This window comes from Arvicanthis niloticus, chromosome 21, assembly GCF_011762505.2.
Source record: "Arvicanthis niloticus isolate mArvNil1 chromosome 21, mArvNil1.pat.X, whole genome shotgun sequence".
In the NCBI taxonomy this organism is placed as follows: Eukaryota; Metazoa; Chordata; class Mammalia; order Rodentia; family Muridae; genus Arvicanthis; species Arvicanthis niloticus.
In genome coordinates, this window is record NC_047678.1 from 34,885,364 (window position 1) to 35,029,131 (window position 143,768).

The 143,768-nt window shown below is 46.0% G+C and overlaps 3 protein-coding genes, 1 long non-coding RNA gene and 1 other non-coding gene across 17 annotated transcripts in view; 1 reads left to right on the forward strand and 4 right to left on the reverse strand.

The window, feature by feature from the left end:
• Nucleotides 1–2,321: 2,321 nt before the first annotated feature.
• On the reverse strand, nt 2,322–8,570 carry Ccr4 (C-C motif chemokine receptor 4). Its single transcript, XM_076917443.1, has 2 exons — nt 8,490–8,570; nt 2,322–5,590 (listed from the first exon to the last, which is right to left on the reverse strand). The coding sequence occupies exon 2, from the start codon at nt 5,526–5,528 to the stop codon at nt 4,446–4,448; it is 1,083 nt and encodes a 360-aa protein (XP_076773558.1). The 5' UTR covers nt 5,529–5,590; nt 8,490–8,570; the 3' UTR covers nt 2,322–4,445.
• A 16,075-nt stretch (nt 8,571–24,645) lies between these two features.
• Nucleotides 24,646–74,968, reverse strand: Trim71 (tripartite motif containing 71). Its single transcript, XM_034524990.2, has 4 exons — nt 74,094–74,968; nt 36,943–37,110; nt 27,570–27,704; nt 24,646–26,105 (listed from the first exon to the last, which is right to left on the reverse strand). The coding sequence occupies exons 1-4, from the start codon at nt 74,904–74,906 to the stop codon at nt 24,654–24,656; spliced, it is 2,568 nt and encodes an 855-aa protein (XP_034380881.1). The 5' UTR covers nt 74,907–74,968; the 3' UTR covers nt 24,646–24,653.
• LOC143435336 (uncharacterized) lies at nt 27,511–39,415 on the forward strand. The gene is made up of 3 exons (XR_013105546.1): nt 27,511–27,864; nt 33,839–33,916; nt 38,729–39,415. It is a non-coding gene; the product is annotated as an uncharacterized LOC143435336 (long non-coding RNA).
• A 25,330-nt stretch (nt 74,969–100,298) lies between the features above and the next one.
• The window catches only part of Cnot10 (CCR4-NOT transcription complex subunit 10), a 49,218-nt gene continuing 5,748 nt past the window's right edge, over nt 100,299–143,768 (reverse strand). For 3 of the 13 annotated variants that reach the window (XM_034484024.1, XM_076917787.1, XM_076917788.1), the window contains exons 2-19: nt 140,595–140,689; nt 139,660–139,821; nt 136,227–136,377; nt 132,855–132,997; nt 131,783–131,869; nt 131,269–131,352; nt 128,173–128,290; nt 125,600–125,749; nt 124,369–124,571; nt 122,188–122,309; nt 120,923–121,099; nt 118,281–118,361; nt 108,459–108,572; nt 106,765–106,895; nt 105,943–105,978; nt 105,624–105,751; nt 100,892–100,967; nt 100,299–100,732 (exon numbers count right to left, since the gene is read on the reverse strand). In XM_034484024.1, coding sequence (XP_034339915.1) covers nt 100,578–100,732; nt 100,892–100,967; nt 105,624–105,751; nt 105,943–105,978; nt 106,765–106,895; nt 108,459–108,572; nt 118,281–118,361; nt 120,923–121,099; nt 122,188–122,309; nt 124,369–124,571; nt 125,600–125,749; nt 128,173–128,290; nt 131,269–131,352; nt 131,783–131,869; nt 132,855–132,997; nt 136,227–136,377; nt 139,660–139,821; nt 140,595–140,689 — 2,213 coding nt within the window. In that variant the 3' untranslated portion in view covers nt 100,299–100,577. Of the gene's footprint in view, nt 100,733–100,891; nt 100,968–105,623; nt 105,752–105,942; nt 105,979–106,764; nt 106,896–108,458; nt 108,573–118,280; nt 118,362–120,922; nt 121,100–122,187; nt 122,310–124,368; nt 124,572–125,599; nt 125,750–128,172; nt 128,291–131,268; nt 131,353–131,782; nt 131,870–132,854; nt 132,998–136,226; nt 136,378–139,659; nt 139,822–140,594; nt 140,690–142,199; nt 142,334–142,798; nt 142,963–143,260; nt 143,556–143,768 lie in introns of those variants that run through there. The other 10 variants (XM_034484026.2, XM_076917782.1, XM_076917781.1 and 7 more) reach the window with 10 other exon arrangements.
• On the reverse strand, nt 109,270–109,373 carry LOC117693906 (U6 spliceosomal RNA). Its single transcript, XR_004604495.1, has one exon. It is a non-coding gene; the product is annotated as a U6 spliceosomal RNA (small nuclear RNA).

Below are 143,768 nucleotides of genomic sequence, written 5' to 3' on the forward strand. Positions count from 1 at the left end.
CCACACCACACCACACACACACACACACACACACAGATACACACAGACACCACACCACACACACACACACACAGATACACACAGACACCACACATACACATAGACACACAGATACACACAGACACCACACCACACACACACACTAAACACATAAATGTTATAAAAAAGCTTTGGTTTTGTTGTTTTAAACTGATCCTCTGGCCTCCAAGGGTGCCGAGCCTTATAAGCATGTGATAGTAAGCCCTTTTTATTTAGTAGCAGGGGAAGGGAGGCCACACCCAGATCTCCACTCTGGCTAGTCAAGCGTTCTCTCTGCCTACCAAGCTGCATCCCCCAGGACCCTGAACCTCTCAGTTCTTAGAATCATAAAAGTGACCATATCTCCTTCTTGAAAGTCTGAAATGAATTGCAACTTGTGAAAGTACTTGGTGGATTTCTGGTGTTCTGAAGGGGGAATTTGGAACTGTGATGAACTTTGAAGCAGTCACTCATTGTGGGTTAGGGAGACGACAAAAACCTAACAACCTGAGTTTTATTCCAAGACCCATGTGAAGGAGAGAAGTGATTCCTGCAAGTCAAGTCATCCCCCAAATGACATTTATACACTGTGGCACGCACGTGCTGCAACACCCACTCAACAAATAAGTGTAATTAAAAAAAAAAAAAAAAAACAAAAAAAAACGTACTGTGCTGTGATCACAGAAAGAGGTTCAACTTATCTGGTCCGTTTTATTGAGGGAAGGCTGAGAGAGCAGTCCCTGGCAGACAGCACCTGTCAGAAAGACGCATCCTGGCCAAGGGCAGAGAGCCCATAGGGGAAATACTTCACAGTTTAGGCAAGTCACCCGGGGTCTGAAGAGTGCAGGAGCAAGATGAAAGTGTGCCACGTATTCAGGGCATGAGGAAGAAAGGATGCCCTGAAGCAAAGACATGTGGCTTGATTCCATTTTAGTTAAGATTTCTGGAATCAGCCTGCGACTCCAAAAGCAGCATGCAGGGAGTTTCATGGCGCCTTCTCAGAAACACCTGTGTGGATATGAGGGCCACAGGCTTGGCCAGTGAGACAGGCTGACCAGGATGGTGTAACCAAAGCCTCACATGATCTTAGAGGACTCAACTTGGCTAGAACCCTTCAGAGTCGTCCCACAGCTGAGTGAGGAGACAAATGCTTGTCTCCACTCTTAGAGCAGTCACGAGTTACAAACTGTCCCCAGGAGAAGTTGATCCATGAAGAAAGAGTGGCTCAGAGCTATTGGCTGCCAATAGCCTAATAAATATTAGAGTGAATGCTTTTGTCCTAAGCAGGGACGGAGTGGACAGGCAGGTGTCCCATCTTTGAGGCCACTGTGGGATGTCAGCTTGCCAGTAACTCTGTCCAGCTGCCTCCTTTGTGAGTGAGTGGAGGTGATACCAGAGCCACCATGGGTATAAAGATGGGAGCCATGGGCCACAGCTCACCACTGCTCAGCCTTGTGTGTGCTAAGCACCGATAGCAGACCCTTTGGCATCCACCAAGCTCCGGTGTCACCATGCTAAAATGAGCAAAGCTTTACCAGGAAAAGGGAGACAGCCTCTGGCTGAGCAAATGCCACATCCTCTGCAGGAACCTCACGAGGTAAAGTTTTCTAAGAAAACTGCCTTCAAGTATGAGCCACTCCTAAACCAGGCTGCAATGGTGCATGTCTTTATTCCCAGCACTTAGGAGGCTGAAGCAGGAAGATCCCTGAGTTCAAGGCCAACTTGGTCTTCAGAGTGAGTTCCAGGACAGCCTGGGCTACACAGAGAAACTCTTTGTCTCAAAAAACCAAAAAGGTAAAAAAAAAAAAAAAAGAAAAAGAAAAAAAATCTGGACCAAGCTTATACCTTCCTTCTTCTGTTGTGTTCTTGATGGGTGTAGGATGTATATACACATTTATGGGCTACAGTGTGATAATCTAATGTATGAATACAACGTGTACTGAATCATATCTGTGGATACAGGATACAGAGGCTGATCATTTTCTGGGGGGGAGGAAGCAATGTTTTATATTATATAACATAGAGTTACGATCTGCTCTCACCTTTATAGTCCCTCATCTCCTGTGTACAACACAAGGTCTCCTCTTGTCCCAACTGGATCTGTGTGTGTGTGTGTGTGTGGTCACCAGGCTTGGCTGCAAGCACCTTTGCCCGATGAGCCATAATGCCAGCTCCCTGTGTGAATTCAGCTACCAGCTTGTTTGTTCTTCCCTTGGACTTGGACCATATGGCTAAACCTTGGGTGCGCCAGCAATTCCGCCTCTGCCCACACCAGAAGACCACACACAGACACAATAGGAAAAAGGCTTAGCATAGCTAAGCGTAACTTTATTTGTTTTCTATAAAGGCGATATCAAATTTTCCTCTTAAAGCCACTCTTCAGAAAGTAAACGTCTAGAAATACATTCTTTATAAAGGCAGCGGGGTACTCCACTGTACAGGCTTAACGGAAGCATCGAACTCAGTACCTCCCCAGGCCGGAGGGATCGACTCTCACAAGCTCTGTTGGAGCTTCTGAGCAGTCATGGAGATGCAGCTGGATTAGGGGCCTTACACCCACAATCCCAGCACGCTGAAGCAAGAGGACTGGAAAAAAGTCAAGGCCAGCTTAGCTACATACCGAGTCCCAAGGCAATCTGTGCCACAGAGTGAGATGTCTCAAAAACACAACAAGGGGCTGAGGAGATGCTCTTAACTGGCTGTTCTTCTAGAGGACCTGGGTTCAATTCCCAGCACCCACATGATAGCTTACAACCATCTGTAATTCCAGTTCCAGGGGATCTAATGCCCTCTTCTGGCCTCTGCAGACACCAGGCACACACATGGTGTACAGATATACATGCAGGCAAAACACCCATACACATGAAGTAATTAAAATAAAAAAAAATTAAATGGCTTGAATAAAAAAAAAAACTTAGCAAATTATCTTAATGATATAACATGTTAAAATAATTAAAATAACAAGAATAACTGTTTTAATTTTATCTGTCCTGGAACTCATATTGTAGAACAGGCTGGACTTGAACTCATAGAGACAATCCTACCCCGGCCTTTGGAGTGCCGAAATTAAATATGTGTATCATCATGCCCTGAATGTTCTAACTTTTGATACAACTGATATTTAGAAATTAGAGCCAATTTTTTACAAAGGATGTTTTTTACAACTTCATAATTCAATAGTTATTTTAACACCTTACCTATAATGACTTTTAACTGATTATTTGTGTCTCAATAGATGACATGACCCTTTAAAGTGATTAAAGGAATACTGCCATACTTTATTAATATACTTACTATTTTCTTTCTTTCCTCCTTTCTTTTCAAGACAAAGTCTCACTAAATAGCCTTGGCTGGCCGGAACTAGCTCTATAGACCAGGCTGGCCTCAAACTCACAGTCATCCACATGCCTCTACCTCCCGTGTGCAGGGATTAAAGGTGTGCACCACCACAGGCTCATCCAGCTTACATTGTTTTTGTTTGTTTGTTTGTTTGTTTGTTTGTTTTCAAGACAGGGTTTCTCTGTGGAGCCCTATCTGTCCTGGACCTAGATTTGTAGACCAGGCTGGCCTCGAACCAAGATATTCTTGCCTTTGCCTCCCAAATGCTGGGATTAAAGACACTTGCCACCATGCCCTGTAACAGTTCCCTTTAAAAAAAAAAAAAAGAAGAAGAAGAAGAAGAAAGAAAATGAAAAAAAAGATGAACTTAGGGTGCTCACAGGAACATTTCAGAGCTAACTTTTGGGGTACTGCTTAGCTTGGCGTGGGTTTGGGTTTGTTTTGGGTTTGTTTTGATTTGATTTGGGAACAGGCTTTCAGTGTATTGTCCAGGCAATCCTTGAATCTACGCTCTCTTGGCCTTATCCCCGAAGAAGCTGTGATTACAAAGGCATTTCACCCTTCTCTGACCCGATGAGCTTCTTCTACAATCTGAATAACCTGTCACAATTAAAACATATACCAGCAAGCAAAACTGCAGTCGAATTTCAACAGATGTGTTCTATGCGCCTTGTTTCAAGTGGAAAAGGGATCATCCCAGCATCCCAGCATCCTTATCTCTCTCTACCCTGGTAAACAGGCTACAGTGAAGCATCCTCTGTAATAAGAGAGTCAAGATGTAGGATCCTCATTTCTCCAGACATCTGGCTTCATAGAATATGACATGTCCAAGAATTCAAGGTAGTTCAACAAAACTAGAGATCCGATCAAGGGCTCATTTTCATGAAGGGGTGATTTCCTCTACCCATCAGGGCTCTGAACCTCTTGGGAGCATCCTTGGGAGGCACCTGCAGGGTAAGAAGCCATCTTGCCATGATCTTGGTTTTTACTTGTTTTCTTCCTCAGACACCTGTTCAGGGCACCCTGACTGAAACAAGGCGAGCAGGTGCTGGGTGTGTAGAGCTTGTTAAATGCCATGTTACCCCCGTTTACAAAGCATCACGGAAGTCATGATCCATGGTAGACTGCGTGTAAGAGGAGCTGGAGGCGTCAGCCGAGTAGATCTGAAGGAAGTCACAGTGTTGGCAAAGCACAAGAGGACCCCGGCACGTTCTGAAGAGTTGGGCGATGTACTTGCGGAATTTCTCCCCGAGGAAGAAGTAAATGACGGGGTTAAGGCAGCAGTGAATGAAGGCCAGGGTTTCTGTGGCCTGGATGGCATAGTCTAGGTACCTCTCCAAGGTGCAGTCTTGAAGGACTTCAAGCTCCACCAGAGTTTCCAGGAAAAGCACCACGTTATAGGGCGTCCAGAAGCCAAGGAAGAGGACCACCACGGCAAAGATCATCCGAACTGCTCTGTTCTTCTTCTCATTCTTACAGTGTTGCAGGGTCCTAATGATCATGGAATAGCAAAACAGCATGATCCCCAGGGGGATGACCAGCCCCAGGACATTGATCTCCAGGGAGCTGAGGACTTTCCATGTGGTCGAGTTGACCGAGTACTGGGTTTTGCAGTACGTATGGTTGTGTTCTGTATAGCAAGTGCTGAACAAGAGGCCTGGGAGGGAGGCGAACACAGCCACTGACCACGTGATCAGGCTGGTGATGACGCCGTAGGTCAGAGTCCTTGCTTTCAAGGAAAACACCGCGTGCACGATGGCCAGGTATCTGTCTATGCTCATCAGCATGATGAAGAAGATACCACTGTAAAAACCCACCAGGTACATCCACGAAACAATCTTGCACAGACCTAGTCCAAAAACCCACTGGTCTGCAGCATAGTAGCCCCAGAAAGGGAGGGACAGCACAAACAGTAAATCCGAGATGGCTAGGTTCAGCAAGTACACATCAGTCATGGACTTCAGCCTCTTGTATTTGAACAGTACCAGAACCACAACAGAATTTCCAAACAGACCCAACAAAAAGACCAAGGAGTAGAGAGGAGGCAGGAAGACCTCCCCGAATGCCTTGATGCCTTCCTTGGTGCAAGGCTTGGGCAGGCTTTCGTAGAAGTAGTAACTATTGTATGCAGTTTCATCCTGTGTGGTGTCTGTGACGTCTGTAGCATTCATCCTTGGAATCTGCAGGCTCCGGGTACCAGTGGAAGAAGCCAATGAAAAAATAACTGAGCTGCCTGTGAGGGTGAAAATAAATCAAGAATTCTAAATACAAGGTACATTTAGCTGCATGCAATGTCACCCCAAATTGTCATATACCCTGTCCAGGAGGGACCTAAAGTTCAAAAAGAAATCATGTCAGCGTTGGGAGTCAGACAGATGGGATGCTCACATTCTGGGTTTCTGCTTTTCTGTTGGGAAGCTCATTTCTCTTACGGTTAGATGAGGATAGTAACCCCCGACCCCCTGAGGAGGTACAGTTTATAATGGGTTTCCAATGGATGGTCTCTGTGGCCAGCGGGATGGCCTATCAGGTAAAGGCACTTGCCACCGAGCTTCACTGACCCTTAGGAACCACAGAATTGAAGGAGAATCCAGCACTCAGGAGACAGAGACAGGCAAGTTTGAGACCAGCCTTATGTACGTAGAGAGTTCCGGGTCAGCCAGGTCTACACAGATAGAACTTGTCTCAAAAAAAAAAAAAAAAAAAAAAAAAAAAAGGAGCAGACAGGGTTAGAGGGGTGGCTCAGTGGTTAAGAATTCTGGTTGCTCTTCCTCCAGAGGACCCAGATTTGGTTCCCAGCTCCTACACTGTGGCTCACAATCATCTGTAACTCCAGTTTCAGGGGATTTGATACCCCCTCACCATACACATAAAATTAAATAACTAAAACATTTAAAAACAAACAAACAAACAAAAAACTTGGGCAGATGACATAGTTCAGTGGGCTAGGATATGTGTCATTATGCCTGACAATCTGAGTTCTAAGTTCAATCTCTTGGACTCCTCACATGATAGAAGGTGCCAGGTGCCATAGCTGTCCACACTGGCACTATGGTATACACACACACACACACACACACACACACACACATACACACACACATACACACACACACACACACACACACACACACATACACACACACATACACATACATACATACATACACACACACATACACACACATAGACACACACACTGCCAAAGGTGGTGCTGCATGCCTTTGATCCCAGGAGGCAAAGCCAGGCAAATCTCTGAGTCCGTGGCCAGCCTGGTCTACAGTGTGAGCTCCAGAACAGCCAGAGCTACACAGAGAAACCCTGTCCCAAATAGACAGACACACAGGTGGATGAACAAGTTTTAAAAATGAATAAATTAATCGTGGATACACATGTGAAATCTCTTTTGCAGTTATTCACACACATACTCACCTGGGCCATGTGGCATGAGTGATTTTCTGACCCAAGGCCACCACCCTCATTTCTGTCTCTGTGGCAGGCACCCTGGTTAGTCCCTACTAACCATTTCTTCCTTTGTTCAGTCATTCACACCTAATCAGTCTCTCCTCATATCTGCATGCCCGGACACTACTGTTTCTATGTGTATGTATATGTGGTATCCACATGTGCACACATCTGTGTGCGTGTACCTTCAGCTGTGCCTGGATTTATGGAGGCCGGGTTTCTTTTGCTATCACTCTCTACCTTGGTTTCTTTTTTTTTTTTTTTTTTTTTTTTTTTAAAGAGACAGTCTCAATACCAAACCCAGGACTCTCTGATTTGAGTAGTCAGGCTACCCAAGAAACCTACTGTTGCCCATCTCCACCTCCCAGGCCTCTGAGGTTCCAGGCCTGCACAGCCACACCTGGCTTTTGCTCGCCTGCAGGAGATCTCAGGTTCCTGTGCTTAGCCGCTAACCCTCTGCCCGCTGAATGGTCTCCCCAACCCCTGGCATTTCTCAAAAGAGATTTTGTTTATTTGTCCCCCCCCTCCCCCAAAGGCACTAAGAAGACTTGTTACTTGAAGTTAGTTACTTGTTACTAAGAAGTCTCCTGAGAAGCTTGTCAATGACTAGCAACTATCTTGTGTTGTTATTAACAGTGAGATTTAAAGGAAAAAAAAATTCAGTAAAACAGAGGAATGAAGATAGGCTCAGAAGAACAAACCAGCGAACAAAAAGGCTAGCCCAGCCTGCTAGCTCGTGCCTATATGCTAGCCCTTGAGAGGCAGAGGCAGGAAGACCAGAAGTTCATGGCCAGCCTCAGCAACACCTTGAGTTTGAGGCCAGCCTACACCGTATCAGACTCTCAAAAACAAGTGAGGCCAAGAAGATGCTCAGCTCAGCAAATGGAGACATCTGTCATCAAGCCTGAGTCTAATTCCCTGGTCTCACACGGTAGAAGAAAAAAAAAAAAAACAGACTCCTGCAAATTATCCTCAAACCCCCACACAGACAGGCACCCTGGTATGCATATACACACATATATACATATACCTGCATTACATAAAGTAATGTAATAAAAAATGCATTTCAAAAGAAAATTAATAAGTAAGTAAGTAAGTAAGTAAGTTGCGTGCAATTCCATAACTCCTGGGTGTATGATATTTCTTGGCTGGAGAAGCTTGCTGGAACAAGCAGAAAAGTTTGCAGTCCTGGTCAGAGTTGAGGGTGTGAGCCGAGTCCTAGAGGATGCCCAGCTGATAAAGTCTTAGGCGGCTTGCAGACAGGTAGGAAATGTATGTGCCACAGGCCAGTGAGCACCAGCAGGATTAGGAAGCCTGAGTGTGGGGCTGGAGAGATGGCTCGGTGGCTAAGGTCACTGGATGCTCTTGAATAGGAAAGAGTTGGCTTCAATTTCTAGCACCTGTATGGTGGCTTACAACCACGTGTATGTAACTCAGTCCCAGGGGGTGCGAGACCCTCTTCTTACAACCCCCTCGGGCACAGGCACACACGTGGGCACTTACATATATGCAGGCAAAACATTCTTACACATTAAATAAGATGAAAAGAACAACCCCCTGAGTGTGGGGCTGAGCAGGTGGCTAGCCACCTGTCCGTGCTCCCCGCAGCTACACGTACCTGCAGCAGCTTAACCACAGGTCCTGCAAATATCCCTGTCTCCACCTACCTTGATCTTCTGAAAGTGGTCCTGAGGACAGTCTGTGAGGCAATGCCAGGATCCTAGAAGCAGCACAGGTGCTTTGAAGGGTATGTGACTTCCTGTGACACTGTGACATATCAACTCTTCCCTCACCCATGTGGGGCTTCTTGACAAAAGGAAGAAGAAAGAAAGAAAGAAAAAAAAAAAAAAAAAAAAAAAAAACCCTTAGTGACTCATTTCCCCAAAGCTAGGCTGGTGTAGCTTATTCTGTGGCAAGGAAGAAAAATAAAAAGAAGGTAAGAGCCAGGTGCACTGGTGCAGACTAATCCTGGCACTTGGGCAGTGGAGGCAGGAAGGTCGGGAGCCCAAGGTCATCCTTGGCTACATAGCATGTTTAAGGCTAACCTGAGCTACAATGTGAACCTTCCTTAAAAAAGAAGAGACAGGAGGGGGTGGAGGGAAGGATAGGGGAAGGAGAATAAAAAGAAAAACTTTAAAGCTTTTTAAATTCATAAAATGTATGTGTTGTGGGTTAGGGATGGAACCCAGAGGCAGAGATTTGCTTAGTGTGATCAAAGCCCTGGGTACAGTCCTCAGGACCACACTGAGAGTTGTTTTTGTTTTTTTAAAAAAAATTTTTTTAAATGTGTAAGTATAAGGCCCTGGATTTGGTCTTCAGCTCTGAGAGAGGACCAAAACACAGAAACAAAACAAAACAATCAACAATAAAACTAGCAAAAACAAAAAACCAAAAACAACAAACAAAACAAAAACAGGTGCTCAACAAGCAGAAGAGGACAAAGTTGATCTAACTGTGTGTGTCTGGCTTAGAAGGTGACTTTGTCAGCCTCTTTGATTCAAAAAGGGGATCAAATGGACCAGTAACTCCCAAACCAGAGGATCTACTGCCCTCTCCTGGCCATGGCACAAACTTGATGCAGGAATTTGCATGGAGGCACAGCCTCCATCCATATAAACAAATAAAAAAGGAAATGACTGAGCTGCCAGGTGGACCATGAGTTGGTCCTGAGACCAACCCAGGGCAGCTTTCAGGCTTGTGAGATGGGCAAGCTGTTACTACCCCAGAGATAACCAGCAGTCAGCCTGGCATAGTGCCATCACAATCCTGAAGAAACACGAGGCCTTCCTGCAAGGATTTCAAACTAAACATCAGGGTCTGGAGAGATAGCTGTGTGGCTAATAGCACTGGCTGCTCTTCCAGAGGATCTGCTGTCAGCTGTCTGTACCCAAGTGTTTGTAACGCCCGTTTTAGGGGATCCGGCACTCTCTTTGTCTGTGTGGCTACTGCACACATGTGGGACACTTGCATATATGCAGGCCAAAGCCTCATACACATACAAATGAGAATAAACATTTTTTTTTTCTGGGGTAGGAGGCATGAAATTTGAGACAAGGTCTTACTGTGTAGCCTCCGCTGACCCCAAATTCAGAGATCTGTCTTGCCTCTGCTTCCAAAGTGCTGGAATAAAAGGTGTCTGCCACTACACTTGCGTAAAAATAAATAAATCTTAAAAGAAAGAAAAAAAAAACAGGAACAATAAACTAAAAATCAAAACCAGGATTGAGCCAGGCAATGGTGATACATGCCTTTAATCCCAGCACTTAGGAGGCAGAGGCAGGCGGATTTCTGAGTTTGAGGCCAGCCTAATCTACAGAGTGAGTTCCAGGACAGCCAGGGCTATATAGAGAAACCCTGTCTCAAAAAACAAAACAAACAAACAAAAACAAAAAACCCAAACAAAGAAAAAAAAAAAAAAAACCAACCAGAATTGAGCAGGTAACCAGAACACATTGTGTAATATATGAAATTGACCAAAAAAAAAAAAAAAAGATTTAATAATATGTATAAAAGTGGTAGCAATTTTTCACAATGTCCAGATCATATGTGAAGAAACAGGAAGCCAGAAAGGAAAGGTGATGTATCACAAGACTGGCAGACACAGTTGGGCCTACAATCCTGCTCTTGACACTCTCATAGATACCTTAGACTTGATTTCTTTCTTTCTTTCTTTCTTTCTTTCTCTCTCTCTCTCTCTCTCTCTCTCTCTCTTTCTTTCTGTCTTGTTTTTTTTTTTTTTTTTTTTTGTTTGTTTGTTTGTTTTGTTTTTCGAGACAGGGTTTCTCTGTGTAGCCCTGCCTGTCCTGGAACTCACACTGTAGACCAGGCTGGCCTCGAACTCAGAAATCCGCCTGCCTCTGCCTCCCAAACGCTGGGATTAAAGGCGTGTGCCACCACTGCCCGGCTAGACTTGATTTCTAAGAAAGGAGCAGACTGAAAAAGCAAAACTAAAAACAAACAAACAAACAAACAAAAAACAAAAAAACAACAAAACAAAACCCCACCCTCATATACCACCATGCCAGGCCAGTGTCCAACATGGAACTGTAGCGACCCCTGGTGTACCAGACTAATTCCAACAGCAAAGACGCAAAGTAAATGCTTCCAGTGCCTAAGCAGCCAGAAACAGCTGGAAGTGAGAGAAATGTTCGGCGCACTGAGAGAGAGAGCACTAGGAAGCAAAGTTCTTGTGGGTGAGGTTAGTCAGGCGCTTTGTTGGTGTGCTAATTGGAATGACTGGGAACTCTAGGTCTAGCCCCTACTATCTAACCACTGGCCCGAGTTGAATGGGGTTTCTACAGAGTGGTTCTGGAACATAATCTCTGCCTAAAGGGAGAGATTTGAAATGTGAATTTTGCTGCTGACAGAAGAACTGACTGGATCAAACCAGGGACTCAAAACAGAGCCCAAACTGGACGTGGTGGCACGTGATTCTATGATACTTACAGGATAGTAGTGGCAGGGGGACCAGGTGCTCTGGGGTCATCCTCAACCATATCTACTAATTCAAGTGGGATCCTACCCCTCAAGAAACAAAAATACAAACGTTGTAAGTGAAAAGCTTAATGAGTCAAAAATACAGAGAGAGCTGGAGAGATGGCTCAGCTGTATCACTTCTCTTAAGGACCCAGGTTCAGTTCTCAGCACTCCCATGGTGTAGACCCCCTCCTAGGTCCAGGGGATCCGGTGTCCTATTTGAGAGCGCCTGCAGTGCAGTTGGTACAGACACGCATGCACGAAAAACACGTATCTGCACAAAATAGATCGATCTAATTTTTTTAAAAAGACATCGTCTCACTACGTCGGGAATTCAGTATGTAAATCATGCTAGAACTAACAGAGATCCTTCTGCCTCTGCCACCCAAACGCTGAAATTAAAAGCCATACGCCCTGCTTAATAAAAGATTAATATAATGAAAAGCATATAAAAACAGCAGGGCTGAGAAACAGGACAAAATCACGGAGATTGGCAACGTTGAGAGGAAGCTACAAACTCATAAATATGATTGCCTGCCTGCCTGCCTGCCCGGCTGGACAGATGTAGCAAAGGTTGGAGATCACAATGTCACCTCAGCTCCATTCTAATCTTTGGCCGGGGGGAAATACGGAAACAAGGTGACAATCATTTTTTGTTTCGAATTTTGTTTTTGTTTTCCTGAGGCGGTTTCTCTGTGCACCCTGGCTGTACTGGAACTTACTACCCAGACCAGGCTGTGCTTGAACTAACAGAATTGAGCATCTCGGGTGAGGGGCTCTTCTGCCAAGGTGGCTGCTGGGAAAGGTCGTAGCCGCAAGTGCTGCCGGGAAGCACAGGAACGATGGCTTCTCTTACTCTGGGTCCACCGTCATTTTCAGGGTGCTTCCGGGACAGGGGTATTCATGTAATTGTGACTGGGTAACGGGTCCCTCCTGCCTGGGACGATCCGGGCTTTACTTTACATCAACTTCATGTAGAACTCAGCTCCTTCACCTCTCGAGGTCTCCTGGTCCCATTTTTTATACCTGGGGCCAGCTGCCGAACATCCCTGTGCCTGAGACCGACAAGGACTCCATAACCTGCTTTCTTCGTTCATCTGGCCCGCCCGGCCTCACAAACTCCCCCTCTGGACACTCCTCCATCACTCTTCTCTGGCTCAGTTAGGCCCGATTGGCCTCCTAGCCCCAAATTGACTTCTGCCTAACTATAACCACCAGCAGATGGCAGCGTTTTCCAGTTTACCATCCTTTAGGAAAATGGGTTGCGTTATTTAAGAGTTAGAAATGGCGGGGTGTGTGGCATGCTTGTAATCCCAGCACTCTTGAGGCAGAGGCAGGCCAATCTCTCGGGGTTCAAAATCCAGCCCAGTAAAATCCTATCGCAAAAGAAAACCTTTTAAGTATTTATTTATTTATTTATTTATTTAGTGTGTATGTGTGATAGCACACCAGAGGTCAAAGGACAACTGGGGGTTCCTTTTCTTTCATCCCGTGGGTCCAGAAATGTAAGTTGTCTGCCTTGGTATCAGGCATCTTTCCCTGGAGAGCCATCTTGCCAGCCCTACTTTTCTTCACAGAAAGTATTTCAGGTGCTGGTTGGGGGCAGGGCACATGCGTACCAGGCTCAAATCCCTGCTTCTCCACCCACCAGAGGAAAAAAAGAAATAGCGGTCTGTGTTTATAACACCTATTTCCTTACCTCTCCTCGACTCCATGGGTCACTGGCTGCAGAGATGACTCTACAGTTAATGTTCTAGATGTTCTTCCAAAGGATCTGAGTTGGGTTCCCAGTATCCAGTGGCTCAAAAAACACCTAACTCCAGCTCTTGAGGGGATCCAATTCTCTCTTCTGGCCTCCATGGGACCCGCACCTAAGTATACAAGTCCACACACACACATACACACACACACACACACACACTTTTGTAAGAAGGTACTCTATAACCTCAGTACTCCGGGATCTTGAGTTGAACTCTAGCCAGAGCTACAAAGGGTATCTATCTCCCTATCTCAATAAAACACTGCCTTGTGGAAGTGAGGTGTCCACCAGCAACAGCTTTAGCAAGACTACTCTTTTTCTTCGGGCACCTGGCATTGTCACAATGGCTACCATCACTCACTATGCAATTGAAAAGCTGCCAGGAAAGCTTGCAGATTGGATGGATGGACTTTTATCAAAGCAAGCCAGGGCGGGGCTCAGTGACTTGAGCCACAGCTTGTGCTTTACTTAGAAGAAATGCAGGTAGGTTTTTGACCACATCAAGCCCGCAGAATGTCCTGAGAGCACATGATACACCTAAGGTGAGAAACACCCTCCCTTGGTTCTGCAGACCTGGATACAGGGATGAGGAGCACAGCTGGACTCAGGCCCTGTCTGATCTAGTCAAGTTACTGACCTATGAATTAGAGCCAGTCTTCCAACCAGACCTTCAGCTCCACCTGGTCCCTACCAAAGCTCAGCTCTCAGGCCCGTCTCTCCTTGAGCTCTTCCCACCTGTCTGCAGTCCTCCCTCCAGGCCTGTTTCATCCACCACACTGGGCCTGCACCTGACTGACCAGTTTTTCTCTTTAATTACTGCATACCTCAAAGCCACATGCTGAGCAAGGTTTAAGCTCCAAACCCCACCTCCCCACCCCCAGAACCTATGGGCTACAGGTGCTAATTGAAATGTCCCCTTACCTTCCCCACCCCCACACAATGAACTCATTTCACTCTTTCTAGAATCTTCTCTCTCAATCCAGAGTCTTTTCCACAAACCTCAGGGAAGGGCTTGGGAATCAGTTGGTAGGCTTACATCCTCTGTGTTCTGGGCTAATTTATGACGACAATTATCCTGAAAGTGAATGTGAAGACAAAAAACAAGGGGGAAGTTACATTAAAATCTTTTTTCTTCTCTCTCTCTCTCTCTCTCTCTCTCTCTCTCTCTCTCTCTCTTTCTCAAAGTATTGTGTAGGGCCACTAAGTTTGTAAAACAGCTTTCCATGTGCAAGCCTGGTGATCTAAGCTTGATCACCAGAACCCCTCTGGGAGACAGAGAATTGACTTCTAGAAGTTTTCTTCTGCCTGCCTCATGAGGCTCTGTGGCATGCATGTGCGCGTGTGCAAACACACACACCACAGAAACACAATAAAAGCTGCAATGATAAGTTATTATGTGTCTTCTTTCTTGAAAGTAATAGGATGGGCAAACTTCAAAGTGAGGGCTTCTACACAACCGCACTTCTCTCGGGCACTTCTGAAGGTTGGGGGAGGAAAACCTGATTTTTCTGTCTCAAAACAGGGTCTCAACTGTACAGCTTGGCTGTCCTGGAACTCATTCTGTAAACCAGGCTGGCATTTAACTCAAAGATCCTCCTGCCTCTGCCTCCCCAGTACTGGAACCCAATACTACACTTAGCCACCACCACCACCACCCCCGATTTTTTTCCTTCCCCCCCCCCCCCCCCCCCGAGACAGGGTTTCTCTGTATAGCCCTGGCTGTCCTGGAACTCATTCTGTAGACCAGGCTGGCCTTGAACTCAGAAATCCGCCTGCCTCTGCCTCCCAAGTGCTGGGATTAAAAGCGTGCGCCACCACCGCCTGGCTTTTTTCCATTTTTAATTTGAAGATTTTTGTTAGGGGATTTTATTGCGACACTTTCATACATATTACACCATACTTTTCTGGTATTTGCAGCTCCACGTGCCTCCCTGGTGCCTGATGGCTGTGCATTCTTCGGCAGTGTTGTGTAAGTTTCCAGATGAAAACTCTCCACCCTGCCTGCAGGAGAGCTCCTTAAGCAGGGAGGTGAGCAACAAAAGATGGGCCCTCAACCTGACCAGTTTCACTATGCTCCTCTCCCTGCCAGACTAAGCAGAGCCCAGCTCATTGAACGGAGGGGGCAACTTAGACAAGCTGAATTCCCAAGTCCCATGAGAAGAGAGTCTACTGCAGGATGACTCAGACCAGAGAGCAGCTGCCTGGAAGAGATAGGATCAACGGAGGCGCCTGGGAAGAAGTCTCCGACCTGCTTCGTTGCCCGCAGGCTGTGCAGTGTGCTCCAGGTTTCCCAGCTTCTGAGGGCTGTCACCCAGGCTGGGGTGGGCCTTCCTGATGCAGCTGTCTTCTAAACATTGCTGTTCCTGTAAGTGTCACCCCTCACCCACATTCCTGTAAGTCACTTCAATAAAACCCATTGCTTCACCAGGCAGGACTTCGGTGGGATCTGTCCTTTAGTCAGCCTTGGGCTCCTTATCTGGGGTGAGTAGACTGTTTCATCTCCCTCGGAAGAGTTCTGTCATATACCAGGAAGCAACTGGAGCCCCCATGTGCTGGTATCCGCCCTGCGATTGCACAAGAGTGGACCACTCAGGTGGGTCCCTTGCCCTTGTGCTCCCATGACTCTTGGTCCTTTAAGCTGTGGGCCCAAACTTAGTGGTCCAGTTCAGTTCTTACCAAGCTCACTTCCGAAAGCAATGGGTACATAATCAAATTCATCTATTCAACTTGTTTTATAAAAGGTCTCCTAAATGCAAAACTACAAACTATAGGGCTAACATCAGCTAACTTAGTCCTAAGTTTTTTTAAAAAAGGACTTTAAAAAAAATAATTTATTCATTTATTTTTATTTCATGTACATTGGTGTCTTGCCTTCATTTATGTCTGAGTGTAAGGGTGTCAAATCTTGGAGTTACTGACAGTTATGAGCTGCCATGTGGTTACTGGGAACTGAACTCAGGACCTCTGGAAGAACAGTCAGTGTTCTCGATCGCTGAGCCAACTCTCCAGCCCTAAAAAGGACTTTTTAAAGCCTCCTTGTTGGAAATAAAAATTGCTACCTCTCCAGTGAAACCCCAGGAAACTACTCCACCCAACAATAAAATTGTTGTTGGGCTATCTGTCCTAGCAGGTCCCATAAGGGCCAACAGAGCAGAAAATGTGTTCACATTATGGGACCTGACTAACAGGCAAGTGTGCAAATAAAATAAAGTGTAGATTAAAAAAAAAAAAAAAAAAGCATGGCAGCTCATAACATTGGCAAAGAAAAAGCCTGCATATATTTAACAAAATGGACTTTATATTTTTCACTCTACAGGCTGACTTCTGACAATGTCAGGTTCACATCTGTCAATACTTCAGGGACTACTAGTCACACCCCAAAGGGCTCTTTCTAGCCACAGTCTTCTGAAGTGTCTCTTTTTACACTGGGAGTAGGGACACATGTATAACTCTACAAACCTGGGAGGCTGAGGCAGGAGCAGAGTCCAAATTTGGTGGCTGAACTGAGTTCCAGGGAATCAGAGGCACCTCTTTTTGCTTCCTCAGACACCAGGCACTCTCATGGTACACAGATGTGTGCTGTGTGTGTGTGCTCAAGTGCCCAGGTGTGTACATGTGGCCACAAGCACCTTTACCCTTTCTAGATATCCAGTTGACACTCCTGAAGACAACGTAAGTTACTTTACATACATAGGTATTTTATACTGATAGTCCAAGTTCACTCAAAACACAAAGTAAGGGCTGGGTGAAATGGCTCAGTGCATACTGTCAAATCTGGATGATTAGAACCCTTGGGCGAGTACCATGAGAACTCCAGTAGGCTGTCCCAACCATCTTGAGGTTCACTCTGGTACCCTCACTCCCCAGCATGTACCCACAGCAAATAAGTGCCACTTCCCCCCTACCCCCCATTAACTGGAAAAGCCGATATTCAGAAGGTCCACCTTGGCAGAACTGTACTTACCTGGAATCACTAAGACGATCCACACACTTCTGATCTTTTAGCAAACACGTTACGAGAACCAGGCAGATTCCATGTGCAAAGCCTCCGGCTCCCATGCCTTCTCATCTTGTGTCTTTGCCTCCCAGCTTCTTTGTACAGGAAATGAAGTGCCCACCCAGCCCATTTAAGCTCCACCTAACGTCTAATGCTTCATCTGTGGTACCTCACCCTTTGAATATCCCACAGAGCGGCATTTCCTCCTGCCTGTACTTCCTGGTCATCAGGATACCGGTGCTAAGAAATTCATGCAGTAATTCCATGGAGGTGTGCAGTTCCCCTAGACATACATACTGCTATGCTCACCATATGAAACAGCTAAACCATGTTCATGTTTGGTTCTGTAATCACACCAGCAAGCAGCAAAGGCTCCAATGTCTCCCCCATATCCCTGTTCAATACTTGGTTTGTATTTATCATTAGTGCTCAGAATCAGGGGCCTGCCACTGAAGGGTCATTTCATTAGCTTAGCCCTTTAGACCTTAGCTCATTGGGCCAGAGACAGTGGGAATCACATGGAACTAAAGACAAGTCTTCATCTTTATCTTTAAAAAAAAAAAAAAAAAAAAAAAAGAGGCCAGGTGACGGTGGTCTGCTTGGGTGGCAGAAGTAAGTGGATCTCATGAGATCCAGGACAGCCAAGGGTTACAGAGAAACCGTCTCAAAATACAAACCAACCTGAACGTGGGCACACACATGCCATAGCACTCGTGTGCGTCAGGACAACTTCTACCACATGGGTCCCAGGCTTGGCAGCAGTCACCTTTTCCTGCTAAGCCATCTTGCCAGTCCATGAACTTCAGTCTTTCCTTCACAACTCACTTGCTTTGCCAATTTCCACACCAGGCCTTAAGGAGACTGTAGAGGGCCCTTTCCCCCAAACCCTCATGTCTGACAGGCTCCCACGGTGCCCAGCTACAGGTACCATAAATAAAAGGAGACGGGGAAGAGGAACAGAGGCTGAGTCCATTCATGAACCCACAAGGCTCTCTAGAACTCTCTCAAGCAGGTGTTCAATCCCAGAGTTCTCCACTCTGGCCACCTTAGGAGAGTAACAAATCACAACACTTTCAGGAGAAAAGTAGACAAGTCTAGTGGGTCACCTCCAGCCCGATGACCTCCACCCAAACCGGAGGCTACCTGCTTTGAGAAAAAGGTTAAGACTCAGCTCCACTCAAAGCAAATTCCAAGGCAAGCTGAGAACACACAGGGGTTAGCTTGAACAAAAATAAAAAACAAACTGTATTTGACCTCCATGTCCGCCTGCACACGTGTGCACCAGGTGCCCAGAGGCCACAGGAGGGCATCCGGTTCTCTGGAATTAGAACTGGGAACCCAACCTAGGTCCTTGGGCTCTAACCACAGAACCATCTTTCCAGCCCCTATACCACTTTCCAATTGTTTAAGGTTTTGAAGCAGAGCCTTACTACACAGCCCGTGCTGGCTTCAAACCCGTGATCCTCCTGGCTCGGCCTTCCTGGGATTAGAGGAATGTGCCTACCACATAGATCCGCAAAGTTCCTAGTCTCCATAGCACCTGCCTCCCTGGCCCCACAATCAAGAACCACCAAGATATGAATTACTTAGTTTCCTTGGGGCCACAGCACAGCCCTCAAATGGATCCTCTCCATCAGCCCAAGATGAGGTTAAAAGGCCAGAACCCACCAGAAAAAAAGGAGGCAGCAGCAATAGCAGCAGCTGGTGAGTCCCACAGCCACTTACCCTTTGGAGAGACAGCTGTTACTTTCTTTCCTTGGGAAACTCAAAGACAAGGATATAAAGCCTGTATATAAATACAGATACACACAGCCGTTTACGAGTGCGTGGGGGTTTGCCATTACATGGTGTGAATGTAGAGACCAGACTGTGAGAGTTGGTTCTCTTGCTCTACCAGGTCCTGGGAACTCAACTCTTCATCAAGCTTGGTGACAAGCACATTACAGCCACGCTGTCTGACCACCCCTAGCCTGTTTTGTCCTGTGACAGCCAGTCCTCTGAGTTCCCCCCACCCCCATCAAGAGTGGTACACCCATACCTAACCCAGATGGAAAGATCACACAGACACAAGTTTTCATGGGAAAACCCTCTGTTTATTTGATTAAACAAAAATAAAATAAGCTGCATAGGAACAATTTTAAAGTCCAAAGAGACACCGGCTTTGTTTTAAGGCTGCAGTAGCTGATACGGCATCTCCTTGCTACTCCTCCCAGCCTTCTCTGTGGACCCCAGAGATACATTCAGAAGCCTGTTAGCTCACAGGAGGTTTGGAAGGCTTTTCCACTGGCTCTTCACCTGCTCACTGCCTGTCATGCCTGTGGCTGGTGATAGGAACATTTAAGGTTTTAAAGGTAAAAGCCCAAAAAGAGGGGAGAGGGGCTTACAAAAAAATAATAATAATTAAAAAAAATACACTTTTGCCTTGAGGTTTGGGGGAAATCCCCCTAGCTGACAAGCTCCTAAATGCCACCACAATCCCCAAAGTGGCAGAGGCAGAGAGGGCTCTGCTGCCAGGGGAGGCAGTGTGTTCCTTCAATCAGCTTGTCGCGCTTAAGACACTTTTAACTTAGTCATTCTAACATCAGGCAACATGCCTCTGAATTCCACCCAGAAAGGCAATGCATTCACTTTTCTTACAACAAAAGAGACCCACGTGGATCGTGTACTCTATAGTTACATAAAAATTAAAGCTTCTTCTCTTTTTGGCTGACCAGGCGTGAGAGAACTAATGGACTGTATCAAACAAGATCCATTAAAACAAAACCGAACAAACCCTCCCACCCACAACTACATGTAACATGCTAAACATCGCTAAACCACCCACCCTCACCGGCACTGAGGTTAAAGGGAAAAGGGGAAAAGACATTTACCACCCTACAAACAAGAAAGCCCCACCCATACATGTGAACAGTCTCCCTCTAGAGGAAGACAGAGCTACAGACTGATAGAAAACACCAAGAACCAATGCAAAGCTGGTTACAGCGAAAGTAAACGAGGTGCTGCCAGGGGCGCCAATATTTAGCCAGTGTGCTCTGAGATAGCCTTAAGTAAGATACAACCTGAGCTCGTGAGTTAATACAATCATTAAAAGGGGTCTAAGACCATGCAGATACACAAAAACATTTAGAACCATTACTGGTTAAATGAGGGTGGGAAAACAGCCCTCCAGGCTGGATTGCTAACCCGTAACACCAGTTTTTTTTTTTTTTTTAAATAGATATTATTGAGGTATTTCTTCACGGTGACATTTATTTATAAACCCAAAACCCGATTAGTCCAGTGGCCTACAGGATGCTCTTATCCAGGTAGACCAGAAGGTGACCGGGGACAAACGGAGAAAGTTAACAGCATATTTCCTGATAATGTGCTTCTCAATTTATCAAGTATTTAACAAACAAGAACAAAGTGGGGAGATGGGGAACAAACAAGAAATGTCAAAGTGTTGCCTTTGGTAGGAAGAACAAATCAAAGCAAAAAGCAATACACAGGTCACCGGTCGCTGTAGAAATGGCTGCACCACGGTGACGGACATCCTGCTGGGCACAGACAGCTTCAAATACAATCATGAAGTCAGAGATTCTCATTCCCTTCAAATACCTGATGCTCCCTTCCCATTAGACCTGTAGGGCTCCGGCTACAAGGACATGCCTGCAGACACTCCTAACAGATAAAACAGCTTTCTCTTGAAGAGAAGAGACCTAAAGGCCTTTAATGAAGTAAGGTTCTCCATCAGGTCCGAGAAGTAGCTCTGTGGCAGGGAAAGCAAGACTGGCGGAGAACTACTTGGGAGAATGACTACACTGACCAGGCAGTTCTTGTTCAAGGTCAGATGTTTGTCTACTTGAAGAAATCAATCCTGCATTCCTGAACATTGTCTTCTAGAGGGGGTCTCCCACATCCACCTCCCCCTCCTGGATTAATACTAACCCTTTCAAGACCCATCAGGTGCCGATGTGAGGTAGATGACTTTTTGCCAAAAGTGAGGTAGAAAATCCGTAAGAGACGAATCAGTGTGGTTGGGACAGTGCCCTGTTCTGTGACCCTGGCTCACCAGAAGCCAGAGAAAGGCCCAGTCCTATTTAACTGTATACAGGGATGGCGTCATCTTCATACAGACTGTCAGAACCTCAGTAGAAGAGATGTTCTAAATGAATACATTTTGGCACCACTGTGTGTTTGTGTATATATATACATACACACACACACATAGACACACACAGACACACACACACATTTCTTAAACAATAGGGAAAACAAGCCTAGAACTTTGGCATTCCTTTTAATACCTACCATAACACAGCAACCCTAGAATCTTCCAAACCCAAAAGACAACACACAGACGGACAGTATTGTGCTGCTTCAAGCTTAAAAGACTTCCCAACTCAAATGATTAAGCTTTGGCTTAACTCATGAAACACACTGGGCCATCCATCACAAAGTGCCTTCATCCTGGCAACCTCTATGGCCCAACACTGTCCAATTCCGTTTAGGGTACCCTTGTGTGCTTCCCCAGATAAGTTAGACTTAACAAGGGTATTGATTGAGGAAGTTTAGTGCACTTGGGGAACAGCCTAGACCACTAGACTCAAGCCAAGATGAGTTACCTGCCAGCTGAAAGAATAGAGGACAGGTCTGAAGACAAAACAGGGTGGCTTCTCATAAACAAAAGTTACAGATTAGTGATTACTTTCAGATTATACTTCTGGAATGTTAGACAGGTGGCAACCAGGTGTTTAACACTCAAACTTAAGATATTAATTCACTTCCAATGGGAATTTCCTGGTCCCCACCCTCTCCAGCTCCTGCCACCTGTCCAGGCTAGCTCTACACAAGGAGCGCTGCCCGGCAGGCAGTCTCTCACTGAGAGACGGTTTTTCCATCCATCCAGCACCCAGAATGTCTCTTTCCTGTCATACCTATACAACATCACCTCGGAATGGGCAGCAGGCTCACACCAAACATGGCTTGCATCATGATATGGAACAGCCCACAGTATCTAAGAGACACTCTCCAAAGTGCTTAGCACCAATTCCCCCACAGGCTAGGAGTCAAATCTCAGGTGGCCACAAATAGCCACTTGTTTTAAAAACAAAAGTTCTCCAACTATGACCACATTCCTTAGAAGCCAGCCCTACACCGTTCTGGATATTGAAAGGTAAAGAGCCACGGACCTCCAAGGACACACCCACAGTGCTCTGGGCCCACACTGGTCTATCTATGTATGTACTCATTAAGACAACCATCTCAGCCACAAGATGGGCTCTTGGGCCGAGCTATCAAATCCTAAGTAAAATGTCAAGTATTTTATTTGTTAAGTCACCAGAAAAAGTTCTCCGTGAACAGCCAATAATATTCCTGCCACAGAAGAGCTGAGGAGGGACACCCAAGGAGCATGGAATACGACTTAAATTTAGCATTGGAAAGCAGTTTTCCCCCAGCCACAATTAAAATCAGGTTTCCGAAAAGGTTGTCAAGATTCATTTGTTCAATTAGAATCATTAAGAATGCTAAGCCAGTTACATTGAGTGTTTAAGGGCAGTTTGTTAGGAAGATGGGGGAGGAGGGGAGGAAGCAGCTGCCTCCTGGTTGTCCTGTTCTACAAAATTTTTAAAAATCAGTTTAACACTTAGGTGACACAATAAAGGCTAAAGGGATATAAACTGGGGAAGGACCCGCTTAAATTTTAAAAGGAGCTTGTAACCCTCTTCCGCATCCCCAGGAACCTATAAAGTGGGGGTCGGCAGCTGAAGCTGCCTTCAGGATTCCTTGCTTGTGTACCATTCTCCCTGCTGACCCCAGCACCGCTGCCTCATTTTAGATCACTCCAAAATCCTGAAATTAAATCATGTGAGTAGTTCACACGAACTGAACGACCCAAAGCAATCTGATTGACCCCTTATTCTTCCTTCCTCTGGGAAGTTTCTGCTATGCATTGTTGGCAGAAACTCAGCTTTTGGTCGGTCTGTTTCAGACAGTTTTCTGCCCGTTTCAAATCTGGTCTGATTTCAGTAGTGAGGAGAGTACAGAGAACCACAGTAAGTCCTCATGAGACAGATGAACATAGAGAAGACCCACTCTGTGGCTTACAGTAAGTAAATCAGCCCTCAATGGGATGGGAGCCACACACTCCCAAGTTTCTATTCTTTGGTACAGGTTTTAAAAAAAGACATATACTGTGTCCAACACTTTCTGTTGGGGGTGGTTTGGTTTGTAAATCCTTTACATTCAAAGGCCTTTGGGGGAGGAATAGGGGTTTGGGTTAACCTTGAGGTCTGACTCCACTCAGATACAGGGAAGGCGCCTGAGAAAGAGACCTGAGCCAAGGGGTGAGGGAATGGGTGGTCCTACCTGTCATTCAGACATTCTTCTATATTCCCTGAACTTCCAAAGCAGGAAAAAAAAATTGTGCTTCTCAAATAAAAGCTATCCCTTTGCCTACCACACCCTCTTGCATTGAGATGGGGGGACCCCCGCCATCCTGAACAGTCCCTGATGTGGGGGGGTGCCTCACTTCTTCAGCCCCCCTACTTCTGTGGCACCCTGGTCCACATCTGAAAAGCCCCTCTCTCTGAGAACAAGGTTAACTTATTTCCTTATACCTAAGTCTTTATAACAAACAACAAAAACACAGATACTTAACCTTTGAGAACACTTTCAACCAACAGTCCTGAGCTAAATCTATATTCTTAGCAAACTGGGAAGAAGTTTGCTTGGGATGTCATGTGTCAAGTCCAACTTTTCTCCTCAAGCAAAGATGGCTTAGAAATACAAACATGCGCGCACGCACACACATACACACCCTTCCTCACCAGATACAAAGATGAGACACCCGAAAATATGAATGGTCTGCTTTTCTAGGCTAGCAAGCCACAGTCATATCTCCTAGGGATGAGGATGTTAGACACACCGAGGTAAACAGAGAAAAGTTCTGTTGCATCAATAAAAAAAGAAAGGTTTTTTTTCCCCTAAAAAAGAGCAAGCCACGCAACCTAACCCCACATAAACACAGTATTCTCAAGAACACAAATACACTACAATTATGACTTTTAAATCCTATCTTTCCAATGTCTTATACTTCTCTTTCTTACTTAGTAGTTTTTTTGGGTTTCCTTGGCTCAATCTACAAAATGCACCCCACCATACGCTTTCAGTGCCCTCAAGGCTGCAGGACTGCTGGCCTGTGCCTACTATGCCTTTGGGAGGGAAGGGGATGTAAGCTCCACAGAGGAGCAAAGAGGGCGGCTAGACAAGGAAATGCAAAGGTTTGAGGTAGATAGAAATTATCACTTCACAGGCTCAATCCCTGCACAAAAGAGAATTACATTCATCTGTAAAAAAAAAAAAAAAAGAAAAGAAAAGAAAAGAAAGAAAAAAAGAAAATAAAAAAAAGCTGAGGTAGGACTTAGGCAATGTTGTACTTTTGTTCTTTTTAAAAAAAAAAATAATAAAAATAAGGGGGAGGGGGAAAAGAAAAAAAAGAAAAAGAAATATCCCTGAGATGATTTCTTCTTTGAAATTCAAAAATGAGAGACACACACATGCACACCCTAAACACAGGAAAAAAAAAAAAAAAAAAAAAAAAAACAGAAGAAGACACAATTAGAAGATGAGAATTCGATTGTTGCCAAAGTCCACCACGACGATCAAGCCATCCGGGGTGACCGCGATACCTGAGGGGCGGTCCATCTGCCCAAAGCCACTGCCTTGAGCACCGAACTTGCACAGGAAGCTGCCGTTGGCTTCAAACATCTGCACACGGTGGTTTCTGGAGTCAGCTACAATGATTCGCCCTTCCTGGTCCACGGCCACACCCTGTGGTCGCAGGAACTGCCCATTGCCAGTGCCCTCTGAGCCCAGGAAGCGGGCAGATTGGCAATCGGGGTGAATAACCAGAAGGCGGTGGTTGTTGAAATCGGTGACTACCAGGTGACCTTCATGGTTGAAAGCCACGCCCCGTGGAGAGTCAAAGTGCTTCCAGAGAGACCCCTCGAAGCCGTACTTATTCAGGAAGACCCCATCTGGTCCAAACAGCTGGATGCGATGATTTCGGGTGTCTGAAACTAGGATCTTGCCCTCAGAATTCACTGCTACATCCCATGGGTAGTTAAACTGCCCGTTCTTGGTTCCTTTCTCACCAAACTTAAGAAGGAACTGGCCCTCAAAGGTGAAGATCTGAATTCGATGATTGTCTTTGTCGGCCACCACGATCCTGCGGGAGGCGTCACAGGCCACGCCAGCTGGTCGATCAAACTGCCCAGGCCGAGAACCTAGGGTACCAAACTTGTGGTGGAAGGAGCCACAGGGCTTAAACACCTGGATTCGGTTATTGCTGCGGTCAGCCACGATGATATAGCCCTCCTTATCCACACTCACACCCCAGGGCCTGCACAGCTTGCCCTCACCATCACCTTCACTACCGAAGCTCAACCCGGGGAGCCCGATACCCACGTAGCTGCGGCCTGACTTGACCACTACCTTGAAGGGGCTGTTCTCTATATGCTGGTTGTACAGTGTCACCGACACCAAGTGCTCACCCTCAAGCTGGGGCCTGTAGCTCACTACGTAAGTCCCATTCTGCTGGTCGCTCACTTCTGCACCAAACAGGTTTCCATCGGGGCCAAGGACCACAACTGACATTAGGTCACCTCCTGAGAGGCGGGGTTCACCATCGTGGTCATAGCCCATGACAGTGAAGGAGGCCACCTTCCCCTGAAGGGCTCGTTTGATGCCATCTCCTGTAGCCTTTGTGAGCGGGGCAAAAGCCCCACTGCTGACAAAGCCGAAAGACTTGAGGGCAAGGTACAGGGCCTGGTCAGGGGGCGTGAACATAACACGATCATCTTCTTGGGGCTGCAGGAGGCCCCGGATGGTCTTGAGCTCCTGCACCTGGGCCAGCATCCTGTCTCGGGCCAGCAGGATGTCCAGGGCTCGGCCCTCTTCCAGGACCTGTTGGACAGCACTGATGGTGCTCTCCAGCTTGTTGAGGTTCTGCCGCAGCTTCTCCACCTGCAGGTATAGAGACTTCGCCTTCACCTGGCGTATCTTCTCCACCTGGAGGAGAGAGAAAACAGACAAACTTAGAACTAAGCACGGAGAGCGGAGTGTGAAGAACCCTGCTGAGATCTAGAGTGGGGCAGAAATGAGAGAGTATTATCCAACAAAAAGAACAACTGCCTCCTTTCTCTTTTCTGCATTCAAATCCTAACAGTCACCCATTTTAGGTAAGCTGGCCCACCCCCTGAAGTAAAACCAACCGACATACTTGCTTAGAACCATGACCTCTCAGTGCTCTTGAGCTGAGAACTACAGAAAAGTTATCTATGGAAACAACTTTTCTGAGGTCTGGATTTAAAAACAAAGAAATTTATTATTTTAATTGTGTGTGTATGTGCGTGAGTGAAGGTGCCCAGAGGCCAGAGGTGCTGGATCCCAACTAGGAAGCCAAGATTCTGGTCCTGAAAGAGCAGTAAGTTCATGTGTTCTCCCCCCCCCCCCAATGAAAGACAGGAAGGCAGGCAGACTTTTTCTAGTTTCTTTCTTATTTTTCATATTTTGGTGTGGGGGTGTTTCCTGGGGGTAGGGACTAATCATGTAGTCCTGACTGCCCTGACACTCACTACTTAAAAAACTAGGCTGTACTTGAACTCACAGAAACCCATCTGCTCTGGTGCAGTTAACTAAAAGGTATGTGCCACTACACCTGAAACTCCAGTTCTAGAGGCATCCTATGCCCCTGCAAGCACCCACTCACATGCCCACACAAGTTCTTAAAAACTTTAATTTTAAGAGTATTTTTCTGAGGAGGAACTAAAATGATATCTCTAACACAGTACTAGATCAAAACAAGCCACCCAACAGGAGTTCTCTCTTATAAGTTAACTTTGCAACCCTGTGTTCAGAACAGCCAAAGACTCAGGTTAAAGGCCAGCTGAAAGGTAGCCATGGCTGGGTAGAGGACACATAACCAGAAAGGCTAAGGTGCTTCCCAGCTGGCTGTTATTGGAAAGCCCACCGGTGTATTGAGCTATTTTCCGTGACTTCAACAGGAAGGACACACTACACGTATTACACTTACACACACACACACACACACACACACACACACACACACACACTTCCCCCCCCCCCCCCCCCCAGGTGGAGGCTTTACCACTCAGGGTCAAGAAGTGCAACCAGTTGGGACACCCAAAATAAGGACAGTTTCCTACCCTTCTGCTAACAAGAGTTCTGATTGTCCGCCACTGGCTGGCCTCCTTTTCAGAGTGCACAACAGAAAACCTGAGCCCCTGCCCTTCCTGGCCCTCCCTGGCTCCCTGGGCCCTTCTGAAAGGGTTTCTTGTTGTTTTGCTACATGAGTGACACCCAGCATTCCAGGGACAACCCCGCCTCAAACTCTCTGGAAAATTACCAACTCTTTCTAAACTTAGAGCTTGGGCGTCAGATCTTGAAACGAGGCTCAAGTTCTGTGCAGGCCAGGCCTGAGGGAGCTGACTGGGGAAGTTGTGCACCACGTACCTTCCATAACAGCTCACACTCACGATCCTCCAGAGCCTTCTTGTGGCGAGCTGTGACGGCCTGGACCTCCGACTGGACCACTTTCGCCTTCATCTCCACCTGTTCTGCCACAGTCTGTGCCTGCTCGATGCTCAGCTGGAAAAGCAAGCAAAACCTTGAGGTATTGGAAGGGGTGTCAGCTCTTACCTCGAGGACAGCAGCTTCCTAGAGACCTGCAGGGCTCACGCTTGCTGGCACCTGCTGGTGTGTAACTGAGAGTTGCTGGCAAAGGCTGAGTCTCTTTGTCTCAGAAGTGGTGAGTATCAGACTATTAAGGGATACTCTTAACAACAGGGTCACCAGTGTAGCTGGGTTTGTGTGGAATACTGGGATGAGTGTCTCACTCCCCCACACCTGAAGGCCAAGGAGGTTCCCTCATGGAGGCACAGGGAAAGGAATGGAGGTTAGTGGTCTCTCCACCACATGTGCATCAGTTTCCAGCAATCTCTCCTAAGCCAATTAATACATGTGCACTCTGGGAGTATCAACTCATCTAACCTAAGAAAATCCTCAATCACGGCCTGCGGGGGGGGGGGGGGGGGGGGGGGCCTACATCTTACGGTACCAGCCCCAGTACATCGGGCAGCTTAATCAGACATATTGTTCATAAAAATTAACTCTGACAGAAGGCCTGATGTGTTCATTAATATTACATGAAGTGTCTCAAAAAAGCAGGAAGGATTTCCTTGGAACACCAAGGAAGGAGATTGGGATTCTGACCTGACTGTCAGAGGAACCCATTTTAGAGCAGATGATCCTGCCCCACTGGTACAAAAAGCCTAAGACATAGATGGAGCTGAGCTGATGAGAAGCAGTGGACAGATACATGCCTGGGCAGGACTCCCCGGATACAAGATGAGATGTGGTATAACTGGTAGGGCTTCAGAAACTTAGGCTGGTAAAGTATTTTATGAAGGTAACCCAGGTTCAAATCTCTAAGCAGGCATTTACCACAATCCTCTCAAGCCTTGATCATAGACCTTGAAAGAAACCTGAGACAAACATGCAAAGAGCCAAGCTCCTGCCAGAGTCAAACATGGCTGTTGTTTGTGGTTCAACTCTTGGCTGGTAACTGATATGTGTAAAAACCAGAGGTATGTGGTCCATGATTTTCTTTTTTAATTACACTCCTGTGTGTGTGTGTGTGGTGTCCACATGCATGAACCAGGCACATCTCTGGAGGTCTGAGGATACCCCCCAGCAGCCTCTCCACCATGTGGGTCCCAGTGATGGAACCCAAGGCTTGGCAAGAATTCTCTCCCACTGGGCCATGTCATCTTCCTCCAACTCAAACTGCTTTTCATTTTGTGGCAAAATCCAAGAACGGAAATTCCCACCAGTGACATTCTACAACTACCAGAGTAGAATTCTGTTCCCCGAAACAAACCCTGCACACAGTAACAGGCACCCGGCACACCCCTCCCCTCACTGTAGGAATCACTTATCTATTGGTGTTACAGCTGCCTCTCTAAGGACACAACACACGGCGGGTCTTACCTTGTACAAACCGTCTTCCATGCCAGGAAGGCCAGTCCTCTTTACTTATTCTGTCAGGCATGACTGGGACTCCTACATGCTACCTCCCTGACTGGATTAGAAGGGACACATCAGTACTGTGCAAGCCACAACTACAGTGTGCCCGTGCCCGCCTTCAGCACCCACCAGCTTCCAGTGGCTGCCTGTCAACCCCAACCTCTCTCTGGTTCTAGGGGACTGGATGCTTACAGCTGTCCATGGCTTGGGATGCCTTCTCTCTTCTTAAATTTTTCCCAACTTTAAGCTGAGCTCAGGAATCTCTTCCCTTTCTTCCTAAGGCTGAAAGCACCCAATTCCTGTCCTTCAGCTTACTGATCCACCTTTAATCTTTTTTAAAAGATTTGTTTTATGTCTGAGTGTTTTGCCTGAATGTATGCCTGAGTCGTGCGTGTGCCTAATGCTAGCAAAAGTCAGAAGAAGGTACTGGACCCTTAGACCTAGAGTTATACATGACTGCGAACATGGCACTGCAACGTGAATCTGGGTCCACTACAAGAGCCATCTCCAGTCCCTCCAAGCCAAATCTTTGATTACCTGTGAAGGTTTGTATATGCTTAGCCCAGGGAATGGCACTATTAGAAGGTGTGGCCCTGTTGAGTAGGTGTGTCACCGTGGGCATGGGCTTAAGACCCTCATCCTAGCTGCCTGGAAGCCAGTATTCTGCTAGCAGCCTTCAGATGAAGATGTAGAACAGAACTCTCAGCTCCTCCTGCACCATGCCTGCCTGCATGCTGCCTTGATAATAATGGACTGAGCCTCTGAACCTGTAAGCCAGCTCCAAATAAATGTTGTCCTTATAAGAGTTGCCTTGGTCGTGATGTCTGTTCACAGCAGTAAAACCCTGATGCAGACAGTTATACTGTCTTACATATATAAAGTCAGGGTAACTCTAAGACATTACTTTTAACTAAATGCGCGCGCGCGCGTGTGTGTGTTCGTGTGAGTAAAAGCACGAAAGTTCAAGTCCCTTCAGGGGCATCATAACTTATTAACATCTATGAAGTCTGTGCTTCTAAACCAATTTCTAAGTGTCCCTGTCTCCAGGATGTGTAATTTGAAGTTTCTTGGCCCTAGGAACACACACTAAGAGCTTCCCTTGCCAGGTGTGGTGGTGCACACCTTTAATCCCTGTGCTCATTTAGAGGCAGAGTCACGTGGATCTCAAGGCTAGCCTGGTCTTTAGAGAGTTCCAGGACAGCCAGGACTACATCCAGACCCTGTGGTGTAGAATTTAATGATTAATCCCCTTTTCAGATGGGTCACTAAGACACACACAAAGACAAGGAGCTGATCAGGCCACAGTTCTATTTCTTTTTTAAGTCAGGGCAGGGTCTCTCCAGGTAGCCCTAGCTGTCCTGGGACAAGAATGAGGACAAGAAGGAAGAACAGGAAGCAAGGAGGGAAGGGGAGGAAAAAGGAAGAGAAGATAAACCACTTCTAGATATGCAAACGAGGGGCCAGCCCACTTCTAGATATGCAAATGAGGGGCCAACAAGCTAGCTTAGGTAAAGGTGCTTGCTGCAAATTGACAACCTGCTTAGAACCCCAGGACCCAAGTGGTAGAAAAACCGCATAAAATTGTCCTCTGACCTCCGTTCATGTGACCATGGTGGTACACGCATTTCCCTACATACAGTCACCCAATAAAACTACACGGACTAGATGCCTATTTAGTAAATTATAATATTTTATGTTAATATGATAATCATCTTTATGCCAATCATTATCTTTAAAGAGATTTTCAAAAATCGTAACAATCGTGTCTTAGGATTTTCAGGGCTTGATAAAACCCAGAAGGACAATAACCAACCTGGGAAGGAGAGGCTGTACCACAGGCCTGCTCACAGGCCAGTCTGCTGTAGGCATTCTCTCTCTTTCTCAGGGACTCCAGCTTGTGTCCAGTTGACACAAAAATAGTCAGCACACTATGCAAATGTCATGTTCGGGGACAAACTGACTCTCCCGCTGAGCAGAGTGCAGAAGTAATGTCTACCTCTTTCACATGGGCGTGGACAAGTGTGCTCTCTTTTGACCAATTTTGTGTGTGTGTGTGTGTGTCCGTCCTAACACGTCCCCAGAGACCTCTGTGTTTATTGCTGATTGTACTGGAAGATCTGTTTCTTCCAACAGGTAAAAGGTCCCTATAATGGCACCTGAACAATCACAAAAGCATTTGAGCAAGGCTCACAGCATTCCTAAGGACGATAATGGGTACTGGATCTGCAGGGCCCTGGAACGGGGCTGGGAAAGCAACAAAGAGCAAAGGATTCCGTGGCAGGCTTAGCAGCTAGAGATCTCCATTCCACAGAGCATTTTCTTTATTTAGAAAACATATCTTTATTTTAATTTTGTGTGCCAGTGTTTGTCTGCATGTATGCCTGTGCCCCGAAAGTCTGCAGTGTCCACGTAGGCCAGAAGTGGGCCTGGAGCCGGCCGGTTTCTGAGTGGGATAAGAGGAAGCTAACTTGGACATTTTCCAACTGTTTAGATGGCATCGGCAGAAAAGATGAGAAACCAGGGCAGTCACCTCTGCTTCCTGCTGAGTTCCTGTGTGGGTTAGGGGTTGGGATGAAACCTGTTTCCAAGGTACAGTCAGGAACTTGGCTGCTCAAAGACTCTCCATTTGGGAGCAGGACACTCCTACAGTCCACATTAACGTAGCTAACAATCTAGCAATCACTACTTCCAGGGTTCAATGCCGCCTTCTGCTTCCATGGGCACTGAGTAGTCACCTGGCTTTCCAGACAATACACAACAAAACAAAACACCACTACCACCAAGACCTATGTTCAACTGGCAAATGTGTTTCCTGCGCAGCTCAATTCCTGGGACCTGCATGTTGTAAGAAGAAACCCAACTCCTACAAGCTGTTCTCTGACCTCCACATACACTACCACCACAACAACAAAAGTTAACCACATCCATGACCAAAATATTACATGGGGGGTGGGGGGAGAGACACGACAAGATCAAAACAACCCTAATCCTCTGAATGCATTATTGCATTGAACAGACCTCATAATGCTGAGGGCTAAGGCAGGTTGCAAACTTAGATTCAGAAACATAAAAATGGTGGTCCGCATCTTTAATTCCAACACTGTGCGGAGGGCGACAGAGGAGGAAGACAAAGGAGGAGCAGGAGGTGGAAGGACAAGCACGTGGCCTGGAAAAACTGCAAGTTATAAGAGACCTCACAGCTGGGGAATAGAGTAGTGTAATGGTAAATCTGCCCAATCTAGGTATGTATGCAGTTTATTATATCCATATTTGAGTTGCGTTTTCTTTGACTGGTCTTATTTGGGTTGGAGATTTACTAGCCTAGTCCACGGGGACAGCCAGGGCTGCACAGAGAAATGCCATCTCAAAAAGCATACAAACAAATTTAAAAAGCAAAAAACAAAAATAACAACAACAACAAAAAAAAAAAAACAAAAACAAAAACAGATGCTTGCAGGGAAAGATTCTAACTATTCAAGAACACCAGCAAATTGTGAAAGTCGCTGATGGACATAAGGCTGTAGAAGCCTGTAAGTAGAAATCAAAGCTCCCACCCACCCTACAGCAGTCAGTGCCTGGCCCAGCAAACACCAGTGACATATTTCTAAGACACCAGTGAAATACTTCTGTAAGAGAAGAATTTCATTAAGGGGCTTTCAAAAATATAAGTTAACTGGGCTGAAGAGATGGCTCCACAGTTAAGAGCACCTACAACTCTTCCAAAGGACCTGGGTTCAATTCCCAGCACCTACACGGCAGCTCACCAAGTGTCTGGAACTCCAAGATCTGACACCATTACACAGACATACATGCAAGCAAATAAAAAAATGCACATAAAATAATTTAAATATATTTAATTATATAAATATGTACAAATAAATAGATAATGAAGGGCCTCCGTTCTATGTGATACTTTCAAGAGATAGTACATGCCTCTCCTCGCTCTATTAGGAATGGCATGTTATTTTATGTGTATGCGTGAATGTGCATGTGTGTATCCAGATGAATGCCGAAGCAGGCCACTAAATCACAGAGTTACAAAGAGCTGTCCAATGTTGGTACTGGGATCTAAAATTCAATCCTCTGATAGACAAGTAAGTATTCTGTTTTGGAGGTTTTGTTTGTTTGTTTAAGTGTTTTTCTTCAAGACAGTATTTCTCTGTGTAGTCCTGGCTACCCTGGAAGTTGTTTTGTAGACTAGGTTGGCCTTGAACTCAGAGATCCATCTGCCTCTTGTTGAGGCCTGGCCCCTTCACCCCCCAGCACAGCTGTGGCCATTTTGTTCCATGCCCGCCAGCTATTTCATGTTGTTGCTGTAATACACCTGCCAGTCACTGATGCAGAAAAATAACTCAGCTCAGAGGTGGGTCATGGTGACCACATACTCTGTTACGTTCTGTATGAGGTTTGTTAATCTTAAGAAATTTCACAACTATAAACTTCATGTAAAACCCACCAGATAAGGTCAATATGAACTGTTTTATCTAAGATGGCTTGAGTCATGGCGGACTACTGGCCAGTACTTCCAGTGCCTGTGTTTGAGCTCACTGTGGTTTTTGCGGCTTTAGCCTTTATAAGCTGTCCCTGAAGAAATGTCATGCCCACAGCTTTGAGCTGTTGCCCGTCAATCAGTCTTAGAGTGAGCGTTCAACAAACCATCTCTGTTTAACTGAGATCAGTGTTCGTTTGGTTTGTAGGGCAACTCCTGGACCCTAACACTCTGCCTGAGTACTGACTGGGATTAAAGGCGTGCACCTCTGCTACCCTGGCTTCCAGTAAGTATTTTTAACCACTGAGCCACATGCTTGCAGTGCCTACAGAGGCCAGAAGATAGAACTGGACCTTACACAGGGGGTGGGAACTAAACCTGAGTCCTCTGTGAGAGCAACAAAAGCCTTAACAGACATTTAAATATCTGGTGAGTAGACCCAAGTAGTGGATCAGTGGCTGACCCACCTTCCCAGGCCTTGGGCACCAAAGGACAGTCATGCATACATTCCATGTGCAAATCCAGACATTTCTCATAGAAAAAAACAAGACATGATCATGAGTAAGGCACACACCTACACACCTAGCACGCAGGAGAATGTTCCGTACTATCTTGGATGAACTACATAGCACCACCGTGTGTAAAAACAAACACAACAGAAGTGTTGCCCTACAGCGGGCCTTTTCCCCATGACTTCATGATGTGTGCTCTCATGACTTAAACACACCCCACTAGGATTCCGCCAGCATGTATTGTATCACCTGCAGCCAAACTGCTCTCTGTGTGATGGTGGGGTTCACACACCATGACCTCTTTCTGGTTCCTAAGCAACATATTTTGGCAACACCTCTGGTCTTAACCAGCAGTTCAGGTGCAAATATTTGCATGCTGGGAAAACTGGACCACACCAACCTTCTGTCTTAGGGGGACAATCATTTTCTGTGGTTCATGCAGGAAATAAACTAGTTTAGCAGTTATGGCTTCGGAAAGCCAGCTGACCTCACCTTTTACCTGACCCACCCCATGCTGGCACCTCATGTGAGAAATACTCAGCCCAATTAGGGGACATGCTCACATACAGGTGGGTGCACAGTCTGTGCAGATGTATCCATTAACATATGCCTCCAATGCAGGCACCCACCTGTCACCCTGCTCCTCTAGCCAGCATGCCTCCTCACAGATCTCCAGACAAACACTGGAAACTGACCAACTACCACTTAGACTCCCAAGGCCGACACCTGAGGTTTCTGCTTAGACGGTTGAACACAAATCTCCTACCCCTCTATTCTTCCTTAGCTGAAAGCCTTCTGCATGTGAGATCTCACTATTTAACTTTAAGCCAGCAGCAAATTTATGAAGCTTAAGCTTTTTAGTTAATTTTATGTACAGAGCTGTTTTCTTGCACATGTGTTATGTATGTGCACCTCCTGCGGTGTCAGATCCCTGGAGCTGGGGTTATGGATGGTTGCGAGCCACCATGTGGGTGTTGCAAAAGCCCAGGTTTAACAGCTGAGCCATCTTGCTACCCTTCCATCAAATCTTGACAAGTCAATTCTCTCCCTGGAGTAGCTGGGCCCACAAAGCACAAAGAATTAGATAGCATAAACTGGACAATGTCGGTACACGTCTTTAATCCCAGCACTCAGGAGGCAGAGGCAGGCGGAGCTTTTGGAGGGAGGCCAGTCTCGTCTACAGAGCAGCCAGGGCTACACAGAGAAAACCTGTCTCGAAAACAAAAAATGTGCGGCATTAATTTTATCAAGGCCCCTGCCCTGTCTGAGTGTTCTCAGTCTCCATGCACAGAAAAGTGGGCAGGTATGGTGGCACCTCCTTGAATCCCAGCAGAGACAGAAGGATCACTATGAATGTGAAGCCAGTTCCAGAATAGTCAAGGGTCAATAGAAAGATCCTGTCTCATTTTAAAAACAAAACACCGAAGGGAGAAAAAGGATGTTTTAAGATTTATATCATCTTTATATAAGATCTAGAAGGTGGGACAGGTAACTGCAGCTCTCTTAGCCTCCGGGTCAGAGGTGGTGGCCAGGGACACGGTTATCCAGGAGACAGGGCAAAACAGTTTTAGAGAATCCTAACTTTTTAACAGTGCAAGAGAAAACACTGGGTTTGTTATCTGTGGAAACATATTCCTGTTGTCACAAAGCAGAACAATGGAAATACAATAACTTGAGGAGGCCGGGCACTACACCAGCCTTTTGTTTGTTTGTTCTGTCTTGAGATGGGGCCTCATGTAGCCAAGGTTTGCCTGGAATCCAGTTCCAGGTCAAGGGACACTAGTCCCCTGAGCTGGTTAGGCGTTTTAAAAGAAGGCTGGTCAGAAGCTTCATTGGTTCATAGTAACTCCTCTTGCAGAGAAGCCAGATTTGGGTCCCAATGCCTGTCTGGCTAATTTAAATATCTGTAACTCCTAGTTCTGGGGGGATTCAATGCTCTCTTCTGGCTTCCATGAGCACTGCACACAGAGACAAACAATCACGAAATAAAATCATTTCAAAATAAAATGTATAAAATAAAATAACAATCCTGGTGGCAAGATCTGACACACCAGAAATAAAATCTTTTAACCTGTAACTTGAACATCAGGTTTCATCCGGAGGAAAAAATAAATAAATCTAGTCAGAAAGACTTCTCCAATGTCACACATACAAACCTGACAGCTACGGAGAAGCTCTATCAATAAACCCTGCAAACTGTTAAGTGTTTAATTCTGTAGCTCTCTCACAAAAACATGGCTTAAAAAACATGTCATAATTTCCTAAGTGCTTGTCAGGTAGGATAAAAGGCAGAAACATTTCAATCAACTCCGTGTAATACACCATCGCTCAACAATGCAGGAGAACGTAGCCAATTCTCAAACTGTCATGCTACCATAAAAGGACAAACATTCAAATCACAAGGACTTTATGACCCAGGGACAGTTCCAAGACACTGAACATTAAATGCCTTGTGTTCAGGTCTCAGCCTTCAATCTGTGTACCAAATACCTGACCGCCTAAAGAACATCAAGTACCCATGCTCTCTGCCATCTCAATGAAAACCAATGCCTGCTAACTCCAGGGGAAGCTGAAACCACCAGCAAAGGCAACCCAGTCAGTCACTCAGAACTCGTACCTGACCTGACATCTTCTAAACACTGACTGCTAGGAGCCCTCCAGAGACCTCAATAGCCCATGTGTCAACCCCTTCTGGTCTCTAGTCCATGACCCCAGGCAGTACATCTATCTACCTACCCATCTTACACGTGTCCTTTAGAAGGGGCCAGAAAGGTTTGAGTCAACAAGGTAGGTAACTGACCTGGATAGCCTGGCGGCCCTGCTGGGCATCAGCCAGCAGCTGGATGGTGAGTGCTCGGGAGTCCTGCAGAACATCCTGGAGGTAGGCGAAACTGTGGCCACCATGGCGGCCCAGCGTGCACTCTCTGCAGATGGGGACAGAGCAGGTGTCACAGTATAAATGCAGTACCTGTGGACCAGAGAGACAGGTGTGAGCATAGTCCTATCTCTAGATCCTAGATCCCAGAGTCCTCCTCCAAACAATGTGTGTGCCCCTCCCTTATCAAGACAGACAAAACTGTCATAATCGATGCCCACTGTCCTTCCCCACATATCTGATGCCCCAAACCCAGGTGCCTTATCCCACTCCAGCCTGAGTCAGATTCATAACCGAGATACCACAAAGTCAGGGATCATATAGGCAGTCTGGGGGGCTTAAGCAGGGAAGAGTTCCTGTGTCAAGTTCTATGGTTCTCTGGTCTGGGTTTGGTGGTCTGAATGAAAGAGTTATGTTGTCTGTGGCCACTCTGTATGTGAAGCAAGGCCAAGAGGCAGCACTGTACTTCCCGGTCCTCCGTCAGGTGGTCAGTCTGCCTCCTGTGCACTCCAGCAAGCTACAGGAGGATTGAGACCAAAAGCTAGCAGTAAGGTCAGCCTGTCCAAGTGAACGGCTTCCCTTAGAGCCCGTGAGCTGGGGGGAAGAGAAGGGCTGGACACCCCTCACCTGCTGACAGACAAGAGGCTCTCAGACAAGAGAGAGGGCTCGGCATGGAAACCAGCCACTCTCCTCCCTCAGTAAATGCCTGCTGGATTGATTTCAAGAGCAGCTGGGGGCGGGGGAAAGCTGACACGCGACACAAGGAATCAATGTGTAAGCTGGATTCTCTGCCACACGCAGCAACACACTTAAATCTCCACGTGAAGACAGGAGGTGGTGCAGGTGCTCTGGACCACACAGCAGGGACTCTCCAAGCTAGCACTCTAGCACTCGGCTGGCTATCCCCACCCACAACAAAACACAACAAGAGGTTTGGACCCAGTAGCTAGGAAAAGATGGGAGCTGGCTTTGAAGGCTGGAGGAGGGGCTAAGAGAAGGTCATTTAGGCAGAGTAGAGTTGGAAAGAACCCTGGTGAGGAGGATGCTGTTTCCCGTGCCACCCCCCTACGAGTGCCTGGAGGGGTGAAATCTGCTGTCCCACTAGGGCCTGTGAGTGATGGGTAATTTCTCCTGCATCCAGAGATAGGAGATTTAGGATACCCTTTTTTAATCTCACAAGAGACATGGATGGCTCTTCTGTAGGGTCTGTACAAGGAAATGTGCTCAAGTAACCAATTTTAATCACTTTTTAGCCAACAGTCTATCCTTTTAGACTCATCTAAAAATTCCCAAGAGAATTCCAAATAACCAGTAAAAAAGAGGCTGCAAGAATCAGACAATCCCTACCAAGTTTCCATGTGGGTGGGGCAAGAGCAATTCTACTGGGCTAGGCCATCCTACTGCTTTCCCTCACTCAGCCTCCTCCTCCTCCTCCTCCTCCTCCCACAAGGGAAGAAAGGGAAGGCCCCCACCCTCAAATGGATGCAAGAACACCTCCCACCAGAAGGTGCCTTTTACATTGAAATAGACCAGGCGGGCTAAGGCCTTCCCCCTTTCTAAGCTGTGTTGGCTACATGGACTCAAATGCACCCTTGCTTTCTCCAGATGTAAGTGAAAGCAACTGACTCTCTCCAGGGGCAGAGGTTAGCACACCTCAGGCTCCTGAGCCAGGACCACCTGTCCAGTGACTTCCTCTGCCTGCCTTTCGCAGGGAAAGGAAAACAAATGGAGTCTCAGTAGCTACCTCAGGAGACCCTTCCCAACCTTCAAAATCTCAGGAACCAGCCTGTGTGGGGACTGGACAACAGGAAGCAAAAGGCTTTCAAGTAATTCTGGGCTGAGTCAAGAAAATGGGCTCCAAGCTGAAACTGTCCACGTGTTAGGAACCTCCCAGGCCTTTAGGCCTGGTCCACCCAGCAACAGAGCTTCCATGATGCCAAGCACAGGAGATCCCCTGAGGCCTCAAGGAAGGACTCTACAAATATGGGAAAGAAATCCTGGTCAGAGCAGGCGGTGGTGTCAGAACAGCCCAAATGCTTCTAAAATGAGTCAAAGGAAGTCCTTCATGAAACGTGGCCTGGACTCAGGTCACAACGGATGGGAGCCAGGTCCAGATGCACTGTGAATGCAGACACGCTGGCCTGAGGAGGGGCAGTGGTACCCAAGTGACTATTAACAAAAATCTACGGATGCATAGAACAGCCTCAGCGTGCTGGAAACTAATAAAATACAATTTTAAAATCATTTTTAAATCATTTAAGTTTTAAATCAAAACTGAAAGACAATGCAACTTTAGGGCTGCAAAACCATAAAATAAGATCAACTTAAGTCTTCTAGTTACGAGTTGGGAGTTATATTTGAGTATCTCACAGTCATCTACCTATTTCTAAGAATGGGGGGGGGGAGAATTTTAGAACTACATACAATGAGTGAGAAAAGACGCTCTGAAGATTGCTCACAGTTGAGTGATTACTTCAAAGGTTGAGACTGGGGGCTCAGGAGAGGACTTGGGGGATCCGGGTGCCGCCCGCCAAGCCTGGCTGTCGGTGTCTGATCCCAGGACCCACATGTGGGCAGAACAGACTCCATCAAATAGGTTTCCACACAACCTACCCCAAAACTAAACAAATGTAATTGAAAAACATAGGGGGAGGAATCCTTGGTAGCAACCTTTTAAGAAAAATGGAGGAGTATTCTGGACAGGAGCCTGTGCTCCCCCCACCCCCAAGTGGCAGCCAAGGGGGGAGCAGAAAGGGAAGGGGTGGAGTGCGCTGGTGGCAGAAATTCCAGGGCCGCCTGTTTGGGGCTACCCCGGCAGATGCGTGGACACGCCCCCTTGAGCCTGGCGACAATCTGGCTGCTCCAGCTAAATGGAGCTAGCCTGACCTCTGACCCTCCAAGTGACCACCCCTTTCCCTGCCCCCAGCTTCTAGAACGTCCCACCCCTCCCAGCCTTCCTCTCCCAAAATTTCTAAAATACCAAGCAGAGACAAAGACCTAGGAATGTGGGCCCAGCAGGAAAGGAACAGGGAAGGGGGTGGGGAAGACTAAAGAAAAAAGGTAAATAACAACACAAGGTAGGCAGGCTGGCCTATGTGCGGCCTGAAATTTAAAATAAAAAAAATAATTAAATGGCTTTGTTGGTGAACAAGACTCTGTGTGTGTGTGTGTGTGTGTGTGTGTGTATTTTTTTTTTCAGTCCTCCATCCAGCTCAGGCTAGGACACACAAATCAGAGGATATTGGGGGGTGGGGGGAGAACATGGGCAATAGTTCTAAGCACAGCAAGGAATATTAAAATGGGGGGGGGGGGCCGCACAAGCCATGATTGCCACGTGGTCTCAAGTTTCTTAGAATGTCTCATCTGAAGCACATTATCAACCAGTTTATCATCTTATTTATTTAAAAAAATTTTAAGTCTGTTATCTCCTTCAATGACCCAAGACACTTGGTCTCTCACAAGGAAAGGCTCAAGCACGCACTGGTCACTGGCCAGTGGCCACCTCCCCTAAAGTCAGAGGCAGCACAGGAGCCCAATCCATGTGCTTGCTCTGTGGGCTGCACATGGACCAGAGACTTGCTTCAAAAATCATAAACCAAGCTTTATGGCCAGGTTGGCACTGTGGTTCTGTGGGTAAGGGTGTTTGCTGCCGAGCCTGGCAACTGGCAGCTCAGAGAACCTTCCCCTGGGTGCACACACAACAAACACGTGTTGGCAGAAGAAAAAAAAATAACCTAAAGGGAAAGTCAGGACTCTTAAAGCCAAAAAGCAAGCAAGCCCTCAGCAGTAACCATATGCCTGTGACCCCGCAACTGAGAGGCCTGAGGAGCTGGGAGGAAACCGTGTACACCATTACACTTCTTTGGCAGAAAGAGAAGGGCAATTCACAAACTTTTTTTTTCCTAAGGTGGGTAATGCTACTGGGTGAGGTGGCACATGCCCTTGCAAGACAGAGGCAGGCGGGAAGATGTGAGTTTGGGGCTAGCCTAGTCTACAAAGCAAGTTCCAAGACTAGAGAGACCCTGTCTCAAAAAATAAATAATGTTGTGTTTCCTCAGCACCACCAATAAACTAATGCTATGTGCCATAAGGTGGTGTGGGGTTTTTATTATTATTTTGATCATATATACGTACACACACACACATATCTATATGGGTGTTTTGTAAGCAGGGCCCTCAGAAGCCAGGGGAGGGCGTCGGCTATTTGGAACAGCAGCCAGTGAGTGGCCTGAACAACTGAGCTGTCCCTCCAGCCCAGAGTGGTCTAGGCCCATGGAAACACTGAATTCTGGATCCAACAGCTCTAACTCTCTTGCTGGTTGCCCAAGTCCTCCACCACCACTGTCAGCAAGTACAGTGATTTCTCCTACATCTCCCCCAGCCAGAGCTCACAAAGGCCGTCTCCTGGCTGTCCAGACACTCAGCACCTGGCAGGAAGATCAGCTAGCTCTGTAGCTGGAAGCCAGCACTGGCAATGCAGTGAAACCAACTGTTCTTTTCCCTTGTTTTTCAAGAAAAGGTTTCTCTGTGTGGCCCTGGCTATCCTAGAACTAACTCTGTAGGTCAGGCTTGCCTCAAAAAACTCGGAGCTTCACCTGCATCTGACTCCCAAATGCTGGGATTAAAGGCGTGTGTCACCACTGGCTGAGGCCAATTTTTCTTTTCTCATTTTTTAAAAGATTTATTTATTTTATTTATATGAATATACTGTAGCTGTCTTCAGACACACCAGAAGAGGGCATCAGATCCCATTACAGATAGTTATGAGCCACCACATGGTTGCTTGGAATTGAACTCAGGACCTTTGGAAGAGCAGTCAGTGCTCTTAACAGCTGAGCTGGAGGCCATTTTTTCAAAACGGTAAAAAAAAAAAAAAAAAAAAAAAAAAAAAAAAAAAAAAAAAAAAAAAAAAAAAAAAAAAAAAAAAAAAGGGAAGAAAAACCTCCCACCTGCTGCTTGGTTTTCAAGGACACCACAGAGCATCCTGTAGTCTACGTGCGTGCGCTGCAATCTTTGCAATGTTTTGGTAACAGCACTAAGAATGGAATCCAGGGCGGCCCTTGCATATACTAGAGAAGATTCCCCCCTGCTGGCCTACAGCCCCAACTGTGATCAGAACTATTTAGCATGATTTTGTGGTTCAAACAGCCTCATACTGTAGCCAGGGCTGGCCTGAAACTTGCATCCTCCTGTTTCAGTCTCTCACATGCTGAGATCGCTGGCAAGTATCCTCCTGAATGTTCTGGGACAATCCATCATGGCCAAATAGTCACAGGGTGGGACCGTCTGAGCAAATCACAGCTAATGTAACCAGTACCTGGTCCAAGGAGCCGTGGAATGGAGAGACAGATCCAATCCCACTCTTCCAAAACACCCAACAAATTTGTTTATTTTGGGGTTGGAAGTAAGTAAGACAGGGTCTCTCCACGTACTCTGGGAACTTGTTACATAGACTAGGCTAGCCTCCAAACTTTAAGGGCACTGGCATGTGGCGCCATGCACAGCTCCAAATTTCTTTACATAAATGACATGTTGAGTGTTTTATACATACAAATGCAGATGCTTCTCATATAAGCCTTTGCCTGCCACTGTCTCGTGAGTTTAAATCCTTGAAAATATGTGGTGGCGCCGGGCGGTGGTGGCGCACGCCTTTAATCCCAGCACTTGGAAGGCAGAGACAGGCGGATTTCTGAGTTGGAGGCCAGCCTGGTCTACAGAGTGAGTTCCAGGACAGCCAGGGCTACACAGAGAAACCCTGTCTCGAAAAACCAAAAAAAAAAAAAAAAAAAAAAAAAAAGAAGAAGGAGGAGGAGGAGGAGGAGGAGGAGGAGGAGGAGGAGGAGGAGGAAGAAGAAGAAGAAGAAGAAGAAGAAGAAGAAGAAGAAGAAGAAGAAGAAGAAGAAGAAGAAGAAGAAGAAGAAGAAGATGATATGTGGTGGGAAAAAGAGAAGTGACCGCCTCCCACAGGTTGTACTTGGATGTCTACCTAACATGTAGTGTGTGCTGTGGCACATGTCACCCCTACACTGATACACACACAACTTAAATATAAAAACATGGCTCCGGGAGTAGGGCTGGCCTGGCATGCACAGGTGGACGAAGCCTGGGTCGATCTCTAGCGACACTGCAAACATACAGCTGTGGTGGTGGTGGTGCACACCTATAGCAGCATCCGTGGAAAGAGGATCAGCAGTTCAAGGTCATCCTCAGCCACCTGGCCAAGCTATGGACCAGCCTAGGCAGCCGAGGGTACGTGAAACTTTGTCTCAAAAATAAAACTGTTCAAACATGGCCATCTTTGGTCCCAGCAGCTGGAAGACAAGAAGCAGGTTGAGGCCAGCCTGTTCCACACATACTTGAGTTCCTAACCAGCCAGAGTTACATTGTGAGACCCTATCGCAAAAAAAAAAAAAAAAAAAAAAAACAAAACAAAAAACAGAGAGAGAGAGAGAGAGAGAGAGAGAGAGAGAGAGAGAGAGAGAGAGATATCAAAACCTTCACAGCAGCTCTATGGGCTCTGTAAAAGTACACAGGAGGAAGTGAGCTATCAGACTGAGTCAACTACAGAGATGAATCTAATAACCAATCCTCTTCATGGACAGAAGAGCTAGGATCCAAAGAGGCTGAAGAACAAGCCCAACCCTCCGGCCTCGCTCCCTTGTGGTGGACATGCCTCAGCGCTCCAAGGGAGAGGTGGCCACACAGGTATGTAATCAGAGCTCACAAGCATCCCCAACACCAGCTCCAGGGGATCCCATGCCCTCTTCTGACCTCAGCAGGCACCAGGCAGGAACATGCTATGCAGACATGCAGGCAAGCACAACACTCACTCACATAAAAATTAATCAATCCGAAAAATTAGTAACAAAACAAGCTCCCAAAACCTTAAACTGTACACTTAAGACCCCAATTCCAGCAATGCTCAAAACCAGACTCCCCCATGGAACTCCTCCTAATAAGGAGGCCCTAACTGAGTTACCTCTGGTGGCCCCACACAATCTGCTTCTAAGGGGTTACCACGGTTCTGTCCACAATCTCCCATTAGCTGTCACTTCTGTGCCCTCACACGAAACCTTAAGTTCTATCCCACAGGAGGCAAGCAAGGACCAACTCCCTGGAGGTTTGGGAAGGAAATAAAAAATAAAATAAAATAAAATTAGAATCCCCAGTCCGATTTACAGCACCCCTGGCCAGGGGGTCACACAAAGCCTATGAAATCATTAGTGACCCAGCTGCTGCCAGGCGTGCATCTGACCTCTGGTGTGCTAATGAGTGGTTTATGCAGCTTCCAGCCGGAAATAAAAGAGATCTGTCCAAACACGGAGACTGCTGCTGATGTAAATTATAGATTTTCAACCCAGACGCACCTAACATGGATATTTTAGTTTCAGTTCCTGCTGCCTCTGGGACTGTGTGAACAGAGTGCAGCCTTAGCTGGCTGTGTTTTAGCAAGAAGTGGACAGAATCTCAGGAACTTCACTTTAGAATGGGTCGGACTCAATAGATGGCCTGGAACTGGGCCCCCATCCCTTGCCACCTAACAGGACTGTAGACCTGAAACCCTTTTGCTCCCTCAAGTAGTCAAGCAGTCTCCCTTCCTCAGACTGCTGCCTGCTGCTTGGTGGTGGCTGTGGTGACAGATGGTTTTGAAAGCAAGGGAAAACACAAACTGGCGGAGAAGAAGAAAAAACTCAGATACAAACAAGGGCCTAGGCAGAACCTACTGAGTTAATAAACACGTCCTGTGTAAGTGTGTGTGCGCGCGTGCGTGCGTGCACAGTTAGGTTTTTTGTTTGTTTGTTTGTTTGTTTGTTTGTTTTGTAGAAGCCATCCAAGTGGCTCACTGATTAAGAACAGTATGCTCTTAGAGAATTCAGTTAGGGGCCCAGGCCCTGTAACTCCAGTTCCAGGAGATTGAATGACTCCAGCAACCCAGGACACCCGCACATACTCCACCACATACATACATGCATACATGCATGCAAACAAACAAACAAACGAAAATTCAGCTAGTAACACAAGGTTTTATAAATATCCTCAAAACCAGACTTTTCTACCGTCAAAAAAACAACAGAACTGTCTCTTTCTACATCCTGGTAGCTGGGCTCCTGCATCACTCAGTGTCTCTGCCCAGGATGAGTGGATCAGGATTCTGGGGTGAAAAGGAGGAGCACTGGCCTTCCCTGAGAGCCCGTGGGTTCCTAGTTACAGGGTCACATCCATCTGCAGTCTTAGGAGCGAAGTATTCTTCTTAACCCAAGTGTCTACAGGACTGTGTTTAAACTGCGAAGAGGATCGTTTCAGGAAGCAGAAGACTCTATGTGGCCTCTCAGCTCTGTAAACCCAGTGTGTCCCAGTGTAACCCCAGGACGGCTGAGGCTGAGACACACCCCAAACTCACAAAGAACATGACAGGGTCTTGACAGTATCTGACAAGCTCTGAGTTCAATCCCAAGCTCTGTATTAAACTTGGTGACACACGTCTGTAATCACAGCGCTTGAAAAGTGTAAACAGGAGGTCCAGAAGCTCAAGATTATCCTCAGCTATACAGGGAAGTCAAGGCCAGCCTGGGCTAACAGAATCGTGAGACTGAGAACGAAACTCTAGCTGGAAGAGTAGTTGTGTCCACCAGCTTGTAAGGCCCTAGCCTGAAAGGTGACATAAGGACGTGGACATGGACTGGAGATGCAGGGCCAGAGGTGCAACCCGATTGGGAGAGTGTTGGGTTGCCTTGCAAAAAGCCCTGGCTAATTTTAACTGATCCCCAGTATCATGTAAACTAGATGTGAGAGCATATGTGAGGGCCTATAATTCCAACATTCAGAAAGTGGAGGCAGGGGGATAAGAGTTTTTAACGAGCAGACTCAAGGCTAGCTTGGGCTACGGGAGACCCTGTCTGGGGGGAAGAAGATATGACAAGACCTTTTGGCCGGCCGGCATTCTCTAGGCTGGCATTCTCTAGCCTCGGTAATTTGTATACCCACTGAAAAGAATGTTGAATGGTCCCAGGAGCCAAAACTGGAAGGGGTGTGTTGAATGACGGCCCCTGACACTGTCCCCCAGCCCAACTTCCTTTGCAGGCAAGGAACCAGTGACTGGCTGGCTGGCTCTTCCTGATGGCAGATTGTAAACTGCACATTTCCTCACTGTGCTCTGTTCTACTGGCGTTGCAATCCAGCAAACCCGTGAGGGAGAAGATGGAGAAAATCCTGGGACCTCCGGACCCCATGCAGGGCAGAGGACAGAGCCCTTTAAAAGGTCCAAGACCCAGGCATGGCAGTGCATGCTCTAATCCCTGTCCTTGTGCTTGGAAAAAGCAAGTTAGGGCCCACCTTGCGTGTCTGTCAGTCAGCACCAGAGCTGAACAGGCCCTCCTCTGAACAGTACCATGTACTGCCTCTGGGATTCTCCCCCTTCTGCTGTATGCACTGCTGAATTTAGAGTCATCTGAAGGTGGCTAACCACCTACTCAGATGCTCCTACTTTAGTGGTTCCCCTCACATCACTTCCTCTAACACTTCCCACTACTAACCATGGTGCTGGTCCAACCCCGATTCCATTCCCTTCTTTATTTTGTACTGGGGTCTCTCTCCTGTGCTGTCCAGGCTGGCCTCCAACTCAAGTAATTTCTCACGTAGGCCTCAATTAGCTGAGGCAACAGGTGACACCCACCCATGGTTCTTTCTTAGCACTTTTCATGTGTGTGTCTGTGTGTGTGTGTGTGTGTTGTTGTTGTTGTTGTTGTTTATAGCTTAACTGCAGCCCTAGAAACCATCTGGTAGCTCCACGCTTGATAAATAGTTGAGGAGTAGAAGGAAGGAGACAATGGTTTCTGGAACACAATAGTTCAATTTAGGAATGGACCAGCATCTTACCAGAATAAAATTCTGACAGAAAGTTCCCCTTGACCTATCAGCAATTTGACAGGGAATCTTCAGAATGACAGGCAACTGCAAAGCACATGCAACCCTACAAACAACAGAAGCCAAAAAGGGAGGGGGGAGGGGGCAGGACTGACAGAAAACACACAACTAGCCCACCAGAAGCATGTTTTAAAATGTAAGCTGTATAAGAGACTGTAGATTCCAACAGACAAGGTGAATGAATCTTCAGGCTTTCCCTACAAAAGCACAGGACAGTTCCCTCCCCTTGAGATGTGGGCGGGCCTTGCCATCTGTCAGGCCCACAGACTGTAAAGGAAGTGGCACACAGCTCAGGAAACTCGGTGCAAGTTGAAGCTGGGCAGGTATGTGAGCCGCTTTCAAGCCCGGATGACTGCAACCACGTCAGAACCAAGGAAGGGGGCAGTAGACTACAGACTGCCTGGATGGAAGTTCGTACCAAACCCTAGGAAAAACCATTTAGTCTACAGGAATAATTCCATCAACACAGGGTGTGGCTTCTACCCCCACCCCAGCCTTTGTATAGCAAAACACCCAGAGGAAAAGCCAGAATACCCAATAACCAAGTGCTAGCCATAGCTCCCCAGTCCCCATAGTCTAAGCAACATTTTGGAATTGCTTTCTGCAAAACTATTTTAGCAAAATGTAATAACCAGGAGAGGCTCAAAGCCAACACCAAAACTCCCTCCTCACACAACCTATATTACACATTGCACAAAAAAAGTGAACCCAGGTCCAGGTCCATGCTATGCCAAGTGGTCTACCACAGAGCAGTATCCTCCAGTGCTGAAGCCCTGAGAGATATAGAACTGGGGGTGGGGTTCAACCCAAGGCACTGGTTGTACTAAGATTTACCACTGAGGAACAGCAGTAGCCCCTCTTCACTTTACAGTGAGACTGAGTCTGAATAAGTTACCTGGGCTGTTGCCCTAGACCGCCATCTTCCTGTCTCAGCATCCCTAATGGCTAGCTAGAATTATAGGCTTAATTATGAGCCATGACAAATGACACCATCTTGTGTTGCTGTTTTTGCGGCTATAAGGAGCTGGATGTGGTGGCTCACACCTTTAATCCCAGCACTCAGGAAGCAGAGGCAGGTGAGTTTAAAGCCAGCCTAAGTCTTCCTAAGTTCAAGGAAGACCAGAACTTTGCACTCTATCCCCACTCTCTCTCCCTCCCCTATTACCCACTCTCTCTTGGCGACCAGAGAGATGGCTCAGTTATTAAAAACCCTTGTTGCTCTTACAGGTCCCAGGTTTGGTTCCCAGCACCCATATGGTGACTCACAACTTTTCAAAATGCTAGTTCCAGAGGATCCATCACCCTCTTAAGGCCCCTCAGATGTACACGTAGTATCCACATATACATGCAGGCAAAAAAAGTCATATGCATAAAATAAAAGTAAATCTAAAACAATAATAGTAATAATTGCAGATCTTAACATGGTATATACCAAGAGAAAGCATCAGACTACAAGGGTGACCGTGGTGATCCTAACTGAAGCTTGGGCAAGTTGTCTCTTTATCCAACCCTAAGAACTACAACTATTACACACCACCCTTTTGGACTACCTCAAGCCACTATATTTCTCCATAAAAGACACAAAGAAACTTTTAATAGGGATAAGGGCACTCTGGTGGGCCAGTCACCCAAGCTTTATCAGAGCCAGGAGGCAATAATTTGTGCGTGTGCGTGTGTTGTGCGAGCACATACTCTTGCAGGTAACCGTTCTGTCGGAAGTGCTTCAAGTGTTACTGTCTTGCTCTGGTCACTACCCTATGGTATGGCTACTTCACTACCACTGTTTTCTAGATGAAGAGCCGGCATGCATGAGTTAGTCTGCTCAGGGACACAATTAGAAAGTGGCCCCAGGTCAGTGTGGAAGCCAGTAGGCTCCTCTGCCTGGGCAGGCTGTAACTTGACTCCTCTCCAGACCTATCCAGTCAGGCCCCTGCAATCCAACTATTGCTACAGCCACTGACAACCTCTTTGTTGAAGCCCGGCAGCCCAGTGGCAGCCCCGTGGCTCCCCATTATGTCACAAACAGGTCCAGAATAAATTCCTCTTGGGTAAACCAGGCCTGACATCAGTAGCCTACCCCCAGAGCATTTGGTAGGGTGAGATCTCTGGCCAGATGCTGCCATGCCTTCTCCTGTTAAGTCCGTGGCTCCTCTCTTATCACTCTGCATTTTTATCTTCTCCCAATACCTCAGATTTCTCTGAAACCCCCTCAGGGGTAAAACCCAGCAGCAGAAATGGAGGTATTGGAAAGAACCGACCCCCACCCTCCCTCTGGTCAGACACAAGGATACACACAGCCCTCAGTGTCTTTTTCCAAGAGGGGCCCCAGATGCTCCAGCCCAGGCCACGACATTATCCTGCCCCCAAAATCCAAAAGGCTACCACCCCAGGGAATCTATGATCAATTTATAGTCCAAAGCAGAAGATCCTGATGAAACAGCCTGGTCTAGGATGTCAGCTGGTCCAGCACAGGACCTCTGCTCCTGCCTCCTCACTAGACAAAGAGTTCCTTCCTGGCAGGTTCAGACCAGTAGGGAGGGTCAGAACAGATTGCTTGTGACCCACAAGAAAGAATGCTGTACTGAGGTAGACAGAATGGCAGCCCACCGTCTGTGTGTACTGCCAGCTCTATTTTTTTTTGGCACCCTGAAATTGTTGGTTAAGTTCTTTATGAACTACATACAACTAGTAAGAAAGAAAAATGTGTCGGGAGCCAGAAACCTAAAAAGATACCTACCCTAGCGGGTTCCAAATCTATTCTCAATCAAAAGACAACTACCATCAGCTCCGTCAAGCCCACACCTCAGAATGTGCTTAAGAGGTTGTTGGGTAAAGAGATGGCTCAGAGCACTCACTACACTTGCAGAAGACCCAGGTTGGTTCCCAGCACAGCTCACAACTACCTCAGCCCAGTCCCAAATGATCTGACGTCCTCTTCCAGACATGCACATACTTACATGCAGGAAAATACACACATCAAAGAAAACAGAAATAAATCTAGCTTGGTGTAGTGGCGCACATCTTTAATTCCAGCACTTGGGAAGCAGAGACTCTCCCATGTACAATCCAGGCTAATCTAGAAGTTCCAGGTCAGTCAGGGCTACAGTGTGAAACAGTGAAAATGAATCTCTGGGAGGAGTGTCACGGTGGGACATGAATTCAAGTTTCTATGTATTTCAACGAGAATCATTTGTTTTGCCTCCACGTGTGCACATGTGCACAGGTACCGTGTGCTATCTGCTGCTCCAGAGGCTTCTGGAACCCAGGTGTAGGCACTGAGAATTGAACCCGGGTCCTGTGAAAGTGCAGCCAGTGCCCTTAAATGCTGAATTATCTATAAAAAAAAAGTCTTTACATGCATCTGAAGTCAGGCCTTCCAGCCACATTTCAGAATGCTTGAGAAGACTTGCTCAAAACAACAGCAAAATCCAGCAAGATGGAGGTCATTTCCAAACACTGACAATCTGCTTTCCCATTCTGCATCCTCATAAATTACTGTCTGTTCAAACCGTTAGCCCTCCAGCCCTCAGGATGTCTATCAGAAGGGGTGGGGGTGGAGGGAAATGAGATTTGGGGAGGGATGTGATCAAGGCAACATAAGGAGCCCAACATAAAGTCAAAAGGAAATGACTTAATCCAAGAGACACACAAGGTCGAGCCAGAGAAAGATGGCTCAAGGACTCAAAGAACTGGTCCACAAAAGTGAATTTAAAACCCAAAGGGCCAGTCTGTATACAAGCTAGTTTTTCTCAGAGGCCACTGAGCTGATTACATTCCAATAGTTGCAAATAGTTCCCAGAATTCATCTGTTTGGTTTTTGTTGTTGTTTTTGAAGGCAGAGTTTCTCTCTGTGTCATCCTGGCCATCCTGCAATTTGCTCTCTAGACCAGGCTGGCCTCTAACTCAGCCTGCCTCTGCCTCCCTGATGCCGGATTTTGTGTTCCACCACTGCCTGGCCAGAGTCCAGAATTGAGCTGGGCAGGAGAATGACTCCAGTCATCAGTGCAACTAAGACATTCTAAGGTAATCTCCATTTTCTGACAGGAATCATGCCAGTAGTAACGGGAGCAGGGAATATTCTGAATCTATTTAAAAGTCAAAATATAAAATACTGCTTTGACATCAGCACTCCAAAGTATTTAAATCGAGCAAGCTTAATGGGGGATGTCTCCCCTGGGCCATAAGAAAACAATTTTCTCTTTTAGCTTTTGCCCCTACTTTAAACAATTACTATTAAGGAGAATCACATAAAAAAATAAATCTATACTCCTAGTTAATGGTGTGAATCTCCTTTAATCACAGGTTCCTATACAAAATCTCCAAACAGCCTCGGTCTTTCCGACCCATTATCTATCCCCCAAACATGTACCGGACTCATGTGGATTGTCACTAGGAGCCTCAAGAGACCAATGCTGAGGGTCTTGGAGAAAAGGTTCAGAGCTTGCTACTCTGGCAGAGGCCTGGGTTCAGTCCCAAGGACTCACATGGTGGATTTCACAACAATCCTTAACTTCAGTTCCAGGAAATCTGATGCTTTCTTCAAGCAAAACACTCACTCATACACATAAATCATTAAAAGAGCTGCTTGGGGCAGGGTAGTGGCACAGGCCTCAGTCTCAGCAGCACCCAGGAGGCAAGGTGGCCAGACCTCTGCGCTCAAGACCAGCTTAGTCTACAGAGGGAGTTCCAGAACAGCCAGGGTTACTTACACGAGAAACCGTGTGTGTGTGTGTGTGTGTGTGTGTGTGTGTGTGTGTGTGTGTGTGTGTGTGTGTGTTGAGGGGCACCAATGCACATATGTACACCGACAACAAGAAAAAAGCTACTTGGTAAGTTAGATGTTTTGGGGTATGGGGCGGGGGCACAGAGAGACAGACAGACATCAAGGGGCCTCTGGTTTCCACTTTTGAAATCAAACAGATGGTTATCTTGCTTTAAATAGCAGTGAAGTACCCCAAGATTATTTTGAGCCACAAAGGCTTACCATCATCTCGCTAGATAGGACCAACACTTAAATGTGTACGAAGCACAACCTGGCCTGGTGGCCCATGGCTTTAATCCCAGCACTTTAAGAGGCAGAGATGGGCACATCTCTGAGTTTGAGGCCAGTGTAGTCTCCATAGTGAGTTCCAAGCTAGCCAGAGCCTGTCTCAAAATCAGGCAAACAAATAAATAAAATGTAGGCACAAGTTTCTAATAACTCCAGGGCCGGACGACCCCCCCCCCCATTTATGTGCACAGTTATGAATGCACTCTGCTTCCCAGACACACACCCAATCTTTCTGAGTTTCAGGCCAGCCTACAGGAGGTCACTGTGCTGGAGGAAAAAAGCCATGGTCTAAGTAAGAGCGATTTCTTATTTACTAGGCCCTACCCAGGCTCCTTCCTCTAATCCATCAGGGCTTCTCAACATTCCTTATTCTTTGACCTTTTAACACAGTTCCTCGTGCGGTGGTAACCCCAGTCATAAAATGATTTCGCTTCTACTTCATAATTGTAATTTTGGTGTAATGAATCCTAATGTAAATCTGCTTTCCAACGGTCTTAGGTGATCTTCATAATTGTAATTTTGGTGTAATGAATCCTAATGTAAATCTGCTTTCCAACGGTCTTAGGTGATCCTTGTGAAAGGGTCATTTGACCTCAAGAGGTTGAGAACCGCTGCTCTAACTCTTACAAACATAACCTTTCCGGTCTGGTAGGGTGTGCCTACCAGTCAGAAGACAACATGGCAGAAACGTGCCATTCTGAGACAGCCTGGGCTACATAATTAAGTTTAAACTGGCTCTCAATTTTTAAAGTCCTAGGTAGCCATGTGCTTGCTGAGTTTAGAGTGCAGTGATTGAGTGTCAATCACATGACCAAAATGGGCCAATCTCTGAGTTCAAGTACAGCCTGGTGGTCTACAGAGTAGCCCTGTCTTGAAAAACAAAACAAACAGGAGCACACCTTTAATCCCAGCACTTGGGAGGCAGAGGCAGGCGGATTTCTGAGTTCGAGGCTAGCCTGGTCTACAGAGAAACCCTGTGTGTGTGGGGGGGGGGGGGGGTTGCGAGCAACAACAAACAAGAATGTGCTGAGGTCTCCACAGGATCTGCCTAGAGCTGTTCCATACACAACCTTGCAAGGCTTTAGTACCCTGAGCCAGACTCCCCTTTTCCTACCTTCATAGATTTGCCAGGTGTGGTGGCAGACACTTTGAATCCCAGCACTTGGAAGCAGAGGCAAGCAGATCTCTGTGAGTTCAAGACTAGCCTGATCTACACAGTCTATATAGGACAACCAAGGATACACAGTGATTGTCTTTTTTTTTTTTTTTTTTTAAATGAATAAGAGGAGGAGGAGGAGGATTGTGACTGGGCAGTGGAGGGACCCCTGGCATTGGTACACTGCCTGTAACAAAGCTAAAGGAATGTCAGTCGGGGCATTGCTGCCCAAATTAATATTCACATGACAGGACTGGCCGCTGTGAAAGTGTGGAAGAGCTAAGAATCAGCAGGTGTCTGTCCTGCCTTTCTTAGGAGACCCTGCCCCAGCAAGCACAGCCAGTCCGGATGACTCAGCCTCCGGTGCTGGGCAGGGCGGGGACAGTGGCAGACCAGCTGACTTCTGGAGACCAGATAAGAGCTGGCAGGCCAGACCCTGCAGAACTCACTAGGCAGGATTCCTCTGACCCCAGAACAAGAGGGCAGGGAAGAACACGCCCCAGGCCCAGGAGCACAGCTGGAGACGAGCTTCCTGCTCTTGCAGGACACCAGAGGTATGAGCCTGTCAACCAGGAATCCAAGGCCAGGAGAGCCAAGCACAGCTCTAACAAGGCCCTGTCTCAAAATGATTTTTGTTTGTTTTTTTTTGTTGTTGTTGTTGCTTTGTTTTTTCAAGACAGGGTTTCTCGGTGTAGCCCCAGCTGGCGTCGAACTCAGAAATCCGCCTGTCTCTGCCTCCCAAGTACTCCAAGGGATTAAAGGCATGCGCCACCACTACCCGGCCTCAAAATGATTTTTATTCACTAATAATTTGAAAAAGTTGAGAGCCAGGCAAAATACCTCAGTGGGTAAAAAGTTCCCACACAAGCCTGATTAATGACTCCCAGGAGTCCATGGTGGAAGGACCTCTGAAAGTTGTCCTGGGAACCCTAACAATCATACGTGTATACACACACATATATAATATGTCAAGTAAAGTATATTGCACAGCATTGGTGACTTCAGTGAATGAATTGCTTACCTCAAACTTGTAAAGTTAGTCTGGGGTCTTCTTTCCACAAAATTAAATAGTAAGTACACCGATGAGCTAAAAATATTAGCAGGGCAGTCCAGCACTAGGGAGGCAAAGGCAGGGGGATCTCAGGAGTTTCAGGCCAGCCTGGTCTACGTGAACAAGATCCAGGACAGCCAGGGCTACATAAAGAAACCATGTGTTTAAAAAACCATAAGAGGTGTGTGTGTGTGTGTGTGTGTGTGTGTGTGTGTGCGCGTGTAAAACTTTAAATGGACCACTAGTAATGCTTCTTGCTCAGAGACTGGAGGGATGGATGGATGGATGGATGGATGGATAGACAGACAGACGGATGAGGGAACAGCTTGATGGCAGTCTCATCCCCACTTAAAACAGCTTAAGTTTTGCCCAAGGCAATGGCTTGCATGCAAGCACTCACTCAAAAAGATCCCAAGGTGATTTTTTTTCTTGAATCTGGTGGGGAGAGGGCAGTACCCATAGGACCCACAGCAAACCTGTTCCCTAGGAGCTGCTCGGCCAGGTCAGGGACACTGGGGACATCTGAGAGTTTAGGAGGAGCATCTGGCACCTGCAATTCACAGCCATGCTCTGGCCCCAGCCAACTCATTATTAAAGAGGAAACAAGAGAGGGTTCTGATTTAAGGGATCGCACTAACCAATAATGTAATAAATAGGACAAGCACGCAAGCGGGTAGCAATTCAAAAGTGCCATTATGCCCGTAACCCCTTCTATGTCGGAAACCAAGGCAGGAGGTTTGCTCTCAGTCGGTAGCCAGTCTTGCTGAGAAAGAGACGTTTCTCTGGTACCTCATTTTGCACTGGGGCATCGAGTACTTAGCCAGGACTCCACGGCCTGGAGTTATCTGTACAACATTAAAATTCAGGAAGATTCTAAGAGAGGACAGGCTGGAGGGGATGACTCTTTGGCATCAGCTCTCAAACCCAGCAGGGTAACAGGATAAGCACACACAGGCGGGCATTAAGCCTTCTTCCTGGAGAAGCAGTCGTTAAAACTCTGGCAGGATTATTAGTTGGCAGAGAAAAGAAGGACCTATTAGGACAGGTGGTGACTGCCGAACTGCTGCTGATCAACCCTCCGCTGACCAGTGTCCATGGGCAGAACACAGCACAGACGCCCACTCATCCCAGCACTTAAACACCACTTGGAGCCTCCAGGAGTCACGCAACCCCAAAGGCCCTTGGAACCAAAACTAAGGCACCCTGGGAGAGCTGCCAAACATTGTTAACGTCCAGAGCACAAAAGCTGATTTTTTTTTCCTTTCATTTATAGTCTCCTACACTTCAGTCCTCTATCTCTTGAGCCAGATATAGTGAGCTGGGAGCAGAGAGCCTGGGAGGCTGAGGCCATGGCTGTCCATAACCCCATTCATATACCCTACTCCAGCAACTGCTTGGCAACCTGGCTCCGGCACTCTGGCAGCCCCACACTGGCCATGGCACAGCATTCCCAGCTGGCCCTCCAGCAACCATGGCGGTGACGATGACGCTAAAGCTTCCCCTCCACCTCCCAGCTACAGAAGATCAGTGCTACGGCCATCAAAAAGCACTTAATAAGCCAAACCGCTTGGGGTTCAGGCACAGAATGATAGGGGCCTGGCCCTGCCTTCAGAGAAGGTCATTTATGACCATTAAGGCAGGGTAAGGCAGGCTTCCAGAGGCTCATAAAACTCCAGGGAAGGAAGTGGGGATTAACCACTTCCTCCCACCTCAAGAAGGGGTTTCAAGTTGTACCAAATTGCAGAATAGAAGGTTCTAGGGTGGGGGGAGGCGGCAACACTGGCAGAAGAGTCTACACCTGGCTGGGGAGGAGGGAGGGTGGAGAGAAGAGACAACCCTGAAGGTCCTCATGCTTTGATTCCCACACCAAGTTCTATCTTGGTGTGGCTATTTTACCAAGTCCTCTTGGCCCGCCCCTTGGCACGGGTCTGGACTCTGTCCAAGATTGAAGCACAGCACTGAGGGATTAAGCATTTGTTTGCCAAGTGCTGAGAAGGTACAATGGCTTAATTCTTGTAACGTTCCATCAGACTTGCTGTACCAAAAAAACTATCCTTACCCTGGGTGATAAATAATCCTTCAAATCGGACACCCCCCCCCCATTTTGTTTTGTTTTGGTTTTTTTGGTTGTTGTTTTGTTTGGTTGGTTTTTGAGACAAAGTTTCACTCTGGCTGTCCTGAAACTCACTATGTAGAACAAACAGGCTGGCTTTGCATTCAGAGATCAACTCTGACTCCCAAGTGATAGGATTAAAGGCATGCTTCACCACACACCAACTCAAATTTCAACTTCAGTTAAAACTTATTTTAGCGGCTTTACTCAGGCCTAACAATGTGACTTTCCCTACACACCTACACACCTACACACACACACCTACACACACACACCTACACACACACACACACACACACACACACACACACTTTGAGATGTGGTCTCACCCAGGCTGGCCTAGAACCAATTCAGAATCTTCCCTGCCTCTGCCTGAGTGCTGGGATTCATACACAGCCACGCCCCACAGTGTCTCACAAACCCAAAGCAGCCTGAAGCAGTCTGGAGTGAACTCCCTCCATTTTCCTGGCTTCTGTCACAGGAGTGCTTGGGCCCAAACCACCACCACACTGTAACAGGGCCCCGGACCTTAGCACAACTGACTCTATGACAGAAATACCGTTTGGGCTATAAACCACAGCACCTACCGGAGACAGCATCCAGTCCTGCCAAAACTAAAACAAAGGCTTCATCAGCAAAGCCCACACAGTTCTGGGAAAGCCTCAAAGTGTACTAACCTTGTTTTTTAACTTCTATAGCTCTGCTTCTAGCTTACTGTTGTTATTAACTATGTCAGCCCAGAACATGGTTTTTTGTGCTCAAAAGCTCACCCTAAAAAAGGCTCAGCACTATACTGGAATCCCAAACACCTAGTGTAGTCGTCAGCTGGCTAATAAAGACTTTCTATTGGGTTAAAGCCACATTTGAGCAGTCTTTGCTGGTGAATAATACCTCACAACACACACCTGGCACAGAAAAACAATTACAAAACAGGCAGTCTGAGTCCAGAAGAGTAAGAGGGGCTGGCAAGATGGCTCAGCAGTTACCTATTGCTTTTTCAGAGGACCTGAGCTCAATCCAACTCGCAATGTCCTGTAACTCCAGTCCTGAGACATCTGATGCCTTCTGACCGCTGCAGGTGCTATTTCCATGTGGTGTATAGATATGTATGCAGGCAAAACAACCATACACATAAATTTTAAATTAAAAAAAAAAAGTGTCAGCTGGTGGTGCTGAATGCTTTTAATTCCAGCATTCCAAAACCAGAGGCGGGAGGATCTGAGTTCAAGGCCAGCCTGGTCTACAGAGTTCAAAGACAGCCAGGACTTCACAGAGAAACCCTGTCTCAAAACAGGCACACATCAAAAAAGACAAGGAAAAGAAGCATGCTGACTGGAAAGACCTACAAGTCAGGGACTCAGGAAGGCGGAGGCTCCTGATACACAGATATACCACAACCAGACGATCAGCAGAAGAGGACAGACCCTCACCCACCTCCAGGGCAGGGAACGAAGCCACACAGGAATATGATCAATCTGATTTCTCACTGGGCAGTCCAATGCTGAACCAGAAAAGGGCAGGTGAGGATCTGGCCAAGCACCTTATGCCACCCAAGCCTGCAGCAATTTCTCTTCTGAGCTACGAAGTCTTGGCAGATACTTTTCATGGCAGAGAGAGGACCTTCAGGAATTCCAAGCCAGATGGTTTCATTGGTACATTTTAAATCCCAGCCAGCACTCAGGAGACAGAGACAGGTGAATCTCTTGAGTTTATGGGTAGTTTGCTCTATATAGCGAGTTCCAGAACAGCCAGGGCTATACGGAGAAACCATCTCAAACAACCAAAAATAAATGAATGAATGAATGAATGAATGACTACAAACAACAGAAACACAAAACAACAGAACCCTAAAATCCTCTTCTGGAATTAAAATCTGAATTAACTCATGGCTGCCTCAACTCAAGGAGAGCTCAAGGAATGGCGGGAGTCATGATCCACACAAACCTGTGCTGTAGCTCTGGGAGCCACAGGCTTGCTCTTCCTTCCGGCTGCTCTCCATGGGCACATCCGGTAGAGCCTAAGCGGGGGTTCCTCCCTTGCCTGAGGCATGAATGGGTGGGATGTCAGTGCAGCTAACCCCAGTCCTCTTCAAGAACACTGAAAATGTTACTAGGAGCCCTGGAGATCCTTAGGGGACACTTAACAGGACCTCCTGCGTGAGACAAACATACACACATCAGGAACCAGGCAATTTTCCACCATCCTGAACACTGCACGGAGGACACACACATACTAAAAATGAGAATAACTCATTGTCTGTCTGAAATTCAATTCTACATTTGGTGAGGAAGGGGTTCCCTGATAAACTGTGGGGACAAGTCACACGTTACAGGAAAAGGCTGGGATTTAAGACAATCCACAACTTAGGCCTAATATATGGGTAGAACATTCCACAGGCACTCACAGGCCTTTTGTTTAAGGAAACCCAGGAAGTCAGGACAAAAGCTAACTGGTTAAGTCCAATTTAGAGGTATCTAAGGGGTCCAGTCATAGCCAGGTTTACCCACTCCTGAGGTGCAGGGCCAGACTCTGTGATGCCACACATCCAAGGCAAGACCATCTTATCCCACACTGCAGGAGGCAGTCGCCCCCAGCCTTTGGGGAAAAGCCCAGAGAGGAATTCCTACAGCAGACCATGCAGGTCAGCAGGAAAAATAAGCAACAGGGCATGAGGTACCAAGAAGCCCATTGTCCTCTGGATGCTGGGCTCCAGGAGAACCTCAAAACCAAGGTCTACAAGCTGGCTGAGGTGGGGTGAGTCCCAGGGCGTGAGGGAGCAAAGTTCAGGAAGGAACAATCTCGGAGGAAAACAGGCCCAAAGCCCTGGATTTAATCATTAACTGCTTCTCGAGGGTCTCCTTTGTGTTCCTTCCGTGCCTTAACTAGGGCAAACACTCCTGCCCTTCAAAGCCTGGAAGGTGGGGTTGTTTAAACAAGAGCTCGCATCACCAAAACCATAGGAGATGATTCAGGAAGATTCCACCAGAGATTCTTTGGAGTCGAGAATGCAGGAGAGGTCATCTCTGTTGTTCCTGCCTGCTGACTCTAGGGTGATCACATGGTGGGGGAGAGAGACAGCTGAGCCACCTAGGCTCTGAGGGGTGGGGGTGGGGGTGATTACACACCTACATAGTTCTCTTCTCTGAGAGCAAAAGGGACAACCCAGGCAGGCACAGCAACTAACTGTCTAGCCCTAAAAAGGCTGAAGCAGGAGGACTGCTACAAGTTCAAGAACTTGGGCTGCACAGCGGGCCCCAGGATAGCCTGTGAGAGACTCTCTCAAATAACTTAATCAGCTTAATTAAGCAAATATTCAGTGGAACCCAACAGATTCCCGAGGCCAGTCTAATTAACTTGACACTGGTTGAACTCATAGTCTATGGAGATGAGCTCTAAGGACCCAGGCGTTTGCCAGATTTTCCAAAGACCCATCACTCAAAGGCTCCCAGGTCTTTTGGGACCACCACCGCTGGCTCTTCCTTTCTCTGGGTACCACCCACAGTCCCCCAAGTCTGACCATCACATGGCCCAACTCCTACCCATTCCCATCCGTTTCCAGCACACTCAGATCCTACTGCCTAGGAGGGAAGAATTCTAAGAAATAAAGCTGAGAACTCCACTCTGCATCCTGACAGGGCTGTCCAGGGAGCCTTCCTCCACAGCCAGGCTTCTCAGGAGTGAGAAAGGAGGGCTCTAGACCCCCGCAGGAAGGAAGCAGCCTGCAGCCTACTGTAAAAACCAGAGAGTCACGTGCTCCCAACTGGTGGGATCAGGTCACTTCCCCTGGGACCTCATCACCAGCGGAAGGCCATTCTGAAAGGCATTTACAATAGCTGGTCCAAGGGAAGAGTGTCCTGATGTGGGCTAGGGAAATGTCTCAGTTGGCAGTGTCTGCCTAGCCCACCCCCATTTTCATCCTCTGCACGGTTTACATTCCTGCTTAAGAAGCTCAAGAATCAACATTTTCTGAAGGAAAAAAAACCACGCTGTTGGCCTAGGAACCTGACCTCAGACCTCAGATTGCTCCTGCAGAAAATATGCTGTCAATGCCAAAGGGAGCTCCTGGCTCCCCTATCCTGCCTGGTCACCTCTGTAACAGGGCACAAAAGCTGGCTTTCTGCTTCTCTACCGCCTACCCGATGTGGCTGCTTGATTAAAAATATCTACCATTAAGCATAAAACACTGCTTTTACCAACGAAATACCCCAAGTGCTGCTGGGTGACTGTCTTTCCCTTATCTAGCAATGCAAGGATTCCCAGACTAACTCTGCTTCTTTGTGTCCCTAAACACCCAAAAGGACAGAGTCAGGCAAGGCAGTTGTTCAGTGAGAACCGTATTGATGGGATGGACTTCACCTCCACATTTTCCAGGCAGTCCTCGAGGAATTGGCCTCCCAGCGGGCATCTGCTCAGTAGCAAACAATGTGCCCTGGCCATTTGCATTTTGGCCCAGAAACTGCAAAAGTTTATAATAGAGGGGGTGGGGAGAGAGGCACACTGTTCTTTGGAGACTACGTGGCTTCCAGGTAGAGGCCTCCTGCACAGGAGCCAGGACATGGCAACTTCTACCATAAAGACCCACTCGTTGTTGATACTCTTCTTATCAAAATTATTTTATTAATCAAGGGTGCCTTTAATTCCAGCACTCTGGGAGCCAGACAGGGGGATCTCTGAGTTCAAGGCCAGACTGGTCTATCTACAGAGTTAGTTCCAGGATAGTCAAGACTATAAAGAAAAACCCTGTCTCAAAAAAAAAAAAAAAAAAAAAAAAAAAAAAAAACACCTCCCCCCAAGTCTATTTTACTGGGTCTACGAGATGGCTCAACCGGTGGAGGAGTCTGCCGCTAAGCCCCGACAACCAGAGTTCAACCCTCAGGACACACACGGTGGAAGGAGAAGACAAGTTTTGACCTCCATGCAACGTAAAAATAAATACAATAGAAAAAAAGAATCAGAAATTGGCCGAAGTACATGAGCAGAAGAAACCCAAATGAGCAATAGACCACATGAAAGCTACACCGACCAGTCATTCCCAGGAATCACGGAGAGGTGAAGTAAAAAAGGACCGGCCATTTTTCTTCCATTAGATTGGTGGCAAAGAGGGCAGACAGAGCAGGAGAAAATGGTATGGGGGTGGGGACAGCCCAAGAGAAAAGGTATGGACCTCCTAACATCTCAAATCCAATGTGCCGCTTCTGCCTCTCAGAGTTCTACAGTCAGGGAACCAGGCCAGCAGAGGCTGGAAAGGACCAAACATCCCTGTCAGTCCAACAGAGTGAGGACCAGGGGATGGATGTATGTACGGACGGACGGACGGACAGACGGACGGGTGGACACACACACACACACCTTTAACAATAAGGATCAGACAGTCGGTTAGGTTAGCACTCACTTTCTATGTACACAGGGCTCCTAGGAAGAAACTAGAACCTGGTGCTTTTAATAGAAGAAAAAAAAAATGATAGAAAGAAATTTGGACTAGCAAGATGACTCCTAACTCCAAGTCCAGGGCATCTGACACCCTCTCCAAACCTCACGGGAACCTGGCACACATACATATATATAAACACAACTCTCATACATATAAAATGAATACATCTAGTTGATTGAAATTTACAGATAACCTAAAGAACACATTCACATACACTCCGGTATGTTGAATCAGGACAAGAAGGAGCCAGATGAATGTACTTTCACAAACAGAATGAGGCAGCCACAGGAATAGCTGTTACCTTCACCCATCTGGCTGTAAACTGAACACAGTCAACAGAAGGGCAGAGAAAGATTAAAGGGCTGGACAAACTCAGAAAAACAGCATTCTAATAGTTAAGTGAATTCTATAAACGAAAGTCGGTTTTTAGAAGATCCTCAAATGTGACTAAAGAAACATGATTTTTAAAAACAAAACTATCATCCCAAGTTCCTGTCTCACGTGTCACCAAAGCAGCTGAAGTAGGATTTCTGTGATACTGGAAATGGACACCCCACCCCCAAGCTTGGTGAGTCCTAGACAAGGGCCCTGCCCGTCACACGCAAACTGTGCAGTATTTATTCAGTGTCCATCCATCTGTGTATCTCGTCAACAGAGCAATCTTGCTTCAGACAGAGAGGAGACAGTCACCCCACAACAACAACACGGGAACTCAACAGAGCACAGAACTCACAGAGCAGACAGTAAAGGGTCCGGTGGGGAGAGCTGGTGTCAAACTTCAGCCTGCAAACCCGCAAGTTCCATGAGCCTAAGAGTGGAGTCCCTGAAGAGATGAGCACCATAAATTCAAACACTGTGCTTGGCTTCTTCACTCACCCCTAAATAATTAGCAGAAAAACCCAGCCCCCACGAATTCAAGGCCAACCTGGGTGACAGTAAGATGCTATCTGGGAGGAAAGGAGAAAGTAATGAGAATTGAAAACACCCAATGTATGCATCATCCCTCCCTGTACTAGGCCAGTGAGATGGATTCAAGGTTAAAAGGACCCAGGTTCCAGTTCCCAGCACCCACACAGTGACTCACAACCTAGCTCTTTTGACTCAGCAGACACTGCATGGATGCAATGTACAGACATATATGCAGCTGAAACATTCACGAACATAAAATAATCATCTTAATACTGTCAAAAATATATGTATGACATAAAAACAAAGGGCTGTAGAGGAAGTGTGGGAAAGGGGGGTAGGAGTTAGGAGTGTGGGAAAGGGGTACACTCAATGTTGTGTTTGCTTGTATGAACAAGCCGAGACACCATGCATTCACAATGACTCTATACCAACAAGAATACATTAAAATAAAGTAGAAACCATTGTAATGACTCCTGCCTAGGAGACTGAAACAAGACAGACAATTTTGCTTAAATTAAGTATGAGGCTTTCCTGAGTTATATAACATAGAGCAAGTTCTAGACCATCTGAACCAGAGTAACCCTTGTCTCAAGACAAAAACAAAACCCACCACAAAAACCCATACACAAAACCCAGTGTATCGCCTCAGTCAAAGAGTGCATGCTGGGGGCTGGAGAAACAGTTCCATGTACCATGAGTGGAAATAAACCCGTTCCTCTCCGTTGGTTTTGGTTATGGTGTTTATTACAGCAACAGAAACACTAAGAGAAAGCAGGCATAGTGGTGCACACCTTTAATCTCAGCACTTGGGAGGCAGAAGCAGATGGAACTCTGTGAAACTAGCCTGGTCTACAAAGAGTTCCAGGCCAGCCAGGGCTGTTACACAGAGAAACCCTGTCAAAAAAAAAAAAAAAAAGAAAGAAAGAAGAAAAACAAGAAACATATACTACTAATGCCATGCAGCTTAGCGCCTGGTCCAGGGGCTCTTATGCCCTCGTCTGGCCTCTGTGTGAGTACAGTGTACTACAGACATACTCATAAATAAATAAAGTTACAAATAAGGGGCTGAGGGAGCTGGAGCTTAGTGGTTAAGAGCACTGACTGCTCTTCCAGAGGTCCTGAGTTCAATTCCCAGCAACCACACGGTGGCTCACAACCATCTGTAATGGGATTGAATGTTCTCTTCTGGTGTGTCTGAAGACAGCTACAGTTTTTAAAAAAGATAGTAAGGGGCTGAAAAAAAATGGCAAGAGGTTAAAGCAGAAGCTTTTCTTCCAGACTGATTCCCAGCACCCAGGTGGCAGCTCACAACCGTTCGTGACTCCAGTCCTCTGAATTCTGTGGGCACCAATCATGCTCAAGCTGCAAACATAAATGGAAGCAAAATACTCATAAACCTTAAAATAAATAAATAAAAAATAAATGTTTTTTTAAAAAGTCTGAAAAACTGACTCCCCACTTCACAAGGAGGTAACCAACTGCGAGCGAACCTCCCTCTCACAGCATCCTAGAGAAAAGATCCAGAGGCTGGAGAGCGGGTAGTTTGCTTTTGTTGTTTGTTTTCGAAGACAGGATCTCACTATGTAGCTCTGGCTGTCCTGGAATTTACTATGCAGACCAGGTGAGATCTACCTACCCCTGCCTCTCAGGGGCTGGGTGGGAGTAAATGCCTGAGCCACCATACCTGGGGGACTAGTGCAGTTTTTACAGAGAGCAGGTGTTGCCAAAATATGCCTAAATCTATATGAAGGAAACCATCCAAACAGGAAGTCCCTGGGCAGGCATTAGTCATTTCTCTAGAGGAACAGACGCCAGAAGAGGCATTCAAAGACACGAGTGACAGAAGGGGTAGAGGTGCCAAGCTGGGGTGCCTTCCTGCAACCAGCACCGAGCTTTCCTTCCCTTCTTTAGTCTGTACCAAATTCCATCTGGAATGGAGACACTCTGAGCTGTCTTCCGGGGCAGCCACCCACACAGCACCGACAAACCTCGGGACTCATGTTTCAGCCTTCCTTCTATCAGGCTAGGATGATCAACAAATACAATGATGTAATCAGACAGGCTCACAGGTGAATGGGTTAAGAGGTGGAGGCCACTGAGCCTGAGAGTCCGGACCCTGGCCTGAGTGTGCTGGTTCCATGTGCATGGGCCAGGAGAACATTCTAGTCTCTTGATGAGATTACAGGCTTGAGTCACCATACCCAAGTAGAATGTGGGGACAGGCTTCTTTCTGTGCTCTCTGAATTCTAGGCCAGCCTGGTCTACAGAGGGAGTTCCAGGGTAGCCGGGGCTACAGAGAAATAAAAACTCGACTTCCAGGCTGGAGAAATGGCTCAGCAGTTAAGAGCACTGACTGACTGCTTTTCCAAAGGTCCTGAGTTCAATTCCCAGCAACCACATGGTGGCTCACCACCATCTGTAATGGGTTCTGATGCCTTCTTCTGGTGTGTCTGAAGACAGTGACAGTGTACTCATATAAATAAAATAAATCTTTAAAAACAAATAAACAAACAAACAAACTTCCCCTGATCAACAGATGTCATACCATGCCTCACCAGCTCATGGTCCAGCAGCTGTGGCATTCAACACTAACTGAGCAGCCACGTAGCCACAGCCCACAGGAACCCATGTAAAGACCGCTAAATGAAATCCACACGATTCAACCTGGGTGGGAAGCTGCTCTCCACTGTTTGCTTCTATCTGCACCCATGGCCTGACAAACATGGACAGACAGACAGCAAGGGGTTAAGTTTTCCCCTCTTGCCCTGTGGGATCCTGGGCACTGAGCTCAGGTCTTCACGCTTGGTGGACATGACTTGACCAATTTGGCCATCTGACTGACCCTGACTAGGCAGGGTCTTCCTGTGTAGCTTTGGCTTGTGCTTGAATTTACTTCTCTTGACTCTGCCTCCTAGGTACTGGAATTACAGTTCCTAGCTGATACATTCAAATGGTCCACACCAGGCTCCAGGAAGAGGAACTTCAAGGGGTTAAAAAGGGGGTGAAGCTCCCCATCACAACACCCTTCCTAGACTCCGCCCACAAGAGGTGGAGTCAGGCCAACATCTAAACCCCACCCCCATTCTCCAAGACTTTCAGCCCCTCACCTACCCAGCTGACCTGTCGGGTGCTACCAGGATCCTTAGCACCTGGATTTCAGTAACAGACCACATGTAAGCCCGCCACACTGAGAAGGAAGGCTGAGACCTCCTGCCCTACTCCCTCTCCTCTCCAGCCCATGGGCTGTGTGACTAAGGACCCACCCAAAGCGCTTCAGAGTATCACTTTAGTCATCAAACAGAAACTTTTGCCCCAAAAGCAAGTCTTGCAAGCTCTATAACCTAGGATGGCCTGGGAACGTTTAATTCCCCTGCCTCAGCTGCAGGTACAACTAACTACAAAATAGTTTTACAAGGAGCACAGGCAGGACCTAGGAGGCGTGGACCACACCTGTAATCCTGGCACAATGACTGAGCGGGAGGCTATCCTGGGCTACTGATGTCTTAAATCAACGAAAGGGCTGAGTGAGTAAGCCTAACCCCCAATAAAGGTAGAGGAAACCTGACTGTAACCCCAGCACTCCGAAGGCAGATGTAGGTGGATCTCACTGAGACCAGCCTGCTCTACACATCAAGTTCCAGGCCAGCAAGGACTACACACAGTGAGACGCCATGTGAAGCCATGCGGAGGGAATGGACTCCATCCGTAAAGTTGTCCTCTGACCTCCACTGTGCACCACACACATTACGTACACACACAAAATAATGCATTACTTATCTTTACTGACCTGACTTTATTACCCCACACTTATGCATACATTGGGAAAGACATTGGCTAGAAGCCAAGGATAGAGTCTAAATCAACACAATCTCCCTCCCTTTGGCATGGATCCCAGAGGGCACAGAATCAAACTGCAGGTGTTAAAATGTGGTGGTAAGGCTCAAGGGAGAGGTGCTCTGTGGCTCGCAGGAGTCGCAAAGGGAAAGACAGAACAAACGGGGTTTACTTGTACAGAATCTAGGTGCAGTTTGCATTCTGAGCTGCAGGCTAGCCTAGCCCGTCGCAGCCTTCAGACTAAAAGGGGCTGCAGGAGAGCTGGCTGGTCCATGAGCCACCATACCTGGATGAAAAACTATTTTTTTTATTATTATGTGTATGTACACAGGAGGGTGGATACGCAGTGATGCAGGAGTGGGTGCCAGGCATAGATAGAACTTAAGGGATGAACCATCTGATGGAGAAAACTTTTTTTTCCACCTCTGCAAATGGTTATGGCTAGAAAGCAGCTCATCAAAACATCCCATAATTAACAAGCTATAGAATGGAGCTAGCAATGCGAAACTTCCTTTTGGGGGAGGCCGGGGTCCCCAAGATGGAGGTTTCTTTGTGTAGCCCTGGCTGTCCTGATACTGGCTCTGTTGACCGGACTCTTCTCGGAACTCAAGAGATCTGCCTGTTTCTGCCTCCAGAGAGCTGGGATTGATTAAAGGTTTGAGCCACCACTGCCCCATCTTAGGGCTTCTCACCAATGCTTCAAAATTCAAAACACACACAAGGAAGCAAAGCCACAAGGTCCTCTCCTCAGTCTATCTCCTTCTACTCATCTATCTGCTTCAAACTGTTACCACGGACACAAGCTATCCTAAGAAAATGCTTACAGAGAAATGACTGTAATCAAAAATCAACAGGAGGTGCTGGAGAGATGGCTCAGTTCTTCCAAGGGACCCCTCCCAGTACCACATGGCAGCTCACAGCCACCGGTAACTCCGGTCCCTGGCAGACATCTTCCTCTAACCCCCACCAGCATGAGGAACATGTTGTGGTACAGGGACATACACACGGGCAAAGTACTCTCACACATAAAACTAATTAAAAAAAAAAGAAAAAAAGATTATGGGGTTGAGCCTAGTAGTGCACACCTTTCTTTCCAGCACTCAAGGCAGAGGCAGGAGGATCTGAGTTTCAAACCAGCCAAAAAGCTGGGTAGTGAGACTCTATCTAAAAAAAGCAAAACCACAAAAAAAAAAAAAAAAAAAAAATTCAGAATTAACAGAACAAACCAATTAGTGACAAAACCTCCCAATCAACTTTTAACAGAGAACAGACCGCCTCAGAGGTCACCTCCTCCAGAGCCATCTGGGTTACAGAACTAGCAAGGTTTGGAGGTACGGGGTCCTATAATTAAACGGGGATCACTGCTGGGAGAGGGGACACCAATAGGTCCAGCTGATCTGAACATCAGTTAAAACTAGTCTTGAGAAATCTATTTTTAAGGAAGGAAGAAAAAAACAAGTAGCCTACTAGCAACCTAATACAGATCTCAAAAATACTCACAGTGGGCTCCAGTGGAGGAGAGCCCCGGGCAACAGGTCATTCTCCCTATTCTAGACTCTCCACCTTAAAAATAAAGAAGAAAACACCAGTAGTGAACAAGTCCTGTTTCCAAGTTTGACCCCAAGGAAGGGAAGCGAAGTCACTTTCAGATGCAAATAAACTAGCAAGTTGCCTCCGGGGCCCCCCTAATCCGATAGCCAGTCAACCCATTTGGTTTCAAAGGGACTTGGAAGACTGCAGGTAAGGGGTAACTTGCTTCTGGTCATTCCTGAGGACCTGGGTTCCAGGCAAAAGTTCTGGCTAGCCAGGCTCCCTGAGAGGCCTGGGTCTCAAAGATGAAAGTAGAAGGTGATTAAGAACACAGTCTTTCACAGTGGAAGACACAAACAGGCAGACAGACACACACAGACAGACACACACAACACACACAACACAGATACACAAGAAGAGTTTACTTCAGAGCAAGCAGGTCTCAGGTGTGCGGGATGATGGAAAAACTGAAAGCTCGGGAAACCAATCAGAAAGGCTGTGGAGGGTCTTCATCAGGATGCGTCGATGGCAACCGTACCTCTTGATCCTATCCTCTTGCGGTCTTTCAAAACAGAGATGTCGAGAAACAGCCCTTGGGACGCCATCTTTGTGTTATAGGTGGAGGGTAGAAATTCGTCTCAATGATCTTCCACCACTGTTTGCTAAGAATGAACCCAACTCCAATAAACCTTGACCTGTGTTTGGAACTGGATGGAGAAACAGTGAGGGTGAGCGAACCACGTGACTCTGAGCCGCCAGAGGGGGTTAAATTTTAGAACTGCACAGCCCAACCAAGGTGGCCCTGCAAAAGCCAGTCCTCTCTCACCACTGGGGAGGCTGAGGCAGGAAAGCTAAGTTTGTAGCCAGTCTGAGCTACTGTAGCAAAACCAAAGGATGGGGAGGAACACATCAGAACCTCGAATAAATTAAAACACACCTTCCACCCAGGCAAACTTAAAAGCAGCCCCACCTTCGCTGCTCCTACAAGGTCAGACACACACACAACCAAGCTGTGTTTTAAAAGACAAAAGGCATTCAAGAGAAACTTGCAGCCATTTTAAGGGGCGGGCTTTTAACAAACCACAAGACAACTAACTGAACGAAGGGCTGAGACTCTCCCAAAAAAAAAAAAAAAAAAGCATTTATCTGAGTAAAATAAAGGTAACACCCGGGCTAGGGTAAGCAATTTCATTAGTCTCCAAACACTTTCAAGAATCCCCTATTCCAGATACAATTTAAGAAAAATGTTCTTGATAAAGGAAATCGAAGTCTGTAAGTTTCCTCTTCCCCCTAAAACAACTTCACTGATATCCAAAATACAGAATCCAAACACTGAAAATCAAATTTTATAAACAACCATCAAGTCTATGCAATTTCCAGATTTTCCTCCCCTCCTTGAGATAATTTCAGAAGCATACACAGAAGGGTCCCCACACCAGAAAGATACCACAGCCTCCTCCATCTATCCCAGTTTATGGCCTCTTCCTGTGTCTGAGGCAGCTTTATCAGCACGAAAGGACTGGCCAAACTAGCCCTAATGAAAGCCTGCTCTATGCAGTTCAATGACTATCCCAGGTAACAACCGACAAAGTGTAACAGTCAGCAAGTGTCCGCCATGTTTTTACATTCATGGAAAGTATTTACTTGGTGAACAACAGGCACCAGCCTCTGTAATCACATGTGAGGAACTCAAAGTTTAGTTCTGTGGCCCACAGATGAGATACGAGCACTGTGTGTGACCTGGGACCTCCACCTCTCTCCCATCAATGAGATTCCTATTTAAATCCTGGGGGTTTTTTTTTTGGGGGGGGGGGGTAGAAATTCAAAGTTTACCATAAATATGATCTCCAGAAACAGTAGGATGAGGAAAGGGTAGGAAAGCATATTTTTTTGGTCTAGCTGGATGGTGTTCCTGTAATCCAGCATCCTTTGGCCTGCAGAGGCAGAGAATCGGGGAGAGGGAAGGCCAGTGTGGTATATGGAGGAAGATCCTGATTAAATGGGGGAGTATTGCGAAACAACTACTCTGATCTTCATGTATGAGAAACAAAATCCTATGGTTTTAAAACCATCTTGCATAGATTTTGTAATTCACACAAAAATACACAATGTTAAGAGACATATAGACACTGAGTCCCTGCATGTCAAAAGCAGCTGCAATCCCAAGAACACAAAACAACAACAAACCAACAGCAATACAGAATACAGGCTGACGATGCTCACTGTAGGATCAGAGACAGAAACTCAGACAACTAACTTTACCAAGTAGTATTTTAGGCAGCCAATTACCTTGTTCACAATGATGGGAACCCTGGAGCCAGATCAGGATTCTGGGAGAAAGTGAGTCCCAGCAGGACTCCATATTCTGAGATAAGTCAGTTTTGAATTCTAGATCTTTCCAGAACCCAGCTTCAGGCTGAATGAACCCCTCTCATCAGGACCTTCATCCTACCCTCCATCCAAAAGTTTCAAAATCCTTTTCTGCCAAATCCCAGGGAGGCCTCCCCTACAGCCAGAGGCAATGTCATACTTAAAGCATCACCTACCTGTCCTTCACGTCCCCAAGAGTCCTGCAATTTGAAGCAAGCCCTGGGACACTCAATGCACACTGCCTGCCTTCCCAATATGGCTTCCTAAGTTGCAAAGGGCTCATATCCTAGGTAGCCACTGGGAAGAGGGGGGATCAGAGTCCCCAGTAGGCTGTGGTAGCAGCCAGCTCAGTGACACCCCTCAGAAAAATCTCAGAAGCTTTGAGCTTTTCACATGTGGTCATGGGGACCTGTCCCTAGGATCAGAAAACTTTCTTCTCCCTCTTCTTGAGTAGACACAGTGACTCTCAGGACTAACTGGTTCTCCAGGCACAAAACTAGACAAAAGCCCAAGCAAGCATGTCTCCCTTTGACTGAAACCTAAATGTCTACTTTTTATTTTTTATTTATTTGTTTATTTATTTTTTAGTTTTTTGAAATAAGATCTCACTTTGTAGACCAGGCTTGCCTCAGAGTCATAGCCATACTCCTGCCTCATCCTGGAATTGCAGGTATAACCCAATTGTCGGGCTTCCTCTAGGTTTTAAAGTCCTTGTAATTTTTACTTAAACCAACTGAATATTCAGATATCTTGCCTCAGTTTCCAAATTGGAGGTTTTGGGGGATACCTAAGATAGGTCATCTCCCCAGGGAAACTGCATTTTTCTCTGAGAAGTTGGGTGACAAGCAAGGGACTCCAGCCACATCACCATCAGTCCTCCAAAAGGATACCCCAAATCATTTCATCCTGTTGAGAGGATTAACTTAACACGGACACATATTTTAAACACAGGATGGCACAGTGGAACTCAAGGAGTCGCTCTGTGTAACACAGTTAAGACAGGAGTCCATCTATCACAGCCCCCAAAAGTGAAGACAGCCCCCACCTATCAATCACACACACACACACACACAGGCGACTCAGGTACTCTTTCCCAGTCAGGGCAAAAAGATCTGCTCCATCAGAGAGAAAAGGAGGCCTGTGGTTCTTTTTATCCCAAGTACCTTTCTGTCACCTTCAAGAGTCTTAACAATTTCCAAGCTTCTTGCTTCAATGAAAAGCTGAGAAAATTCACTCAGCAAACCTGAGGTTCCCTTCAACAGACCCCCAATCTTAACATTTCCTGACCGCACATGGGGAAAGGGACTTTAAAGACATCTGGGGCCAGTCCCAGGTTTGAAAGCACCTCTCCCACGTGGTTCAAATGCTCCGATAATTTACAGTGAATAAACCAGACATGGCAAATAATGAAACTGTATCATCTGCAGAGAAACGGTGGGAAAGGAGCCTCCATCCCCTGAGGAGGAAAAAGCCCAGCTTTCCCTCAAGGTGGCTTCTGTAGGGATGAGGGGGGCTTCAAAGGTGTGGGCAGGGGACCACCTCTGTGAAGCTGTGAAGTAAAACCACAGAGCTGACATGGTCTCAGACCCCCAACGTAGGTATGTATTTATGACAGGAAATCAGAAGAAAACTGAGCCAGAAAGCAGGTGATGGGAGGATGAGAGGAAAGCACTCACACAAAGACGCCACCAAGAGACTCATTCTATCTGCTTACTCCAAAATGTTTTGTGTTGTTTTGAGGTAAAGTCAGTCATGGTGGCTCATATCTGTAATCTCAGCATTTGGGAAGTTGGGGGAAGAGACGACTGACTGCATCAGAGACCAACCAACCTGGGCTACATAGTTCCAAGCCATCCTAGGCTAGAGACAAGACCCTATCTCAAAATAAATAGGCAGGGAGTTAGTCCTTCTCAAATCAGCCTTACCAAACACCTACAGCCGATTTTTTGACACACCTTTGACTAAAAAGGAACAAACAAAAAAAAAAGATGACACTTCAACCCTTCCTCTCCCCCAGTGGAGGGCAACAATCCCGGTTTCAAGGGGCTCTTCCCTGCCTGGTCCTCGAATTTGATCCTACGATTAGGATCAAGTGAACTGGCTCCATCTTCCTGCTCAGGGGATTTTCTATAAGTAATGAAAGAACATACTAGAAACATCCAACCACAAATACGAGAAAGCGGGAGTCAACCCTGGTCTGAAAACAGAAGTGAGTCACTGACTTCACTTCGAAAGAAACCTTTTTAAAAAAGCTTACACTCTTAGCATTAAAATTAATTTTTTTTCCAACATCAGTCAATTTAAGGCCGATAGAGGATAACTCCACCCTCCTCCCCAAATAACGCGTTAGAATGTGGACCCCGCTGCGGCGGTGCCGGCAATGCCACGCTCGGCCACGCGGGATTGTTTGTCGTGCGTCCCCACCCCCCGCCCCGCTGTCCTCTCAACGACAGGAATACCACGGCAAATCGCACAGGGTCTCAGATTTACAGGGCAGAACGAGGCAAGGTTACCTAACCCATCAAGACTAAGGGTGGTCCCGCCTAGCCTCTTCCCTCAGCTTCCAGTGGGGATCGCGGGAACCGAAGGTGGTCCAATACCAAAATAAAAATAATGCCCAAAGAGGTAATCACGTCCGAGGGCTGCACTGCCGCCCTCAGATACTCATACCCCCCATTTCGAGCTGCAGGAGGCTCCGCGTTTTTCCAAGGCAAGTAGAGTGCCTGGGGATGACGATGCGGGGTGGCTACCGGGTCCCCGCGGGATAGGAGATGGGGCCGGCTTGGGAACAGCGCCAGAAACCCAACTGCGGTGGACCCAATCTGGCTATCTTTCTCAAGGGCCCCCAGGAGGCCACATGGTCACTGCACGTGGGTACTCACCGACCAGAACATGCTTTACATAGTGTGTAAAACAACTGCAGAAGCAAAAATAAGGACTTATTACGGGGTTCCTTAGTTAGTAAAATGTCAGAGTCAAGGCCCCTTACCAACCTCCTTGCAGACAACCCGGTAAATGCCAACCTGTGCAACTGACAAACGAAAATCAAGTCCTCCGGCCAAGCACGCACGTGGGAAGCCACCCCGCACTGCAACTATCCCTTCCCCACCCCAGAGCCCTCTCAGCACGTTGGGCGGCCTCTGGCGGGCCCACACAAAAGAAGTCCACGACTCCCCAAACATACTTTATCTCCTCACAACTCGTGCCTAACAAGAAAAAACCCACTGCAACATTTTATCACGCAGGAGAGAGAAAAAAAAAAAAACATTAATAAGTGAAGTTTGGCTGGAGAGATGACTTATTGGTTAAGAGGCATTTGCCGTAAAACCTGCAAGACCTGGCTTGGGTCCCCAGGTTCCACTGGGTGGAGGCGACTCCTGAAAATTATCTCTTGACCTACACACTCGTGTACAAATAAATAAAAAAAATAATAAAAATAAATAAAGAGGGAGGCCGGGAAATCCGGGGTAGACTTGAGTAGCATAAGCCCTGGGTTCGAACCTCACCACTAAAAGGAAACAAAATGAAACAAGAAACGAGGAAATCTCGTGTTTTGAGACTCTTCGGACATGCAGAGAAGGAAACAGTCTTCAAGTCCTGGTTCTCCGAGAAACTTAAGGGGGGGGGGGGGTGGCGATGATACAAATCCACAAAAAAAAAAAAAAAAAAAAGTCTCTTTCCTCTCGCCCGCGCCCCACGCGCACTCACCTCGTCGTCGTGATGCTGGCAGAAGCCGAGGCGCTCCGGGAACACCGAGAGGATGGAGAAGGGCGCGCCTGCAAAGGGCGGCCCGAGCCCCAGCTGCTGTGCCGCGGAGGCGGCCGCAGGCCCCGGCGGGCCGCGCTCGATGTAATGGTCCTTGGTGAGGCGTACGCGCTGGTGCGCGCGGACACAGTTGTCGCACAGGTGTTCCTGGCAGTCGAGGCAGCGCGACGAGGCGGCGTTGCCCTCGTCGCAGGAGCTGCAACCGTGCGGCCGCCGCAGCAGCAGCGACCCGGGGGAGGCGGCCGGGCCGGGCGGCGGCTGCGGCGCTGGAGCGGCGGCGCGCTGGGCCGGGTGGTGCGCGTGGTGCCGGTGGTTGCTGTGGCCGCCCGCGCCCCCGGGGCCGCCGCCCGCGCGCCCGTTCTTGGGCGGCGGCTCGTCGGCCGTGGCCACCACGGCGTCCAGCAGGTTGCTGAGCAGAAAGGCGGACGACGGCAGCGCGTCCATGCCCGCCGCCTCGGCCAAGACCACCTTCTGGTCACACACGGGGCAGCGCAGCTTCAGCGCCTCGGCAGGGCCGGCGCCGCCGGGAGCCGGTAACCGGTGCGCCTCGAGGCACGGCCGGCAGAAGGCGTGCAGGCAAGGCAGGACGTGCAGGCGCCGTGCCGCCGCGCCCGGGCCGCCACCGCCCGCCGACGACGTGGACGTCTGCGAGGACGACGACGAGGCGGACGAGCTGGAGGAGAGAGGCGCGGGCGAACCGCACATCTCCTTGCACAGCAGGCAGATCTGGAAGTCGGTCTCAGGGAACGAAGCCATTTGCAGGCGGGCCGGAGGGCAGAGGGCGTGCGGCGAGGAGGAGGGCGCGCGGCTCACTCAGCAGAGCGCATCCAGGACGCGGTGGAGGCGACCCCTGGGCCACCTCGGCTGGGCGGGATTGCACTGTTACTCCGCAGCAAGCGAGCGCCCGCACAAGTCTCAAAGTCCGCCGTGGAATCCGGTCCCCGCGGCGCAAAACAATTTGGTCCCGACGAGTCTTGCTTGTGTTACCTTTTTTTTTTTTTTTTTCCTTTTTGCCCTCCGGCTAAATGGATTGAGTCTCCTGGAGGGAGGGGAAAACGTCCCGGAGTCGCAGCAGTCCGAGTCCCCGCGCGCGCCGCCGGCCGCCCCGCCGCATGACGCGGCGGCAGGAGCTCCTGCGTGGCGGCCGAGGCGCAAACTCCCCCGCGGCGCGGTCGGCTCGGGCGCGCAGCTGCACCTCGTGCGGGGGCCCCCGGCCCGCGGAAGCACGCGTGCCCAAGTACGCACGCGCGCCCCACACAGTCCGCGTCTGTGCGCAGTCGGGCCGGGCCGCGGTCTCGATGCGCTCACACGCACGCGCGCCCCACGCGGCCCGGCGCCCGTGTGTCCCCCGGCCTCCTAGCTCTCTCTAGCGCGCGCTCCGACCCTTCTCCGGCCTCAGGCGCTCCGCGGCGCGGGGCCGCAGGTCCCCGCGGGCCGCCCTGAATTATTCATCGGCGGGAAGATATTGGATGTACCCGCCGCCCGCTCCGCGCGGGGCCGTCGTGCAATGCTATCCGCGTTCCGCGCGCGCCGCGCGCCCCTCCTCCTCACGGCCGTCCTCTCCGAAACCTGGGCAGCGAAGGGGATCACATTTCCTTTGTCATCGGGCCATTTCACCCTCGCTTGGGTCCCCCCTTCAATCCCGGAGCCTCGGGAACCGAGTCTCCCGCCCGGGCTTGGTGGAATCAGAGGAGTACGCGAGGGACCCGCGCGGCCACTTCGGGTGCCGCGTGGCCAACGCCGCCCGCGGCTCCCGCCTGCGTCATCCTCCTACGAACGAGTCGCCGAGCGGGGATGCGGGTGGCCCCGGCTGCGATGCGCCTACCGGGCTCAGGCTCTCCCGATGCCCTGGTCTCCTGGGTTGCTTTGGGCTTTATTTTGCACAACTCCCCCGAACGAGGGGCTGTGTGCGTGCGCGTGTCCCCCTTCTTTCTCCGCTTTGCCGCCTCTCGGAACGCGGGTTATTGGGACTGATCGGAATTCGGAATCCTTTTAATCTCCAAAGGAGCAAACTCACTTCCGCCCGAGTGCTGGCAGAGGTGGGGGAGGGGAGGCCGGGGAGGGGGTTCCAGGCAAACAGGAAACATTAGCCCTCTTGGCCCGGCCCGCTTTTGTGTGCGCCTCCCCTCCTCCCACCACCCTCCTCCCCCGCTCCGGCCGCGGGGGAGACGATCGCCCCCCAGGCCTCAGTGTGACGACCTTTGGAACCTCCTGGGCGAGGAACGCAGAGCGACTCTTCCGTTTATTTAAAAAAAAAAAAAGAAAGAAAGAAAGAAAAAGAAAAGAAAGAAAAAAGAGACTTTATTCTGAAACCTTGCCTCTTGGAGGCTGATGGTCACTGCCCCGGAGAGCTAGGGTTCCCCCCTCCCAACACTACCTCCACCCCCCTTTTTTCTCTTCCCTTTCCTTTTTACATTTCTCTGGGACTCTACAAAGCTGAGACCGACCTCGAAGCATCGCACACTTGTGAAATTGGATGCATGGAACTAAACGAATCTGAATTCTGATCGTCCAAGGGGCCGGTTGCTCTCAGTTTTAATGGGAGCCCAGGCAGCTGTTAAGAGAAGGCGACCCACTGACGGCCCCGCGGCCATCTGGGTGGTGCCCCAGGCGGTTCTGAGGCTGGAACTTTAAGGCTCTCAGAAGAATGACTTGGAAAGGTTACTCTCCGAATTTTTTTTAAAATGCTATTTAAGATGGGTGTGGTGGTGTACCCATTATAATTCAGCAGGCTAGAGACTAAGGGTGGACTACAGAGTGAGACCCTCTGTCAAATTAACGCGTGTGTAAAATACATAAACAAATGTCATCAAGCTGTGTATAAAATTTCACTCTGCAGATTATACTCTATTAGGAAAAAGATGGACACTGGTCCCTCAGATGTTCAATTCCTGGGCTACATGAGACCTCTCAAGAAAGTGATGAAAGAACTGGAGAGGTAGCTCTGCAGTCTGTCAAGAGGAAAGTTCAATTCCCAGAACCCCACTTTGGGTGCCTCTGCCCTTGGGCACCTGGATTCATCTGCACACACCCTCACCCCCAACACACACATAGATACACATAATTGTAAAAATACACTTTTTTTTTAATAAGGACAGGATACAATTTCTAGATACTGCCGTTTTAATTCATAGAAAAAAACAAAATGGCAACAGAAAAGATTATTCTGGAAACATGAATCAATTCAACTGGATAGACTACTGAAAAAGCAGATCCCTCAGGGCTCGGATACCAAAGGGATGAAGGCTCCCCTGGCCCACAAGTGACCTGAAGCATCATGGGAAGAAAGACCAGAAACCCTCTGCTTTTCAGAGCTTCACTTTTCAAACAACATCGGACATCTGTTATCTTCTGCCCCTGGGATATAGAAGTGAAAAAGCTATGGGTCCTCCAAAACTGACCAGAGCTCCCCTAAACAAAGATGGGAGACTTTAAAATGTAAAAATGAGGACCAGAAGGAACTCTTGTTTCTGTTTATAATAAAATTGTTGGGGAGGCTTCAAAAAAAAATTTTTAACAACCATTTGGGCACAGAAGATCGTTCTGCAAAGGAAAGGCATGTGCTACTAAGTCTGAGATTTTAGTTCCATCCCTGAGACCCATATGGTGGAAGGAGAGAAGCAAATTATCTTCTGTGGCAGCGAGAGTACATCACACACATAAATAAATGTAAAGTGTAATGCAAATTTATTTAAAGATTTATTATGTTGTACAGGTGTATGTACAGGTATCCACCAAAAACAGAAGAGAGTGTTAAGATGCCTTGAAATTGGAGTTACAGGAATCTTCCAAGCTGCTGATATGGGTGCTGAGTACTGAGCTCCAGTCTTCAGGTGGAGTGGTGTGATGGTTTGTATATGCTTGGGTCAGGGAGTGGCACTATTAGGAGGTGTGGCCTTGTTGGAGTAGGTACGTCACTATGGGCATGGCCTTTAAGACCCTCATCCTAGCTGCCTGGAAGTCAGTGTTCTGCTATCAGCCTTCAGACATAGAACTCTCAGCTCCTCCGGCACCATGCCTGCCTGGATGCTGCCATGTTCCTGCCTTGATGATAATGGACTGAACCTCTAAACCTGCAAGCCAACCCCAGTTAAATGTTGTCCTTATAAGAGCTGCCTTGTTCATCGTGTCTGTTCACAGCAGTAAAACCCTAAGTAAGACAAGCAGTAAGCTAGCGCTCGCGCGCGCTCTCGCGCGCTCTCTCTCTCTCTCTCTCTCTCTCTCTCTCTCTCTCTCTCTCTCTCGCTTTTTGTTTGTTTTGTTTTGTTTTTTCAGTATAGCCCTGGCTGTCCTGGAACTCACTCTGTAGACCAGGCTGGCCTGGAACCCAGAAATCCTCCTGCCTCTGTCTCCCAAGTGCTGGGACTAAAGGCCTGCACCACTACCACCTGAGCAGTAAGCTCTCTTAACTGCTCAACCGTCTCTATAGCACCTAAAAGTTGTATTAATAAAAACAAGGGGCATAAGCCGGACATGGTATCTCAGTGCTTGTAATCTCAGTTTACAGAGTTTAAGGCAGGAGCATTGCTGTCAGTTCCTGGCCAGCCTTGGCTATAAATTGAGATCATATCTCAAAAGACAAAGCTATAAAATTAGGGGCTAAAGCATAGTATGGTGGCACAGCCTGAAATGGTAGCATTTGAGAGGCTAAGTTAACACACCTGAATGGCTTAGTACAGCCTGGGCTGCATAGTGGTACCCTGTCTCTGTAGGGTGGCCATGCAGTGGTAGCATACCCATTTAATCCCAATACTTTGAAAAAGATGGATCTCTGAGTTCAAGGCCAGCATGGTCTACAAAGTGAGTTCCAGGAAGCCATGGCTACAAAGAAAAACACTGTCTCAGAAAAGAGAAGAAAACTGTGTGTGTGGGTGTATGTGGGTGTGACAAGAGAGAGGTATACACTGAAAGCACATTCTTGTGGTATCTTATTTTTTCTCCATATTGACCTCAATATCACCCTGCCTCAGCCTCCCAAGTGTCTTGAGAGAGTGGTCACCATACCTGTTGGCAATACAGGATTCTTCTGTTGTAATCTTAAGAGATAGGAACTGAGCCGGGCAGTGGTGGCGCATGCATTTAGTCCCAGCACTTGGGAGGCAGAGGCAGGCAGGTTTCTGAGTTCAAGTCTACTCACTTGTCTACAAAGTGATTTCCAGGACAGCCAGGGCTACACAGAGAAACCCTGTTTCAGAGAGAGAGAGAGAGAGAGAGAAACTGAAAAGGGACTCAGCTGTTGAAAGTACTTGCTATCTTGCTATGCAGAGCTTCCAAAAGACCCAAGCTCGGTTCCCAGCACCCATAGGGCTTCTCACAACCCTCAGTGTCTCCAGCTCCAGGGATCCCACCCACTCCCTCTCTTGAGACCAGGCACACACAATACACATACATACATGCAGACAAGACCCTCAGATGCATACATCCTGGAAATAAAAAAATTGTCTAGGAATAGTTTCACACAACTTTAGTTGAGCACTCAGAAAGTAGAGGCAGGCAGAATTCTGTGACTTCAAGGCCAGCCTGGTCTACCTACTGAATTCCAAAACAATCATGGCTACATAGTGAGAACCTGGCTCAAAAACAAGTTAATATTCAAAAAGTAGTGAGGCTGGGGTGATGACTCAGTGTTTAAGAGCATTGGCTGTTCTTCCAGAGGACCTGGGTTCAATTCCCAGCACCCACATGGCAGCTCACAACTGTCTGTAACTCCAGTTCTAGGGTATCTGACACCCTTACAGACATACATGCAGGCAGAACACCAGTGTACTAAAATAAAAATAAATTATTTAAAAAAAAAAGTAGTGATGAATCTGCGGGCACCTGTACTTTTCCACCATGCAGACATGCCTGTAACAATAGTTTAAGTACTTTTCAGTTTGTTTCTTTTCCTTTCTATGACTGACCTTAATTTTGTTGTTGTAGTTTTGAGGTTTTGTTACTTGTTTTCTAAAAAAGGAAAAAAAAAAATTTTTTTTTGCCAGGCAGAGGTAAACAAACCTGTGAGTCTGAGGTTGTCCTGATCTACAGAGCAGGTTCCAGGGGGACCTGGGCTACTGGGGGTGGGGGGAGGTGCAAGAGTGAGAGCACAAGCCAGCCCTGCCACCTGGCCAAAATTAGCTAGCTTTAGTGTGTGCTAAGAATCAAAGTTTCCCTGCATTCAAAGCAAGCAACCCAGTGGCTAGTCTAATTCCTAGGCTTCTGGTTTGTTACTTTAAAACAGAGTAGTACACACCTTTAATCCCAGCACTCAGGAGGCAGAGGCAGGCAGATCTCTGAATTTGAGGCCAGCCTGGTCTACAGAGTGAGTTCCAGGACAGCCAGGGCAACACAGAGAAACCCTGTCTCAAAAAAATCCTAGGAAGTCTAAAACAAAATGAGCAAACTAGATGGGGGAGGGGAGGGCAGATGGGGGAGGGGAGGGCAGATGGGGGAGGTGCTAGAAAGGGGGAAGAAGATAAGTGTCAGAAAGACTCCAGGGGCCAGTCCACCACCATCAAAGAAAGGAAGGATGGAAGGAAGAGAAAAGAAAGGAAAAGAAAGATGGGGAGCTGCAGAGATGGCTCTGGGTTAAGAACACTGACTCTTCTTCCACAGGATTTAGGCTCAGTTCCCAGCAACCTCATGGCAGTTCACAACTGTCTGCAATCCATTTCCAGGGCATCTGATACCCTCATACAGACATGCGTGCAGGTGAAACACTAGTGGACACAGAATAGAAATAAATAAATTCTTTAAAAAAAAAAAAAAAAGATAAAGAAGAAAAATAGCACAATGGGAAAAAAATGCTAACAGTCCTTTGGGTCCTGGAGCAGCCAGACCCACATGAGCAGGCACTGGGACTTGAGGAGAAGTGGCTCCTGACTGCAGTAGTTACATGGGTTTCCTAAGCACAACTGCTCAGAATGACCAGAAAGGAAAGAAGGGAAAGGCTGACTATGGGACTGTAAGTTCCAGTTCTCTGGAGGAGAAAAAGGAGGAGGAGGAGGAAGGAGAGGAAGAGGAGGAGCCAGAACAATCAGAAATTCAAGGTCATCCTTGGCTACACAGTGAGGGCAAGGCTAGCCTGTGCTACGCGAGACTCTGTCTCAGTAATGATCTAGAACTCTCGTTTTGGGTCCAGTTTGGGTTCCATTGCTCTGTGACTTTGGAAGAAATTCCTTAATCTGTGTACATCCAATTTTCTGTCCACAGAAGGGTAATAATTTAAATAGCCAATCAGAATTAAATAAGCTTCTGAGTGTACAGAGCTTCCCATAGTTCCAGACACATATAAGCTCAGTAAATAGATGTTTTGTAAGTCTTTTTATATGTATGGGTGTTCTTCTGTGTGCCCATGAACCATGTGTGTGCAGTGTCTGTGCAGGGCAGAAGAAGGCATTGGATCCTCCAGAACTACAGTTATAAATGATTGTGAGCAACTCTGTGGGTGCTGGGAACTGAACCTGGGTCCCCTAGAAGAACAGCAGTGTTCATAACTGCTGTGCCATCACTCCATCCCTCAGTAAATACACTTTGTTGTTTGTTTTTTGTTTATTTGAGACAATGTTTCTCTGTGTAGCCCTGGCCATCCAGGAACTCACTCTGTAGACCAGGCTGGCCTCGAACTCAGAAATCCACCTTCTCTGCCTCCAGAGTGCTGGGATTAAATGCATGCACCACCACCAGACAGTAAATAAACTTTTAAAAATAATCATTTGGGGGCACCCAGCTAGATGGCTCAGCTTGCTGCCAAGTGTAACAACCTGGATTTGAACCCCAGGACTCATACAGAAGGATAGAACCTACTATGAATTGTGTTATGACCTCCCTGTGCATGCTGCAGTATAAATTTCCACACAGCCCACCACACACACAATAAACACCATCGAAAACAATTCTAAATGCCATCTGAATGAATGGCAGGAAAGCTATGTGCATTTTTTCCTGCTTTCTGTTAAATATCGTCCTTCAGTCTTTCTCCTGGTCCCTTCACTCAGGGATCCCCTTTAAGTAGATAATGGACCCCAAATTGCTTGGTCTGTCAGTCCCTACCCAGCCTTCTCGATCCAGTCTGTCTCTAGTCTGGTCCCTAAGCCCCTCCCCTAGAATCCAACTGGCGATGCTTTGAAAGAAGAGGTGAAGCATGGCTTTCTCAGCCTAAACCTGGAGACAAACCACCAAGAGCCCCAGAGGTTACATGGAACAGAGAAGATTTACTGATACTCAGCTTCCTGGCTGTCCAGACAGGTATATGAGTGAAGTCGTCTCCAAAGAAGCCTCTCCAAGCTGATCAAAGCCCAGTGGAGTCAGTCTGAAGTCTTAGTCCACAAAACTGTGAGCTGTAATGAAATGATGGAGGGCCACCTAGATGGCTCAGCAGGTAAAGAGGCTTGCAAGGAAACCTGACAGCATGAGTTTAAGGTCCCACAAGGTGGGAGGAAAGAACTGATTCCTATAAGTTGTTATCTGACCGCCACAAACACTGTGGCATACATGTACTCATATGTTCACACACAATAAATAGATGGTAGATAGATAGATAGATAGATAGATAGATAGATAGATAGATAGGCAGACAGACAGACCAGGCCAGACCAGTCAGTCAACAGGTTCTCCAGCCCAGGAGTGAGGATTAAAAAGAAAAAAGACACTTAGACAACATTGTAGCATGACCCCAGCCAATTCTGAGACTGAGGCAGGTTTATTTTTTCCCGATTTACTTTTATACCATTTTAATTACATGAAGTATTAAGGTCAGTTCTAGGTTGAGGAACTAGCAATACAATAAATGCAAATAGTCAAGGAACAAGCAAGACAATAAACCCAGATAGTCAAAGAACACCCACAACAATAAACAGAGTCCTGTGATCACTATTTCTAAGGGCTTATCAGGATGACCAAAATATCTGAGCCTACTTCCTTGTCCTAGTCCAAAGTCATATTCATGCCTGAAGCCTACTTCTTTGTTCTAGCCTAAGATTTAGATTCCTGCCTGAAATTACTTCCTGTTTCGGCCTAAAATTAGATTCCTGCCTGAACTTACTTCCTTGACATGGCCTAATTTCAGATTCCTGCCTGAAGCCTATTTCCTTGTCCTTAGCCAATGTCAAATTCCTGCCAAGCTGCCCCATAAGCTCTCTGCCTCTCCCCCTTTTTTATTTTATATACAAGACTGAGCCTGTCTCAGGTCATTCTGATAAGAATGCCTTCCTTACCCATCATGGAATATGTGTTATCAAAAGCAATGCACTTTTGTCTTAGGTTGGTAAGGCTCTGTACAGAATCTTACCCGTCCTTAACTTGCCAGCCTGTTAAATTAATAACTCTACCTGGGGGTCCATTTTCAGTTTCAAGCCATGTACTTTGGCAACCAACATGTTGATGTTGTTAGAGACAAGCTTTAACACGATAGGCAGGAATAAAAGTATTCCCAGGACAAAAAGGGTTAGCATGATCAAGCTATATATACACCATTCTTGAAGCTTGACCAAGACAGAAATACTAACCTCAGGCCATGGATAATTTTATCAGCAGTATCTAGAGGATCAAAGCTTAGTGGAGCAGCATTCTTTAAATTCATAATCTCAGTGTGCAAAGCTAAAACACCCAGAGAGTTGTTAGAATTATAACACCCTGCAAGTGTCTTTGAACTTTTTCCCAACTATAGTGACTATCATAGTAAATTTTAGAAGTAACACAAATCCATTGGCACTTGGCATGGCACTCCAGATGGCTCCTTAGATAGGTAGACAGATAAATGTAATTTTAAAACAATGGACCAATATTTGCCTACATAAGTATGCCTGATGCCCATGACCAGAAGATGGCATTATATCTCCTGGAACTGAAGTTATGCTAACTTAGATAAGCTTCCACCTGCAGGAACTGCCCTCTGCCCCATCGACCGGTACAGTCTGCTGATGTAAAACAACCAATCATGTGTACCCACGAAAAAATCTCCCACTTCCCCCACCCCTTGCCTATAAAAGTCCTAATCCTTTGAGCCTCCATGTCAGTCCCTCTATCTCCTATGTGAGATATGGAGATATGGGCTAGCCCAGAGCTCTGATATTAAACTGCCTCATGTGTTTGCAGCAAGCTGGTCTCTTGTGAGTTTTTGGGTGGGCGCTGTCCTGAGACTTGAGTGAGAATCCCCCTTTGAGTTTTTTCAGTTACAAATGATTATGAACTACCAAGTGAGTCCTGAGAATTGAACTTGCATCCTTTGTAAGAGTGGTCTTTTTTTCCCCCCTTCCCTTCTCCCTCTCCATCCAGCCCCGCTTGCTCCAGCCCAAAGGTTTATTTATTTATTATATGTAAATATACTAGCTGTCTTTGGACATGCCAGAAGAGGGCATCAGATCTCATTACAAATGGTTGTAAGTGGCCATGTGGTTGCTGGGATTTGAACTCAGGACCTCCAGAAGAGCAGTCAGTGCTCTTAACTGCTGAGCCATCTCACCAGACCTGCAAAAGTGCTCTTAACCACTGAGCTGCCTCTGCAGCCCTAAATTTATTAAATTTTTATTTATTTATTTTGCATGTATGTTTATATGTATATGTGTATGCGCATGTGTGCATACACATAAGAGCACAGGGGACAGGCAGTGAGTGTTGGCTCTCTCCATTTACCATATAGGTCCTGGGGAGTGACTATAGATCTTTCGGCTGAGCAGCAAGCTTCCTTAGACACTGAGCCAACTTGCCAACCCTTTTTGTTTGTCAGGATCTCATTATTTACTCCTTGCAGACCTGAATTTTGTGACAATCCCCCTGACTGTGCCTCTCCGGAGGAGCAAGGATCACAGGTCTGGACCACCAAACCCAGTTTCCTCATTGTTCTGTGTTACTAAATTTTAAAGTCATTTGTTATGTAGAAATCAATCCTTAGAATAATAGAGCCCCACCCCACCCTCAGCTTTCCTTAAGCCCTCTGCCTAACCGGCAGGCACCTAAGGTTTCCCATCCTGGGGATGAACCCTTTGTCTCCCTTGGATTGGCCAAAGTTCTCTGCTCCTGAGATATCCTCAGCCCCTGACCTTGAAAAACTAATAATTTCTTTGAGGTTAATTCATGCAGTGGTAAAGTTTTGTTTGACAGGTTTTTGTGTTGTTTTGTTGTTGTTGTTTGAGGGAGGAGGGCTATTTGCTTGTTTTGGAGACAAGTGTCTCTAAACTGAGTGTGTAGCTGAGGATGGCTTTGAACTTCTGATCCTCCTACCTCAGTCTTCCAAATGCTTGCACCACTATGGTCTAGTTTATGTATTGCTGGAGATCAAACTCAGGATTTCCTGTGTGCTAGGCAAACTTGACTACTACCAGACTTAACTAACTATACAACTTACTTACTTCCTTCCTCCGTCCCTCCCTCCGTCCCTCTCTTTCTTCCTCCCTTTAGACCAGGCTGGCCTTAGATTCAGAGATCCACATGCCTCTATCTCCCAAGTAAAGGGATTAAAGGTGTAACCACTCCAACTATCTTTTTTCCTTCCTATGTAGAACTCACTACATAGCTCAGAATGCCCTCAATCTCATAGCGATCTGCCTGCAATTGATTCCCTGAGACTGGAGTTGTAGTTATGGGCAGCCATGTGATGCTGGGAATCAAACCTGGGTCTTCTAGAAGAGCAGCCAGTGCTCTTAACTGCTGAGCCATCTCTCCAGCCCCACAATTTTCTTTTATGAATCAATTTTCATTATGTTGCCTCTATAGCCCAAGCTGACCTCAAATTTCTGGTTCTCCCGCCTCAGCCTCTTGAATAAGTGGAATTACAGATGCATGCCAGTGCATGGCTTTCGGATTTTAGACATGAGACTATGTACTGTTCATCTTTCTGTGCTTAGCTTCCTTCACTCAGCCTGGTGTCCTCCAGGCGTTTCCATGTTGTCATAAATGGCAGATTTCTTTCCTTTTTGAAGACCAAATTAGGCCTTGAGAGATGACTTAGAGGTTAAGAAGTAAGTCCCTGAGCTGAACATAGTTGATCCCAGCTTGTAGGAGGCAGAGGCAGGCAGATCTCTAAGTTCAAGGCCAGCCTGGTCTACAGAGTGAGTTCCAGGATAGCTAGGGCTATACAGAGAAACCCTGTCTCAAAACAAGCAAATAAACAAACAAACAAAAACCAAAAAAGTGAACTGGAAGTCCAGCTCTAGGGATCTAGCGTTTGAGAGTACGGCTTCTGTGTGCATACGTCCACACACAGGTACACACAAGAATAACATTAGTAGGGCTGGAGAGATGGCTCAGTGGATAAGAGCACTGGTGGCTCTTCGAGAGGATCTGGGTTCAAATCCCAGCACTTAAAAGGTGGCTAACAACCTTATATAACTCCAGTCCCAAAGGATCATCTGAGGCTGACTTCTGACCTCCTAGGGTGCTAGGCACACAGGTGGTAACACATGTATACATGCAGGTGAAATGTTCTTCTTCTTCTTCTTTTTTTTTTTTTTAAGATTTTATTTATTTTATATACATGACAAGTACACTATAGCTGTCTTCAGACATGCCAGAAGAGGGCATCAGATCCCATTACAGATGGTTGTGAGCCCAGGTGAAATGTTCATACATATAAAAGTAATAAATCGTTTCAAGAAATCTCTCCCACATGCTGAGTTTGGCTCCTCTGTGTACAGGCTTGGTAGTAGGGTAAGGTTGCTATCAGGTTCTGCCCTTACTGGGAAACTTTACAGTTTGCCTCACTAACTATACCAGGTACATTTTCTCTAACATTCCTTTCCAGAGATGTCCATCCTAGGGGACCCTGGGACTGGGCCTGCAGCCTTCAGGCAGTTGATAATGAGCTCCTTTCGTAACCATACCTGGGCCAGACTCTGAGGCTCCAGGTTGTCTGCACAGGCCTAGCCTGGCGGTATTTGGGACTTGTCTCTGTCTGTAGTTTCCCAATCCTGTGGCCTATCCTTCCTCAGATCTCAGCCACTGAGGCTAGGCCTGGCAGCACACACCTGGGATCTCTAGTCACTTAGCCGGAAGATAATTGCTATGAATTCAATGTGAGCCTGGCCAGCCTGGGCTACAGAGAAAAGCTCAGCCAGAACTATACAGTGAGACTGTCTCTCAAACCTGCATTTGATGCTGAGAACTACCTAGAGGGAAAGAGAGACCCCCCCCTCCGTCTTACTGCAAGTAGCTCCCACACATCCATAGGTACACAACAATGCAGGTGCACACACCTATTCACACTAAATAAATAAATAAATAAGGTAAAAATAATTTTAGAAAGATAGAGCAAGCCAGGGAGGTGGCCCACTCCTTTAACCCCAGCATTCCCTGGAAGCAGAAGCAGACAGATTTCTTTGAATTCAAAGCCAGCCTGAGAACTTACCTTAATTTTTTTTTTTTTTTTTGGCAGCTCACTATGTAAACCAGGCTGGTCTCAAACTCATAGAGATCTACCCGCCTTTAGAGTGCTGGGATTCCGGCAACCTTAACATAAATAGATAACTAAATAAGTAAATAAGTAGGAACCAGAGATTAGACCCAGAAATAAAGAGTGCCAGCTCTTCCAAGAGAACACAGGCTTGGTTCCTAGCACCCATGTGGAGGCTCAACACTGTAATCCACTGTCAGTAGATTCAACGCTCTCCTCTGGCCTCTGAAGGCAACAGGCATGCACACGGTATACACATATAAATGCATGCCTGCATGCCTGCATAGCACTCAAACACATAAAAAATAATAAAGTAATAAATTACAAAAATAAACTTGGGGGCTAGAGAGATAGCTCCCTGGTTATGAGCACTGACTACTCTTCCAGAGGTTTAAAAAAATGTATATAAAAAATAAACTTAATTAGTTTTAAACATTTTTTTTTAAAGATTTATTTATTTATTTATTTCATGTATTTGAGTACACTGTAGCTTGTCCAGACACAATAGAAGAGGGCATCAGACCCCATTACAGATGGTTGTGAGCCACCATGTGGCTGGGAATTGAACTCAGGACCTCTTGAAGAGCAGTTAGTGCTCTTAACTGCTGGGCCATCTCTCCAGCCCCTCAACTTTTTTTTTTTTTTTTTTTTTTTTTTTTTGTCTTTTGTTTTGTATCTAGGATTTCTCTCAGTAGCCTTAACTGTCCTGGAACTTACTCTGTAGATCTGGCTAGCTTCAATCAGAGATCTGCCTGCATCTGCCTCCTGAGTGTGTCTGGGATTAAAGGCAATTTGTCCTGGAACTCACTGTGTGAACCAGGCTGGCCTAGAACTCATAGAAATTCCACCTGTGTCTGCCTCCTGAGCGTTTCTGGGATTAAAAGCATGCACTACCACCACCAGACTCCAACCATCCTTTTAAAAGGAGAGCACGCTGTCTGTCCTGGTGCACCTTTAATTCAAGCACTTGGGAAGCCAGATGCAGGTGAAATTTATATGACTTTTAAGCCAGCCTGGACTACATAGTAAGCCAGTTAGGGCTACACAGTGAGACCCTGTCTCAAAATAAAATAATAAAATAAAATAAATGCTGGGCACGGAAATGTGTCTTTAATCCTCATGAGGGGGAGGCAGAGACAGAGGGATTTCCTAGGGCTTGCTGGCCAACAAGTCCAGCCACATTGATGAATTTTAGTCTAGTGAGAAACCTTGTCTCAGAAAATAAAAGTGTTGGCCAATCCAGTTCCAGAAGTTCTGACGCCCTCTTTTGGCTTCCACAGGCACTACAAGCAGGCAAAAGCAACATAAAAGAAGTTAACCTAAAAGACAAAATTGAAAAAAAATGAAGGAAGGGCTGGAGAGATGGCTCGGTGGTTAAGAGCACTGGCTGCTCTTCCAGAGGTCATGAGTTCAATTCCCAGCAACCACATGGTGGCTCACAACCATCTGTAACTGGATTCAATGCCTTCTTCACATAAAATAAATAAATAAATCTTTAAAAAAAAAAAAAAAAATGAAGGAAGGTTTGAGCCTGAAGATACAGCTCAGTGGGAGGTGCCGAGTTTGAGCCCCAGCACTGCCAAGATTACGTAATTGATGATGATGATGATGATATCAACCTGTTTTGGCTTACGCGAGTGCTCGAACACACACACATACACACACACACACACACACATTTGTGAAAGTACACCCGCACACATTCACACAAAAATACACATACAAGCATGTATAATAAAAAAATGAAAGCTGAAGATACAGCTCAATACTTAGCTTGCACGTGGCTCTAGCTTCAACCATGTCTACCCTGCAAAGAAAACTCCAGAAACCTGCAATCTCAGCCCTTGGGAGGCCTGAGGATCCATCAGTTCCTGGCTGCGTTGAATTACATAGAAAGACTCTTAGCTCACGCACACAGACCCCAGCCACAAAACTCATAATAATGTTACTAACCCACGGGCACCTGGCCACCCAGGCTCTGCCAGTTACGAATCAACTCTCTGCTTCTGCTCGTGGCCCTCTCACCCCGACCACTTCCGGGTGCGTTTCCTAAGACGGTGAACATTATCTTATACAACCAATGTGCTGTTATCAAAATCAGGAAATCCCATGTTGATACAAGTCTGCTATCTAATCCACAGCCCGTTCACATTTCATCGGTTGTCCCAATAATCTGTCTGGGTTTGGTTTTCCTTCCCAGGATCGCAAGTGCAGTCTTCAGGCTCCCTGGATCCAAGACAGACCCAGGATCCCTTCTTTTGGGATCCCGCGAGGTCTCCATTTGGGTTTCTTTGTCGCAGCCAACATGTTCCTAGCCCACATGTTCGAAAATTCCCCTTTCTCACTGCATCTCACTTCTGTCAGCAGCTCTGTGCTTCCAGACTCAGGGGACGGACTCTTTGCAGGGCCTTGTAAAACCTTAAATAAACCACGCGAACAAATTTCACTTTGACCACTATCTTGTTAAAATTCCTGAAAAAAGTTAACTCATTGGGCCTGAAGTACCTTAACAAAAGCCAGGCTGTGTTCTCCCATCCCTGCCAGCCCCTCAAAGTCTTTTATGTGCTGTTTAATGATTTTTTTTTTTTTTTTTTTTTTTTTTTTACAAATACTTTCTCTTGCCCTTAAAGTTCGATTGATTGAATCTTAATTCAGTGGGATTGCCTTCGTGGTCTGGCAGGTGGACCCTCGCGGGTGCACCTAATTAGGGTTACTGTTCAAACAGAGTGGAATCCTAAGGGTTATGCTACTTAACACCCCCAGTTTGCATCGTAGTGAAGAGTCCCTTCTTCCTCCTCCTCTTCCTCCTCCTCCTCCTTCTTTTTTGTTGTTTTTTTGAGACAGGGTTTCTCTGTGTAGCTCTGGCTGTCCTGGAACTCACTCTGTAGATCAGGCTGGCCTCGAACTCAGAAATCTGCCTGCCTCTGCGTCCCTAGTGCTGGGATTAAAGGAGTGCGCCACCACTACCCTGCCCCTTCCATCTTCTTGCCTAAGAGAGGAAACCCTATGTGTTAGCTGTCAGACTGGCTCTATCTACCCTGACTCAGTGGACCTATGATGACTTCACTGAGGCACACAACACGTCACATCCTTGGGTCCACTTTCTTTCCTTTGTTCCTGCTTTGTAAATGATTCCTTGAAGGCTGGAGAGATGGCTCAGGGGTTAAGAACACTGGCTGTTCCTCCAGAGGTCCTGAGTTCAATTCTCAGAAACTGCACCGTGGCTCATAACCATCTATAATGGGATCTGATGCCCTCTTCTGACCTGCAGGTGTGTGTGCCGATAGAGCACTCAAATACATAAAATAAATAAATAAACCTTTAAAAAAAAGCTGTAATCGATTGGTCTTGTTTTTAATGTGGCATATTATTGTATCTGTGTGTAGGTATATGCACATGTGAGTGCAGATGCCCAAGGAATCCAGAAGAGGGTGTGGGATCCCCCTGGAGCTAGGGTACCGGGAGGTCGTGAGCTGACTGATGTGGGTGCCGGGAACTAAACTTGAGTCACCTGGAGGAGAAGCGGTAATTACTCCTCACCACTGAGCCACCTCTCTGCTCTGGCCCTGCCAACTTTAAACTTCACTTGGTCTGAGGAGATGGCTCAGTGGATAAAGAGCACTTAACACCAAGCACTATGACCCCATGTTGAATACCTGGGACCCACAAGTTGGGAGAGAACCCAGTCCTGCCTGTCTTCCAGGTTCCACTCATCTGTGGCAAACATATGTTCCCACAGGTGCTGTCCCTTTGTCTCTCTCCATTGTGTGACCACAAGTAAACACAGTACTCTTTCTTTCTTTCTTTCTTTCTTTCTTTCTTTCTTTCTTTCTTTCTCTCTTTCTCTTTCTTTTCTTTTTTCCTTTTTTTTTTTTTTTTTTTTTTTTGAGGCTGATTTCTCTGTGTATCTCTGGCTATCCTGAAACTTGATTTGTAGACCAGGCTGGCCTTGAACTCACAGAGACCCATGTGCCTCTGCCTCCTGGTTGCTGAGATTAAAGGGATGTACCCCTATGGGATGTAAAACAAACAAACAAACAAACAAACAAACCAAAAAACCGTGGACTTTAGGAGCTGGAGAGATGGCTCAAAGGTTAAGAGCACTGGCTACTCTTCCAGAAGTCCTGAGTTCAGTTCCAAGCAACCACACGGTGGCTCATAACCATCTATAATGAGATCTTGTGCCCTCTTCTGGCCTGTGGGTATACATGCAGGTAGAACACTGTATACATAATAAATAAATCTTTTTAAAAATGAACTTTAGGGAGTTCGAGGCCAGCCTGGTCTACAGAGTGAGTTCCAGGATAGCCAGGGCTACGAAGAGAAACCCTGTCTCCAAAAAACCTAAATAAATAAATTAATTAATTAAATAAAATAAACGAACTTTAGGGCTGGAGAGATGGCTCAGCAGTTAAGAGCACTGACTGCTCTTCCAGAGGTTCTGAGTTCAGTTCGCAGCAACCACATGGTGGCTCACAACCATCTGTAATGGGATCTGATGCCCTCTTCTAGTGTGTGTCTGAAGAGAGCAACAGTGTACTCACATACATAAAATAAATAAATCTTTAACCAAAAAAAAAAAAAAATGAACTTTAATACTCATTAAAAATGTTCTTGGGGAGGTGGCAAGATGGCTCAGTGGAAGGAGTTGCTCACCGTGTAAGGGAGGCGGCCTGAGGTCTATCCCTGGCATCCACAAAGGTGGAAGAAGAAAGCAGATTCCACTAAACTGCCCTCTGTGGTGTGTACCCGCATGTGTGCACACAAACATCATCTTTTTAAATGTGTTCTTGGACTAGTTTGGTCCTTGAAACTCACACAATGGAAGGAGAGAACCAACTCTTTACAAGCCATCTTCTGATCACACGAGCACACACACACACACACACACACACACACACACACGCATGCACAAACATGCACACACACACGCACACACGTAATAAAAATAAATAAACAAAAATGTACTTATGTTTAAACCTTAAGTAAACTACATGAACAAATTTAACTTTGAACCCAGGGAAAGCTGAAGGAGGGTCCTGAATTTGCATCTGCCTAAGCAACATAGAAAGAAACCATCTTTGTTTTATGGCTTGCAGGGGGTCACACTCAGTTCCCCAGACTTATATGGAAAACGCTTTTACCCCCACTGAACCATTTCCCAGACTCCCCCTATGTTTGTTTGTTTGATTTTGAGACAAGGTCTTTTTACATAGCCCAGGCTGGCCTTAAACCCATGGAAATTCTGCCACAACCTCCCCAGTGCTGGGATTACACACTTAAGGCAACACACCTGGTTGCTATAGTGACTGAATCACAGAGTAAAGGATCAAATATGTGTCCTGCATCATCCTACACAGCCTGTAACTGGGAGGGCCCGACAGGCCAAGCACAGAGGGATTAGAGGCATGGGCCATCTGATTTTATACACTGTTTTTATAAAAAGATAGGAAGGGGTCTCTCCTCCCGCCAGGCAGGGGCTGCCATAGGCCTCTTCCCACTTTCCTTGGCACCATAGCTAAGTATCTCTGTCTTGCCCTGGAAGGGAGCGCATCCTTCATTTTATAGTGGAAACAGCTTTAGAGAGGCCAAGGAGCACGGGAGGCGCACACAGCTAGGAAGAGAGGGAGTTGGGATTTGGTGCGTTTGTTTTGTTCTGGTTATTTTTTTTTGTCAGCTCACCTCTGCCCCCCAGTGGCGAGCTTTAGAGCTAGAATTGGAATCCAACAGATAAAATGTGCCTTGGGAGGCTGGGAAAGATTACCATGAGTTCCAGGGCAGCGAGGGCTACGGAGTGATCGATGTTCTGTCTCAAAGGAAACCAACAGATGAAGGATGCTTTCATGAAGTCAGTTTACCCTTTATTTAGGGCGGTGGTGGCACTTGCCTTTAAACCCAGCACTCAGGAGGCAGAGGCAAGTGGGTATCTGTGAGTTCTAGGCTGGCCTGATCTATATAGAGTTTGGATGAAACATACCCGTCTTCTTGTCTTCCTGCTATCTGCCTCGGCATTCAATTTTCAAATCCAGCAAAGCACAGAGAAGCCTAAGTTAAGGGCTGGGAAGATGGCTCAGCAGATATGAGCACTGGCCATTCTTCCTAAGGACCCAGGTTCAACTCCTAACACCCACATGGGAGATCACAACTGTTTGTAACTCTAATTCTAGGGGATCTGACCCCCCCCCCCCAGATTGACATTCAGTGAAAACACCAATGAATATAATAATAGTAATAACGACAAAAAGCCTCCTTGGGCTGAAGAGATGACTCAGCGGGTAAGAGCACTGGCTGCTCTTTCCAGAGGTCCTGAGTTCAATTCTCAGGAACCACATGGTGGCTCATGACCATCTGTAATGGAATTTGATGTCCTCTTTCTGGTGTGTCTGAAGACAGCTACAGTGTACTCATATAAATAAAATAAATAGATCTTAAAAAAAATTCCCGTTGAGCCCAATTAATGCTGTACATATTTGTCTGGGTGTGGGACCACCCACGGGATCATGGACAACCTACGGAAGACGGAGACCAAATACCGATAGAAAACACTCTCCCAAATAGACAGGGTTTGTTTGTTTGTTTACTCTCTTTTAAATTTATTTTATGGGTGTGCATGTTTTGCCTGCATGTGTATCTGCAAATTACATAAAGGCAAGTGGCAGTCAGAAGAGGGCATGGAGGGCTGAGACGGCTGAGTGGTTAAGAGAGCACTGACTGCTCTTCTAAAAATCTGCCTGCCTGCCTCTGCCTCCTGAGTGCTGGGATTAAAGGCACGGGTAACCAGCCACATCTTCCTGGTCTCCTTTGATTTTTATTTTATTTATATTTTGTGTATGGTTGTTTTGCTTGCATGTATGTCTGTGGTGCACCACTTGCAGTGCCCGGGAAACCAGAAGAAGGTGTCGGATCTCCTGGAACTGGAATTACAGATGGCTGTGAGCCAGTACGTGGGAACCGAGAATTGAACCCAGGACCTCTGGAAGAGCAGCCAGCCAGTGTTCTTGTTTGTTTTGTTTTGTTTTGTTTTTTGAGACAGGGTTTCTCTGTGTAGCCCTGGCTGTCCTGGAACTCACTCTGTAGACCAGGCTGGCCTGGAACTCAGAAATCCGCCTGCCTCTGCCTCCCAAGTGCTGGGATTAAAGGCGTGCGCCACCAACTCCCAGTGTATTTTTTTCTTTTTTAACCATTCTTCAAAAACTCAGGCAGAAACGACCCAGAAGAGTCGAAAGAAAGGTCTTATACCTTCACCTACAGAGCAAAGATAAGTCAAGTAATCGAAGCAGATGAAATACATTAAGTAATGTATTATGGCAAAAATTAAAATCTAAACAATGAAAAAACAAAAAATCGAAGAAGAAATGGCTCACACATGTATTCAGCTAAAGGTCATTAACCACGGAAGTGACGTGAGTGAAATAAAGCTATATAAAACAAACTAGTTAAATAATTAGTCAAATAAGTAAAACAAAATAAATAGAAGAAGAAGTGAATAAAGTGAGAAGGAATGACTAAAGCAAGCTTAGTTATCAGTGAAGAAAACGGAGAATATGGTGGGCTGGATGGCTGGACAGAACACACGCGTCTGTTCTGCGCTGTCGCTAGGTGGCGCTCGGCATCCCGGGGTTCACGAGGGTTGCTGCCTGCGTCCCGAGCCTCTGCCTCTCTGCTGCTTCCCAAGAGGATCCCGCGGGAGGGCTGTAACCCCTTTGCACTGTGTCCCCTTCCCGGTTGTCCCCGTTGTAAACAGCTTGGAAGTCGTAGGAAGCGTCACATCGTCTGCAGGATACCCTGGTCATAAGGACACAGATCGCAGCTGGATCACAGATGTTCCAATGATTTCCTTGGTAGGAAAGCCACAATAAAGTTTGTTTTTTTTTCCCTCGTATATTAAAGGGTCAACATGTATGGAGAGAAAACTCCCCACCTGCAGGCTGCCTCTGTTAGCTTCCTGAGGTTTCAGCGGAGACGTGGACAGTGGCAAGATGTTGGCAGCTGGCCATGGCCGGAGTCCCAGAAGGCCCCAATCAGGGCCGCGCTGGGGGGTGCGGGTGGGGGTGGGGACAGGGGTTGCTCACATGCTAATGTGGTGGTGACAATCGCGCGGGGCGCCCCTGCGCCTGGGGAAGCCAAGGCAGGAACAAAGCATTAGCATTTTCTCCAAGAGAAAGGACTGCATTCCTAGGAGGGGAGCCCGGCCCTCCCCATTCACACTGGGGACCACACAGAGAGCCTCTCGGGCCAAATGCTGGAAGGTTCTTTTCGGCTTTTCTTTTGACCCGGGCGATGCATACGAAATGTAGATATTTCCCTAAACGCCGGCTTTGACATTTAATGCGTTCCTAAGTAGTCTGAAATGTGGACGGGATTAGGAGGAGGCTAGGGGCCCACCGGGACACTCGGGCAAATCCCCCTAAATCCTCCAAGACAATTGTGTGTCACCACACGGATTCGCTTTGCCCCAAATGAGGAGGCTAATGAACGGCACTGCCTCCTCCCGTGGCAGTCCACTCGCACCCGGCCGAGCCTCTGCGCCCCTCTCGAGGCTTTGTGTCAGGGTGTGTTTACTTTAGGCCGGACCAGTTGGCTTCTAGGATCCAGTCTGACTAATAACCAAGGCACCTATCCTGTGCCACTGCTCAATCTTCACTCCACAAGGGCCCGAGGGGCACAAATACTGAGGGCCCTGGAACCTTGGGGCTGTTATAGGTCACCCCCCCTCCTGCCCCATTTCAAGCCCCCTGTAACACTGCTAAACCCAGAAAGAAAAATAGCATGCTATTTTATTTTACATCATGAGTGTTTTTTGCCAGCATGTTATGTGCCCACTAAGGCCAGAAGAGGGGCATCAGATCCATTGAATTGGAGCTATAGATGGTTTTGAGCCACCATGTGGGTTCTGGGAATAGAGCCCCGGTCACCTGCATGAAATGCACTGTATGTAACCATGCCATACTTCCAACTCAGCTGCCCCCATCCCTGCCTCGTATCCCCCCCCCCCCCCGCCCCTTTGAGACAGGTCTCATTATGAACCCCCGACTGGCCTGGAATTTGCTATACAAACCAGAATGGCTTCAGTCTTCTATATTTCAATGTCACTCAAATTTTTGTGTTTTGTTTGGTTGAGACAGGGTTTCTCTGTCTAGCCCTGGTTACACTGTGTAGTCTTGGAACTCACTCTGTAGCCCAAGCTGGCCTTGAACTAAGAGATCTGCCATTCTCTGCTTTCTAGTGTGCTGGGAGGCAAAGACAAGTGGATCTGTGAGTTTGAGGGTCTACATAGCAAGTTCAAGGACGTAGAAAGAACCTGTTTCAAAAACAAACACCACTACTGTTAAGATTTATGCTGTGGGAGTGAGTACTTTGGCAGATTACAGGCAAGGTATACCAGAAAGATCATACCATGCAACATATCTTATGCAACAGATTAAGGGCAAGAGTGAAAGGCAGTCTTGGAGAGGGGACATGAAAGAGAGACAGAGGGACTGGAGAGATGGCTCAGTGGTTAAGAGGACTGAGTGGTTAAGAGGTCATGAGTTCAATTCCCAGCAACCACATGGTGACTCACAACCACCTGTAATGGGATCTGATGCCCTCTTCTGGTATGTCTGAAGACAGCTACAGTGAACTAATACATAAATAAATAAAATCTTAAAAAGAGAGAGAGAGAGAGAGAGAGAGAGAGAGAGAGAGAGAGAGAGAGAGACAGAGACACCAAGAGAGCCAGAATGATAGCTAGAACCTTTTAAAGGGTCTGCTGATAACACAGCTTAGCTGCTAAGGCCTCTGAGTTGCTGAAGGTAGGCTTGGGGTGTACCTGATTTCTAACCCATGCACCTCAAAAAACAAAACAAAAAACACCAAAGAAAAACTTATTGATGATGGTCTTGGGTGCTAGGTTCAATCTCCATCACTGTGGTGGTTTGAACAAGAATGACTGCTGTAGACGTGTGCATTTGAAGGCTTGATCGTCAGGGGGCGGCACTACTTGAAAGGGATTGGGAGATGTGGCCTTGCTGTCGGAAGTGCGTCATTGAGGGTGGAGCCAGTGTTTCTCTCTGTACCTGGATCAGGAGGTAGCTCTCAGCCACTTCTCCAGCCACACTCCCGCCTTCCTGCCGTGATGTTCCCTGGATAATGGACTGAACCTTAGAAACTGAAAGTCAGCCCCAATTAAATGTTTCCCTCATAAGAGTTGCTGTGGTCGTGGTGTCTCTTCACAGCAACAGAACAGTGACTAAGACAACTGCCGCAAAATAGCTAAGTAAATGAAGTTTTAGTTGTTTTGTTGTTACATCAGCCTAGGCTACATGGGATGCCCCCTACTTTGTTTTTGAGATAGGGTTTCTATGTGTAGTCCTGGATGTCCTGGAACTCATTCTGTTTGAGACCAAGCTGGCCTCAAACTCAAAGATCCACTTGCCTCTCCCTCCTGAGCTCTGGGATTAAAGGTATGTGCCACCACTGTCCCACTCCCTTTTTAATGAATATATATAATATATATCATATCGGGGTAGGAACTCAAGCAGGAGCAGAGGCAGCAACCATGGAGAAACATGGCTTTGGGCTTGCTCCCAGGTTTAATTTGGGATACCATTTTTATACTAGCTCAGAGGTGTGGTAAAGCCCACAATGGGCTGAGCCATTCCACACCCATCATCAATCAAAACAATGACCCACAGACTTATCTACAGGACAGTTTGGGGAGGCCATTTCCTCAAGTGACATTCCCAGGTGACTGGTTTGTGTGGAGTCGACCAACACAGGTCCTTTCTTTCCATGAACCACAGCATCCCTGCCACTCAGCAAAGCTCAGGCGCAAAGCCAAGATTCTGGTTCCATGTAAAGCCTGTCCCAGGGAAAGAATCAAGGGCCAAAGACTGACATGGGGTCCATGCCATTTTCAGTAGCTTTTCCTATTGGCTTCTAAGAACAAGGGTTCAGAGAGATTTGTGCAAAGGAGGGGGAATAGTGTGAATTCAACTGTTCAGGGCACACAGGCAGCAGAGAGTGAATGGATTCAGTCTGTAGGACCTCAGGAATAATCTCGGACCATCTTCTTTTTCCCACTGAACTATTTCATCTGCTTTTTTTGTTTGTTTGTTTGTTTCCAAGACAGGGTTTCTCTGTGTAGCCCTGGCTGTCCTGGAACTCACTCTGTAGATCAAGCTGGCCTCGAACTCAGAAATCCACCTGCCTCTGCCTCCCAAGCGCCAGGATTAAAGGCCTGCGCCACCACTGCCCGGGCTCATCTGCTCTTTTTAAAGAGATGGAACCCTAGGTAGCCCAGGCTGGCCTTGTTGTGCCTCGTTCGTGATTCCAAAGGACCAACCAGGAGCCGACTCCTATGTAATCACATTAGGGTCTCTTTATTACAAGCTTGAGTTTGGGCTTACTCACTGCCAAATCAGGATAGTTTGGTGAAGCAGCCCTGAACTCTCATCGGGACAAGGTTTTTATAGGAAATGGGAGTGAATGAGGGGGTGTCCATCCTGGCAAGCATCTAAAAGAATGTCTATTGTAAGGTGACACGTGGGTGCTCTGAAGCAATACCGTATACGGTCAAAAAATGGTCTGAAAGCACATCTGAAACAGACTAATCAGACTGTCGCTATGAAGTAGCTAGGGATTAAGTCTGGCCAAAGACAAGCCGTGTGTCCTTCTTGGAACTTGGGTGCAGCTTGGGTTCAGCTGTGGGTTCTTCAGGCTTCCCCCACCCCACTTTTTCTTTTTAAGAAGGAAGCCGGTCCAAAGATGGATTAGGTTTGGCCTCTCAGCCTCAGACTCTTATGCAGCCCAGGCTGGCCTTGAATTCCTTACCTTCTTGTGAGAGTTGGATGTGTCCTCTGACTCATTCAGTTAAATCTTTCTCAGATTCATCACTTTGTCAGCCCCTCATTTAGACATCACTTTCAAACATGGCTGCTTCCTTCTGTAAACTAGCCCCACCTTCACTGTTAGGGATTAAAGTTGTGTACTATGGATATGTCTGTATTCTGGCTGGATCACATAGATTCAGAAGGTCTTTGGGCGTGATCCCTTGCCAGAGCAGCCGTGTTGCTTGATGAAAACTCTTCCACACATATGAGCGTTCACTGAGCTTATGTGCACTTCATCTGTGCAGGTGCTGTCAGACACTCCTGGGGCTAGGAGCTATGGGCAGCTGTGATCACCTGGGTGGAGGGGACAGAACTCTGGCTCCTTACAAGGCCAGCAAGTGGTCTTCACCACTGAGCCATCTGTCCAGCCCCACTGTCAGGAATTTCTCAGTAAGTGACTCCTATTGTATTAGTTTTCTCCCTTTAAACTCAATTATATCCCGAGGTGTTTGAATGAGAACAGCCTCAGAGACTCATAGATTTGAACATTTGCTCAACAGGGAGAGGCACAATTTGAAAGGATTAGGAGGTGTGGCCTTGTTGGAGGCAGTGTGTAATTGAGAGTGCGCTTTGAGGTTTCAAAAGTCCAGACCAAGCCCAGAGTCTCTTGGCCTATGGACCAGGATGTGGCTCTCAGCTCCCTGACTCGATGATGATGGACTAACCCTCTGGCACTGTAAGCCAGCCCCAGGTAAATGCTGTCCTTCCTCAGTCGCCTTGGTCATGGCACCTCTTCTCAGCAACAGAGCATCCGACTAAGACCCTGAAGGTGAGCGTGCATTTACCTCACCTCCAATACTCCAAGGTCAACTTCTGAAATGGTTAGAGTTGATGTTTCTTTCTGTTGGTTTTTTTCAACTTTGACAATAAATCTGTTGTTAAACTATTCCAAAACAGACTACAAAACTGTTCTGTTAAGAACATGTTTTAATGCCTAGACACAGACATACCAACACAATGGTTTACAATTAAAGACTGGCAGAGATTAAATAAAAACTGAAAGTGGGTTATAAGTCCTTAATTTTAAGTAAGCCTCTGGCATAAAACCCAGAGGCACAATAGTCTCAAACTGTCTTCCAAACCAGCACCTTTGCCACTGGGTTTTCTTTATTGGCTTTCCTGTGGGACAACTGAAAGGCTCCTGAACATACCCTGGGGCTCAGGAAACAGTTCCCCCAAGGCAAGCTCTCACTTCCTCTGCACGGTGCTGAAAGCCGGCATTTGGATGGGCTGGATGGGGTGCACAGGCTGGAACACTGTCTTCTTCCTCACATCAGAGTGTGCTTTTACCGAAGGGAGCAGCTGGTTCCTCTTGATCATCTGCAAGGCCAGCTGCGTGTTACCTAGAAAAACAGTCCATTAAAGAGAACCAGGCTTTATTTAATTATAGGGACAAACCAACATGCCTTGTCCTGAGTTGGAATTTGAAGAGAGATGGCAGATACACCCAAACTCTTGAGTACTTTGAAGGTCAACGCCCTGAAGAGACTCAACTCACTCACCGTTCTGCAGCTCAAGGTAGACGGCTAGCAGGATGGCCTCAGGAGGCACCTCTTTAGGATGGATCATTGATGCCGCCTTTGCCCATGAGAGAGAGAGAGAGAGAGAGAGAGAGAGAGAGAGAGAGAGAGAGAGAGAGAGTTGAGAACCAACAATTTAAGATACAACTCCAAGTCCCCAGAGACACTCTCCATGAGAAGCTGGCGAGCTGACTCCGAGCCCTGTTTTCAGGACCCCTTGGCACCTGTGCTGTCTCCCAGCTGCCTTTGCTTTTACAGAGTCTCATATTGTAGCCTAGGATGGCCTCACACTGAGTGTCCTGTGCTTGGAGCTGTGCTATTATTGCTTGGCTATTTGTGGCCAAAAGGGGATGACAGGCCTTCACCACAGGGTGATGCTCCTGCCTCATTCCCTGGGTAGAGGGTACAGGAACACGCCACCTCATTTAGCACAGCCTTTTCTGGAAGCTTACCTACTATTAAATTCAATATGTATTTTCCTCATGTATGGCATGAAAACGTAGGTTACCCAGCCTCCACCCATGTTCCAGCACTTCTTTTGGTTCCCCCACCCCTTAATTATTTTTTGAGACAGCAACCCCAGAGTATTCAACCAAGGATAACCCTGAACTTCTAACCCTGAACTCTACCTGGCTCAGAGTTACAGGTCTGTATTACTTTATCTGCTTAAAAAAAATTTTTTTTTAGATCAGTTTATTTTTATGTGTGTATGTATGTATGTACACAACATCCATGCCCAACAAACAGAGCAAGGCAGAAGAAACATCAGATCCTTGGGAACTGGAGTCATAGATGGTTGTGAGCCACCAGGTGGATGCTGGGAACCAAACCTCCTGAGTTCTTTGCAAGAATAAGTGCTTCCCCCCTCCCCCAGACAGGGTTTCTCGGTGTAGCCCTGGCTGTCCTCGAACTCAGAAATCTGCCTGCCTCTGCCTCCCAAGTGCTCGGATTAAAGGTGTGCGCCACCACTGCTTGGCTAAGAATAAGTGCTCTTAACAACTGAGCTATCACCAGGTGGTGGTGGCAGACCCCCTTAATCTCAGTAGATTAGGGGTCAGAGGCAGGTGGGTGTCTCAGTTCAAGGCCAGCCTGGACTACAGAGTGGGTTCTGAGATAGCCAGAGTTACAGAGATACCCTGTTTCAAAACAAAAGTCTCGACCCCCTCCCCCCCCCCCCCCCCCAAAAAAAAAAAAAAAACCCAAACCAAACCAAAGAAGCTGAGCAGTCTTTCTAGAGCCTAATTCCTTCCCTGTTTATCCTGTTGTACGTGGGGCAGTGCATGTGCCCCAGTCCACAGTGGAGGTCAGAGGACAACCGTACAAGCTGCTTTCACCAATGGGTCCTGGGGGAGTTGAACTTAGGCCATCAGGCTTGATAGCAACTCATCTTCCTGGTCCTGTTTTCCTCACAGAGGTCAGATCTGATTACTCCCTTTAGATCCCTGGAGCTGGAGTTACAGTGACTGTCAGCACCAGAGGTGGGTGTTCTATGCACTCTAACTGCTGAACCACCTCAGCTGCTCCACCAATTTGACTTTTTATCTTCCATCTCTTCTTGAAAGGGTCTCTTACTGCATAGCCATGGAATGTCTGGAACTTGCTATGTAGATCAGGTTGTCCTTAAATTCAGAGATCTGTGTGTCTGCCTTCCACTGAAGGCCACCGTGCTCAGCTTCTTGTTTTAAGATGGTTGCTCATCAAGTTGTTCAAGCTGACCCTAATATTCCAATCATCCTGCCTCAGTCATCCCTCAGCAGGAGGGGTTTCGGGGCTGCTCCACAGGCCGTAGTTCTCCTTTCCTCGGAGCTGTCTCTGCTGTACTGCACACTGCCGAGGCTACACTCGGAGCTCTCTGTTCGGAGCTGTCTCTGCTGCACTGCACACTGCCGAGGCTACACTCCGCTCACGTGACCAGCTAGCTCTACTCTTGTCTCTTCATGACAAAAATTTTTGGGGCAGTGTGGAGTATCAAGATAGTTTCTTTGGGTAGCAGTGACTGTTCTGGAACTCTGTAAACTAGATTGGCCTCAGACTCACAGTCTCACCTGCCTTTGCCTCTTGGGTGCTGGAACTAAAGGTGTGTATTAGAAGGCCTAGCTAGTTTGTTGAATTATTTGTTTTTGTTTGAGACAGGGTCCCTCTGTAGTTCTGGCTGTCCTCTTCAGGACAGATAACAGTTGCAGCTACAATACCATGTGCATGAAGACAGACATGGTGGGGCAGAGGCTTCACCCCCAGGACAAGGGAGGCAAAAGGAAGAACACAAGTTTGAGGTTAGCCTTGGCTACAAAGGAAGACTCTAGTTGAACAAACACACTATGTGCTTTCCTGAATGGAGTAACCTGCAGATGTAAGCAAAAATTGCCAGTGAATCTGTGTCAGCACCACAGCTCACCAGCAGTTCCCTCTGATGCTGGACTAAAAATGGGAGTCTGGTTGCTTAGATTACAGGTAAATTCCTTGTGTCTATCCCCTGGAGTCTTAGGGCTGTTTCCCCACTGCTTTGCCTCTTCCTTTAATCCAAGTAGGAAAATATTTTTGTACAAATACTTCTTCCCCCTCACCCCCCCCCCTTCAGTTTACTTGAGGCAAGGTCTCTCTCTGTAGCCCAGCCTAGCCTTAAATTTTTAGTAAGACTACCTGGGATTACTGGTGCATGCCACTATGCCCAGCTAAGACAGGAGACTCCCCAATGATAAACAAGCAAAGTTCACTCAGGTGGAAGATAGCAAGTGAACATGTGAACATAGGCTGGGAGGAAGTTTCCTTTGTATGACTGCTCTGTAAGGTAGACCCCTATCTGACAGGCAGAGAATGTGAAATGCTGGGGAGGCTGAGGGGATGGCAGGTGTGTGGCTGCTGCACATCTCACCCAGAGCTGAGCCACCTCTGCCTCCGAGCGCACCACCACGCCTGCCCGGAGACACTGCACTCACTCTCAAGATGCACCCCAGGAGTGGGGTGGGCACCTCCGTCTCCGATCACAGGTGGCTACAGCTAGCTCTAGACAGTGATGTGCGACCTCTGCCTGCAGGGGTGGCTGTATGTATGCAGGAGCACCACCGCACTTTGTGTATACTCACATGTTTATTCTTTGGGGTGGGGGAAAGGGATGTTGAGATGGATCGGGGTAAAGAAAATAACTAAGTTAATAACCTTAAGTTGTCTTCCAATTTACACACACGTGCACACACACACATGTGCATGGTATTACTCTTTAAATTCTATTTTCTCTTAGGGCTACTAAACACAGGTCATTTGCTGTAATTCTTTGCATGGACCACAGTCTCTCTCTCTCTCTAGCCTTTACTAGAAAAAGAGAATTCAGGGTAACAACTTTCTGAGACTTACTGGTACTTGGCTGCTGATTGTTCGGAATCATAGGTGGGAGATTTTGGAAGCTTCAGCTCAGAGCCCTTTCTGACTCTCCAAGTCTCTGTTCTGTTGCCCTAGACACGGTGGGCCTCCCAATTAACAATGGCTCTGCTACTGGATTAACCCAAAGAACAGAGACCAAAAACAAACCTGAGACCCCGACAGGACTGAATTCATCTGTCTCTTCCTGCATGGCAGTAGCCACGACCACCTGCCGTATGAGAACCTGAGCGGGACCAACACACTAACTGCAGATCAAAAGCCCTGCTGGCCACAGGGGCTGAGGTCAGAGGTCATCAGAAGGGTTGGTGCATACCAAGCTCCATCACTGACAAGACATTTCACCTCTCTGCAGTTTATAGCTCATGTGCCCAGCCCCTCAAAATTTCCCTGGAGAGGTCAGCAGCAATTGTTTGACTTTGTACTTGAAATACTGACCAAATACCATCAAACTCTCACATGATTGTTTTCCATGATATAGCCCATCGATTGTACACACACAAGGTCACCTGTGTGAGCCAACAGTGTATGGAAGCTGCCATGTCTCCTGGAAGTCGGATCAGTCTCAGTGTCAGTCTCCCTAATGACGTGAGAATGCAGGTTCTCTCATGATGTTTCTTTGTTTTGTTTCTTGAGACCGAGTTTCTCTGTGTAGCTCTGGCTGTCCTGGAACTGGCTCTATAGACCAGGCTGGCCTCTGCCTCCTGAGTGCTGGGATGGAAGGCATGCACCATGATAAACACCATGACCAAATCAATTTGGGAAGGAAAGGGTTTATTTCCACTTGCAGTTTACAGTCCATCATCCAGGAAAATCTGGAGGAACTCAGACAGGGAAGAACCCTGGAGGCAGGGGCTGATGCAGAGGCCATGGAGGAGTGCTGCTTACTGGCTTGCTCCTCATGGCTTGCTCAGTCTGCCTTCTTATAGAACCCAGGACACCAGCCCAGGGATGGCCTCACCTACCATCAATCAGTAAATAAGTAAATGTGCTATAATCAGATCTCATGGAGACATTTTTTCAATTAAAGAGTCCCAAATGATTCTAGTTTCTATAAAGCTAATACAATCCAGATAGCATGCAGGGTCTCACTGTGGCTCTGATGTCCTGTAGGTCAGCCTAGCCTTGAACTCAGAGATCTGCCTGTCTCTGCTTCCCAAATGCTTGGATTAAAAATGTGTCCCACCATGTTCCCAAGAATATTTTAAACCTGGAAAATATTTTAAGTGTTTAATAAACTGACCATAAACCTCAACCCAAAAATCACAAACTCCATAAACTCCCAGGTCCTCTAATGGCTGGTGTGTGTGAAGGCTGTCCGCTCCCCGTGTTCTCTCACCTGATGTAGACATTTCCGGGCCTTGTCGTACTCGCTCCTCAGGCAGTATGCACTGCCCAGGTTGAAGAGCATCACAGTCCGGGCAGAGTTGACAGAACTGGGGTAGCACTGAGGGGCACGCTTGCCAGCTGAGGAGAGAGCGCAGACACTGATGAAGGGAGGGGCTGTGCAGGGGCGGAGCGCACCACTCCAGGCTGAGCACTTGGAACCAAGCACTAATCCTCAGGCTGACAGATACACGAAGGACACAGAGATGCAGGGTCTAAATCTTTGGGATGCAGGCCAGGCTACTTAAGGATTTACAAAACTTCTTACTTACAGGATTCCATTGCTTCATTTTCACCCTTGTCTGATCCTACAAATACATGAAAATAAATCTGAGGGCAGGACAACAGCACATCTTCTAAACACCTAAGTTTCTTACCAAGTAGGAGCTTACTGAGTGCAAGTATTTGCGTTTGGTCTTGTGGAGGCTCTGTTAAAGGGGTCAGGATGCAACCTCACCACCACCCCATGGGAGTGAGTCATCACGAGGGGACCACATGGCTTCACATAGTCAGAAACTTAACGGTGACTGAAAATTGTTTGAAAAACCATGTCTCCATTCCCTCTTGCACAGTGGAATCAGTTCAAAGAAAAAAAAAAGTGTCAGAACCAAACCAAAATAAATCTTAAGCCAGGTGAGCTGGCACAAACATCTGCAATTCTAGCACTCAAAAGGTCCAGCCAGGTCATAGGATGGCATGAGCCCAGGAGTTTGAGCCAGCCTGGGCAAACAATCTCTTTAAAAGAGATGGGGGAGGGGTAGTGTGGGGTACGAGGAAGAAAGAAGGAAGGACAGATGGATGGAAGGAAGGGTAAGGTAAGGAGAAGGAAGGATGGAAGGAGGAAGGGAAGAGGGAATGGAAGGGAAGGGAAGAGTCCTAACATATCAGCCTCTGAGTGAGAATTTAGGCTATGTGACAAGGAGTTCCCAGCCTTACTTAGCAATTACTACATAGTAAGACTAGCCATAAACACAGAGAGCTGACTTCAAACTTCCTTCCCTTCACAACCATGCCCTTAGGTCCTACACATCCTGAATTACACAGGATGGAAGTGGCAACAGTGACCAGCTCTGATTAAATGTGTCCTCATTAACCTTGGTCCTGCTCATTTGAGGAGATCCCTAAGGAGACATCAGTGACATTCTCTGGGTTCAAGTGCGTAATGGCATCAGATATTCTGTCCAGGGAGATGAGGGCTTCTGCGGCATATAAATGGCCCAAAAATCTGAAATGAAAATGCAAATTCCAGTCTGAATAACAGGTCATCACAGAAATGCTTGAAGTATAGAGACACTGGGCATGAATTTCACATACTTCACATCCCTGACCTGAAAGCTAAACTTATTTAGGTTATCCTAACCCAGCAAGAAGGCTAACTCTTAACAAGCCTATATCCTGAATCCAACCCATGTGCTGGAGAGAGCTAAGTCTTGTAAGTTGTTCTCTGATCTCCACAAGCATACCACGATATATATGTACCACCTCAGTCACCATTTGTAGAAATACCACAGACAAACAAACAAATAAATAATACAATTAAAAAAACAACAGCTTGGGTGGTGGTGCACGCCCATTTGGGAGGCAGAGGCAGACAGATCTCTGAGTTCAAAGCCAGCCTGGTCTACAGAGTGAGTTCCAGGATAGACAGGGCTACATAAGAAACTCTATCTTGAAAACTGAACCAAACCAAACTAAAAACAAACAGACAAAAACCAAAACCCCAACAAAACAAAAACAACAAAGTCCAAGAACAAAAATATTGAAAGATCTGAGTTTAACCCCCATGAAGTGAGAAGAAGAACTAATTCCAAGCAAAGCTATCTTCTAAGCTCCGTATGAGCACCATGGAAAGCCCCATGCCTGCCATCTGACTGGCCATCTGTAATGTCATACCCCCACACCCATCACAGTGCCACGGCAGAACCCCTAAGAGATGCTGGCCTCCACGAGGTGGAGCATGAGAACTGCCTCTGGAGCTGTTCTCTGACTTTTCCTGGTGAGTGTGATACACATGCTGTGGCCCTTGCACACCTACATTTACACACATACTAGTAATAAATTAAATTTACAACCCCCTCAAACAAAACAAAACAGACAAAACCCACATCATAAGCCAGGCACAGTGGGGCACAGCTTTAGTCCTAGTACAGGTAGGCAGCCAGGCCACCCAGGGCCACATACTGAAGTCCTGTCTAAAAGGAAATAAAACCCTCAGTGTGACTCCATGTTTTCAAGGCTGCCTCAAGCCTTTAACTTCCGGTCCCTTTCCCCCCTCTACCCCCCCCCCCCGTGACCACCACTGCCAGGATAATATGCACATGTGGTCCATGTTATGTGGATGCTGCACCTGAACCCAGGGTTTCATGCATTCGAGGTAAGCACACTATGGACTAAGCTGAATTTGTGGGACTTTTTTGTTTTGTTTTTAAAAATAGGGTCCTGGTCTGGCTTTGAACTAAAAGCAACGAATCCGCCCGTCTTACCTTCTAGGTCCAGGCTTACAGTTATGAGCCATGATTGCTTGTCTGTCCTTCTTTCCTCCCGCCTTTCTTAACCTGAGACAGGGTCTCAAGTAGCTCAGGAAAACTTGGTAAGTATCTGACTGGCTCTGAATTCCTGATCCTCCTGTCTCCACCTCCTAATCACCTCCCGAGATTAACAAACAGTCTTACACCTGCCCATGTATTTTCTTCAGTGGCAAATATCCCACTGGAGAGCAAAAGCAAGACACATAGAGAGCAATCAGAAACTTTGAAACAAGCAAAAGTGCAGGTGAAGTCACACTTACTTAAGAGAGCCAGACAGCTTGGGCTGCTGCAGGAGCTGATCTGCATGGTGCAAAGCCATGAGGTTATCACCTAAGGCCAGAGCCACGTAAGCACTGCAAGCAAGGATGGAGCACCTACAACACAAAAAGAGGATTCCGGACTGGAGTTAAATGTGTGTCGACAGTGCCTTTGTCCAATACCAAAAGGCTGAGAAAACAAGTATCGGTGTAAGGACTGAGCAGACTGTACACATCTGTACAGGGGGAGGGGGGCTGGAAGACAGCAAGGGTGGGAAATGTAATTATACCATAATCTCAAAAAATAAACTAAAAAAATACAGGAAGAATAAGTAAAACAAAGGTTAAAGCATGAAGTGACATGTAGGACAACATATGTTTCCAAATATATTTTTCAAATATATATATATATGTATATGTATGTATGTATGTATGTATATATGTATTTCCATGCTTGGTAACACACTAGTGTCCCAGTATTAAGGAGAGACAGCAGGGTCTCAGGTTTGAGACCAGCTTGGGCTACATGGTGAGCCTGTAAAAATAGTTTTTTTTTTTTTTTTTGGGGGGGTGGGGTGGGGGTGGGGTTCGAGACAGGGTTTCTCTGTGTAGCCCTGGCTGTCCTGGAACTCACTCTGCAGACCAGGCTGGCCTCGAACTCAGAAATCCGATTGCCTCTGCCTCCCAAGCGCCGGGATTAAAGGCGTACGCCACCACTGCCTGGCTCCTATTTTTCCTGAGGTTATAATTACACCACTTCCCTCTTTTCTCCCTCCACACCCTCCCACGTAGACTGCCTTCCTTGCTCCCTTTCATACCCATGGCCTTTCCCCCAAATGTTCATGTCATCCTTTTACAGGGGCCATGCTAATCTCTGCACTGATCCAGCTCGAGTATATACGCTGCCAACTGGAGGATGGAAAAATGGTCTTACTCTGAAGTACAGACTGTCCTCAAACTTACAGTCTGGATGGGCCTTATACATGAGTTTCCCAAGTGCTGAATTACAGGCATGAGCCCCATTAACTGCTGAAACACAGGGTCTTACTCTGTAGTCTAGGCTGGCCTCAAAACTCACAGCAACTCTCCTGTCTCAGCTTCCCCAATGTTAGAGGATTGTACCACAAAAAGAAAAAAGTGCTGAGATACTTTGAATATGTCATCTACAGGCTCATGTATCTGCACACCGGGACGCCAGCAGGAACACTGTTTGGGGAGGATATGGAACCGTTAGGAGGTGTAACTCTGCTGGAGGAGGGGGTCACTAGGGGCAAGTTAGTGGCTTTACAGTCCTGCACCACCTTACTCGCTTACTGGTTGCTGGAATTTTCCACTGGTTTCAGGAAAGGGGGTTGCCCCATGGCTACTGTCCCTAGGGCAGGCAGCTCTTGGCTGGCAGACCAAGGAAGGGGAACAGTGACTGGTCGGGTTTATCTCGCCTTCAGAAGCATGTCAGTAGTTACATCTGCGAGACAAGGCTGCTTAGTACTTCTTTTGGCTTGTTTATTTGATCTTACTTATTTGGTTAAGTAAGTGGTGTTTTAAGACAAGGTCTCATGTAGCCCAGGTTGCCTCAGACTCCTTCTGTGGCTAAGGATGGTCTTGAACTCCCTATTAGTCTTGCCTCCATGTACTAAGTGTTGAGATTACAGACATGGGTCAGTGTATCTGGTTGTTTCAATTTTAATTGAGAAGAAGATATTGACTCATCCAGTCCAAACTAGTCTTCAACTCACTATGTAACTGAGGACAACTTTAATTTCTGATCGCCCTGCCTCCACCTTCTGACTGCCTCCACCTTCTGAGTACTAAGACTGCAGAGATCTGACTCCTTTGTGAAGCTGGAGATCTAGCCCAGGGCTTCACGGGTGCCAGGCAAGTCTTCCAACTAAGCCACATCAATTTTCCTACTCCTATTTTATTTTAAAACCTTTTTACTTGAATAAAACTATCTTGTGTGTGTGTGAACATGTATGTGCTATATTACATGGGTGGTGGCCAGAGACAGTTTGTCGGACAGGGGTGGTTCTCTCTTTCTACCATGTAGGTTCTAAGGACTGAACTCAGGTCTTAATGGTGGCATGCACTTTTCACCCAGTGAGCTAGCATGCATACGTCTGAGCTACCTTCCAGGTCAGGTCTAAACCCCTCTGTGGTTTTATTTAAAAACAGCAATCAGTGTTCATACATTCTCCAAGTACCCAGTGCACTCAGGAGGCAGAAGCAAAAGGATAGTATGTTTTTGGCCACCTGGGTTACACTTAGAAAAATAAAATAAAAGGAAGGGGGTGCTAGAGGTTGAGTACTGGGTGCTCTTGCAGAGGACCTGGGTTAGATTCCTAGCACTGTCTGTAACTCTAGGTCCAGGGGATAGGATACTTTCTTCTGACCTTCATAGGCACCAGGTACACACAGTGAAACCACACATATATATAAAGAAAAAAAAAATTAACAGACACACATGTATTGTTAGAAAGGAAAATAAAATTATTTAGTATTAGGATTGAATACAGACCCTTGCACATGCAGCCAGAGGATATATGTCTCCAGCAGCTGAAGAAGACCAGCAGGGTTTAAATGATGCTCACAAAGTTTAATCTTTTTTTTAATTCAGTCTTCTCGGTGGCTCTTCCAATGAAGGCAAAAAGTAAGTTCTTTAAGAGCAGCAGCACAGTTTTCTACACTTACACAATACTGCACTATTCTCTAGGAGGTATATAGGAAGCTGTTGAAGAATATGGGCCATGCCAAGCATGGTGGTACACATCTGTACTCCTAGCCATGGGGGCAGGGGCAGAGGCAGGGGGACAGTGCTCAAGGCCAGACTGGACTGTACAGCAAGACCCTGTCTCAAGAAAAACAACAAGCCGTGTGGGTTGGTGCACGCCTTTAATTACAGCACTTGTAGGGCAGAGAGGTAGGAACTCTGTGAGTTCGAGACCAGCCTGGTCTACAGAGTGAGTTCCAGGACAGCCAAGGCTACATAGAAAAATTCTGTCTTAAAAAAAAAAAAAAAAGAAAGAAAGAAAGAAAGAAAAGAAAAAAGAAAAAGAAACCCAAAAACAACAAAAACAAAAACTTCAACAGACCCCTCTTTTCTTGGCTCCCACAGCAAGTTGTAGCTCCTGGTGCCCAGAACAGGACCACATGAGGCAGGCTCACTGGGAAGTACCTGCCCTAGCCTTTCCTGACAGTAGGTGGCTATTACTGCTCCAGCCCACTGTCAAACTCATTCTGGGTCCAGAAATCAGTCATGTAAACTCTGCAGCAGGACAGTTCCAGCAAGCCCACACCATACCTATGTGTTAGAGAGTGAATGTTTCCTCAACCTTTACCATAGCACCATTAAGATTCTATTAATAAAAACCACCTCCTAAACCATTTAAATATGTCAATATAAACCCGGGGGCCAGGGATGGTTCAGCAGTAGATACCTTGGCTAACCTTCAGTCCTCAGCACCAATAATACAACAAATGTGGCTGGCACCCAGACCAAGAGCTACGGAATTAAGGCAGCTTCACTGCCCTGAATTAACTTTCATGATGCCTCTTCCTGAGGCCTGATAATCCACTCCAGATCACTTCTTACCACCCTCTCCACTCAGTTTCCTGTTAGAAAACAGTACTTCCCACAGGCTCTGAACAACAAAAAGAAACATGCCCTGCTCTACCTACTAAGCCCTTGCAGAAAATCATTTTACTTTTGATCATTGTTACTTAAAATACTTCCCATCCCCAACACACACTACACCCTGGAGTCACTGTCTGATCCGTTTTACCTGACGTTCAGTGGATCTGACAGCTCACTGGACTGGAAGATGGCAGAAGCAAGGGCAGAGACACTCAAGCTTCTGCCCCCTGTGGAGAATCTGACAAAACCCTCACTCCACAGCACATGCCCGAGGAGCTAGCTAAGTCCTCAGACAACAACTAGAGAGAGAAGGAAGGAAGAAAAGGCGAAGGGGACGACTATCTCCTTAAGCAGCAAGTCATACTCAGTGGCAGAAGTCGAGGTACTAAAAACCATCTGAAGGATAACCTGGGGACTAAAGGAAAGCGGGCCGGATACCGCAAACTCCAGCAAAGGTAAAAAAGCTGCATGGCTAAAATCACCATTTTCCAAAAGAAAATGTCTTTACAATGCAATTTCACAAGTATTATTTGAAAAATTGGCTAACAATACCAATACACAACAAAGTGAAAAATACAAGATTTTGAAGAAACAAAACTACAACAAACAGCCTCCAAACTACCAAGCTTATTCTACTTCTCTACAAGTAATTCAGAAAAAAATAATATACCTCTCAGCTACATTCTGACTCCTGATTCTCTTGCCTGTACCTCCAGAGTGTGACCACCATATCCTCTGTGCTGTGGTTGGGATCAGAAACAGGGCTTTTCACTTGCTAGGCCATCTACAGAATGAGCCACATCTACAGTCCCTAAAAGGCCCCTCCCACATTTTGAGTTCCGCTAAAGTAGCTTCAGCTGGCCTCTCCATTCACTTCCCTCAGCCTCCTAGGTCCTAGGATTACAAGTATGGACCTTATGCCAGGTTAAACCACCCACACCTATAGGAGACAGGGTCCTACTACGTAGCCCTGGGTCAGCCTGGAACTTGTTAAGTAGTCCAAGCTAGTCTTGAACTCATAAAATCGGCTGGCCTCTGCCACACTAGCTCTGGGTTAATGGTGTGAGCCACCGCATTCTGTATTCTCAGAATTCCTTTTTTTTTTTTTTTCCTGGAGGCACATGGGATGGTGCAAAGGTGGACACAGTGCAAATAGGTACAGGACAGGGCGGGCTCTTTTCTGGAGAATTTACTGGATAGGCGTGCTTTAGCAGGACCATACTCAAGTCATAAGATACCTGTAACTTTAGCACTGGAGATGCTGAGACAGGAGGATCACTATGAGTAACACAGTATGACTATATAGCAAGTAGAAATGAACAAAATAAAAAAGCCAAAAATCGCCAGGCAGTGGTGGCGCACGCCTTTAATCCCAGCACTTGGGAGGCAGAGGTGGGCGGATTTCTGAGTTCGACGCCAGCCTGGTCTACAGAGTGAGTTCCAGGACAGCCAGGGTTACACAGAGAAACCCTGTCTTGAACACTCCCCCCCCCCCAAAAAAGCCAAAAATCAATTGAAATGGGGAGGGGTAGGTTGGACCCTAAGAAGGACAGTACAGAAAAGACCAGGCAATGCAAACGACCTAGCAGATCTCACCTACTCCAACCCTGCCCTGGGACAAATCTCAAGACCAATATAACCCTTAAACATGCTTGTCTCCTGCACTGTGCATGTTCTCAGTTATCAGTTGGACTCCTTTTCTGAACAACAACAATCCTTGGGGGAGTCTTTTGAATCGATGGAGGAAGAACTCAAAGGGTGTCATGCCAGGATCTAGGGAGTTACCTAACCTTCTGTGATATTTGTACAACCAGTTACAACCAGGCCTAATTATGTCTGTCTTGAACATTTCCTTTTATCCAATTTGGGACCTCTTACTAAAAAAGACAAATTAGAACTCATTTTTACTTTGTGTGCTTTGATTTTAACTTCCTGTACAGATGTTTCCCATGCTGGTTCCTGTACTTTCCTATACTTCCCTAGTACTGCTGTTGTCTTTTCCAGATCCCGGAATCCTTGATTCAAAGATGTGTACAATCTTAAATTATGTGCATAAATTAGGTGCATATGCATGCAGGTGTATTGAGTACAGGCAAAACACCCATATACAGCTAAAAAAAAAATAGACCCAGCACTTGGGAGGCAGAGGCAGGTGGATTTCTGAGCTGCCTTGTGGGTTCTGGGATTTAACCCAGGTCCTCTAGAAAAGCAGCCAGTGCTCTTAACCACTGAGCCATCTCTCCAGCCCCCTATTTTTAACATTAAATAAAATTTTAGAGGTGCTGAGCATAGAACACAAGGTCTAGGACATACAGGCCACCAAGTCTCAACCAGCCATGATCCATTTATGTACAATAATAGTATCCTTTGTTGTTGTTTTATTGACCTTATGTGTGTATGTACCATGTGCATGCAGGAGGGAGCCTATGGAGTCCAGAAGAGAATATCAGATCACCTAAAACTGGAATAATAAACCAGCCTACATAAAGACAAATAGAAAGCATCTCTGTAGGCTTAAGTTTTTAAAAAAACCTATTTTAAATAAGGGTTCTTAAATGTTTTAATTTCTCTTCTAGCCTATCACCCACCAAGATAGTGAAAAGGAAAGGTTAATAGAGCAAAGGAGGATGTGCACCTGTTTAGAAATATTTTTGGGGGCCGGGCAGTGGTGGCGCACGCCTTTAATCCCAGCACTTGGGAGGCAGAGGCAGGTGGATCTCTGAGTTCGAGGCCAGCCTGGTCTTCAGAGTGAGTTCCAGGACAGCCAAGGCTACACAGAGAAACCCTGTCTCTAAAAACAAACAAAACAAAACAAAATTTTGGAGCAAATCTAATCTGTGTTGTCAGGATATCAGCAGTTTAATTTACACAAATCAGTAGCAGCAGTTCTCAAAAAATACCATTTACAAATTAGTAATGGCAGTTTGATCTAGAAGAAACCCAAAGGCTCTGCTAACAGGCCTGAGTCTGCAAAAGTGGCAAGAGGCCGCCAGAACACCACCAGGTTTTTTTGGTCTCTATGAAGTCATGACAAACAATGACCAACAAAGAATAGTAAGGCGTACCAATTTCACCCAGCATCAGCAGCAAAGGCCAGTGTCAGCAAAGCCCAGCGATGCCCAGTAAAGAACAGTGAGGTGTCCCAATGCCATGCACTGTCAGTCACTAGACCTTGGTATGTTTATATCCTTTCTAAACATCATGTGTTCTCTCAAGGATCTGCTCTAGTAAAATTTCATGGCTTTTTTCTAGGCTGCCTCCAGAAAAACACCACCTGTCTGTTCTTAGTAAAACATCTAACCGTCTGTTTCAGCAAAAATATCCTCTCATAAGACAGTTTTCAGAAAAACATCACGTGACACAACTGAGTCTTTAAAGAAACCAGAAATTTACATCTGTTTCAGGTGTTATGACTATCTGCAACTGTTCCTTTTCTTCAGGAGGTTGCTACAACCATTTTGCAATCCAACTTTTGTGTCAAAAGGTTATTGTAACTTGTTACAACTACCGTGCAACCATGTATTTGTTCAAGAAGGTTAGGACTTATTTGCCAGCCAAATGCCACAGGTGGAAACTCCCTAGTCCTGAGCTATAAAACCCTTGTCTTCCCCAAGTCCAATGTTGGCATCTTGAACCCTGTCTTCAGGGGAGGCAGCCTGTGCACACAAATAAAAAAGCTTGCCTTAATGACTTTGGCCATGATGATTTGGGTCAGTGGTCTTTTTCACATCTTTGGGACAAACAGCTGTGAGCTACAACGAGGGTGCTGGGAATTGAATCCAGGTCTTCTAGAAGAGCAGCCAGTGCTTTTAACATCAGAGGCAGCTCTCTAGTTTTATTTTTTTTTGAGACTCGGTATCCTCATTATACATCCTAGGCTGGCCTGAAAGTCAGAGCTCTCTACCTCTATTCATTGAGTCCTAGAATATAAAGCAAGTGCCATCCTGTGCTCACATTTTTTTTTAATTTTATTTTTAATAGTGTGTGTTGTCATGTACATATTAGCAGGAACTCTTGGAGACCAGAGAATGGCAAGAGATCCCTTTGAGCTGAAATTACAGTAGGTTGCGAGCTACCTGACTTGGGTGCTGGAACACCAGTTCTTGGGAAGAGCAACAAGTTTTTTATTTTTATTTATTTTTTTAATAAAGTAAACCTTTATTTTTTAAAGATTTATTATGTGCACAGTATTCTGCCTGTATGTAATGATGACTGCAGGCCAGAAAAGGGCATCAGACCCCATTATAGATGGTTGTGAGCCACCATGTGGATGCTGGGAATTGAGCTCAGGACCCCTGGAAAAGCAGTCAGTGCTCTTAATCGATTTTTAAAGATTTGTTTGTATTATCTCATGTGTATGAATGTTTTGCCTATATGTATGATAGAGGCATGAGACCCTGGAACTGGAGTTACAGGTGGTTTTGGGTAACCATGAGTGATGGGAATCCAATCCAGGTCCCTCACAAAATTCTTCAACCCCCAGTATGTGCCTTGAAACACTAAAACCACACCTCCAGCCCTATAAGTTAATCCTTAAACACTGCCTAACTGGGGGAAGTCAGTATTTTTAAAAGGATGCACCTTGACTTTATGTGTATGAATGGTTTGTGTGTGTAAATGTGCCCCATTTGTGTACCTGGTACCCACAGAAGCCAGAAGATGGCCTCCCACTAACTCCTGAAACTGGAGCTAACAATGCTGTGAGCCGACGGACTGTGAAACTAAACCTGGGTCTCCTCTGGAAGAACAGCAAGTGCCGTTCAACGAGGAGCCGTGTCTCCAGCCCTGTTTCTATTTCTCTTTGTTTTTTGAGATAGCGTTCCTCTATTTTATACTCCTGGGTGTCTTGGGCCTTACATGTGTACACCAGATATATGCCTCTGAACTGGTGGGATCAGAGGCAGGAACCACCATATCTGCCTCTTTCTTTTCTTTGAAGACAAGGTGTTATCTATTCTAGGATGGCTTTATATCCAAGGATGTCCCTGACCTTATCCTCCAGCCTCCACCTTCACCGTGCTGTGGTTACAGGCCTGTGTGACCAGGGATAGCTTTGGGGATAAAAACCCAGGACTTTGTAAATGTCAAGAAAGCATTCTACCAACTGAACCACATCCCTAGCATCTAGATGTTTTTGAAAAAAACTGATTTAACACAGAATCTCATAGCTACCTCAACTATCGCCTGCCTTTAGCCTGTCTAGAATGACGTTTTTAGACTTGTCTTATGTGCAAATGAAGAATTGAAACTCGGGCTGGTGAGATAGCCCAGAGGTTAAGAGCACTTGGCTGTTCTTCCAGAGGTCCTAAGTTAAATTCCCAGCAACAGATGGTGGTTTATAACCATCTATACTGGATCTGATGCCCTCTTCTGGCCTGTAGACAGAATAAATGCAGGCAGAATACTGTGTATATAAGTAAATAAATCTAAAAAAAAAAAAAAAAAAAAAAAAAAAAAAAAAAAAAACAACTCAAGAGATTGATCATATATCTTAAAAAATAGTCAGGATGACTTATCCACATTGGCTATGTTGGAAATAGGAAAAGGCCCTGTATTGATACCTTCATTGTTACTGAGCACAAAGAGATGACTTGGTAGGGAAAAGTCTTTACTGGCTAAACCATCTTGCTGGCCCAGTGATATTAAAAGATTAAAAACAAACAACACCAACAAAACCCACCACCACCACCAAAACCCCAAACCCAAAAGCACTTGGGAGGCAGAGGCAGGCCAACTGCCAGACCTGCTGCTTCCTGAACTGGATTAGTGCATTTGGTAGATTTTAGTGCTCTTAAACCCTGAGCCATCTCTTGTCCTATTTTTGAGATTTTTATCTTTGTTTTCTTCAGTCCTTTTTTTTTTTTTTTTTTTTAACATATGAGCTAACATCCTTTGTTCAGCTCATTAGAAAACTTAACTTTTTCAGAGAAGAAACTGTTGTCCACTAAGAGCCAACCAGGATCGTGTAACTTGGGGTGGGGCTTAGTTCAATGGTAGAGATGAAGCACCTGCCCATCATGCACAAATCCTTGGCTACCTCCCCAGCACCTGGATTGTTAGGTCATGTAGGATGCTCCCAGACAGTGCAGACCCAACACAGTGGGGTCCCTGTGTACAGGTCCTTACATCCATGTGTGATGAGGCCAAGGGCAGTGTGCTCATCACAGTGGATGCTTGCTGCCTCAGGTACTCACTTGAGGTTTTCTAATTCCTGTTTCCTCAGCGGAGAAGACGGTGGAGCAGGAATGAACTTATCTCCATCATGGCTTTTACTGCTGAAAGACAAAGACTGACTCTTAGGTATGAAAAGACCAGTGTGCAATCTGTTCTCCCTTTCCTACTCCACCACGCCAACCCAGCTCTGACAACAAAGTCTGCAAGTGGGAGTAATGAATGCATGAAGACCTAGCACTACAAACATGCTAACTCCATACAACCAACTTGTCCTACGTATTTCCCATAGTACACAACTGTACTTTTACAATCTCTAGCTGCAAACATCTCTACTACTGTATAAGTACCTTCACATACTTTAACTTTTTCTTCAATAAAAAAATTTTAAAACAACAACAACAACAAACCAATAAAAATATTAAAAAAAAAAAAAAAAAAAAAAACCTTTTTCTTTTCCCTTTTCTTTTTTTTGTTGGTTTTTCTAGACAGGGTTTCTCTGTGTATCCATGGCTGCCCTGGAACTCACTCTATAGGCCAGGCTAGGGCCTCAAACTCAAGTGATGCGCTACCTTCTGCCTCCCAAGTACTAGGATTAAAGGTGTGCACCATCACTGGCCAGCTCAAAATTTCTTTAGTAAATTAACTGTTTTGTGGTTCAGTTGACAAAGTGCTTGTCTAACACACATAAAAGCATGTCTCCTGATAGCTGGGTCAAAAGGTGTGGCCACCACCACCACATCTAGCTGGTATGTTTAAAAAAAAAAAAAATATATATATATATATATATATTTATATTTTAAATGTGTGTATGGGATTATCTGTGGTCGTAGATGCACTATGGAGCACACATGGTGGCTTGCCTGTCTCTGTCTCCCAAGTGCTTGGGTTAAAGGTATATTCCACCATAGCCCAAGTTGGCTCCTAAAATAGTCAACAAATGTAAAAAAAAAAAAAAAAATTGCTGTCTCTGACACCCACAAGACTTCAAATATCCCCACTGTTAACCTAACAGTCTTTCTCTTCTTTCTTATTTCTTCAGACAGGGTTTTGTTACGTATCTCAGGCTAGTATACAACTTGTTGTCCTTCTGCTGCCCAGAACTGGACTACAGGTGTGTGCCATCATGTCTGACTCTGGTCTCAAAGCCGCTCCTTAAAGAAATAAGATCCTATCTTGTCTCCAAGTACTCTGCTCACTTAGCTTGTTTCTCTTCAGAAACTGTCTCCTTTGGTATGAGTGAACTTTGGAACTGCTGGAGGAAGCTTGGGAAGCTATCTAAAGGACAGACAGGCTTGCTAAAGAAGTCCCGAAGGACTTTTGCCAAGGGGGGTACATTGGTTAGTTTTTTTGTGAAATTTGACACAAGCTAGAGTAACTTGGGAAGAGCGACCTCAACTGACAAGGCCTAGAGGGTAAGTCTGTCGGGCATTTTCTTGACTGCTGCCTGATAACAGAAGGAACCAGACCACTGTGGGTGGTGTCAGTCTGGGCAGATGCTTCTGGGTTGTATAAAAAAAGCAGAGTGAGCTATGGAAGCAAACCATGTGGAATAAGCCTTCGAGCAGAGTTCTGTAGGAGGAGGTGCTGATACTGAGGTCTGGATCCCTAATTGGTTAATGATTTGGTCAATAAAGGGGTCCAGGAGCCAATTCTTGGGCAGAAGGGACAGGTGAAATTTCCGGGTTCCAGGAGGAGAAGGAGATGAAGAAAAAGTCGGGGCTTTTTGGCCAGGTTTTGGAAGGAGAAGCATGAAACAATCACATAAGATCTTGGGGAAGCTAGAACCGGCGGCTGCTGTCACTGGAGGTTTTCGGAGACTAGCTACTGTACTAGGTACAGGCTAGCTGATAAGTTTAGAGCAGGAGATTCTGTGCCTAGCAATTGTGCTAGTAGGTAAATTCTACTGAGTGAGATGAGTGTTTACCATCTGAGGAACAAAGGTGGGGAGACATAGAAGCCAGGTTGGTTATGGTAGCTTGGCAAAGCTAAGCCAGGAGGAACACAAAAAAAGCTGAGAGTGAGCTGGTAGAGCGAGCACAGCAGCTCCTAGGCAAGCTGGGAGTGAGGCTAGTGGCAGCCCCGCTTGGAGCTAAGCCAGGAGGGGCCAGAACGAGGGCTTGCTGTCAAGGGCAAAGGCAGGGGCATGTTTTTTAAAAACACATGCAACAGAGTTCTTCTTCAGCTTCTGCCTCAGCTCCTGTCCTAGTTTCCCAAAATAGTATGCAATCAAGACCAAACCCTTGCCTTCCCATGGTGGGCTGAGTAGGAATGGCCCCTTTAGACTCATGTATCTGAATGCTTAGTCAGGATTAGGAGGTGTGGCCTTGTTTGAAGTGTGTCACTAAGGGTGGGCTTTGAGTGTCCAAAAACTGAAGCCAGGTCCCAGCATCTCCTTCTTCCTGCTGCGGTTGGATCCAGATGTAGAACTCAGCACCATGTCTGCCTGTGTGCCACCCACCACACTGCCTACCATGACAAGAATAGACTAAACCTCTGAAACTGTAAGTAGGCACCAACTAATGCTTGACTAGAATTGCTATTGCCATGGTGTGTCTTCACAGCAACAGACACCTTACGACACTGCCCATGTTGCTTTAGGCCACAGTGTTACAGCATGACAGCAGTAGAGAGCGACAGGGTAGAGTGTCAGTAGGAGGCATACCTGCACGTCTCACTGCTCTCGCTGCTTTCTGCGTTCCCTCCAAGCTGGCTGCTGCTCTTGGAGCCATTTTCCTGTTTGGGATCTTGCTGTTCTTCAGGTAACAGCAACAAGGCATTTCTGAGACAGATGGCTGCAAACTCCACACTGGCTACAGGAATGGCTGAAGACTGTCCATCACTTCAAAGAACAAGACAAATAAGCTGAACAGACTGTAGAAAAATAAACCAGACTTTGCTGCTATAAGGAATCATTAACTGTGATGGCACATGTCTTTGACCCCAGCGCTTGGAGGCAGAGGCAGGCGGACCTCTGTAAGCTTAAAGCCAGCCTAGTCTACACCTCCTAATCCTTAAATAGTACCACTCCTTGTTGACTAAAACAGAGAAATCCTATCCCAACAAAATAAAACAAAACAGAATCATTAACTGTTACGGAACTTTCTCTAATGGACAAAAAAATTAACAAAAACTGTTATAAGCAAATGATAAAGAACCCAACCCCGAATCTCATACAAGACATAAAACTACAAAAGACTGTAAACACATCCATCAGAACAGGATGAGACCACACTGTCAGTACTAATTCGAGAGAACTGTAGAGGAAGCCAGTAGAGCAGAGGAAGAACAATTATGCTAAGAACCCAAAGGGTGTGTGGTGGGCTGGGGACAGTTCAGCAGTGAGGATCACCGGCTGTTCTTTTAGAGGTTGACTTCCAGCACCCACATGGTGGCTCAGAACTATGTGTAACTCTGTTCCAGGAGACTTGAGGCTCTCTTCTGAACTCCATAGGAACCAGGCATGCATGTGGTATACATAAATGCCCACAACATATCCCCCTAAGAAACTTAAAACCTAAGTCAGCCCATGATCAACACTGTTACAATTTTTTGCTTGTAAATATTTTTAAGCAGAGGTTGGCTGAATCCTTGACAATGGTGAGGAGCGGCAATTCTCTAGAAAGCAGACATGATCTACAAAGGAGACACAAAAAAGCCCTCTTTTGGACATTCCGATTCTTGGCGATGAACAGTCTGCTTCCTTAGGATCTGGACAGTTTCAGCACCCAGATGCACTAAATCATAATTAGAGTAGACAGACCAACTCACTCAGTGTGGGCCAGTCCAGTTTACTGATATAGCAATAAAATGTCATCATAGAGAAATGTCACCTCCTGTGAAACGATCAAACCCAAGCTACTTCCCACTAAAACCACAGCATTAACAGTGTTATTATAGAGACCCAGTGGCTCATGGCAAACTACTTACTTGTAGACAGTGTTCTGAATAGACTGTGATGCCAAAACAATTTTCCGGTGATATCCTTGACCAACAATAGACTGTACAATTCCCTTTTTGGTGGGAAGACCTTTAGTTTCTTGCTCAGAGGTCTAGAAAACAAAAAATACTTAAGATAAAATGTAAAGAAATTGTAAGAAATGGCATAAAATATGATCAAATAATTTAAGTATTTTTAAAAAAGATTTCTTTATTTTATTTATGAGTAGTACACTGTAGCTGTTTCAGACCCAGCAGAAGAGATCATCAGATCCCATTAGAGATGAATGTGAGCTAACCATGTGGTTGATGAGAATTGAACTCGAGACCTCTGAGCCATCTCTCCAGCCCCAATTATTATGTTTTATAAATGTATTTCTTTTATGTACACAAATGTTTGCCTGTTGCTGTGAGTATGTATCACATGTGCACCCGGTGCCTGCGGAAGCTGAAGAGGAAGGGCATTGGATCCCCTGAACTACAGGCAGTCATGTACCACCATGTGATTACTGCAAACCTACCTTATGTTCTTTGCAAAAGAAGCAAGTGTCCACCTCTCCAGCACAAAATTCTAGAATTATTAAGAGTGTGTATTTTGTGTGTGTGAGACAGGGTTTTGTTCTGTAGCTCAATTGACCTCAAAACTGCAATTCTCCTGCTTCAACCTCCTGTGTGCTAGGATTACTGTCATAGCCACTTTGTGACACCACACCCTGATGTGTATTTGTATGTGTGATGCATATGTGTGTGTTTGTGGGTCTGGAGGCCTGAGGGTAAGATGTGGAGAAGTGCTAGGTTTTTCTCCTAGTTGTTTATTGAGGCAGAGTCTCTCAATAGAACTGTGGTGGTTTGAATTGGTATGGCCCCCATAGACTCGTGTGTTTCAATGCTTGGCCACAGGGAGTGGCACTACTAGGAGGTGTGGCCTTGTTGGAGTAGGTGTGGCTTTTGTGGAAGCTGGCTTTGAGATAGGTAATATATGCTTAAACTATGCCCAGTGTGGTACAGAATCTTCTCCCTAAAGTCTTTTGTAGAAACTTTTTTAAAAAGCTAAAGTGCAGGAGAGCTGACTCAGTAGTTTAGAGCACTTGTCGCTCTTGCAGAGGGTTCTGGTTGTTTCCAGCACCCACATGGCAACTCAAGTTTCAGGGGCTCTGATGACCTTTTCTGGCCTCTGTGGGCTGCACACACATGTGGTGCACACATACATAAGCAGAGAAAACACTCATATACATAAAAATAAATCTTAACAGTGAAGACCTCAAAGTATAGGGCTAAAGAAGTAGCTTAGTGGTTGAATACTTTCCCGTTATGCACAAGGCTCTGAGTTTGAACCAGCACGTGTACACACATGCTCGCTTGCTCTATCCCCCCACCCCACCCCAGTACATCATCAAAGCCTTCCAAGAAGAGCATTAGTCCCCACTCTGCTGCATTCATGTCAACTACTTAAACACTGGGTGCGAAACTGCCCCCCACACAGGGACTTCTTTTAAACCCTTGGTTCTTTCACCCGCTCATCAGTCCTGGGTAGCAACTTATATCTAAGTAGATATTGAGTAACTATTCTAATTGTGTGGGCATCTTGTTAATTAAGCATTTCCAAATATATAAATCCACTGGATAATCTTTAAGTGTTAAGAGTCTCATTTATACCAGGTACTGCGGGCATAGTGGGAATGGTCTGGGCTCAGCTGAGCATTGGGACAGCATGGTAGATTGGCAGAGCCATCCCCAATGCTGGGGTCTAGTTGTGGCATGCTTCTAGCTGTGGTGCACTTGGCTTCTGGCCACTTCTAGTGCAGAACATGGCAGCTGGAGCTAAGTAGAGCCGCTCCACTGCTTCGATAGCCAGCCTGTGCTGTGGCATTTCTAAATATCACCCATTACAATGAAGTCTTAGATTCTCAAGTATCTTTTGCTTTCCAGGTACCAGTACCTCCCTCCCCACCCCCCCTCTTTTTCTTTTCTTTTTTTTTTTTTTTTTTTTGGTTTTTCGAGACAGGGTTTCTCTGTGTAGCCTGGGCTGTCCTGGAACTCACTCTGTAGACCAGGCTGGCCTCGAACTCAGAAATCCGCCCGCCTCTGCCTCCCAAGTGCTGGGATTAAAGGCGTGCGCCACGACTGCCCAGCAGAAATAGAGGTTCAAAGAGCTCCTCAAACAGCACTCACCCCTTTATTGGCAGCAATGCAACACTCAGCCAGTCGTAGCCAAAGACGAGGATTCGCATGATACACCTGAACAGCTTCAATAAGACACTCAAAGGCAGCAAGAGGCCTCCCGATATGCAGCAGCTGGATCCCACAGTTATACAGCAGCTCATACCTTTTGTTGGTCAGCAATGTACACATGGGTCTTCCAGAAAACTTTTTGCCTTGTGATAAAATTTGGAGAATAGAGCAAGTAAACACTTCCATGTTTAGTACCAGTAACTCCAATGTGAAACTGTAACTGTTCTCTCCAAGGTGGTTTCTCCATGCCTAGCTCCACAAGTACTTGACAGTCATGTCAGATGTCTGTGCTAGGAAGGACGGAGATGTCCTTGCTTGTGTCAGCTCTTCTGGCAGTGTTGCTTCAGGGAGGCAAAGAGCTGAGGTGGGTCACTGGCTTTCTGAACTATATAGCACCTTACCCTCCTTCAGATTGCTTGGCCATTTTGTTACCATGTGCTACACCTTCTCAGTGACTCAGAGTCTACAATACAATCACTTGCCACTTAAAATATATTTTTCATCAATTAAATAGGTGTTAAAACTTAGAAAGTTGCTTGATTTTAAGCAGTTCTGATCAAAGATCCATATAATCTGAATGTAAATGACAAACTTCAGCAAGTTGCTTTAAGGCTATTAGATGCCACCAAAACATCACTTGAGAAGTTCTGCCAACAATTTATAATAATGCTAGCCCACAGTTAAGAAATCCTAATGACTAATCAAAACTGGATTAAAACCATACCATGCAGGATTACTGATTCAAGTCCATAACAAACTGAGGGTAACGAAATTATTTTGGTCTTTTCTTACTTTCCGTCATGTTTATGTGATCTCATGTGTGTATTTGTGTGTACATGTGGAAGCCCAAGCTTGAGGTCAAGAATCTTCCTCAATCTTTCTTTTGTCTTATTCTTGCAGGCAGGCCTTTTAATGAAACTGAGGCTCCCTGAAAGCGCTGGTCAGCTTGCTCCAGGATCTCATTTTTGCTTTCTAAGGCTGGAACTACTCTCCAGAGCCACGTCTGTCCACTGGATGGCTGCTAGTCCTTTGATTATGACATCTTAAAGCAAAACTTGTCTTTTCCTCCAGGCCCTGAATGTATCCCACCTTCCAGATCCCTTCCCAATGCTTGCTATTTCAACCATGTGTGTCTCAAGTAGGACACTGCAGGGCCCCAGTGCTAGTTTACCTGGATCAGTGCTACACGCACTGAGCTGGGCGCAGACATTGTCATTTTCCTGCAGAGCCTTCTTGAAGTAGAAAATCCCCAAATTGTGCTTGCTCATGGCAAAATGGATACAGCCAAGATTATTCCAGAACATGCATCTCAAGCATTCACCTGAAAACAACACAAACTACTTTATCTATAGAATCTGTTTTTGCAGTTCCTGTAAACAGCAGACCTAGTTGCTGTCAGTCATCGAACATATTTGGAAAGTACAGGACAGTTCATGAGGCATAGTGCAAACCTAAGTGCTGGACAGAGTAACACCCTGTCTTAGTGGATTTCTCAACAACCCTGAATACTATTTTTTTATTGATCTTATTTTTTTTTTTAGCAAGTGACAAAAAAAAAAAAAAACCAGTAACTTAATATATATGCCATACATCCACACTGAAATCCTGAAATCCTGTACAAACTACAAACCGTGAAGCATCTAAACATAGGAGGCAAGAGTTCAGTTCAATGGTAGAACTGGCTTAGCATGCATAAGGTCCTGAGTTGAGCATGCACACATGGAAACAGCTGAATATATTAAGTGAAGAATAGCAGGGGGAATGTATGCAGTAAAGCAGAGTCTACAAAGCCTGCTTCATCTTACGCCTAAGTGTCTATTTACTCCACCTATCCACCTGCCAGCCACCATAGTACCAACCACCTCAGACAGGACCTTGTACAGAAAAGGCTGGCCTCATCTGAACTCTCTATAGTTGAAAATGACCTTCTAATTTTCTTGCCTCTACCTCCCCGAGTGCAGGGATCAGAGACAGATACCAACACACCTGATGTGTGTGGTGCTGGGGATGAAAGTCAGGGCTCTGCATATGACAGAGAACTCTACCGTCCGATAGGACCGACCCTAGCACTATTCTCATTATTGTGAGAGGGTCTCACACTGGTCCTGGTGGCCTACAACTCACTATGAACTGAGGCTGGCTTGGGACTTCTGGCAATCTCTCTGCCTCAGCCTCCAGAGAACAGGGATTGCAGGTGTCATCTACCATACCTAACTGGGCATTATTTCTTTTCTTTTTTAAACATCTATTTATTTATTTCATATATGTAAGTACACTGTAGCTGTCTTCAGACATACCAGAAGATGGCATCAGATCCCTTTACAGATGATTGTGAGCCACCATGTGGGTGCTGGGAATTGAACTCTGGATCTCTGGAAGAGCAGCCAATGCTCTACCACTGAGCCATCTGGCATTATTTCTTAGCTTATGCATGATCTCATCTGGCCTATCAGTGGCCCCTTGACTAGTAAGTCAGAGACTGTCACAGAAGCCTTTGTCACATGTCACATGTTTAAAAACTCATGTCCACCAACAGTTATCATTTGTTCTGTGACTTGATCTTGTATATTTTTTTGCTTTGTTTTGTTTTTTTTGTTTCAAGATAGGATTTCTCTGTGTAGCCCTGGCTGTCCTGGAACTCGCTCTGTAGACCAGGCCAGCCCTGAATTCACATGGATCTCTGCCTCTCGGGTGCTGGGACTAAAGGTGTGTGCTAACACATGTTTGTGTTTTTAATCACAAAAACTGAACATATTTTGTAGTTAAATCTTTAGCTATCTTGCCAAGATTGTGGGTAATGTTCAAGCATATCTTTAATAAGCATATTTTATCAACAACAAAACTAAAATTTACATAATGGATTAAAATTAAGGATTTCAACATTAGGAACAAGCAACAAAAAAGAACCTAGACAACTGTACTGACTCAATGCCCACCTCATGTCTGGCTCTCAACATGCAGCAGGCTTTCCTTGTGATTTGAGAGATCATTTGATACCACCACAAGAAAACCATCAGAAATAAAACCCAGGGGAACAGGCTAGGGACGTGGTTTACTAGGTCAGGTGCTTCCCAGCACTCATTAGGCCTGGGATCAATCCCTAGCATCCTGGGCCTGTACTGAGGAGGTAGAGGACCAAAAACTCAAGGTCATCTGTAATACGCTGAGCCAGCCTGGGGTACATGATACTTAAGACACAAAGCTACACAAACCCAGAAGGATTAGAGTGGTTGTTTAAAAGAATGTGACATAGGAGAGTAGAAGCATTTTCCACTCTCCAGTGAACTCAAGACAGTAAAGTACAGCAAGGTGGAGCAGGTGTGTAGGTAGAGGCTATGTACACATCTGAACTGAATCCAAAACAAAACCAAATGCCTGAGCTTTCACACCAAAAATGGAGCAGGCACAGAAATAAAGCAAAAATGTAATGAGCCTCTTTCAATGTAGAAACAATGTGTACACTAAAATCTCAATAAATTTTCTGCAGGAAGAAATATGAAAACCTTTTTTTAAGACAGAGTTTTGAAATGCAGCCCAGGCTGGCCTCGAACTCAAGATCTTTTTGCTCCAGTCTACCCAGTGATGGGATCAGAGTGTGCTACCATATTAGGCTTAGAACATTTCTACCTAAGAAGGAATGGAAGTCACTCTGAAGAAACCTGTGGGGTGTGTGTGTGTGTGTTGGGGGGGGGGGAACACCCTAAAAAAGAAGGAATAGACTGAAGTTTTCCAGTTTTCCTTTACCTGTTTTCATGAAGCCTGGGTGCTCAGCAATGTTTGAACTGTTCAGCAGCTTCACCGCCTTTCGATAATTGCCCCTTAAATACTCAAAATTGCTTTTAAGAAACAGGGAAGGTGCAGACTGCAAAGGAATATAAAAGTGATTTACAATTTGTTTTCAGTTGTCTTCTGCACAACTGTGACATACTACTGTGCACGGAAGTGTTTAGGACATAAATCAATCAGTTCAACCATGCCACAGATAACAATTTCTAAACGCCCACTGACCTGCTATCTATTTAAAATACCAAAATCTCAAAGAGAAAAGTCTGTTAGTATCCACCTTAAAAAACAAACAAACTATAACATGTATGCGCAGAGTATCAACAGACTGTTTTCATTCCCAGCATCCTCCCTGTGCCCAGCCTGCTCTATGTTCAAGTGATCTCCCGCCCAAGTTTCTTAAGGAGTTGGGAACACAAACACAGAACCCTGGGCCTAGCTTACCTGAAAGCCAGTTTTACAGCACAAACTAGGACTTTTCTTTTAATGGTTACTGCAAAATTGATGGTCATGGTAGTTTGAATGAAAATGGCCCCATAAACTCATATATTTGAAAACTTGATCCCTAGTTAAAGGAGGTGTGTTACTGGGGCCAAGCTTTGTGGTTTAAAAGCCGGTATTACTCTCAGATAGCTCTCTATTCTTTGTGCTCCTGGATCAAATGTAAGCTCTCAACTACTGCCCCAGCGCCATGCCTGCCTAATTGCCATGCTCCCTGCCATGATGGTCATGGGCTTTATTCTTCTGGAACTGTGAGCCTTCAAATTAAACAATTCATCTTGTAAATTGTCTTGGTCATGGTGTCTCCTCAGAGCAGTAGAACAGTAACTTAGAGAGTGGTTTTTCTTATTTCTTTTTGATTTTAAAAAAGATTGTATGGTTTGAATAAGAATGACCCCACAGGCTCATATATCTGAATGCTTGGTCCTCAGTATTACTATGTGAGAAGAATTATGAGGTGTGGCTTTGTTAAAGAAGTATATGGTGGGGTGGGTCATGAGGTTTCACAAGCTTAAGCCAGGCATCTCTCTTTCTGCTGTCTGGATCCTCCTATAGAATTCGCAGCTACTTTCTCAGTGCCATGTCTGTCTGCGGGCCACTGGTCTCCATTCTCCCCCATCATGCTGATTACGAATTAAACCTTAAAATGTTAAGCAAGCCCCAGTTAAATGTTTTCTTTTTACAAACAGCCTTGGTCATGGAGTCTCTTTACAGCAATAAGGCTTTAAGGCAAAGCTTTATTTTGTTAACTTATGTGTAAGTGTGCATGGGAGTGAGGGACACACTGAGTACGGGTGTTTATAAAGACCAGAACAGGATGTCAGATCTTCTGGAGCTGGTGTTTATACCAGGTTGTGAGCCACCCAACATGGTTGATGGGAAAAAACCTCAGGTCTCCCTGTAATAGTAGTACGTACTTCTAATTATTAAACAATCTCTCCAGCCTCCCACCCTTGCTTTTTTTTAAAGACGTGGTCTCACATAGGAACCCAAGGTGGTCTTGAACTTGCTATCTAACCAAAAATGACCTTGAACTTCTGATCCACCTGCGTCTACCACCCATATGCTGGTACTGTAGGCCTGGGCCACCACACTCACGCTTTTTACTTATGTGCACACTCTAGAGGGATGTCTTTTTTTTTTTTTTTTTAAGATTTTCAGTTTTAATTATTGTATGTATATGAGTATAGTGCTATTGGAGGTTAGAGATGGGTTTTAGCTCCCCTGGAACTGCAGTTACAGGCAACTGTGAGCTGCCTGATGTGGGTGCTGGGAACCAAACTCACACTGCAAGAGCAATGAGTGTTCTTAAATGTGGAGTCATCTCTCCAGCTCTTGTTTTTAACATGGTCATACTTCAGCCCAGGCTGGCCTTGAATTCCTGATCCTCCTGCCTCCACCTCTTAAGTGATAGAACTGTATCCATGTGTGTGTGTGTGTGTGTGTGTGTGTGTGTGTGTGTGTGTGTCTGTCTGTCTGTCTGTCTGTCTGTCTTTCTGTCTGTCTGAGCTTGAGGCTAAACCCAAGGATGACTGTATGGTGCTAGGCCAGTACTGTATCACTGAGCTATCCCCAACCTTTCTTTCTTAGTATTCAAGTTCTCCTTTTGTTAATTCCCAATAACCAGTTATTCTTGCAAGTATAAAAAGAAACCATGTTACTATATTAAGAGAAGAAATTCCAAAGTTTTGTTTGCAGGCACCAGGCTTTCTATTCCAAAAATCTTGGCGTGGATTTTGTACCACTCTCATTAAATCTTTACACTGGAGGGCTTCCAGAGAGGACTGACTTAGAATGCAAATGAACACAAAGGTCTGGACACCGTACTTTGAGAAGCTCCATCCCAGGACTTATTTATAAAGATGCTCTCATCTATGGCCTAGTCCATTCTCTCTCTGTCTGGCTTTCTGTCGGCCCAGAGATCTGGTCAGTAAGCAGTCATAGTTTTGGATTATTCTAGGTAGAGGTGCTTCAGGTACAAGGAGTAAACTGCACAACAATTATCAGTTTTTAAAAACAAGATTTATTAGCTGAGTGGTGGTAGTGCACACCTTTAATCCCAGTGTTCGGGACTCACTCCTGGTCTACAAAGTGAGTTCCAGAACAGAGTAGTAAAATGCTGTCTCAAAAAACTAAACCCAAACCCAAACCCAAACCAAACCAAACCAAACCAAACCAAACCAAACCAAACCAACCAACCAACCAAAAAAAGCAAAAAACAAAAACAAACAACAATCCTTCCCTTCCACAAAGAAACCCCAAGATTTCTTTACTCCCATGTATGTGTGTAGGTGTATGTGTCTGTATGCACAGGCTACAAGAAGGCAGCAGGTGTCCTGTTCTCTTTCTCCCTGTTCTGCTGAGTCTGTTGAACTGAGAATACATGGAGCATGTTTCCAATGGTAGGCTGGAAGCCAGCAAGCCCAAAATCTTCCTGTTCCCCTCAGAGCTGGGGTTAGAGACATGTGTTTTACCTTTGTAAACTGACAAATCCTCACAGTCTAAATAAGAAAGCCAGACATTGACAACCAAGAGGAAAGTCCAGGAGGAACTTACATTTCCAGCTGTGTTCATGACAGACTTGATTTCCCTTTTGCATGCCTTCAGGGACTTCATCTGGATGTACCCTCTGACTTTGTACTGTCAATGAGGAATAGAAACACATGAGATGGGTGGGACACTTACACACACTCAAGTTTTGCTTGCCAGTCCAGGACATTAGGCCCCATTTGCATACAACATAGTCAAAAACCAGTTATATGCAATTTTAAAATTATCTTAAATATTTGCTTCCTTTTTCTTATGGTGCTGGGGATAGAAACTAAGGTTTCATGCATTGCAGGCCATCATTCTACTCCTGAGCAAAACCTACAAATCCAAATCTACATAAGACAATTTTAAAATTCAATATATTATCGTATCATACATTATAAGGTACTTCAAACTCAAGCAAAATGTATTTAGAGGGATAACTGCACTCTCAACTCCAAGCCTTTGGACCCAGGTAGGCACTCAGCCTTGAGTCCGTGCTCATGTGTGTCTTACATGGCCACCCTGTGAGCATGCATACCTGGTGTATCTTGGACTTGGCAGCCTCTATTAGAGCTGCACTCTCAGCCTTGGGGTTGGAGCTGTCTTTGCTGCTGTTATTGCCAGTCTATAAAATAAGAAACAAAGTCAATTATATAGTTATAACTTATTGCCAGTCTATAAATAAGAAACAAAGTCAATTACATAGTTATAACCATCACTCATTTCCAGATGAGCTAAGTACAGAGTAGAGTGCCCAAGTCAAGTATCCAGAGGCCATTTCCAAATTGAACCCACTGCAGAGCCTACTCCTAGGGACTGAGAGTCACATGGCATGCTAACAGCAAACTCATAGATGAGCATAACCATGGACCCATTTAAAAATCATAGGTGCCCCTTAGACTACCCTTCTAAACTCAAGACAGATCCTGTCTCCTTATTTCTCTACTATAAACACTGCCAATACCGCTCAAGCCCAGCTTCCTGAGGAAGCCCTCAATTTCCCAGGGTCCTGACCTCAGACCCACTTTCCCTGCAGTGACAAAATGTCCCCAGCCACTTCCCATACTTCCAGACACTGTTCCCTTCCTGGCTCTCCACCATTCACTCCATTGTGGTGTTTTCTCCACCAGTTACTGGGCTCCATCCCTCCTTTTCTGATAGGTCAGACTGTTTGAACTCACTGTACTGCAGCTCCTGCTTCCCAGCAGAGGGCCTGGAGGACAAGGATTGCATGCAGTGTTCCTACTGTCAGAGCAGAACCTACCCCCTTCCCTGACAGACACACAGACACAGACACACATACACACACCTACTGAACTAAGGCCTAGTTCACCAAATATTACAAGTACCAAATACAAAAATGAAATATTTCACAACACAAAGTTTAGGAATAATGCTGAGAGCATTCAACAGGAATCTCTAACATACACCTGTTAGGTTGAAAAAAATGTAAAACATGCAAACATTAATAAATGGAATATTTTTACATGGCAGTTTACAAAGGTTAGATAGATACTGGTTTCTGTGAATTCCATCTCCATAAGCTGCTAGGATACTATCTCACACAACAGACACTGGTCACAATTCCAAGTCCAACTCCTGGAACTCACCTCGTTCTTCCCATTTTTGCTGCTGCTACCCTGTGAAATCATTTTTTCTAGGACGGCAAGAAGATGCAGAGCTTTCTCAGCTTGGTGGGTTAATATATACAAGTCTACAAGCAGAAAGCACACTGCTTGGGCAAATTTTTCTTCTGGCAAAACAAACACACAAACAAATAGGAAAAGTTACAATCCAAGGTTGAGCACACATCTCTGCTTACCCAGAAACAGGACACAGCTCTGCAAAATGAAACACATCTTTCCTCAAGCAAAGGATACCACTACAGCCACGACTGAAAGCAGCATGCTATCCTACCACCACCCTTAGTCTACTGGGTCTCCAGGCCTCTCATGGGAGTCAGTGAGCAAGCGGTCTCTGTACAGTCTATACATGCACATATACATGTACAATCTATACATATACATTGTACAGTCAGCCATGTAGTGGGAAGAAGCCTCAAGTCCAGTACTTGCACATAACACTTAACTTCCAGTTTTTATTCATTCTAGTGTGACATAGTGTGTGTGTGTGTGTAGGTGCATATATGTACCAGAGCGTACATGGTAGGTCAGAGGCTTTGCTTGATTACTGAATCCCTAGTTAATCTCTATCTTCTTAGCTGAGTTTGCACTATTTGACAGCATGCAGCTACCTCATAATATATCTGTGTTGCTCTTTTTTCAACAAGAGTGACAAGGGTCACAATTTCCTGTTTAGCTCACTGCTACACCTCCACTCCAGAGCCATCCGTGGCTCATAGCATTAGTCTATGCACCCAATAAATGTGCTATATGAAGAACATGAATTATCAGGGTTACAACTCAGATACTCTGGAAGAAGTCCAATATAAAGATAGCAGAAAGCTCAGTGTCTGTGGGAGAGGAGAGAAGACAGGTAGAAAACAGGACTTTAGGGCAGCAACTGTCCTACCCAGTCGGTAGGTACTTAGTCCAGGTGTACAAAATGTACATCAGGAATGAATCCTAATGTAAGCTAGGACTGCATCAGTGTGGCTTGCCCACTGTAATATCACAGTGACACTTACCATCAGGGGACGGCTGCTATGAGGAGTTAGGAATGCTGACAGGGAAGGCAATAGGAAACAGCTGTACTTTCCTGTCAGCTTTGCTATGAACCCAAAACTGCTCAAAAGAAAACAAAGCCCAAGTAGTAAAAAATAAAAAAAAATTAGCTGCACATGGTGTTCTATCCCTTCATCCCTGCACTCAAGAGAGGCAGGAAGATCTCTGAGAGTTCCAGGCCAGGCTGGTTCACATAGTCAGACTACACAGAGAGATCCTGTCTCAAAAAAAAAAAAAAAAAAAGACTAGAGAGGTGGCTCAAAGAGTAAGAAAGGGGGACAGAGAGGGCGTGCCAGGGCGGGGGTCGAGGGGCTGGAGTGAGGCAGGCGGGGTAAGAGTAAGAAAGCTTGCTGCTCTCCCAGAGGACTCAAATTTGGTTCCCAGCACCCACATCAGGCAGCTTACAATTGCATGTAACTCTAGCTCTAGGGTACTGGATGCCTTTGACTTCTAGTCATCTGTACGCCTGTGCACACACCCATAAGAGAAACACCCTCAATACACATTAAGTAAAATTATAAAAAAATTAAAACTTTTAAATAGAAAAATTAAAACCATAATTTTCATACAAATGAATTTGTCTAAATGACTTAATGCCAAGTTTTATATTCTTTTAGCCGTAGTACAGATTATCAGCATTCTGTGAACTGATGAAGAAATTCAGAAAAACACTGCCAATGCTCTCAAGTACAAAGTGTGGTCCCATTCTGACCTGTAGCTTCATGGAGGGACTCAGTCCCCAGTCACAACCAGTGTTCTCTCCTGGCCAGCCTACCAGTCACCAAGCTATCAGGACTGAAGAAACAAACAACGCAATGGTTCCCGAGAGTCAGTTACCAAGCTCACCCAGCTGTCACAGGGCCTACATACGATCTCCCCAAGTGCCACCAGAGCATCACACACTTCACCTGCTGTAAGTGACCATCAACAGACAGGTGCTCGTAAGTCAGGATGGCTCACTAACCACGAGCCAGCCTGCTGCTGATCTGGTGGCTCCTTCCTAATCCTCAGCCTCCACCTTTCTCAACACCACTCAAGGCCAGCATCGGTATGTTTCTCAGAGAAAGGAAACACTACACTGTCCTCTACAATTCCAAAACTTTCTTTTTTAAATGTTTATTTTATGTACATGAGTGTTATATGTGTATTCCTACGCAGAGACTCCTCTGTCTTCCACACACATACACACACATACTCAACTGCACACCTGTGTACACACATAGAAAATGACCCAAACCCCTGCGTGTATATATGTATATTCCTGGTGCATGCTGAGACCAGAACAGGGCATTGGATCCCTTGGAACTACAGTTACAGATGGTTGTTGGCTGCCATCTAGGGCTGGGAACCAAACCCAGATCTTCTACAAGAGCAAGTACTCCAAACCACTGAGCCATTCGTCCAGCCCTCCTAATCTTTCATGTAAATTAAGGTAAGGTTTCTAAGGGGGTATTGAACAGCAAAGAAGAGACAAGAAGTCTTTTTACTAACCAACAGTTCATTTTCGACATTCCCTCTTTGTCCCTTCCTTTGTGATAGGGTCTCATGAAGCCCAGGCTGGCCTCAAACCTAGAATCTATCAGAGGATGATCCTGAACATCTGGTCCTCCTGCCTGAGTCCAGAAGGCTAGAATTACAGGCATGTGACAACATGTGGGGGACCTTTAAAACTCAGGTGGGAAAGAGTGCTAAAGGAAAACTGACCTTCTCTAGCCTAAAAACAAATTTAGAAATGTGGAAACAGCTTTAATTTTGTTGTTTTTGGTCATTTTCTATGTGTATACATGTGTATACATGTGTGTGAAAGACAGAGGAATCTCTGCCGTTGTTCCTTATCAACGACTATTCACTTTAGTTTTTCTACCTGCATGTATGTCTATGCACTCCATGTGTGCCAGGTGCCTGATGAGGCCAGAAGAGAGCATCAGATCCTCTCAGAGTGGCAGATGACTGTGCGCAGCATGCATGGGTGCTGGGAATTGAATCCACGCACTAGAGCAGCTGGTGCTCTTCCCTGCTGAGCCGTCTCTCCAGTCCTTGCCGCTAGTGTTCTGAGGCAGGTATCCCACTAGCCCAGAGCTCAACACATCCACCTGTGTGTGCCTCCCCAGCTATTTTCATGTGGCATTGAATTCAGGCCCTCACTCACATGGTAAGCACTCCACTGAGTTATGTATCTCTCCCATTCTTTTTCCCCTTTAAATGCTGCCGTATAGCTCAGATTTAGGTCATCTAGATAAAAGCAATAGAGAAATTTGCAAGAAAGAGAGGATATTTCTGGCTCAACAGATAACATACCGAAAGGTTCAATGAACTGATAAAGTTTTTCACCAACAGATATGGCCTCTGTGTACTGCCGCAGATGATAGAGGATGACTGCTTGGTTATAATACAGCATGCTATTCTCAACATCGTCTAATCCGTCCATCTCTTCGACAGCTGAGTGGACCTGCAAAACAATCCCAGTAGAACGTGCTCTAACAACAGTAAAGAAACAAATAGCAAAAGTCAAAGAATTCAGCTGGGTGTGCGACACACCCCTGTAATCTCAGCACCTAAAGCTGAGGCAGGAGAACTAACACAAGGTCAAGGTCAGCCAAGGCTACTCAGTGAGTTCCAGGCTGTGAACAGCTGTGAGTGCAGATGTGTACGATCATGGCCAGCTCCAACACATCTTATTATGATTTTACTACACTGCAAAAGTACCTCTGTCAGGCTGGTGGCATATGCCCTAATCCCACCACTGGGAGGCAGAGACAGACAGATCCTTGAGTTCCAGGCCAGCCTGCACTACAGTGAGTTCAAGGACAGCAAGAGCGACAGAGAAACTGTCTGAAAAACAATACAAAACAATGACAAAATAGTCCCCTCAGGTTTTATTTTTTGTTTTGTTTTGTTTTTTGTTTTTCGAGACAGGGTTTCTCTGTGTAGCCTTGGCTGTCCTGGAACTCACTCTGTAGACCAGGCTGGCCTCGAACTCAGAAATCCGCCTGCCTCTGCCTTCCAAGTGCCCTCAGGTTTTAATTAGTCCTCAATCAAAGCTACATAGTGAGAATAAAATATTTACCTTATAAGTGAGAGAGATCAGTCTTAATTATGTTGTCCAAGGTAAAGGGTATATTTAAGGGTCTAGGCCCCATCGAAAAAAATACTATTTTTTTTTTTAAAGATTTTATTTATTTATTTTACATATATAAGTACACTGTAGTTGTCTTCAGGCAAGCCAGAAGAGGGCATCAGATCTAATTGCAGATGGTTGTGAGCCACCATGTGGTTGCTGGGAATTGAACTCAGGACCTCTGGAAGAGCAGTCAGTGCTCTTAACCACTGAGCCATCTCTCCAGCCCCGGAAAAAAATACTATGTTTTAAAAAATAACAAGCAACAAAACCCAACCAGCTGCATTGCAGTTGGTGGTTAGAATAAGCCTTTTTAAAAAAAGACTTTGATTTTATTTCCTGTGTATGAATGTTTGCCTGCATGTATGCATATACACCTCAAAGGCAAGAGGGCATTGGATACCCTGGAACTAGAGTTATAGATGGTTGTAAGCGGCCACCTGGATGCTGGGAACAGACCCAGGCTCTCTGGGAGGGTAGCATCCAGTGCTTTTAACCTCTGAGCATTTCTTCAGCCTTTACAATACATTTTATGGGCTCTGTTAGAGTTTATGAGAATCTACAACTGATAGTCTCCCCCAATCATGACATTAAAAAAGGAAAAAAACCTACCTACCTACCTATCTATCTATCTATCTATCTATCTATCATCTATCTATGTATCTACCTACCTATCTTTAATGTATACATATGTTTTGCCTGTATGTTTGTGCACGTGTGCCTGGTACCCACAGTGGGCAGAAGAGGGCAACGGATCCCCTGGAACTAGAATTGCAGGTAGTTGTGAGTTGCCAGGTAGGTGCCAGGAATCAAACCTGGGTCGTCTAAAAAAGCAGCCAGCCCTCTTAACCACTGACCGAAAACAATGACATTTTTAAAAAGATGACTGCACTACTCCTGTGTGTGCACACACAATGAGGGGGAGAACCAGTGTCACAGTCACATATGGAGCCCAGGGGACAGTCTTGTGTCACAAGTGTGTCTACCCTCTGATCAACCTCATTGGCCCAACATTTTCCTTTTTGTTTTTGTTTTTTTCAGAGCTGAGGACCTTGCGCTTGCTAGGCAAGTGATCTACCACTGAGCTAAATCCCCAACCCTGGCCCAACATTTTCATTCTCTTCCCCCTGCCCACTTTTAGGTTTAATTATTTGATTTTTGTGTATGACTGTTTCACCTGCAAACATGTGTGTATGGTACAAGCATGCCCGTCAGATCCCACACGGGTGCTGCGTCTTCTTTGTGCAAAAGCAGTAAATGTTCTAACTCTAAATGCTAAGCCCTCTTGGGCCCATCTTCACAATTTAAAAAACAAAATGTCTGAGATGGGTCTCATTCTATATAGCTCAGGATAACTTCCCAAAATACAGCAATCCTCCTGCCTTAGCTTATCAAGTTCTGGGATTATAGACCAGGTTTGTATTTTATTATCATTATCTTTTATTTCTTTGAAAACAGGGTCTCACTATATAGCTTTGGCTGTCCTAAAATTAATAGTGTTCTGCCTCCTGAGTGCTGGGATTAAAGGCATGCACCACACACCTGGATTATTTGTGTTTCTGAAGCACGGTCTCATTATACAGCTCTGGCTTGGCCTAGAACTCATTCTGTAAACCATGCTGGCCTAGAACCTCTTTACATTTCATAACAAGTCTCTAATTATGTATAACACATCTAACTAAAATTCTAGTCACATTAAAACTAACATTTCTTTGCCATCATAAAAATTAAAACAAAGGCTGGAGAGATGCCTTGGAGGTTAAGAGCACTGGCTGCTTTTCCAGAGGTCCTGAGTCCTGAGTTCAATCCTCAGCAACCAAGTGGTGGCTCATAACCATCTATAACGAGATCTGGTGCCCTCCTTTGGCCTGGAGGCATACATGCAGGCAGAACGATGTATATATAAAATGAATAAATTTAAAAAAAAAAAAAAAGAAAGAAAGATTAAAAGAAAATTGTCTAAGATTATCAGATTAATTCTAAGATTGACATTTCCGCCAAATCATGCAGTGGTTAATACACATGGATTTAACAAGCTTGGTGTTAGATAGCATTAAACCCAAAGCTTCACAGAACACAGTGGTTCATAATCAGATCTCTGTCACTGATATGGTGAGCCTGACACAGCAGGTGAATTCACAGGGAAGAAAGGACCCCGGCTGACCTGCTCAAGAGAGCTCTTCATTAACTATTAAGCCACTATCTTTATAGTAAGAAGTGTCTGAGATAAGGAAAACTTCATTTCTAAAGAAAGGCAACTCTGTAGTATTTATTTTAGTTAAAATTCTTGCTGTGTGTTCCTGTGTGTGAAGCTCCTGTGTAGGCTATATCAGCATCAGTACCCTCCTCTGTTGCTTGCTCTCCACCTCTTCCTGGAGCCAGGTTTCTCACTGGCCTTGGGCTTGCTAAATAGGCTAGGCTGGCTGGACAATGCCTCCCTAGTGTTGGGATTAGAATATCAATTAAACCTATGCAAAAATTACAGCAACAATGGATTCAGATCAGTAGAAATTCTATCATCAACATCAAGCAAGAAATAACATTTATTTTCCTTAACTATTTGTATTTTACAGATTAACACAACAAACTTTTACAGTTAAATTCATTTATCACCTGATTCTTCAGCTGGTTAAGTGTTTGTCTCAAATTATCTGTTGTTGTTTGATTATTTTTAAAAAATTCAGCTACTGCTGTATTCAGAATAATTTTGTAATCATCTTTGTTTATATCTTGGAGACAGGCAAGGTGTTGCAGACAGGCATCATAATTTCCAGACTAAAAAGAAACAAAAGACAAACAAAACCACACATATATACACAAAATTCCATATCAGCTTTAAGAACAATACAGCCTTTCCATGTTTCCCTCATCTTTCCTCATGACTTAAAGCGGGAGTCCCCTTAGTATTCTAAGTGAAAGCCCTTCATAGAGTAATAGGAGAGTCAGTGACCAGCGTGTCATGTATTTTCTACATCTGCAGATGAGAGCCACCACACACATACCAGACACGAGAGATGCTATGCACATACTGCTGGCAGGGTATGGAGAGCAGGGACTAGCCAAGAAAAGGATGTAATTATTCCAAAGACCAGATTCTAGTAAATATACTTTGAATGCAAATCAAATTCTTCTAATGCATATTTCAAATGTATGTACAAGTATAGCATAGGGTTTTTTTCATATTGTTTAATGTCAGAAAGGTTGTTAATTCTGACAACAAGTATTTGGTGTTTCACTTTAAAGTACAGTCAAGACAAAATCTGAACAGAGCAGGGAAATGGAAAGACCGACCCACACGTTTACAAATCTAAATTTAAAAGACTCAAACAACGCTGGAGTTGAAACATGTTTGTGAAAACAAAAACTTGGCGGTAGTCCAAAGTACTTCTACTCTTCTTACCACATTTACATTAAATTAAACCTAATTTTCCCTAAAGCCAATTCCTGATTTATGATGGAAAAAATTTTATAAAATTCAAATTTGTTTTGAAGAGAGTCCTACTCGACAGTCCTGATTTGGGCAGGTGAAGAGAGAAGCCGCTTCTTACTGTGAAGGCCTGGAAAGCACTGGTGGACAGCTCCTTCTCCTGGTCAGTGACCCCAGATGACTGGCCTGCCCCTTCATGTTTCTCTGCTCCCTGATCTGCAAACACACAAAGTTTCTTTAGAAATGGCAGTGAGGACTGAAGATGGTTCAGCAAGAGAAAATATTTGTTGGCATGCAAGCCTGACAACTGAGTTTGATCCCAAATCTTACAACTGACTTCACAAGTTATCCTCTGACCTCCACATGAGTTCCACAGCTCATCACATGGCTGCCCACACACAAGAAATAAAGCTGTACAATGAGTTTGTTCTTCTCCATCTGTTTTGTTTTTTCGGGGGCTGGGGGTGGGAAGTAAGTTTAGAGACAGTGTCTCAAACTCAGTATTTCACTGATCTTCCTTCCTACCGTACCTCTTAAGTGCTGGGATTATGTGTATGTGACCCTACACACGTGTGTGTGTGTGTGTGTGTGTGTGTGTGTGTGTGTGTGTGTGTGTGTTCTGGGGACTTAGGACCTTGAGCACTTGCTCTGCTTACCAGACTTGAGGTCATAGCCTGTGCCCCAACAAAATCTGGCCACCCATCCCTCATAAGTAATTAAAATACCCAAATTAACAGTAAAAAGTAGAAAGGGGATTTAGTCAATGTGTCCCCTTTGGGAAGAGGGACAGAGTCCTAATAACTTCCCCAGGACTGCTTCAGGGCTCTGAGGTTAGGCTGAGGTTTAAGTAGAAACTGAGTTATATGCTCACTTGCGTGTGTTCTCTCTCTCTCTCTCTCTCTCTCTCTCACACACACACACACACACTCACACACACACACACACACACACCATCCATGTTTCCTGCGAAGCTATTTCAAGGAGACATGAAATGCAACCTCCTAGTTCATGAAATAAATGTGAGTTAAGACAACGTGAGTTGGGACTGTAGTAACCCAGTGGGAAAGCTCTTATCTACTGATATACAAGGTCTTGGGTTCAATTCCCAGCAACACCAAAAATGAATAAGCAAACAGGACAGAACTCAGTTGGCAGATGCTTGCCCAGCACCTCTGAGGCCTTCAAGTTCAATCTGCAGCCCTGCATAAGCCAAGTACAGGGGTGCCTAGCACTCCAGAGGTAAAGTCTGGAGATTCAATAGTTCAAAGTCATCTTCAATTAGCAAGCTCAAGACCAAACTGAGACAGGAGACTTTTAACTCGAAAAATGTTGTTGGTTCAGAAACGTGACACAATAAGGTTGTTGGAAATTCAGGAATTCAAGAGCAACCCAAGGAAGATAGTGAGAGCTTGTTTAAAACTAAAGTGTTTAATTTGACAGCAGATTTACATCCCAGCTACAGGGTGACTTGTAAAGTGTTCCATACTTAATACCAAAACCAATCCAAAGTCAGGTAGTAGGATGTTGGCTGACTAGTAGAGGCGCTTGCTGGGCAGTTAAGGCCTTGGGTTTGAGCCCCAGAACCACCGGGAGTGGTGGGGGAGTGACTAGGGGTAGAACAACTGTAAAAATACGCACACAGACAGACAGACAGACAGACAGACAGACACACACACGAACGAATATGCACAGAATCAAGGATCTACCCCCAACTTTAAGTAATCACCTCTGGGATGGAGGTTTCACTCCACTTCATACTCCTCTTTAAATTCTCTTGACTACTAGGGAGATGGCTCAGCGGCTGACTCACGACTATCCTTTAACTCCAGTTCCGGGATACACAACACCCTCTTCTGAACTCTGAGGGCACCAAATATGCAAAATACTCACACACATAAATAAAATAAAAATTTAAAAATGTAAGTATAAATTATTATTACTTTGGTGTGCCTTTCTGTTTTTTGAGGCAGGATAGCCCCGGGTGCCCCTGAATTCTCTCCATACAGTCAAAGCCAGCTCTGAACAGCTGATTCCTCTACCTCCGTCTCTCACGTCCTGAGACTGCAGATGTACAGCACAATACTAGGGCTAGAGGACATTCTTTAATGAGTCACTTGGGCTTAAACATCAGTGATTTTTAATTAAGAATAATCTTGTAACTCTGGCACTGGGGAGGTGGAGAGAAAGGAGGACTGAGGTCTGAGATCATCTTGAGTTATACAGTGAGAGACTGTCTCAGAAACCAACACACACACACACACACACACACACACACACACACACACACACAGTCTTAACACTAGCTCAAGCTAGCCTGAAACTTACTATGAAGCCCATGGTTAGCCTCAAAATCATGGCAATCCTCTGGCCTCAGCCTCCCAAATGCCGGCCTTACAGGATGAGCCACAATGCCCATTTAGGACACTGAAGATTTTAAGCATCTATCTTCCACTAAAATCAGATTCATGTGGACACAGCTGTCATCATCCCTAGAAAACAGAAAAAGTCTCAAAATTCCCCCAGGAAATTGGCCAACCTCAAGGTAAAGTGACCAGCTCTGAAGCTCATTTCTATGTTATTTGAGAACTGAGTTACATCAATACTCTTTTACATACATATTAGTCAAACCATAACTTACCTACTTTACCTAATCCTTTACTTTAGGATAACAAAAATACTTTAATGAGATTGACTTTTTTTTTTTAACGTATTGTGCATTGCAGAGTTGGAACCTGGATTTCAAATGTTTTAAGAGACAAGTACTATTTGTAGCTACTGACTTCTTACCAGACAGTGTCTGCACATAATCCCACAGTGTGTCTTTACTTGTCCACAAGTATTCTCCATTGCCAATAGAGAGCGGGAATGACCGCTCCTCCAAAAGCTTCACTTTCCTTCTGCCCTGGCTGAGTGAACATGGCTGATGCAGGCGAACAGAGCTCTTGGATGCACAAACCTTGACACTCTTTAAACTGAAAGACTTCATTTTTAACAACAACAACATGCGTGTGCACACTACCCACACCTATAGATTTCAGCTACACAGAAAAGAAACCTAACACCTCTTCCAAACTGAAAGTCAGTTAACTGAAAGCACAGACATATTCCAACACAGAATGTTAACACTCCAAAGCCGATTGGAGGATGACTACAAACTGTACTGTGCAAACACTGTCCCAGGGATAGGCATGGAAAGACTGAAAACACTATGCTGAAAGGGTAAGACAGACAGACACAAAACAGCAATGCCTTTGCAAGGCAGAGTTTAAAAACAATGTCTTTTCATTTTGTTTTG

What these genes read in the sequence shown, in the direction of transcription:
- Ccr4 (XM_076917443.1), bottom strand. Translation starts at nt 5,528, where the DNA reads ATGAATGCTACAGACGTCACAGACACCACACAGGATGAAACTGCATAC.
- Trim71 (XM_034524990.2), bottom strand. Translation starts at nt 74,906, where the DNA reads ATGGCTTCGTTCCCTGAGACCGACTTCCAGATCTGCCTGCTGTGCAAG. An exon ending in GCCAGCATCACGACGACGAG is followed by an intron (nt 37,111 to 74,093) that starts GTGAGTGCGCGT and finishes TCTGGTCCACAG; the next exon opens with GTACTGCATTTATACTGTGA. An exon ending in AGTGTGAGCTGTTATGGAAG is followed by an intron (nt 26,106 to 27,569) that starts GTACGTGGTGCA and finishes TCTCTCCTCCAG; the next exon opens with GTGGAGAAGATACGCCAGGT.